The 144,179-nt window shown below is 34.6% G+C and overlaps 10 protein-coding genes across 10 annotated transcripts in view; 8 read left to right on the top strand and 2 right to left on the bottom strand.

Annotated features, from left to right (window-relative positions):
• LOC132563747 (tyrosine-protein phosphatase 10D-like) overlaps positions 1 to 7,892 on the top strand; it is a 35,942-nt gene extending 28,050 nt beyond the window's left edge. Inside the window, exons 15-24 of the mRNA XM_060228496.1 lie at positions 458 to 538; positions 809 to 890; positions 1,327 to 1,417; positions 1,682 to 1,761; positions 4,181 to 4,315; positions 4,577 to 4,702; positions 5,421 to 5,575; positions 5,870 to 6,014; positions 6,598 to 6,706; positions 7,043 to 7,892. Of these exons, the coding sequence (XP_060084479.1) occupies positions 458 to 538; positions 809 to 890; positions 1,327 to 1,417; positions 1,682 to 1,761; positions 4,181 to 4,315; positions 4,577 to 4,702; positions 5,421 to 5,575; positions 5,870 to 6,014; positions 6,598 to 6,706; positions 7,043 to 7,107 (1,069 nt within the window). The 3' untranslated portion in view covers positions 7,108 to 7,892. The remainder of the gene's footprint in view (positions 1 to 457; positions 539 to 808; positions 891 to 1,326; positions 1,418 to 1,681; positions 1,762 to 4,180; positions 4,316 to 4,576; positions 4,703 to 5,420; positions 5,576 to 5,869; positions 6,015 to 6,597; positions 6,707 to 7,042) is intronic.
• Positions 7,893 to 13,716: 5,824 nt separating this feature from the next.
• Positions 13,717 to 25,756, top strand: LOC132563740 (uncharacterized). The gene is made up of 5 exons (XM_060228490.1): positions 13,717 to 13,969; positions 23,813 to 23,942; positions 24,444 to 24,573; positions 25,004 to 25,140; positions 25,444 to 25,756. The coding sequence occupies exons 1-5, from the start codon at positions 13,717 to 13,719 to the stop codon at positions 25,754 to 25,756; spliced, it is 963 nt and encodes a 320-aa protein (XP_060084473.1).
• Positions 25,757 to 33,879: 8,123 nt separating this feature from the next.
• On the bottom strand, positions 33,880 to 42,840 carry LOC132563748 (tumor necrosis factor alpha-induced protein 3-like). Its single transcript, XM_060228497.1, has 6 exons — positions 42,666 to 42,840; positions 40,893 to 41,214; positions 39,865 to 40,082; positions 37,341 to 39,417; positions 36,976 to 37,086; positions 33,880 to 36,504 (listed from the first exon to the last, which is right to left on the bottom strand). Exons 2-6 carry the CDS (start codon positions 41,173 to 41,175, stop codon positions 35,810 to 35,812), a joined length of 3,384 nt encoding a protein of 1,127 aa, XP_060084480.1. The 5' UTR covers positions 41,176 to 41,214; positions 42,666 to 42,840; the 3' UTR covers positions 33,880 to 35,809.
• Positions 42,841 to 43,656: 816 nt separating this feature from the next.
• LOC132563749 (fatty-acid amide hydrolase 2-like) lies at positions 43,657 to 54,770 on the top strand. Its single transcript, XM_060228499.1, has 8 exons — positions 43,657 to 43,684; positions 48,610 to 48,829; positions 49,353 to 49,572; positions 50,096 to 50,305; positions 51,203 to 51,322; positions 52,442 to 52,599; positions 52,820 to 52,918; positions 53,168 to 54,770. The coding sequence occupies exons 2-8, from the start codon at positions 48,638 to 48,640 to the stop codon at positions 53,738 to 53,740; spliced, it is 1,572 nt and encodes a 523-aa protein (XP_060084482.1). The 5' UTR covers positions 43,657 to 43,684; positions 48,610 to 48,637; the 3' UTR covers positions 53,741 to 54,770.
• Positions 54,771 to 69,515: 14,745 nt separating this feature from the next.
• On the top strand, positions 69,516 to 83,661 carry LOC132563742 (keratin-associated protein 5-4-like). The gene is made up of 11 exons (XM_060228492.1): positions 69,516 to 69,563; positions 69,819 to 69,926; positions 70,593 to 70,718; positions 71,120 to 71,233; positions 75,722 to 75,829; positions 76,497 to 76,622; positions 77,019 to 77,102; positions 81,587 to 81,694; positions 82,360 to 82,485; positions 82,887 to 83,000; positions 83,419 to 83,661. The coding sequence occupies exons 1-11, from the start codon at positions 69,548 to 69,550 to the stop codon at positions 83,493 to 83,495; spliced, it is 1,107 nt and encodes a 368-aa protein (XP_060084475.1). The 5' UTR covers positions 69,516 to 69,547; the 3' UTR covers positions 83,496 to 83,661.
• Positions 83,662 to 87,144: 3,483 nt separating this feature from the next.
• Positions 87,145 to 89,591, top strand: LOC132563741 (uncharacterized). Its single transcript, XM_060228491.1, has 5 exons — positions 87,145 to 87,195; positions 87,450 to 87,557; positions 88,224 to 88,349; positions 88,746 to 88,859; positions 89,309 to 89,591. Exons 1-5 carry the CDS (start codon positions 87,180 to 87,182, stop codon positions 89,383 to 89,385), a joined length of 441 nt encoding a protein of 146 aa, XP_060084474.1. The 5' UTR covers positions 87,145 to 87,179; the 3' UTR covers positions 89,386 to 89,591.
• Positions 89,592 to 96,376: 6,785 nt separating this feature from the next.
• On the top strand, positions 96,377 to 105,722 carry LOC132563746 (keratin-associated protein 5-4-like). Its single transcript, XM_060228495.1, has 12 exons — positions 96,377 to 96,439; positions 97,548 to 97,661; positions 97,946 to 97,997; positions 102,150 to 102,257; positions 102,513 to 102,638; positions 102,871 to 102,984; positions 103,586 to 103,693; positions 104,005 to 104,130; positions 104,516 to 104,602; positions 104,878 to 104,985; positions 105,191 to 105,310; positions 105,640 to 105,722. The coding sequence occupies exons 1-12, from the start codon at positions 96,377 to 96,379 to the stop codon at positions 105,654 to 105,656; spliced, it is 1,143 nt and encodes a 380-aa protein (XP_060084478.1). The 3' UTR covers positions 105,657 to 105,722.
• Positions 105,723 to 111,755: 6,033 nt separating this feature from the next.
• Positions 111,756 to 116,592, bottom strand: LOC132563744 (keratin-associated protein 5-4-like). The gene is made up of 11 exons (XM_060228494.1): positions 116,577 to 116,592; positions 115,803 to 115,910; positions 115,109 to 115,216; positions 114,665 to 114,854; positions 114,166 to 114,284; positions 113,738 to 113,863; positions 113,177 to 113,263; positions 112,814 to 112,921; positions 112,490 to 112,609; positions 112,200 to 112,313; positions 111,756 to 111,832 (listed from the first exon to the last, which is right to left on the bottom strand). The coding sequence occupies exons 1-11, from the start codon at positions 116,590 to 116,592 to the stop codon at positions 111,756 to 111,758; spliced, it is 1,173 nt and encodes a 390-aa protein (XP_060084477.1).
• Positions 116,593 to 120,328: 3,736 nt separating this feature from the next.
• LOC132563743 (keratin-associated protein 5-3-like) lies at positions 120,329 to 126,218 on the top strand. The gene is made up of 12 exons (XM_060228493.1): positions 120,329 to 120,344; positions 120,987 to 121,094; positions 121,698 to 121,805; positions 122,048 to 122,242; positions 122,289 to 122,309; positions 122,656 to 122,763; positions 123,014 to 123,139; positions 123,613 to 123,699; positions 123,951 to 124,058; positions 124,263 to 124,382; positions 124,557 to 124,670; positions 126,142 to 126,218. Exons 1-12 carry the CDS (start codon positions 120,329 to 120,331, stop codon positions 126,216 to 126,218), a joined length of 1,188 nt encoding a protein of 395 aa, XP_060084476.1.
• An 8,423-nt stretch (positions 126,219 to 134,641) lies between these two features.
• On the top strand, positions 134,642 to 141,368 carry LOC132563739 (keratin-associated protein 5-4-like). The gene is made up of 12 exons (XM_060228489.1): positions 134,642 to 134,657; positions 135,197 to 135,304; positions 135,908 to 136,015; positions 136,258 to 136,452; positions 136,499 to 136,519; positions 137,233 to 137,340; positions 137,642 to 137,767; positions 138,241 to 138,327; positions 138,583 to 138,690; positions 138,895 to 139,014; positions 139,190 to 139,303; positions 141,292 to 141,368. Exons 1-12 carry the CDS (start codon positions 134,642 to 134,644, stop codon positions 141,366 to 141,368), a joined length of 1,188 nt encoding a protein of 395 aa, XP_060084472.1.
• Positions 141,369 to 144,179: the final 2,811 nt, after the last annotated feature.

The following is a 144,179-nucleotide window of genomic DNA, read 5'->3' as shown; positions in this document are numbered from 1 at the left end:
TGACACTGATTTGTGACACTGTTTTGTTACACTGTTTTGTTACACTGATTTGTGACACTGATTTGTGACACTGTTTTGTTACACTGATTTGTGACACTGTTTTGTGACACTGATTTGTGACACTGATTTGTTACATTGATTTGTGACACTGTTTTGTGACACTGATTTGTGACATTGATTTGTGACACTGATTTATGACACTGATTTGTGACACTGTTTTGTTACACTGTTTTGTTTTACTGTTTTGTTACACTGATTTGTGACACAGATTTGTGACACTGATTTGTGACACTGATTTGTTACACTGATTTGTGACACTGATTTGTTTTACTGTTTTGTTACAACTGATAGACTACTAGGAGCTAATTTACCAATAATGTAATTACTGAAACAGGTTTTTATTTGACCTTAATTTTTAGCCAAGGGTCTCTTTTAAATAATTTATTTCATGTTTCAGCTCCAAACCAAGCACATACAAGCCAGATGATGAGGAACCTGGTCTGCATGAAATTGAGAAAAAGCACATTACTGCCAAGAGGTAATTTTATGTCTCAGCTGTTTCCCATTATCCACAGGTCCATGATAGTAAATACATGATCAGAATGACATGTTGTTTTGTGTCAAAGCAAGTCTGGAGATGGGGAATACAGAATACAGTGCTAACAGTTATGTTCTAGTGGTCAGGTGGTGTTTAAAGACTGCATATCCACTTGTCAATGTTAGTGTAGAACATCTTTATGTAAATGTGTGTATATATATATACATATAAATATATGTATACATTTTTTTTTCTGTTTTTCCTTCCTAGGCCGGTTGTAATGGAGAGGTTCCCTCAACATGTGTCTGACCTACATAAAGACAGCAAGTTGAAGTTCGCCAGGGAATATGAGGTGAGAAAAGACCAAAAATTATTACTATGTGTTTCCATTACATTACATTAGAAAGATAAACATCTTTTAATGAAGTAGAAATTGAATCATAACTTTTGAATAATTCAAAGATATACACACTATCAGGTACATGGAGCTTTATCTTCAATAAACTTTATCATAAAAGCTAAATTTTGAAATGCATTATGCATTACTAGCAGATAATGAGACACTTTCTGGTCCAGAAATTTACTCAATGTAACCCTATCAATTAGCTCTCAAATTGGATACATTATGGATGAACAATTAAATCTCGGTTTATAATTCTACTTCAGTGCCACCAACATATCAGAGTTTCAATACTAACTCGTTTGATTTCAAGAGACAATCTCTTCTATACTGATAAATGTGCAGTGTGGTTCAGAACTTAAATAACTGACTTGCTTGTGTTTATTAGGACCTGAAGGAGCTGAGTGCCAAACACCCATGTAATGCTGCAAATGAGGATGGAAACAAACTTAAGAATAGATATGTCAATATTCTGCCTTGTAAGTATCTATTGTTCAACAGAGAATCAACCCTTATAATCTCCTTGCATAAATCAGCCGGTTTTATCTCACAATGGAAGCCACAAGGAAACATGTTTACCACACATTATCAAAAACTAAACAATGTGACCATAAGGATGTTGTTTACATTTCATACCACATTAGCTATATATAAAATTTGATGTGTATTATGGATTACACATTTATGACTTATTAGTGATAACTAGGATATATCCCACCCTGTATATTTGTTTTCACATGCAGTTGACCACAGTCGAGTGAAACTGAATCCCACTGACCCAGAGGACCCATCCACAGACTTCATCAATGCAAACTACATTCCTGTAAGTGAAACTTTTGTCAATGAATTTGATGAATAGCTTTAATCTGTAATTGTCAGCTGTTCTACTGTATACATGACATTGTATTATAATTATAATGTAAATACACAATTATATCCTATCATAAATAACTTTTTACCACTTTCTTTGACATTCTAAGCTGTCTGTCCTACTATTTGGTTCTGTGTATCACAAGATAAAACAACATAATTCTTTGACATTCTAAGCTCTCTGTCCTACTATTTGGTTCTGTGTATCACAAGATAAAACAACATAATTCTTTGACATTCTAAGCTCTCTGTCCCACCAAATAGTTCTGTGTATTATGGTTCTGTGTATCACAAGATAAAACAACATAATTCTTTGACATTCTAAGCTCTCTGTCCTACTATTTGGTTCTGTGTATCACAAGATAAAACAACATAATTCTTTGACATTCTAAGCTGTCTGTCCCACTAATTGGTTCTGTGTATCACAAGATAAAACAACATAATTCTTTGACATTCTAAGCTCTCTGTCCCACCAAATAGTTCTGTGTATTATGGGGTAAAACAACATGATTCTTTGACATTCTAAGCTGTCTGTCCTACTATTTGGTTCTGTGTATCACAAGATAAAACAACATAATTCTTTGACATTCTAAGCTGTCTGTCCCACCAAATAGTTCTGTGTATTATGGGGTAAAACAACATAATTCTTTGACATTCTAAGCTGTCTGTCCTACTATTTGGTTCTGTGTATCACAAGATAAAACAACATAATTCTTTGACATTCTAAGCTCTCTGTCCCACCAAATAGTTCTGTGTATTATGGGGTAAAACAACATAATTCTTTGACATTCTAAGCTGTCTGTCCCACTAATTGGTTCTGTGTATCACAAGATACTACAACATAATTCTTTGACATTCTAAGCTGTCTGTCCTACTATCTGGTTCTGTGTATCACAAGATAAAACAACATAATTCTTTGACATTCTGCTGTCTGTCCCACTAATTGGTTCTGTGTATCACAAGATAAAACAACATAATTCTTTGACATTCTAAGCTCTCTGTCCCACCAAATAGTTCTGTGTATTATGGGGTAAAACAACATGATTCTTTGACATTCTAAGCTGTCTGTCCTACTATTTGGTTCTGTGTATCACAAGATAAAACAACATAATTCTTTGACATTCTAAGCTCTCTGTCCCACCAAATAGTTCTGTGTATTATGGGGTAAAACAACATAATTCTTTGACATTCTAAGCTGTCTGTCCTACTATTTGGTTCTGTGTATCACAAGATAAAACAACATAATTCTTTGACATTCTTCTCTGACCAAATAGTTCTGTGTATTATGGGGTAAAACAACATAATTCTTTGACATTCTAAGCTGTCTGTCCCACTAATTGGTTCTGTGTATCACAAGATACTACATAATTCTTTGACATTCTAAGTTCTGTCCCACTAATTGGTTCTGTGTATCACAAGATACTACAACATGATTCTTTGACATTCTAAGCTGTCTGTCCTACTATCTGGTTCTGTGTATCACAAGATAAAACAACATAATTCTTTGACATTCTAAGCTGTCTGTCCCACTAATTGGTTCTGTGTATCACAAGATACTACAACATAATTCTTTGACATTCTAAGCTGTCTGTCCCACTAATTGGTTCTGTGTATCACAAGATAAAACAACATTGATCTTTGACATTCTAAGCTGTCTGTCCCACTAATTGGTTCTGTGTATCACAAGATACTACAACATAATTCTTTGACATTCTAAGCTGTCTGTCCTACTAATTGGTTCTGTGTATCACAAGATAAAACAACATAATTCTTTGACATTCTAAGCTCTCTGTCCCACCAAATAGTTCTGTGTATTATGGGGTAAAACAACATAATTCTTTGACATTCTAAGCTGTCTGTCCTACTATTTGGTTTTGTGTATCACACGATAAAACAACATTGATCTTTGACATTCTAAGCTGTCTGTCCCACTAATTGGTTCTGTGTATCACAAGATAAAACAACATAATTCTTTGACATTCTAAGCTGTCTGTCCTACTATTTGGTTCTGTGTATTATGAGGTAAAACAACATAATTCTTTGACATTCTAAGCTGTCTGTTCCACTAATTGGTTCTGTGTATCACAAGATAAAACAACATAATTCTTTGACATTCTAAGCTCTCTGTCCCACCAAATAGTTATGTGTATTATGGGGTAAAACAACATAATTCTTTGACATTCTAAGCTGTTTATCCTACTATTTGGTTTTGTGTATCACAAGATAAAACAACATAATTCTTTGACATTCTAAGCTGTCTGTCCTACTAGTTGGTTCTGTGTATCACAAGATACTACAACATAATTCTTTGACATCTGATACCGTCTTTCCCACTAGATAGTTCTGTGTATTATGAGATAAATCTGTTTCAGGGCTACAACTCTCCACGAGAATACATAGCATCCCAGGGCCCAATACCAAGCACCATCGACGACTTCTGGAGAATGATATGGGAACAACAAGTATCAATCTGTGTCATGTTGACTCTGTGTAAAGAGGATGGAAGGGTAGGTATCACAACAGTTGCAGATGTCCTGAATTAATTTCTGTAGATCTTCATTATCTTGCATTACTAGATTAAAGGCAATCAGTGGAGATTTTTTGACTGGTCTAAAAATCAGTTAGAGGAGAGTACATTATACACTTTCCATTTACCTTTCAAATTCTTTTCATGAAATCACCTGTAACCAATACAGTTACTACTATGAAAGTATTAGCAAGTAAGATCCACCCTGTATCAGTGTTTGTCCTGTTGTGCATTGTTGCAGATCAAGTGTGAACAATATTGGCCTACGGAACGTAACGAGCCTAAGCAGTATGGTGATATTGTCGTAGAGATTACTTCCTATTCCACGGTCAACACCTATGATCACAGAATCTTCAAAATAACACAGGTAAGCTTCCTTATCTACTACATGATTTTGGCCACATTCTGGTATAAGAAATATCCAAGTTTGTATTCAATCAGGCAACATAAAGTGAAAGGGAAACTTTGAGCAATGCGGATGGCAAACCTGAAGCATTTTGCAATTTATTAGTCATTATCAAGCAGTTCAAAATCTAAGATGCAAATAGCCAGCTCTACAAATTCATTGAGAAATTTGTAGTAATACAGATTCTGTGGGAAATTTCCAGTGAAATATTTCATGGGAAATTTCCAGTGATACATATTCAGTGTGAAATCTCCATGGTACAGATTTAGTGGGAAATCTCCATGGTACAGATTTAGTAGGAAATCTCCAGTGATACATTTGCGGTTGGAAATTTAAGATGATGCAGATTCAGTTGAAAAAAAAAATTAATACATATAATTTTAATAGAATAAAAACATACATTACTTTTTACATTAAATATTTATAAATTAAATGCATATTGCATTATCTAGAAATATATATATAACCCTGAATACAACTAGAAAATGAATACAATAATCAACAAATAAAGTATATATATATATATATAAAAAGTGGAAAATCTTAAGTAAAACAGATTCAGTGGGAAATCTCCAGAACTGTTTTTAATTGCAAAAGTTTGAATTAAGTCTGCATAAAAATTTTAATATGATTTTCTGATGATGGTTTCTTTCAAAATATGCATCAATTTTATTTTCAGGGAGATCAGACACGAACTCTAAAACATTTCCATTTCTTGAATTGGAAGGACTTCTCTGCAAATGTTCAGAATGATGTCATGATTGACTTTATACAAAATGTGCGAGCACACATTCAACCTCCTGACAAGAAGGGCCCAATGATTATTCACTGCAGGTCAGAATTTGATAGCCTTATTGAAGTAAGAGAGTAAATGTGTTATCATTTTGCTGAGACTTTAAATGCAACTTTTTATATTATATTGGTGATTCTGTCATCCTTCTGCAGAAGAAACATCTAGAAAACTGCAGACACCTTGATTTCAAAATAATTCATGTTGGATCATGCTTGGTAACTGCATTTGTAACATTTTGGAATTCAACTTTAACTGCAGCAAAACAAATGCAAATATCTAATACCCTAATTTTGGACATACAGCATATCACACTGAATAATTGTTTGATGTTTTAGTGCTGGAGTTGGTCGCACAGGAACATACATGGCCTTAGATCAACTTATACAGTTCATAGACGAGCATGACTTTAGTGAGATGATAGACATCTTCGACTTGGTTTTGTCAATGAGGAATTACAGAGTGTTTATGGTCCAGACAGAGGTATGGTGTCTTGAAGCTTTACTAATGCATAGTTGGTACATTGCGAGTCTGGCTGTGTTCACATCTATTTCAGCCCTTGAAAAAATATATAGATATATCCCTGTAGCCATGGATACCAATTTAAACATCAAATTCAGCCAATAAAAACCTCGGATATATAAATCCCTGTAGCCATGGGTAACCAATATAAACATCAAAGGCAGCCAATAAAAACCTCAGATATATATATCCCTGTAGCCATGGGTAACCAATATAAACATCAAAGGCAGCCAATAAAAACCTCAGATATACCGAGTATATATCCCTGTAGCCATGGATAGCAACATAATTATCAAAGGCAGCTCTTACCATCTCCTTCAGCTTGCTTTCCTATCATCATGTATGTTATATATCATACTTTAATACAATAAAGGTTTTGTTTTTCTAAGATAATGATGCCTTGTCTACCTTGTAATGGAGGTATAGCTACCTGTACATCATCTGTCCATCTACATTACTTCCAGTTAATTCATAAACCTAAGTGAGGATTTTTTTTTCTTCAACAGTTTTCAAAATCTTAATCAGTACCTGCATTTTGTTACAGCAACAATATGTGTTTATTCATGACTGTGCAAAGGACCTGATTGAGAGAAAGAAAGCTCGACTGCAGAATAATGATGATGATGAAAATCTCTATGTCAACAGAGCATATGGTAAGTATTATCGTCCTGATATTCCTGAACTTATCCATATTTGAGGCAATAATATATTCATCATCATGGCAGTGTTGAGATATTATTGATTAAAAGATAATTACATTTTATAAAACATATAAATATTCAATGTTTTATGAAGAAATATGAATAAACACTGTGTTTACATACTCTTCTACTTTTGTTGATACATCCAGATGAATTAAATTTGAGGTGAACTCTAGTACTTAGTCGTGTCTTGAAGGATCAAAGATTTAGATGCTCTAGCTACATCCTATAAAATGAAAATAAGTCCTGATATAAATAACAATTATTTTGGTACTACTTGTTTTTCAGAGGAAGATCCGGATGAAAACCTGTACCAAAATCAGAACTTTTTTGAGAATAAAACTGAGCTTTAACCAAAAACCAGCAGACAAAATATGAAGGGTCATATGAATATATCATCAACTGGTTCATACCTCTGATTTGTGGACATTACTGTAATGTCACTTTTATCAGAGGAAAATTTTATATTGTTATACTCCTTCTGTTATGGAGAAAGGTAATCCTCTTTATTTTCACAAAAATGGCCGTCAGAACAGTATATCCAGTAGCTGTTACATAGAGTATATCTAAATTCTTACATCAATATGTAAATATTTTCATATAGTCCACTTTTGAATTACAAAGAACAACCACTCTCTCACTTAAGTGCCAATTTCTACTTCAAGTATGAAGTGTATAGCTGGTTTGAGGTTTTTTAATGGCTAGATTCAGGAATAAACTGGTTACATTTTGTTTTTGGAAGTAAAAGTTTTTTATCTATGGTAATATGGGGATGATGAAAAAGCTTACTTCATCAGTTGAAAAAAAGTAAGTGAAACATATCAAAACTTTTTTTTAAAAAAAATAAGGCTTTGCATGTATGTAGAATTACATGAAAATGTCCATCATTGATGTCAGTTCTCTGATGTTTATGATGTTACAAACATATCCATAGGTTAAGAATTCCAGCTATTTGTCTTATTTTACAAAGTTTTTGTTAATCAAAAAGTACTTCATGGATAAAAACTGTTTTTTGGCAATCAAAATCTTTTGGACACAATCAATTGAATCTATGACAGATAAATTAACATTTTTCTCTGTTCTAATTAATGCAAAAATATCACCAATATGTTACAAAGTGTTGGTTTCATTTTGTGCAAAAATGAATCTATATAATTAGCTTTATTATAGTTAATCTTGTATTGTGATAAAGTAATTCCCAATAGGAATTCTTATTTCTTGCTTTAATGAATATTAATTGTATGTCAACCATTTCAATAATTAAGCATGTTTATATGGTATTTGAATCTGTATGTCTTTTAAAGTCCCAATATATGCAGCTTTAAGTAAAAGATTGTAAAGAAAATTAATTTTTATATAGATATAGTAAAATTAACCTATTTCATTTGAAAGCAGTTGAAATTCACTCTTTGTAAAGATGCCTTCATTTACAATATGGTTGCCCAATCATGGCTGAATTCGTCACTTCGTATAACATTGGTTTATATTTTCAGTATGACACTTTTATCAATTTTGATTTGTATCAATATCCTTGCCATGGTTTTTTCATAGATACCACTCAGCTTATAATTATGTTTTGATTTTTATGTTATCTTAGAAACTTTCTGAATCCTGTAAATATATTGGGGCTTTAATGATGATTTGGTTATAAATACAGCTCTGTATTTTAAGAATCAGATAAAGGAGTTAGTTGGAATGGTATTCAGATATAACTGAGATACATGGTATCGCATGAGATATGTTAGCTTTACATTTAAAGACTTGCAATATGTTAACTTCTAATGGCCATTTAAATGTTTTTAATATTTACAACCTTTACATTCCTATTAAACATGTATACCATTATTATTATAGATGGTTTAATGTTACAGTATTGCTCCATTCTTCAGCTGTGATTTGTCTTTGAAGTGTTATTAACAGGTTCAGCTTTGAGGAAATATAAATAATCATTCCAATCGAATGTTAATTATCAGATAGCATCTTTTATACAAATTTATATAGCATATGCATATCTCTTTATTCGGAAAAAAATACTGGTTTTGAAAATAATACTACTATCTGTTCTGTACAATAATTTCTTAGGGCCGTAGTAGTTACTATTGCCAAGCTTTATTTTCATTGTAAATCATTGTATTTTGTTAAGCATTTTAATATATGTACATTTATATTGCTACAAAGATTTTGGATGATCTCTCACATGTTTTAGTGCTTCCAATAATTGTAGCAGTCCATTGTTGACCAATGGTGCCTTCTTGTTACAGTGTTATTGTTTATCAAAGATAATTAAAATCTTTTAAGGATTTCTTCACACACACATATATGCAGACACATTTTTTGTTGTAGTATCATTGTTTTGGTTAAAAACCAGGAAATGAAGATTTTCATTTTCGATACTAAATTTAAGGCATGCTTTCTCTGATATTACTACTGGGGAACATTAATTTCATATTTGAACTCAACACCCATCCCTTCTTAAGGTGGTTGGTTAGTTATATAAGTTCCCATCATATCAACTCTTGCTTAAATTATTTTTATTTTTATCTTTGTTCATTCAATATATTTCATTTAAATTTGATCATGAAAGGTTTACACTGTCTATATGATATGAACAAATTTATTATATTATGTTTGTTTCTGTCATGAAATAGGATTTCTTTTATTTGTTTGACTTAGATTTATTGTATTGATAGGAAGTTAAGCAAGGATACTCTTTAACGATTATGAAATATATTTGCAATTCATCAAAAAAAAAGCAAAAAAAAAAAAGAAACACTATGATTCTGTTGATGTTATGGGAAATTTGCAGCTGTTATGGGAAATTTGCAAAATTTGCAGATGTTATGGGAAATCAACTTTATTTCTGAGAAAATTTTTCATATTTTATGATTGTCTTCATAGTGTCGTTTATTACAAAGTTGCATGCGGAAGCACAGGAAAAGTTATCATAAAATGTGCACAGGTTGTTGGGAACACTTTCTTATATGGAATATTTTCCCAACATAAATTTCATTTCAATGTTTTAGTTGTTAAACATATCCAGTAACTTGCATTCCTAGATTTGTAACATGGATGTGTTTCCATCCGGTGTATTTTGTGTTTGCTAAGATCCAGTTCAGTGATAATTTGTTTTCTATATATATATATATTAGGTAAGAGTTACAATATTGCATGTAATGAATTTTCATTTATAGATATATCTGTGATGTCTATATTTCTCAGTGATAGCAATATCACTGAGCAATTTATACCCATTGTTTCTATGAACTTACATCAAAATTTTTATTGTGTATAAATATTTCTTTTATTGATGTATGTAAAAAAGAAATGCCATTGAATATATTCTACACAAAGCAGAAACTCATAGTTTTTACTTCAGGTACTCACAAATAAAAACATATCTTGTAATATTTAAATTGTACTTTAGCAGCACTTAAAATTCATTCCCAAGGTATTGGTCTCCAGAAAAAATAGCGTCACTGTTAGCCAGAACCCTGCTAAAATGGTGAAATAAACCACAAATCAAATTAATTTTTAATCAACTACTGCATAATATCGAAGATATGACAGAAATAATCAACTAAATACTTGAGGAGAAATCCAAAGGGTCAGGAATAAATTCTGAATTATGGAGCTTCTGTCAGAGAGGAAACACTGTTTTGGATACCTGAAATATGGTTTGTAAATATCTGATAAGTAAATGTGGTAATGAAAATTTTTCTCAGAGTTTACAACAGTAAAGTAGTTTAAGGTTGATATTTTGAGTGTCAGTTTTGACCCATTTTATTATATTAGTGTTATGTAAATTTTATTCAGGACATTAATACAACACCAACAGTTAGGAAAAGGAGATTTGAAGGGGATAAATGTTGTGGTGCTAATAGGTGTAAATCTCAACACAAGTGTTCCTGATACCCAAATCAAAACTATATTTTTTTTTGTATTCATGCATTTGTTTGTGTATTTTTACATATATCATTTGAAAATATAAATGGGAAACTGTAGACTGTTGAGATAAACTTTGTTTTAAACTACTTTTCAGTAACACAAGATAGACCTGCTTGGAAAGGAGAAGAAATTTTTAATAAATCAGATCTGTAATGAGATATAACAAACTAGGAAAATTGGTAAAACATTGTATAATGTAATCAAGTAAATTGTGAGGTTTATACCCTTATATAATGAAGGTATTTCAAAATGCTTTTGATTTCAAACATAAGAAAGTATTTTATGAATAGCCTGATGTGAGGATACCTATAACAGGGAATATTTTAGGTGCACATTCAGTTCTGTCCTCTTTTCATTCATTTGAATTTCCTATAAAATACAAATGTATATTACCTTTTGGTAAAATTTGTTTACATTATCTTTATTTAATCTTATCACAACGAGTGAAATTATCAACTTATAGTAATGATAGTTCTACCAAAGATGACTATTGTTAAACGGTAGTGAACTGTTCACTCTATATTGTATAACAATGCAAAAGAAATGGTGCAGGGACCCATTGTTTTAGATGTTGGATGCAGACAAAATGCTCACAATTTTTTCTGTAGAAAGATTGGGTTCCTTTTTAATACTCATGGTCTACACAGAATGTGTTGCTCATACAACCTCTGCAAATAAAACAATAAAAATTGTCCCAGCTGAAAAGGTTCCTTCTTAACATAGATTTGGTTCCCCTTTAAAATCCATCCAATACTTGCTTTAAAGATGTACAGTGTGCTTGTTAGCAAAAATATAGTATTTCTAGACTTATTAATCAGACTTTAGCTGGATATGATATTTATACAAATATATATATATATACATGCATATGTTGGTTCCTAAGCATTTTGTAATGATGTGAGTTTTTATAATGATGCAATCTTTGGTAACAAAATATGTCATAATACTAGCTGGAGATTTTAGAATGGCTAACATCAGAAAAAAGAACACAAGGGATGTCTGTGTATCTTCTGTATATATATACATAGACATATAAGCCTTTGTTGGTTGGTAATCAATCGTTGAAAAGATCTGAAAAGAATGCATTATTATTCTCAATTATGTACTTAATTGTTTTAATCACCTGTTTTTTACTATATGGATATTATCATAGTTTTATGAAAAAACGAAACTCTCTTTTACCTGATGCAAAGTATCTCAAGACTAGCTTATTCACGATATTTTTGAAGCATATATTTTGATGGTAAATTGATTTATGATATATAATATATTTTCATATATAACTAATAAAACATCTTCATTATAACGTAATTTGTTTTATATTTATTCAATTCCCTTTCGTAGAATTAGGGTTGTGATTGACTTGTAGACAATGTGGAGATCATTTACATAGATAATATGATGCTTTACATGTCCAAAAGTCCTGACTCATGGTCTATTCCCATCCCCATGCAAATCGACTACAATTTCCAGTATACTCCAATTATCACTGTAAATGTTATGAAAATACATCTGATCAGTAAAGAACCTGACATAGCCGCAGTGGTCAAATGTTTGTGCAAAAAATTCAAATGCTTTCAGGTACATAAAATGAGTCACATAGGTCTGGAGTCACACCAATGTTTCCTGTACTGTTTTAAACCAGGCTGTTTTGAAAATAATATATGTTGTTCTCCTAGCTACCAGGCTCTGCTTACTCAAGTTATAGCAAGTGAAAACTAATTGCTGCCTGAGGAAAAAAACGAGTGATAAATGCAAAATTAACACTCAAAAATATCAGTCAGATGTGTCTCAACAAATGTACAGCTGTGAATATAAAGAATGTTTTCGGTTTTGTTTAATTCATGTTTATGAATTTCTGCTTACCACTAGTTATCTTTTTTTAAATAAAATGACTGGCCCCAGTTGCTCAAAGTGTTGTCACTGAAAACAAGTCTTGTTTATGAAATGGTATAAACCTGGTTGCAACAAAGGCATGTGCTAATTGCATGCACACTTTGTGAAACACTTATGTCTTCATTGTGGTAATGTTTGACAGTTTTAGCTCAATAGTTATGGCCAATGTATTTTTTTTTTTCAAATGTAAGTCAAAGGTCATATGGTAAAATATTTTGGTACCACCAGAAAGTTCTTGTCATAAGGAACTCGCATGCCATATGAAGACCCTACCTCTCACGGTTCAATAGTTATGGATATGGTAAAATTGGCAACGAACAGACAGCACAAAAACAAATGCCCCTGATCTTTCGATTCGGGGGCATAAAACAGGGACTTAAAGAAGCAAACTTGGCAAAATGAATTGTTTCCATAATGTTATAATGCTTTATTAGTTTCTTGTTTAATGCTTTTTAACAGTTCTTCTATAATGGTGGATATTTCTGGACATAGTTATGGTGTAAGGTATTGTTCCATTACAGTTTTTAAAAAATATTCAAACAATGGTTAAATGACTCAGACACCAGATAAACATAATCAATAAAACATGATACCCTATACAAGGACATGAGATAACATTCAGTAGAATAGAACAACTGATCTGACTTATCACTAGTGACTAACTAAAATTTGAATGTAAATTTCCCAACACAAAGCCGACTCTGAAATAGAATCACCTGTTGATAGTTGTCATTATCACAGTCGGGCAAAGTTGTGTATTTGAACAAGAATATAACCTGCATCCACCATATATCTATACTTTCTGTTTGTTTTCTTTAATATTCATTATATTTCATAACATACGATGAAAATGGAGATAGTTTCTTTTTTATATATTTTTTTCAAAATAAACACAACACTTTAGTAAAGATTAGCTAATCTATGCACTGACTTCTACTGATATCTTATAATGTCGTGTCTTTATTTTTAAACATATACTTATCCTTGACCTCACAATTTAAATACTTTAAAAATCCACACAATTGGCGTCGCTTACTCAAACTGATCCTACCTGACCAAACAGTTTACCTGTGCCGTATTATCCTTACCCAACTAAGTGCATTGTTTGAAAAATATCGAGCATGGCTTCTCGTTTTATTTTCCTGACGCTTTTAATATTCTTGGTTGAAGAGAGTCGTTGTAGCACACGGCGTCCTGAGGTAAATACATTACAGCCGGGAGCCACAACACAGTGCCTGGTCCCGTTTCTAAATCCTTCAAGGGGATGGAAGAAAGAGTCATTTCCAAATCCCCGTGTAAACGTTACGCTTTGTGGCCGGGAATGCACTCAATCGTGGGTATGTGACCCCTCGGGAATCCTCAACACTCGCGATGGTAAGTAACCAGCTTCATTAAAGTTTAAGTACCACTAGATTCGTTTCCTTTTCCAGTCTTTTTATCAGAAAGAAAATATCATTTGTCAGATAAGTCCGATGAGGCAAAGTTTTCTTGTGTTATTATTAGATGTATTATATATCATTTAAGTATTTGCATAGTTTAACAATATCTTTTTTTTTTGTTTTGATTTCCATTGTGGTAAATCATAAAATGTCTTTGTGACATTGAAGAACATACTGTTAACTCGATGCTCATATTTATTAGTAGACACTGCTACTTGTTACATCTTTGTACTATAGCCTTATCACACTAAAGTTAACCGACAAATAATCATACATGAATATTACACCCTAGTACTAATATTTGAATATTTAGGTTTTAAATGTGTTACAACTTTCAGATGGCGAGGTAGTTCTATATTCTAACTTTTGTCTTTGACGTAACATAATTACAAGCCCATGCGTCACCTCGTGGCTATATATAAATCTAAATAGCATCCTGACCGATTAGACCAGACAGTGCGAGGCGACTGTGGGCGACACTGAGGATGTTTACCTCTATCGTAATCTCCCTATCACATACTTATTTTGATAGTCATATCCAATAGGTACTACTGCAATCCTCGTGTTATCCAGTGTGATAGTCATATCCAGTAGGTACTACTGCAATCCTCGTGTTATCCAGTGTGATAGTCATATCCAGTAGGTACTATTGCAATCCTCGTGTTATCCTGTCTGATAGTCATATCCAGTAGGTACTACTGCAATCCTCGTGTTATCCAGTGTGATAGTCATATCCAGTAGGTACTACTGCAATCCTCGTGTTATACAGTGTGATAGTCATATCCAGTAAGTACTACTGCAATCCTCGTGTTATACAGTGTGATAGTCATATCCAGTAGGTACTACTGCAATCCTCGTGTTATCCTGTGTGATAGTCATATCCAGTAGGTACTACTGCAATCCTCGTGTTATCCAGTGTGATAGTCATATCCAGTAGGTACTACTGCAATCCTCGTGTTATCCAGTGTGATAGTCATATCCAGTAGGTACTACTGCAATCCTCGTGTTATCCAGTGTGATAGTCATATCCAGTAGGTACTACTGCAATCCTCGTGTTATCCAGTGTGTGATATCCAGTCATATCCAGTCATATCCAGTACTACTGCAATCCTCGTGTTATCCTGTGTGATAGTCATATCCAGTAGGTACTACTGCAATCCTCGTGTTATCCAGTGTGATAGTCATATCCAGTAAGTACTACTGCAATCCTCGTGTTATCTAGTGTGATAGTCATATCCAGTAGGTACTACTGCAATCCTCGTGCTATCCAGTGTGATAGTCATATCCAGTAGGTACTACTGCAATCCTCGTGTTATCCAGTGTGATAGTCATATCCAGTAGGTACTACTGCAATCCTCGTGTTATCCAGTGTGATAGTCATATCCAGTAGGTACTACTGCAATCCTCGTGTTATCCAGTGTGATAGTCATATCCAGTAGGTACTACTGCAATCCTCGTGTTATCCAGTGTGATAGTCAGATCCAGTAGGTACTACTGCAATCCAGTAGGTACTACTGCAATCCTCATGTTATCCTGTCTGATAGTCATATCCAGTAGGTACTATTGCAATCCTCGTTTTATCCTGTGTGATAGTCATATCCAGTAGGTACTATTGCAATCCTCGTTTTATCTTGTGTGATAGTCATATCCAGTAGGTACTACTGCAATCCTCGTGTTATCCAGTGTGATAGTCATATCCAGTAGGTACTACTGCAATCCTCGTGTTATCCTGTGTGATAGTCATATCCAGTAGGTACTACTGCAATCCTCGTGTTATCCTGTGTGATAGTCATATCCAGTAGGTACTACTGCAATCCTCGTGTTATCCAGTGTGATAGTCATATCCAGTAGGTACTACTGCAACCCTCGTGTTATCCTGTGTGATAGTCATATCCAGTAGGTACTACTGCAATCCTCGTGCTATCCAGTGTGATAGTCATATCCAGTAGGTACTACTGCAATCCTCGTGTTATCCTGTGTGATAGTCATATCCAGTGATAGTCATAGTGTGATAGTCATATCCAGTAGGTACTACTGCAATCCTCGTGTTATCCAGTGTGATAGTCATATCCAGTAGGTACTACTGCAATCCTCGTGTTATCCAGTGTGATAGTCATATCCAGTAGGTACTACTGCAATCCTCGTGTTATCCAGTGTGATAGTCATATCCAGTAGGTACTACTGCAATCCTCGTGTTATCCTGTGTGATAGTCATATCCAGTAGGTACTACTGCAATCCTCGTGTTATCCTGTGTGATAGTCATATCCAGTAGGTACTACTGCAATCCTCGTGTTATCCTGTGTGATAGTCATATCCAGTAGGTACTACTGCAATCCTCGTGTTATCCTGTCTGATAGTCATATCCAGTAGGTACTATTGCAATCCTCGTGTTATCCAGTGTGATAGTCATATCCAGTAGGTACTATTGCAATCCTCGTGTTATCCAGCTATCTGTGTGTGATAGTCATATCCAGTAGGTACTACTGCAATCCTCGTGTTATCCTGTGTGATAGTCATATCCAGTAGGTACTACTGCAATCCTCGTGTTATCCAGTGTGATAGTCATATCCAGTAGGTACTACTGCAATCCTCGTGTTATCCAGTGTGATAGTCATATCCAGTAGGTACTACTGCAATCCTCGTGTTATCCAGTGTGATAGTCATATCCAGTAGGTACTACTGCAATCCTCGTGTTATCCAGTGTGATAGTCATATCCAGTAGGTACTACTGCAATCCTCGTGTTATCCTGTGTGATAGTCATATCCAGTAGGTACTACTGCAATCCTCGTGTTATCCAGTGTGATATCCCAGTGTGATCCAGTCATATCCAGTAGGTACTACTGCAATCCTCGTGTTATCCAGTGTGATAGTCATATCCAGTAGGTACTACTGCAATCCTCGTGCTATCCAGTGTGATAGTCATATCCAGTAGGTACTACTGCAATCCTCGTGCTATCCAGTGTGATAGTCATATCCAGTAGGTACTACTGCAACCCTCGTGTTATCCTGTGTGATAGTCATATCCAGTAGGTACTACTGCAATCCTCACTTTATCCTGTCTGATAGTCATATCAAGTAGGTACTACTGCAATCCTCGTGTTATCCAGTGTGATAGTCATATCCAGTAGGTACTACTGCAATCCTCGTGTTAGTCATATCCAGTAGGTACTACTGTTAGTCATATCCAGTAGGTACTACTGCAATCCTCGTGCTATCCAGTGTGATAGTCATATCCAGTAGGTACTACTGCAATCCTCGTGTGATAGTCATATCCATCCAATCCTCGTGTGATAGTCATATCCAGTACTACTGCAATCCTCGTGTTATCCAGTGTGATAGTCATATCCAGTAGGTACTATCAATCCTCGTGTTATCCAGTGTGATAGTCATATCCAGTAGGTACTACTGCAATCCTCTTGTTATCCTGTGTGATAGTCATATCCAGTAGGTACTACTGCAATCCTCGTGTTATCCAGTGTGATAGTCATATCCAATAGGTACTACTGCAATCCTCGTGTTATCTAGCGTGATAGTCATATCCAGTAGGTACTACTGCAATCCTCGTGTTATCTAGCGTGATAGTCATATCCAGTAGGTACTACTGCAATCCTCGTGTTATCCAGTGTGATAGTCATATCCAGTAGGTACTACTGCAATCCTCGTGTTATCCAGTGTGATAGTCATATCCAGTAGGTACTACTGCAATCCTCGTGTTATCCAGTGTGATAGTCATATCCAGTAGGTACTACTGCAATCCTCGTGCTATCCAGTGTGATAGTCATATCCAGTAGGTACTACTGCAATCCTCGTGTTATCCTGTGTGATAGTCATATCCAGTAGGTACTACTGCAATCCTCGTGTTATCCTGTGTGATAGTCATATCCAGTAGGTACTACTGCAATCCTCGTCTGATAGTCAGTCCAGTTATCCAGTGTGATAGTCATATCCAGTAGGTACTACTGCAATCCTCGTGTTATCCAGTGTGATAGTCATATCCAGTAGGTACTACTGCAATCCTCGTGTTATCCAGTGTGATAGTCATATCCAGTAGGTACTACTGCAATCCTCGTGCTATCTAGTGTAATAGTCATATCCAGTAGGTACTACTGCAATCCTCGTGTTACCCTGTGTGATAGTCATATCCAGTAGGTACTATTGCAACACTTACTATATCCTGTGTGATAGTCATATCCAGTAGGTACTACTGCAATCCTCTTGTTATCCTGTGTGATAGTCATATCCAGTAGGTACTATTGCAACACTTACTATATCCTGTGTGATAGTCATATCCAGTAGGTACTACTGCAATCCTCTTGTTATCCTGTGTGATAGTCATATCCAGTAGGTACTACTGCAATCCTCGTGTTATCCTGTGTGATAGTCATATCCAGTAGGTCCCTGTGTGATAGTCATATCCAGTAGGTAATATTGCAACACTTACTATATCCTGTGTGATAGTCATATCCAGTAGGTACTACTGCAATCCTCTTGTTATCCTGTGTGATAGTCATATCCAGTAGGTACTACTGCAATCCTCGTGTTATCCAGTGTGATAGTCATATCCAGTAGGTACTACTGCAATCCTCGTGTTATCCTGTGTGATAGTCATATCCAGTAGGTACTACTGCAATCCTCGTGTTATCCTGTGTGATAGTCATATCCAGTAGGTACTACTGCAATCCTCGTGTTATCCAGTGTGATAGTCATATCCAGTAGGTACTACTGCAATCCTCGTGTTATCCTGTGTGATAGTCATATCCAGTAGGTACTACTGCAATCCTCGTGTTATCCAGTGTGATAGTCATATCCAGTAGGTACTACTGCAATCCTCGTGTTATCCTGTGTGATAGTCATATCCAGTAGGTACTACTGCAATCCTGTTATCCAGTGTGATAGTCATATCCAGTAGGTACTACTGCAATCCTCGTGCTATCCAGTGTGATAGTCATATCCAGTAGGTACTACTGCAACCCTCGTGTTATCCTGTGTGATAGTCATATCCAGTAGGTACTACTGCAACACTTACTATATCCTGTGTGATAGTCATATCCAGTAGGTACTACTGCAACACTTATTATATCCTGTGTGATAGTCATATCCAGTAGGTACTATTGCAATCCTCGTGCTATCCAGTGTGATAGTCATATCCAGTAGGTACTACTGCAATCCTCGTGCTATCCAGTGTGATAGTCATATCCAGTAGGTACTACTGCAATCCTCGTGTTATCCTGTGTGATAGTCATATCCAGTAGGTACTACTGCAATCCTCTTGTTATCCTGTGTGATAGTCATATCCAGTAGGTACTACTGCAATCCTCGTGTTATCCAGTGTGATAGTCATATCCAATAGGTACTACTTGTGTTATCCTGTGTGAATCATATCTAGGTACTACTGCAATCCTCGTTTATCCTGTGTAGTCATAGTCATATCCAGTAGGTACTACTTGCATCATCGTGTTATCAATCCTCGTGTTATCCAGTGTGATAGTCATATCCAGTTACTACTGCAATCCTCGTGTTAGTGTGATAGTCATGTCCTTTTTTAGTAGATAAAAACTTGTTTAAATACTACTTTCATCTTTATGTGCACATTTTGAGAATTGACTCATGTCCTGTTTCTAATGCCTAGCTTTCTGACTCGTACCATTACAAGGAAGTCCTATAGTTACGAAACAGCCGTTTTATTTAAAATGTGCGATGTGCTGTCTCTGTGACCTTAAGTCTACATCTCCGTTGAAAGGAAAGTTCTACAGAATATGTGTAGCTTTATACATTCTTGTGTTGTGATAGTAGAGTCAGAGAAAAATATAAATAGGCCAAGTTCTATTTTCACTGAGGTATGTAAACACATAGATAAAGTGGTGTTGGTTTCTCATGATCCAGAAGAATGAATGGAGTGTAATAGAAAGCCCTGTCCGCGTTCTTTGTTCCGATTACGAGATAGTAACATCCTTTTTTACTCAACCCGATGAAACGTGCAAAGTAAATATTGGTTAATCCAAGTAAGCAATGTCACGTTTTAAAATGAGAACGAGGCTAATAACATCTAAACCACCAGAAAATACTACAGAATATCGAGCAGCCCTACCTCCATATCGTACAATAATGAAATATTCCACAATAAGACCATGGGGGCGACCACACTACTATAACAATTGATTCGACAGTCAAGGGCCTGTTCCTAGTGTCACGACTCCTGTCGTAATCGATATCGACAATAGGTAATCTTACAAACACAAAGTTTTAAGACACGAGGTAGATGATTAATGGTCGCCATCATGAGCTCACTGCATAAAATGCGTAATTACAACATAGATATACATTGTCATGTTTGTGTCTTGAACTGTAAAATAGTATCAGTAATATCAAACATTTATATATCGTTGGTTTTGATAAAAGACTATTTATCTTAATTGAAGCTGACCTCTGATATGTTGCTAACCGTTTGAGACTGAAATATACTTCGTATATGTGTATTGCAAATATTATTTACCATAATTTGATCAAATATATGACAATAGTATTGTAGTATTTCAATTCTAGCTTTTTTGTTACTATTTTCAGTAGCTCTAAGATATTTCTATAAAGACATCAGCTACCGGAAACATATAGTCTGTTTTATCGTCCACCACGTCGTTTGTATGTTACGTCGTCACAATTTATTGGTCAGCGTTATAATTATATTTCTATTGACAATACCCTTAAAATAAGTATGGAGTACCAAGAGTTTAATATCACTATAAAACCGAGGTGTTGAAAAGCAAAATACCTATGACATGCAGTATGATTTCACATTCTAGTGTTGTTCGCGAAACTAATAGATTTTAAATGTAGTAAAATTAACTCTGTTTTGATATTTTATTAATTTATTAATCATTTGTTATCATAATTGGGGTAAACAATTATGTTTGTGAATTTGTCAACTTATATCAAATGTATGTCTTGAGTATAAATGTCCTTTTCCAATAAAAATAAATAGTAGTGCGCGTAGCTCAATGGCCGTTTATAAAACAAGTCCGTAATATAACATGTGCGAATTAGAAAATTGAAAAAAAGTCATCCAAACTGTCAGTCAGAAAGTTTTCACACGGAAGTCGAAGTCCCAGTTATGCTTTGTGCCAATGGCGAATAGCAACATGGTGGATATAGTAACAAATATCTCGGTCACGCAGACGCATCAGCTCTTGTATAGATTAATATCTTAAATAGTCCGGCAAACCTGATAAGATTGTCCAAAAAATAAACTACACTGACGTGCCAGAAGTAGCCGGTCACTATGGCGACATGTTTACATTTTGATAATATGAATTACGAAAAGCCTTTTGAAGCAAGCGTAGTATTATAACTGATGTGATCCATTGGGTTGAAAACGTGACAAAATGCTTGGCGGCAATAGTTATTTAACATAAAGTTTAAGAAACACTTCCTTCTTTGAATATTGTATTTATTGTATTCCTAACTTTTTCATTATGTTTTGTTTTTCATTGTATACCCTTTCGGACAACTAATGGCTTGGTCCCGTTCAACCAGACGTTTGTCTGCGCACATGATCAAGTATGTTTGGAATTCCACTTCCATGTCACAATCCCATAACTGAGAGTATGTGTGATTTTATCTTTCTGTCTTTGTTATTATTATCATCTTTATTAGATGTAAACTGATGCCTCATTCGCTACAAAAATTCCACACTTACTTTTTGTACATAAGGCACCTTTGACCCGAGACAAAAAATCCGCGTAGGGATTGATTTATGCAAACTATGGATATAAGTAGGTGTTGTCTCCTTCCAAATTCTTTGTACCTCATGGAACAAGTGACTGGTCGATTTAACAAATGTTATACGTGACTGTGGTTTTCTTTTCACATACCACCAAACATTTTCAATAATATTTAAACTGGCGACATGCCAATTCATGCAGTTTATGCCATTCTGGGCAACTTATACCTGAGTGGACTTCTTGAGATTTCACAGCAATAATATTCCCATAGATAGAAGTCAGTGCCGCTGCCCCATCTCAACAAATACAGGCCCAAATCATTACTTCGTGTTTAGTAGGCGCGATCACGGCTGGACCAATACAGGCAAACTTGGTGGTCCTTGCAAATTACCGTTTTGCCTTCGTCCAAGAAGATGACGTTTTTCTAGTTGTGTTCAGTCCATTTCCTTTTTTCTTTTCACCTTTTGTCTCTTGGCCCGACTCGCATGTCTCACCACAAATATTTTCATTGAATTCAAGAGGGATATTAAAACCCACCTGTTTACGTCTGCATTTTAGACTCTCACGCAGACGTCCTGTATATACATACTTTCACCACTACTTACTTGATTTGGTTACTGTGTTACATATGTTGATTACTGTGTTATACATGTTCTGTAAATTTTGTAGTAAGATTATTATGTAATTGTGAAGCGCATTAGAGTATTTTGTCAAAATAGATAGTGCGCTATATAAATGTTATATATTATTATTATTATTATTATTGAAACTTGTCTATGGTACCCATGTCTGTGTAGATGGCGTTGAATAGCTCGTTTTGAGATAAAAGAACTTCTTTCTTGCTTAAATCTAGTTGTTCCTCCCAGGTTGCCTTGCATGTACAATCCGCTCTCCGCTCAAGATCACTTGCTGTAAGCACGGTCTCTCACCAAACGTGGCCCCCTTTTTTTTCTTTTTTTTCCCCACTGATCCAGAACTTGAAAATGAATAATATCTATAATGGAAGATTTAGGTACCATTCGCAATCATATTTTCCACATCAATTGAAAGCTAACGTTTTTTCGTCCCATTTTGAGTGAAGTTTTTGCGGGGAAAACCATGGAGAAGACAATAAAAAAAATCACTAAGAAAGCTTGAAATAGCGCATTTCATCATCAGGGACAAAGATAACGAAGGACTTTTAATATTCGGCCGTGACAGAGAATATATATACATGCTGTCGTTGTGACCGAACACTTCCGACACGTTTCTGTAGGAAAAAGGAAACAGCATTATCAAGTATCTTAGGAAGTTAGATCTCCATAAAATTAGTTTAAATGAAATTGATATTGTCACTTAATATATTTTGTCAAGTTTGCTTACCACAGTAAAATACCTGATATTGCCACGCTCGGTCCAAAAATGCTTTATCAGAATTCATGATATCAAAAGTGATTTTCCGTACAATATTGCTTTCCAGCCTATTTAGATTGGTCCTCACTATACAAAATCTCTCTAGAGGTTTAAACCTACAAAAAGTCTAGAGAAAATATGTATTGTAGTGGCCATTGCAAATATGCAGGAAAGTAAAGTTGTTGCATTGAGACAAATGACTGGAAATACTTAGTTTACAAGGTTTGATTGCTTTGACCCAAATGGAAGTTTGTAGAAAAACCTCTCCATTGATGTACCATTGAAGACTATTAACTGTATATGCCTAAACGCTGACCCATACACGGGTCGCTAACTTTCGTGTCTTATTTAGGGAGGATTTCTTTCAACCGCCACCAAGACAAAATCAGATCACGGATAAAAATAGTCAGAAACCTTCAGACTAAATAAACATCTCATAATACAAACATACGATATTTATACATACATATCACACTGGTGTAAGCCAGTTATACAAATATTGCTTGCTTTGACACAGATGAAGACAGCAAACAATATTTGAATGAAAAAAAAAAAAAAATACAACTTGAAAACCCATACCTGCCAACCCTTACTTTTTATGCAGGAACGAGAAAGATATTTTTGCCTAGTAATGCAAACTTTTCTCCAATGTTTTTGTTTCAAAAGCCGACATACTTGATGAAAAGATTGATATAATTGCATCTAACGGAATATGTGGATGCAGAACATGTTTGGCGGGGACAGACGGTTACAAAATTGGAGTGGCGCTGGTACGAAAGATGGAAATCGGGTCTTTGTAAGTAGACATGTCTGTAAAGCACTATTACCATTAAACTGCGATAAATTTGACTCAAGTAAACATACGTTTTCTTTTTTAAAATTCTGTGAGATACAAATTTTCTCATGAATTATTTGAGACGTGATTAAAGGTTTTATATCAGTTTAAAACTATGTTTACCAAATATGTTGCGAAATCGTTCCCTTAATTTTCATATTAACAAGTTTTCACTAAATTGTGATTTCAGGACACCAAAATTAATTTATTTTGTTCATGTGGAATCAAAGCAATTATGTTGATATAAGATGACAACAACGTTATTTCAATTTACATTATTAGAAGAAATAACAAATATATACCTAAAATACTTACATACAATAACTAAAGCAGGGTAGCAGGTTATAAAACGAGACACACCTAGTACTCATTATTTTGACGTGTGATCGACCGTGCACTTCGGAATTCGGAATTTGGAATATACACCTTGTATGAATCTGTATGACAAATATATGTTTATAGCGCTGTTGTCGACAATGTCGATAAAGACAACCTAGCCATGGAATTCTCGGCTTACCTCAGGTCAGTATCCTGGAAGTATGGCAAGTGTGATGATAGCATCGTCATCTTCTACTCACAAGAGGATAGGAAGGTACGTTACTACATCTTGAAGAACTGGAAATTGACATTTGTCTTTTCAGTCAAAATTTTCATCATCTAACTGCATTTATATAATTATAAAACTGAAATGGTTGCTAAAATTTAAAACATATCCAATTGTCCTTTTTACACAATTTGATTACATTGTTTTTCTTAATCCATTAAGTACACTTAATTTGTCATTTTTAATCAATAGCTAGTTTTAACTACAATGTCCTTGTTACCCAATATATAAGTTAAATGCATTGTCCTTTTTACTTAAAAGTTTGTCTAAAGTACATTTTATTTCCAGTTTAAATCGAATATGATGTCTTTTGGTATACCAGTGCATGGTGAGATGTCTGTTCACGTGAAATATGGTACTAATCTATGATAGAAGACTCAAATTGCAATATATACAAGTATTTATTCTGTTTTCAAAGGTGATGACATCGACTGGTGAGAGAGTGAAACAAGTCCTGTCCATTAACTGTACTGGCGCCATCTTTAACGAGGCTAAACCAATGTTGAGAAATGACCATGTGTTTGAGGCGCTGGAGCACATGGTTACTCGATACGGGTAATCAATTTTGACATGAATAATATCGTACAATGTAATATTTTAGTAACTTATGTATACTTGAGTACATGTTTAGGATTGCCGTTGTTAATTAATCATTTGTACAATTTATGTAAATATTGTATATACTTTCTATATATAGAATATGGCAACTCTTGCCGAAGGCAGCCAAAAATGGTGTGATGTGTAAATGGAGTGGAAAGAGAGGGGTGGTTTACTGCATACTAAGCCGTCAACATTTCTAGGATATCCAGATCCTTTTTCTGTGCATATACTGATAAAAATATTGTATTTTGCCAACAGACAAGTTTTGCGGACCGGCGAGTGCTACCCATCACCAGAGCCCGTGGAACTGAGTATAGGAATGGTGATACTAATCGTCATTATCTGCTTCTTTGTTCTGGTCGCGGCCGTCATTGGGGGCGTGTGCGGTTGGCGCAGGACTCATGGCGGTTACCACAGGGGAAGATCTAACGACCCGGACAGTAGCCGTGGTGATCCGGAAAAGATCGATGACGAAGGAACTAATGACCCTGACAAGAGCTCTGGCGATCCGGAAAAGTTCCGTGGTGGGGAAACTGGAGATGGAGGTGGTGTTGCTGGCGGGTCTTTCTAAAGAACATTACATCAAATGAAAATGTCGGAGAAATTGACTACTAAGCATTTCTAGATATTGTGAAATAATACTAGATAAGATTGTATTACACCAAAAATAACAAGATGCTCCTCTTAAAATGTTTTCAGGTGGGAAATTCACAATCCCTCGATCTATGATACGAAACGGTACATTTTTCTTTACAAGAATCGAATGGAAAACGGCAGATTTCAGTATTTAAAGTGGCAGTTTCAGGCGTCCCCGCTCGCTAATACATAGTAAAAACCAACTTAGATTCAAAGACGTAGTCTGTTTGAAGGATTTTTTTTTTATCTTTTTATGTATACATTAACACGAACTAGAAAATCGTTACATCTATTAAATGATGATAATTTATAGATATAACAGAATATAAATTATCTAGGATCTAGTATCACCTGTTCACAGTATGTTAAATGATCGTCATTGCCAACATTCTCCTGTCATCTGACCCTAAACACAACAAGTTCATTTAGACATACCCTGCCACACAATTGTAACATGATTAACATTTGCATCCTAATCTAACCTTTATAATGTTGACAAAGTTACTTATTGTTAAGTACACAATAATACCGTTAATATGTTTGTGTTATCACCTAGTTAAAGTCTATCATGTGAACCTAATGCATGACTCGAGCTGCATGTTGGTATTTTATTGTTGATTTTGTGTACATGTAGAAATTAATATCATGTTAAATATCCTACATCAAGTGTATACACCATGTTTATATAGTACATCTTATTGCCATTTCATGTGAGATTTTCTTAAAGGTATCGTAGAAGGTTTTATTTTTGATAGCCTAGAGGAGACGGGTGTATTAGGACAAATGTGATGATTATAAGTTTTGTACATGTTTGCTAAAATAAATCTGATCCCATCCAATTTTCCATGTGTTTAGGATGTACCGTCGAAACTCGATATTTCGAAATTCAAGGGACAGTGGAATTATCCAAATTCTGTTTTGACCACGTGTAGTAGATCAAACAATAACAGTATGCCTCTCACCACTGGTCTATACATAATTCACTTATGGTCTATACATATCAATAATTAAATTAAGCTCGTCTCATTATTTTTAAACATCTGACATATGTATAACTGTACAAAATGTTGTATAATTTAATTAACATAATAATAACTTTTAATTGTTCATTCGTCCTTTTGTATGAAATTTGTTTCAATCTAGTTATAATTTGACATCATCTATGAAAACATTAATAATTCATTACGTCAATTTGTGATAACAAAAAACCTGTTTGTGATTGGCAAAGATGTTCAGTCTGATAAAAGCCGAAAATCTAACTGATTGTAAGACATGACGTTAGTTGTACAAAAGGAATGACTTAAGAGCTTAACATTTGTATTTAAATGTTAGATTTAAGTTTTCATTGTGCTGTGTTAACACTGATGAATGAAAAATGTATAAACATGCTTACTTACGACGTTACCGTCTGTTATACTAAGACATGACATCACGCTCGCTATAAGGCTAAGACTAGTACAATTGATGAGATAATGAAATAAAGTCAGAAAGTTCCTGATCAAAAACTTCTGATATACAAATGTTTCGGGAATGTTTAATCCGAAGTATGTATTTGTGTTGAAAGTAAATATGTCTTATGAGTAACGAAATTTTTCAAATATATATTGTGCGCGTACAACCACGTCACTGACTGAGTTTAAACATTTTAATTCCGTGCAATATCACGTAGGCGAAACTCTCCATATAATGTGTAAATAATAGTTATGTGTGTTTAAAAACATAATTGATTTGAAACTCTCTGAGCATGATTGCACGTTTTAGCCTTGCGTGACCACATTACCACCCGGAGATGGCCTCAGTTTTATGCGTAGCATTTAATTCTTTGGAGTACGTAAAGGAATTATGGTATCACAAATCGAACAGCTCGTAACTGACATGGCCTGCTACATGCATGCTAACTTAAAAGTGCAAAATAAAACAACAATTTCTACCTTATATCAGAAGAGTTCCACAAACTAAGGTAGCAGGAAACAGTTAATTTGCATTTTTCTTGTGATTATTGGTTATGTCTTAGGTATACAGGTATAGCAATTTGGTTATGAAAAATGCAATATTACATATATATCTATATACTAAATAACAATTACATTAACAGTAGAGAGATAAAATTTGTGTAAATGAAAAAATTTCCTCCGATTTCTGACATGTGATTGCCATGGTTACCTACTGAAAAAATGCTAACAATGCAAAAATACTGCTAATTCCAACTTAACACTTCAACTTTACAGAGGAAATTTTGATCAAAACGTTTATAATGGGGTAAACTGATGAACCATACCGAGAAACTGTGTACTGCGACCTAACTACACGAAGGGAAATAACTATGTCTTGCTTATGATAGTTGTATAGACGGTACTGATTGTAACGTCATACTCCCCGTCTGGTAAGGTAACTCAAAGAATCACCTATTAGGAAATGAGAATGTAAATACAAACATATGACAATAAATCTACACGGGGGGAAAACTAATAAAGAGTATACTTAGTCTAAGCTAGTAAAATCACTAAAAATTATCCATCGTTAGGAATCAACACCACCATTACGTTGACCGGACGCGTTTAGATAGTAGATTTACCGTTCTGGGTTACGACACGCCATGCGAATTTTTTTTCCATCGCCACTGGGAATAACCTAAGTAACCACACTAAGAGGCCAATAAGTCTTTGCTACTTTTTTGTCCCTAAGGAGAACCACATCATCGGGATGAAAATTTCTTTGTTGGGTTATCCACTCACGACGGTTTTGCGAAATCTCTGACTTCCAACGTCTCCAGAACATTTCGGCCAATATTTGAACCCTTTCCCTCTGTACATGTTTTTGATATCCGTTGAATCAGAATTTCAACAATTGAATCACTTTTGTAAGTAGAACAGATGGACTCAACGGGTAGGAGTTGTCTGGATCTGGCGACACACGTACCAGAGGTCGCGAATTCATTACTGCCGACACGTCCGCTTTAAAGGTTGTCAAAACTTCGTGGGTGAGACCACCACCTGGTAGGTCCCTCAACAAAGCATCGAGGATCTTTCTTGTTACACCAATCATGCGTTCCCACACTCCTTCCATGTGGGAGACTGTGAGACATTGAATTTCCAAACAGAATCGTTGTTGGAAAGAAAGTTCTTCACTCCATCATCCATTACTGATTCAATGAAATGGAATCCTCTGTTTGATCTGTGCACTTTCACTTTTCCTCGTATGGCTATGAAGCGACATAAGGCGTTGATAACGGATGACGAAGTCGTCTCTTCGATTTCCTCTATGTGGACAACCCTTGTTGTCAGACAAGTAAATAGTACAACCTAACGCTTGGGGTTGGTTTGTCCACCTCTTGTGGGACGTGACGTAACCTTTCAAAAGATTTTCCAAAACAGTCAATACCGACAGATGTAAATGGTGGTCTCGGAACCAGACGATCACGGAGTAACTCGGACATCTGCTGATAACTCAGACCTTCTCAAAGTCTTCGACATTTAACATATTTATGAATGACCGATGACACCAAACGTTTCCCGCGCTGCGAGGGCACCTTCAGTGAGGTGACGACCCTTCTGTTTGACTTGGAATCAGCAATATACCTATATGATGGGCATCTGAATAGGTCGTTTCTGAAGTAAGCTAATATCAGAATTGTCCAAACGTCCACCAATCCGTAAAACACCCTCCTAATCAATGTATGGATTGAAACTCAAGATAGGACTGTCCTTGTTTAGAGCTTTATCCACGAAAAACAAACTCAATTTCCTTGCTGAAAACTTCCCGCTGCACTTGTCTGATAATCAGCATTTCAGTAGAAACTCATAAATATGTAACCGTGTCCTTGTTATTAAGCATATCAGTTCCACTGTTGGAGCCTGCAAGCCTTCGAGCAAAACCTTTCGAAACATGACAGCCCACACTAAGCTTTCTCAGTGCGATAACTTATCGAACCGAGCCATTCCAAGCCTCCAATTATGCTGAATTGAAAGTTTTAGACTTTCCACACCTAGGAGAATATCTGCATCATTCTCTGGTGATTGTAACTCAAACACCATGCCTGTACCAGTGCCTGATGTGTCGGTGGAAAGCAATTCCGGGCCTTTAATCCATACGTTGTTCTGTAACAAATGAGTCAGGGCAGACCTGGTACCTAAATCTGCTGGATTGTCATTGGTCGACACATAGTTCCATTGATCTGGCTAAGTTGACCGCAGAATTTTCCACATACTTTATTGTCAGAATGGAACTTCATCTGTTGTTCTAAATGTTCCGATACAGTTTCTGCTAGCTCTGCAAGCAATCACCACTGAACAGAGTTCCAGACGTGGTATTGTGTGTCCAAGTTTAGACAATATTTTGGACATTCCGATGATGCAACCCACATGAACATCTCCGTTAACATCCACAGCCTTCAAGTATGCCACAGCACAAATGGTCATTTCTGAAGCATTACAGAAAATGTTCACTTCCTGCCTCAGGGTACTTGTTAGAAAAGCTGGTACACATGTACGAGGGACGAAGAAATCCTCCAAATGTTTAAGCGATTGACACTACTTTGTCCACTCTTTTTGTACTCGATCGTTAGTGGTTCATTCCAGTCAGTAGTGTCTGACATTATATCTCTCATCAGTATCCTACCGTGAAATAAACCCTAGATGGTAAAACAGACTGTTGATTGTTGATAATACGCCTCTCCAAACATTATCATGGATAACAAAGGTGAAAATGTCAGAGTTCAAATTCCAGGTCAAACCTAAGCCCTGTTGTAAAGGTAGACCCCCTTGACTTCTATCCACATCTATGAGGTCCTTTTTTGTTTAAATCTTCTTTTGGAAAGGCGTTCATGACTTCTCTGCTATCAGAGGCAATCTTGTGAAGGCGCAGATTTCCTCCGGCAGCTAATGCTTTCTGTGATCGTTGCATCAAATCTATAGCACTTGAAGCAGTTGGGAATGATGTCAACCCATCATCAACATAGAAGTCCTTGTGAACGAATTCAGCCACATCTGAACCGTAGACTACTTCCTCCGATTTTCTTTTACGGAGACCGTATGTGGCAATCGCGAGGGAGGGGCTTTTCCCAAACACATGAACGTACACTCTGTTTTCTACCAGTTCTTCGTCCGGGTTGTTGTCATTGAACCAGAAAAACTTCAAGAAATAGCGATGCTTCTGTTCTGGTCCGAATACTAAAACACTATTTAACGAAAGACCGTTACACTTAGCAGACGAATAAAAAACACTCGAATATGATCCTTTTTCTTTGATTAACACACTCCGGAAATATGAAAGTACCAACTTTCCTCATTCGAAGCTGTCACAAGAGCTAGCTCCGCATGGCCGTTGTCAAACATTCGCTTCATAAATGTCAAGAAATGTTCCTTTTCTCTCCTCAATCCTGATCAATGCAATATTCCCATTGTATGGAAGTTTAGGGCGGTTTCTATTTAAACGGAAGAGGGGCAATACCATTGTCTTTACTGTTATTACTAAATTTTGCTTCCATTGTGTGCAAGGAATGTTTATTGCATCACCTTTAGTTTGGTGAAATACGCACGAGCTGATCTCATTATGTTGGGTGTTTGTGGAATAAAGAGTGTCTTTCAATGTAAACTGATTACCATAGTGAGGAAATACGAATTGTCTCGCATCCTTTAGAACAAAAGTTTTCTTTGATCAGTTTCGGACAATGTACGGTATGTCTAACCGACGACAACCGATCCAAGATGAAACTTCTGAGCGTACGTTGAGCCTCTCGGACCAATCCTCTGCTCCAGTACCTGATGGACTTCAGGTAAGTTTCTGTGACTGGTTATCTCCGTAGAAATGCCTAGAAAATGAGGATGATTCTTTACGGTGTAGGGATTTCCTCTCTGACGTTAGGTATCTGACTGCATTCTGTTAGACATTGTAATTCAATCGATGATCTACCACCAATGTGTTTGATGATGACTCCTTCAGCGTCCTACGACCAGATGTTTCAATCACTCCTACACAAGATGAAAAGGAGTAATGTACTTCTGTATATTTTTTTCTTCGTTAAAGTTGTCAAAAAATTCTGGTGCTGCTAGAGACTTGTTACTTTGATCGTCTATCAAAGCATACTTTTATAGTCTTTTTTCGTATTATCCTTTGGGTGTACTTCTATAAGAGTTACCAACGTACATGACTTCCCAAGTGACTTGACTTCCCTGCAAACCTTTGAACATGCAGATTTAATTTCTTGCACCTTCTGACTTCCTGTATCGTTCATGCCGTTCTCCTTTACCTCCCCGCCATGCGCATGTAAGACTGTTGGATGGCTTCTACAACCACACAGGTTACATCTCACATTCACTTTACAGAGTTTGGCGTGGTGTTCAGAAGTCTCAACATTTACAGCACAAACCCTTGTCTCTGATAAACCTTTTTCTCACATTTAAAGGCTTTCATTTGAAGCTGCGACACAAGTACAGTAAGTTTCTATCAGTATTGTGAAATGGACGTTTGTATCCTTTCACTTTCGGTGTCCTTCGACTTTTCTGGTTTCGAACCTCCAACCTCAGTTTGCATGATCTAATGTAAGGAGATTTCACACTGCTACTGTTGCTGAAGACCTTTGCGACATTGCTTGTGTTGTCTCTGGTTGGATGTGTCCTCGACATGAGGCTGGTTTATCAAGCATAGAGCTCATTTCCTACACAAAATCACAAAACACAGAGAATGGAAGATAGGCCACACTGTGTAACTTCATGTACCTAGTTGCTTTATGAGTCTGTTTCCCTTGTAGATGATAGGTCAGCTTCTGTACTATTGGATTAACCCCAGTTGAAGAGTTAAAGTAGCTGAGAAGTGATGCTGCATAGCAGACGATTTTTCCATTAATATGTCGCTGAGGTCATAAAGTTTCTTATAGTCTTTATTTCCAAGTTTTGGGAATGCTTGAAGTTTTCTTTTAAGCGTTGATTACACCATTTCTGGGGAGCCGAATCTTTCATCGAGCCTTTCCCATATTTTCCTTACACCACCTACTGGTTTGCCAATATCAGATGACCTAATATTAATAGCATGTTTCGACGATTCTTGACCTAACCATTTTACTAACAAATCCAATTTCTCCATGGGAGAAACACGAATTTTAGAACGCATAATAAGTAGTTAAACATGTTTTTTGTAAAATTTTGATTTCGTTTGGATTTCTTGGGATTTTTTTCAGTTAACAAACCAATGTATATCTAGTAATAATTTGTGATAAATTACGATGTAAATATCCATGTATTTCAGAAAAGTCATTTTGCATATTGATTAGTGGCGTTACAAAAACTACAGCTCCTGTTCTTTGTAACATTAAAAACCCTATCTCGAGTGAACGAAATGCTACATACCATAAATACTCGACATACCAACGACTTTGATTACATTATTTTTGCTGATAAATGTCTTACGGTCCATTTTATAGCTTTATCTATACCACTACTTGTCCAACACTTTTGTTCAGGTTTCTCTGTATTGTGTTTTCCTTAATTGTATGCTCTTTTAGCATTTATTATGAATTTTTCCAATATATTGGCAAATACATTTTCTCTTGTATGTATATCATGCATTCCTGCCTTTTAATTCCATCCTATGCTGAATGTAGCACAGAGGTTATAAATGCAACATTTCTAGCCTACTTTGTGCTTTTATGAATGTATTCACTATTCTTACTCTAGCAAATGTAGCTTTCTGTACTACTTTATGTTTAAACACCTTTATACTTGCACAGCAAATACAGCTGTGATATGTTTTGTCTTTGTAAATTTTCCAATATTTCTTTTTATAAAACATGTGCTTGCATCTTGCATCTCGTTGATATTTAGTTTTGTTGGTATCTTAAACATGGTTCTTTCGTTAAAATAGTTCTACAGAGCTTATTTTCATCCTGTACAGTTTGCACATGTGATATCAAACGATTAAATTTCATGATATTTTGAGGATAAACATCAAATTAATTTCTGATTTATTATACTTTTCAAAGAAAATTGGGTGTAAAAAGATAAACAAGAGGTTATTAAAGGACACAAGCCATCACATTCACTATACATTTTATTGTATGTGGTTTTTAAAGACAGAATAAGATATATTAACAAAAATCTTAATTATGTAAAACTGGTAATTACAAGTATACACTTATAAAACATATACCAGTTACAAAGGCTGTAAATACCTATCATTCATATATATATATATATACCAGTTACAACGGTTGTACATATTAATCACTTTCATCAGTGTCACAATAATATTCACAAAATTATTAAGTCCACAATACAAATGTATGACCCACAAAAAAGCGTGTAATGCTATAACAATATATACATCTGTATTTACAGGCACATATCACAATACCAATAAAAGGCAAAAAAAAAACTATACTGATTCAAGAATGAAATAGTAGATTCCATCACATCGTCCTGTTATATATACATTTATACAAGTACACCAAAACTTGGGTAATTTGAAGTCGTCAACTTCAACATTGACTGTACATTCTGATGGTGGCAGGTATCATTTATTATCTTCTTTTTCTATTATATAGGAGATCATCAACAGGACACAGTCATGTTTAATGTTAAATGATGTTACAACACCAAAGTTGTTTTCAACACCCTTAAATAATTATCATATATATATACAAATTCATGTGTGTATGTTGATTGTATTTAAATAGTCCATGTCAAAATGGTGCTTTTGTCTTTTCTCCATGTAAATCTTCACTACATGAGAGGGCATCTGTTGGAGGTACAGCATGCCATCCAGTCTGTCATTCTAAATACATGACATACATACATATATATACATTTTGTGTATCACCTCACAATATCGCACTGTTTTTGCTGTTGTTACCTTGTATGCATCTCCCAATATTTGCAAATTATTTTTACAATTACATAACCCACATATTAAATATTTAAACATGCCGAGTAACATGTTTTATTATATACATATATATTTACACTTTATAATTAATATTTAGGCTAGCTTAATGTACCAAAAATACATACATACATATGTACATGTTGTATTCATTTTGTCATTTCCTGGGTAAATGTACCAGCTGAAAGTGCTCTCAGAAGCAGTTCCTAAATAGCATTACTACATACAGTACATGGACAATTACAGAGCACATGAGTGCTTACATGGTATGGAAACAGTAGTACAAAATATTTGTTTAGTATTTGCGAATCCTTCTATTGTTATCAAGTTTATTAGGAATCTGAGATGTTCAAAAAGTAATATGAAATCTTTAATGATTTGTTCATATTTACAAATCTTCATTGATTTGTCAAGTACTTCAGATATCTAATATTTTATAAGGTATCAGCATATCCTGAAACATTACTTGTACAATTTTAATGTAAAATCATATGTCCAGTTTTCATAAATCCCAGACGATTTGTCCACCATTTACAAATCCCAAATGATTAGTCCACCATTCACAAATCCCAAATGATTTGTCCATCATTTACAAATCTCAAATGATTTGTCCACCATTCATAAATCCCAGATGATTTGTCCAGAATTTGGGAATTCAGAATTGATTTGTCAAGATCCATATATAGTCTCCTCAGCAATAATCTTTAATACAACACAATGAACATCTCTGCAGAAAAGCATACCTAAAGGATAAATATCCATCATATGTCTGGCAAACTGACAAAAAACTTTACAATAAAACAAAAATGAAATATATAGAGACAAAAATCACAGCATCAAGATATCACATCACTATTATTCCGTCTATTAGACAAAGTACAAATTAAATTTATTATGTACTAAAAGCTTTAATTAACGATATCAAAACCAAACAAACAGTACCATAATTTCAAAAACAAGTGTTTTCATTGTCATCCCTATGACAACAACAAGAGTTGTTAAAATATTCAATAGGGCTCAAACCACGAAAGAATCTTTTTTTTTTTTGTTCTTTTAAAAGTACAAATCAATGTTTCATGTGATACAATAAATGTCCACAGAAATCCTTAAAATTTCAGCAACAGCCATAGTTCATACGTGGATCATCAGCAGGAAGGTCCTGCTTTGGGCCCCTTCTCTGTAGAGTGTAGGGGTAGCACTCGCTACAGTAGCCCCTCCTCAGTCCACTTCCAATATTTTCACATCCAGTTCTCTTACAAAGTACATGGCTCTTCATGTTATTTTCGACAGTAGACATAGCTGAGTGAAATTTAGCATTTTGTGAAGCCACAGGGAGAGGGGAGGGGTTCACATAATTATTGGTTGGAGGCCTTGAAAGATTGTTCATCATGCCTCCATTTGGGGGGCCTTGTACAGGACTTGGATGAGGAGTTAGTTGTCCAAGGATGGTGTGTGTTGGCGGCTGCTTCTCTGCTAGGTTGTAATTCATCATCTCTCTCGAGCTGTATCTGTTGGAAGGAGGGGGCTGGGGCTGGAAGGCAGACATGGCCTTCAGGTAGTGTTCTGTACATCTGAAGTACATATTCTCGTCTCCATACTTGTCACAGCCAGGTTCCAAACATAACTGTGACTGAGAAGGAACTTTGTAGTTTCCTCCAGCTTGAGCCACCACAGGGGTATATCCAACTGCACCTTGATTTATCAGTGGATTGATGCAAGTACTTGGAGGTGCCTTTATCCTGTCATGCATGGGCAAGTTTGATAAAGTAGGTGTTTGTTTGAAGTTTGCTTCAGCTGAAATCCTTTTAACTGAAAAAAATAATTGTATATGTTCTAAATGATTATGAATTTAATTAACACAAAAAAATAAACAAAAAAATAACAATTTCCCTTAAGATGACCAACATATCTAATGTTCATTTACATTATTCAATACTAGATAAATTAACGCACTACCAATGATTTATTTGTAGTTTCTTTACACTTCAAATACCTTTAACCAGCCATACTTTAAGGGCTTCTTTTACTATTGCATAATCATTTGCATTTCCTCTATTCGTAAAAAGCCTGATACATCAGTCATATTTTTTGAGGTACATTTAGTTTTGCTCACCTCATGCTTTCACTATGTATTTTAGAACAATGACTTTAATTGTCCTTTCTCTACATTTGAAAAGCTATAATCCATTATGCTTTAGAATATTGTATCTACTATGACCTTTAGTGAACATGTCATCAGTCATGTCCTTAATAAGGGAGAATGTTGCTAGATTAAATTACCTTCTTTGTAGCACTGCGAACAATATCCATCTGTTTTGCTACTACCATGAAAATCACAATTTTTTTTCCTACACTTTGGTCTAGATGGCGAGTAGCTCTTAGTTTTCCTTTCTGAAATAAAAGAAACCACAAAAGTGTTAGAGTTCCATGGACAAAAACAAGGAGAAAAAAATCTGATTATTATCCGAAGTCAAAGATTATTGGTTGTATAAGTTCCTGATCAAAACTCTACATCTAAAGTTAGTGCTAAACAAACTTTCAGCTACAAATTGTTTTAATTTTCAAAAAATGAACAAAGAGCAAATCTATCTTCATGTTTTGGTAAAGTGAATCCATGTGGTCACTTCCTGATTTTGTATGCTTACCATGGCGTGGTGAGGTTTGTTCCTCAAGTGATCTAGTTTGTCCCTGACGCAGGACTTCAATGCAGTCATCACATAGTTTGTTGGGTGGGTATACCTTTTTGCTACACAAAGGAGAAGCACAATCCCGTTTGTCTTTAGATGTAGTAACAATTGGGTTCATGGAATTTATCTCTGATGTGTTAAATTTGGGTGCTGCTGACTCTTCTGTTGATTCAGTAGTCACGGCTGCTGGCACTTCAACACTCCTTGCACATCTAGTCCAGCAATCAAGGCAATATCCAAAATTGTTAGCTATTCTAACACCACTGCATCCTGGTGTGGAGCAGAGTTGTTTCAATTGTTCTGGTGATCCTGGTGACTGCCTCTCACCTCGATGTAGATTAGCTTGCTCTTCCTGGCTTTGTGCTTCTTCTGTAATGACAGCATATGAACTCCCTGATGTCTTTAAAGATGCAAATTTGTGACCACTTGCTTCAGGGTAAGAAGGACGTTGGCCAGATTCCTGTGGAGAAGGTGTACCTGTAGAAGTGGACTTTTGAGTTTTGAAATGATTAATCACATGAGTCTGTGATGAAGGACCAGGGCTGAAGACAAAATTACTTGAAAGAGAGTTGACTTCTTCAAATTCCTCTACAGACAAAGCAGATGGTGCAATATCAAGCTTGCCAAGTTCTTTACTAGGAGGAATAGGATCTCCTTCTCCAAATAAGCTGTTTTCATCTATGCCTTCAGCTCCAGCTCCTTGTGTTGGTACTACAGGTTCTGCTCTCTGTCTAGCAGGTGTTGCAGATGTACCAGAAAGTTCATCTTGTCCAGGTGACAAAATGTTACTGTTTGAAGTAGTTGAAATATGGGGCTGTGACTGAAGTTGTGTAATTAATGCTGTCTTTTGCATGAAGAAGTCTTCACATTCGTGACAAAAAGGCTTTGCAACAGCAGAAAAATTATTACATTTTGGATTCCTACACTTCGTTTCCATGACAGCAGTGTTTAATGGAGTTGCAGCTCCAGCTTCTGGCATTGGTTGTCCAGGTTGTGATCCCTGTGGCTGGGGTTTACAAGCATGACAGTAGGGGTATGTGTGTTCCGAACACCTGTTGCCACAATTAGGATTACAGCAGTTGACCCCCATGACTGAGAGGTCTGTATAACTCTCCTGTCCATGGATCGACAATGGGGGAGCAGATGGTTCACTGGGTACATTCCAACCATTCCTTTGTGATTCTCTCTTATTAAACTCCATGGTATATTTCCTGAAACAAGTGGAGCACATATTTCCTGTTTCTGGTGACCCAAACATTGTACACCCAGAAGTAACACATGGTGGTAAATCCATTCCATTGGGGGTAGATATGAGTGGATTTGTTCTCTGTACTGGATCAAGTCTTCCATGAGGTACGCTGGGAATGACTACCTTTGTGGTAGAGGTTGGAACCGTTTGACAAGCACCAACCACCATCTTGCCACCAACAGTAGTCTGTAAATTAGGAACACCCCAGTTCAAAAATATCTGTTCACATTCACGTCTGTGTACACTTACGATGTCCAGTTCATCATGTATGGACTGATGATGTAGTACGACTCCTGGAATGGTGTTGATTGAATCAGAAGAAACTACTGGAATATTTTTCACATGCATGTACTTTTTCATCAAGTCACCAGCTATATACTCTTCGTCTCTCAACAAAAACCTTACAGGAAGAGGAGTATAATCTGCCATGACTAAAGGGAGAATACTCTGACTAGATCCCTCACCATCAGGGCTATTGGCCTGTGTGACCAGAGGTGCAAAGTGGTTAAAGCTGTATCCGAGTATGACTGGTGTCTTACAAGCATCTGAGTGTTTTATTTCTAGTGGTAAATATAACCCATACAGACTGTTTTCCTGCATACTGTTTCCATACACAGATCTTGTTGTCTTTTCTGCTAACACTATTATGGGTCTTTTGAGAAGATTTGCTAGCGTAAATATGTGAACTGCCTCCAGTGTTGGGTAAGGTGTCCCTGTTGGATTTTTTCCTGGCACCAAAATATCACTGGCTGCCTGGACAACATTGCTCCATTCTAAAGTAACATCCTGTCAAAAAAAATGAAGTTAGTAAAAAATAGTCATTAAAGGTTTCAAAATAACAGGACTAATATTTGTTGGGCATTTTACAAAATAAAAATTAATTTGAGGCATTTAAGTGTCGTGTTGAAGTAGGCAAGTGTGCCAATTCATGTTAGTTATTCACATACTTCGTACATTGCCTCATTTTAGAGTGGGTTTTTTTCATTACATTTTTGTTTTTGTGTAGTGATATGGAAATATTAGAAATGCCAAAGTGGGAAAAAGGACGAACATTCTCTTAAAACAATTATAAGAACTAGTGCATAACTATATAGACATCAACAGGTGGGGTAGGATAAAATAAGAGATAAGAAATTTACATTTTATTACCTACATATACATTGTGTATACATATAAGTGTTTTACCATAAGTCACATGAATTCTGTACAGAAATACACCAAAACTGATCTTACCAGAGAGGTGACATCATAGTTGAACTCTCTTGGGTGTTGCTTCTTGAGTTCATCCTGAACAAATTTCCATCTCTGTTGGATGCTACTTGACATTCCATTAGACAATGATGCATCTCCATCTGACAATGTCAAATATAGCAGAGTTCGCAAAAACAGCTCGTTGTCCTCAATCCCCCACAGTGCCTGAGACACAGCATGTAACAGACAGTTACCATCACCTGGAAATACACGTTGGAATCAGTTTCTTCACTGTTGCTGATCTGTCATACATACTATATGTAAATAGTATTTAAACTACAGTACAGATTTACATGTACATATCATACTGTCACTAGACTCTACTTTAGAAGAATCAAATCATGTATTTTGAATTTTTTTACTTCGAGTGTAATGTTCTTCATGGAAGAAAAATGTTCAACAAGTAACAGAGTAATTAAATCTGGTTTTATAATTATTTAGCTGAATGTAGGAGTTGGACTTATTACAAGATAATGATTTAGGGGTGGGTTTATAACAGGATAATGATGTAGGGGTGGGTTTATAACAGGATAATGATGTAGGGGTGGGTTTATAACAGGATAATGATGTAGGGGTGGGTTTATAACAGGATAATGATGTAGGGGTTGGTTTATTACTAGATAATGATGTAGGGGTGGGTTTATAACAGGATAATGATGTAGGGGTGGGTTTATAACAGGATAATGATGTAGGGGTGGGTTTATAACAGGATAATGATGTAGGGGTGGGTTTATAACAGGATAATGATGTAGGGGTGGGTTTATTACTAGATAATGATGTAGGGGTGGGTTTATAACAGGATAATGATGTAGGGTTGGGTTTATTACTAGATAATGATGTAGGGGTGGGTTTATAACAGGATTATGAAATGTCATTTGTTAGTGATTCTACGTAACAGTAGTATATGTTGTTGTACCTATTGCCAAGTAGACACTGTACACAGCTATTGACACTAATAAATACATGTAACTACCAATTATAAACCGTTAACGCCCTCCTTACTCTATTACCTGTTGTTGATAATGGGTAAAGGTTTTTCACTCCATCACACCAATTGATAACCTTTGCTGTTTTGAGATCATTTTTCATATCCAGGTCACAAACACTGATGATGTACTGTTGCTTAAAGTCATCTTGGAACAAATAGAGTGCTGGCAAGCAAACAGTGAACTTGTGAAAATGTCGAAATGATGTATATTGCACATCTTTTCTGATACGATCTCGTAGTACTTTGACGAGGCGAGGAGAAGTTTCAGCAAACTTTTTCCTGAACAAAACAACTGGTCTATCCATGTCCAAGTTATTTGGTTTTTACCATACTACATTTATCTGCTGAAATATACAGAAAGACATTTGTAAGACAAACACATACAAAAAAATCCCATTATTTTCTCTTTAAAAAGGATCATTGGATACATACACGTTGTACATCAAAATCATTTTCTTTTTCCCCACACGTTCACATTAAACTGGTACAATATGTAGGTTCTGACATCCATATTTTTAATATTTTAAATTACCATATACATGTGCATATTCATATTTGCTCCACATTATCACATAGTAACAGAACTAACTACAGGTAACTAAATAAGCAATATTTACTCTTTTCTCACAGAAATACTTGAAGAAATGGTGTTGTGATTTGGCCATGCATGCACATAAACCCTACTTTTAAGGTTAAAAGCTTGCATTGTTTGTTCACTGGGGTTATTGTCTCTTCAACAACCAATCAGGTCATTTTAAGGTGAGGTTTCCTTGACGTTCATTTAACTGTGGTACCTATACCACTTAACAGCATATGAGAGGCTCATCAAATGTCATTCAAATGGAAATTCTATTTGAATTCTAGTTATGTAAAATTGATCCAGATATCAAATCTCTCATCAAATGCAGTCATATCATATGCTAAGTCTGTCTTTGGAAGATATGGACTTACGGATAGGATTTCAATGAGCAATCATGTATATGTATGCCACTTAAATACATTGTAACATCACAGAGAGGAGCACTTTCTATTTTTCATTCATAATTAATTTTTTTTCAGTATACTATCGTTTGAACTATCACATGAAATTACAAATATTCTCCAAATTTGAACATCAGCTCAAAGTTAAACAGTGTTCAGAAAACACTATAAGACTACTTCAAGCATTTATCAATATTTTCATTCTTCATGATTCAGTGTTTCTGTTTCAAAGTTACTAATTTATTCATGAAGAATATGTACAGTACCTTGATTGAAGTTTGTATTTTTTCAAATACGTTAAACAGATGTTTTAGATGTGTAAACCAGACGTCCAACTCACCCTGATCTCAATTAATCTTTACTAAAGTCTATTTAAGTGAATTGTGAAATATGTACATTCATTGCCTGGATATATTTGTGTGCGTGTACATGCACGTATATCGCTAAAACAACTATAATTATACCAAACTGAATAAAAAAATGAGAAAACAATGCACCAACACTTTCTATGATAACCACATACATATTAAGAATTGGATAGATTCGATGTTATATTGTAAGCAAGGCACGTAATGTTTATTTTTAAAGTGATAAGAAAGCACACACGACACACGTCATACACAAAGAGGGTACATCATCACCCTATACGACGCACATATGTTTTACACCCAATCTCGGAATAATCACTTTCGGTTTGTGATTCATTTTCACAGCGTTTTGTATTAATTTACCTTCATCACGAATGTACTATATAGTACCATAGTATTTTAACACCAAAACGCATACGTATCTTGAATGATACAATAATACTTACGATGGTAAAGAAAATGTTCAAAAGTATTTGGTTGTTGGCAGCTGTTAAACAGGAAACATATTGGGGAATCCCCTTTTCACTCCGCCGTTGAAAATCCCCAACCACTCATGCATGTGATATGTCAGAAATTTTTATTTTAATTGCTATTCAAGTATAAGAACTGATACATATCGACTAAATATTTACTTGAATTAGTAAAATTAAGCAGCAATATGTTATTTTGCTGATGCTTGATTCTGATATGATATAATCCAATCATATAAATTAAAAACCTTATAGAATGTACATAAACGGAAGTTTAAATTGTTCCTTTGTAGATGGTGGTGAAATGCGTACGCCGCTCCTGGCCCCGACCTCAATACACGTACCAGGAAATTAAGAAATAATTAATATCTCGAGAATAAAACAATACATAAATCTAATTAAATGTTTAAATATATGACATTCTGAATGTCTATCGAGGACATAGGCACAATTCGCATCTAATCATCCGTTTATAATGGTCGCGTGTCGTTTGTCTACTCTCGATCCCCAGGTACAGTGCCGTAACAGAAGATAGTGATTTCCCCTGCCACGGGGCCCTGTCCGGGGATAAAGTGTACACAAACGACCCACTATATGTTTCTATTCACTATAGAACGTATGTATTTACAATCAGATTTATGCAAATATTGTTTCGATTTTTCAAAAAATCGAACCGTATAATAACTTGCAAAAAATCGAGAAAAAAAACACGATTGAGTGCGGCGTACAAGTTCTGAACCCCTGAAAAATACAAATAGTCAATTTTAAAAAATCTGATATCTAAATCAATTCATCCAGTGTCATATTTTAAAAACATTTATATAGATTTATTTCCTAGTGCAGATATCGGAGCTAGGGACAGGGCCATGGCCAGGAACAGCGTACACTATTTACCCCCATCATCATCGTCGAATAGACGCTTTGAATCTGTGGAGATACGTGTTACTACATGGAAAAGGCCAACCAAAATCCATAGAGAAACACTTCAGTAGTAAGTAAGTTGATGAAGAATGGAGTTTAATATAAGTACGCACAGAAACTGTATGGATTGATACATATGTGTGGATAACAGTTTTCATCGATTAGCGTTTTGATGTGGTTGATAATACTCACCAGGCACAAACACGCAACAAACCTAATCGTAAGCTACACTATAACAACAACAAATTTAAGATACCCATATAAAAAGCCACCATCAACACCCAATCTTTCTCAAACAAAACATTTTGAAGAACTAATACAAACACTCAAACCTGATATAATCATCGGAACAAAAACTTGTCTTAGCAACAACATTTGCTCTTTCGAATATTTCCCTGTCAAAGAAGAATGAATGTACATGCAGTACAGAAAAGACAAGGCTCAAACTTAGGGACAGTACCATGGAGAGTACTCGTAGCGATATGTCACAACAACTTACTTAATCACAACAACAGACAACAAGGCATTTAGGGCAAGTCTCGCATTTGAGACACTGGTAAGACGAACTTGAAATCGCTATGAACAGATTAACTGACAAGCTTGACCTCATATTCACAAACAGACTGTCAGTCATAAACAAGACAGATACTGCATGCACCGCTCATTTGAAAAGCAGACAATGGCATTGTATGCACTGAAATTGATGTTACGCTCAAGAGATTTAGGAAAGAACCCAGAAACATTGTTAAAAAACAAAGCCAATTGGGACCACATAAGACACAATCTCACAGCACTTGGCAAACTGACAAATGAAACTGCCTGCAGAGTCCTTTTGTATCTTAATCAAATCTACTCTTCATAAATCTGTCAACAAAATTACAGCTCTTTACAAAAAAGGAGACAAAATGCAAGCAGGAAACTACAGATCGGTGAGTGTGACCAGTGTGATATGCAAGAGGATGGAAAAAGTTATTTGTACAAGGGTGATGGAGCACTTGATAAAGAATCAGTTATTGAGCAATAGATAGTTTGGGTTTGTAAAAAGGAGATCAACAGTATTACAACTTTTGAAAGTCATGGACCATTGGACAGAAATACTTTATGAAGGCGGGAGTGTTGATGTTGTATATATGGATTTTAAGAAAGCGTTTGACACTGTTCCCCATAGGAGGCTGCTAGGAAAACTGGATTGGTATGGAATATAAGAGAAGGTGAGAAACTGGATAAGGGGATTTTTGACAGACAGGCTTCAGTAAGTTAATGTAAATGATCAGACATCAGGATTGCGAGAAGTCACAAGTGGCATACCCCAGGGGAGTGTCCTTGGACCTACGCTCTTCGTCTTGTACATCAATGACTTGCCAGAGGTAGTAGATCTTTCACCTGGATATTGGCAGATGACCCATAAATATACACTGATACTAGGGAGGGGAAAGATCTACAGAAGGATTTAGATAACTTGTAGCACTGGTCAGATTAATGGCTTCTAAGGTTCCACCCAGACAGATGCCATTGGATGAGAATAGGAAGGGATACTAACAAAGATAGTCTACATATTTACAAGGCCACAGGAGATACAAGGTGCACAGTTCAGTTAAGTGAAGAGACTGAAGAGAAGGATTTGGGCATAATTATTGACAAAAAATTGAGTTTTAAACAACACGTTCAATCAGCAGTGAACAAGGCAAACAGATTCCAAGGAATTGTAAGAAGAACATATACCTATCTTGATTAAAGATTGTTCTGTTTATTGTACAAGGCATTGGTCAAGCCATACCTGGAATATGGGGCCAGTATGTGGAATTCTTACCAAATACAGGACATTAAGTTTAGTGTCCAGAGAAGGGCGACAAAGCTTCTACGAGGTTTGAAAAATATGGTATATGAGGACAGAATGAGATACTTAGATTTGCCATCGAAGGGACAGAGGAGACATGGTTGAAGTGTACAAAATACTGAATGGACTTTATGACAAGAATGCAGCAGAAAACTGATTAAGAGTGAACCAGAAAAAATGTACTTGAGGGAACTCACTATCACTGGAGAAATCAAGATGTAGACTGGACATCAGAAAATATTCATTTACACAGAGAGTGGTGAATAACTGGAATTCATTGCCAGAAAAAGTGGCCAGATTGCCAACCCTAAATACATTTGAAAATCGGTAGGACAAGTTCTGGGAATCAGAAGACAGAATGTTCAGGGTAGTGGACAGCCAACCGAACATTACATCAACTAGGAGTGACTATATGAGTAATTTAGCAAGTCAAAATTTAGATCTGAGTATAGAGGCCTAATTAAGGCCTACATTCAGAATCGACTAAGTTAGTAAGTAAGTAACAAAAATAGACCACAGAAACTCCATGCTTTCAAACACTATCTCCCATGGATAACTACAGTATCTTCAACTTCACCTTCTATTCAGCATATCCAAATGCTTTCACTCAAAATGTTGTTCAAATCCCTAACTTAAGAAAATGTACAAAACACAGAAAGCAGATGTACAGAAGCAAACACAATGCATACCATAAAAAGAAGAAACTAAAGACGTATTTACAGAAAGATTATTTATACACAAATTTGATGATACCCTATCAAAATAAGAACAAAACAAAAATTTACCTGGAGACTCAAAAAAAAAAAAAAAAAAAAACATACATGGAGAATAAAACCAGGTGTTCCATTATTGTAAGCGTCTTCTGCTTCATCAACGACACCCACCATGTAAATCTTGGTCAATCCAGGTAAGGAATATCATGTTCCAAAATCTGAACATTAGAACCTCCTTTATATTGCATGGAGAAATAGGGTATTTCTCCAGGAAATCATCATGACAACTGTTAAAATTACCCATAATCTTCATTAACTTGCACCTTTCAAAACCCTGTGTTGTGATTAGTCTGTTAGTTGTCGATATCTTGCATATGAATCATGATATTGGGAACTGCGATGTATAAATACCAGAGGTTGGGGTTGCTTGGATGTTGCTTTCCAGAGATGGAAAATTAGCAATAGGGAAACACTTATCATACAGCTGTCAAAGTCTATTTCGTTATAGGAAAAAAACAAATTTCCTGTTATTTACAAACAAGATATGATCAATATGTAAAAGTGAAATTGAAGGACTTTACAAAGTCTTTGTGACCTTTAGTTGTAAGCCGTTCAGTGAACACATAGATACAAAAAAAATTAAATAACATCGAAATGACCAAGATAGAGAAAGCTGATATCACAGCACTCTGCAGAGATGGCCACCTCTCAACAGGCACTACAACCACAAAAGCAAACATCCTAAATCAGCTTTTTCTGGCAGCATTCATAACAGAACAAAATCACAATACACAAGACAAAGAACCATCAGCACATCTCACTATGTGTGAAATACATACAACATACAACAGCATGACAAAACCACTAACCCACACAACAAGCCCAGACTAAATAGGTGGAAAATTACTCGGAGAGCTTTACAGACATCACAGCACCTATCCTCACTAGAATATTCACTAAATCACAGGCTTATTACCACATCACTGGAAACATGCAAACGTAAGGCCATATACAAAAAAGGAGACAGGAGACATGTACCACTGAACTAACTACAGACCAATATCATTCCCCTTCATTTCATGTAAACTCAGTGAACATGTCATCAAAAGCACTACAATCAAACACATTGAAAACAACAACATATTGTATGACTTTCAATATGGCTTCCAAACATCCAGATGATGTCTTATCACATAATAGCAAAAACAAAAAAGAGTCAACTATCATTATCATGGACTTTGCAAGACCATTTGTCAAAGTTTGACTCAAAAACTCAATGTACAAACTCAAAACAGTACAACCTCAAATACTAGGACATAACAGTACACAACTAAATAGATAAAAGACTTTTTATGGTGTGGTACCCAAGCAATAGTAGTGGAAGGGAAGCAGACAAAACTTACATCCAGAGTATCTCAAAGAAACTGTTTGGGCTCCATACTCTTTCTCATCTCTATAAACAGTTTTCCAGAATACATAAAATGAAGCACCCATAGACTATGCCGTTGGCAGCGTCATTTATCATCAAAGCATAACACTAGAAAATAATTCAAGACAGGAGACAGACATCTAAAACATCACTACAAATGCAAACAGATCAAAAGTGTTCCTTAAACCTAACCAATAGGTAAATATAAACTTGCAACACATTAAAAAACATGCATACAAACCTATAGTCAGAGCCAAACTAGAGTTCTGCTTTTCTATACAAGACTCAAACCAAATGAACCAGCTTGAAAAAACACAACCTAAAGCTGCATGTGACATAACAAAAAGACCACAAAGTACTAGATCAGGCAAAAATGTATACAAAACTAATTTTTCACATCCACAATCAGTGATTAATCCAGTTGCGAGTCAGGACATATGACAAATACTTTTTCAAGTTGTCCACTTAAAATTGGGAAATTGAACATTATCTATAGAGAATGCTTCATTAATTTCTCGTTTCAAATCACTGCACGATGAGACAGTTTAACCTTTTACTGGTTGCTGCAGCACAGAGCAATACACAAGAGGTCTGCAAGTCACAATAATCACGATGTAACCATTCAAGATGTCTTTATAAAACAATACTGAGATGAAACTTAGAATTTAATGTTTGAAGTGCTATTTTTCATACTTTATCTTAAGATAGTTTTTGCTCTTTCTAAAATTCCTTCGGCATCCATCAGGCCGAAGGGATTATCTGGATATTTGAGATTATTATTGTCAGTCATAATTTGTAACTTTGTTTGATGTTCTATGTGTGTGTGTGTGATGTAACTTGTCTAATACTTTGTGATTTGATAAATAGATTGCCTCAAACATTTCAAAATTTTCTTGTCCATATTGTCCTTATAACCTCATATCAAAATATATAAGGTTAGTGTTAGATAACTGGAGTTGCTGCAAATTTGACCAATCATCCATAAGACTGTAACAAAATATATGTTGTTGTTTGTTACAGACGCTCCTTACCAACACCATCAGGAAGCATGTCTGTGCTGAAGATAGCGGATACCTTGGTTCGAGGACTGCTAACAGTGGTTGGGATGGTGGTGAAACCCATTCTTGCTGTTATATTCAGTCTGGTATATGATTGGAGGTCACAGAAAGTTCCACCAGTGCAGGAGGAAATATGCCTAAAAAGTGCCACAGAACTGGCAAAACTGATCAGGACAAGAAAGGTAACTGTCTGGAAATGTCACTAAATGGGCAAAACTAATTTGGTCAAGAGGGTTGACAGTCCTCAGAGAGACATATCACAGGCAAAATTAATCTAAACAATGGGGGTTATTATCATGAAAGTGCCTTGGAGCTGGCAAATTGCATCAGGATAAGGGAGGTAACTGTCATATGTGTGCCACAAATGTCAATGCATTATGGGATCATTAGAGGGCATAACACATAACTGTGGTAGCATTAAGAGATAAACAAATAACAGCAATGTATGATTTGGTGTCAACTTCTCTTAATCAGTTTTCTTATGACTTTTGTTTGATCCCAAAGAAAGAAAAAAAGAATATGTTCACTAATAACTTGATCACCAGGTGAGTTACCATAAGAAATCTGAGAGTACAGCATCAGCTCACATTTACTTGTAACTGATAAACAAAAGCAATCAGGCTTCTCTCCCTCTCTTGTTTTGTAAGAAACCTAAATGTACTAATCTATTAGTCTTGGATTCCTTACAATTAATATTTGTTGTAGGTGAAAGCTGTTGATGTGATGGAGGCCTTCATCCATCGTGTAGGAATAGTTAATCCACTGGTGAATGCAGTAACTGCCACTAGATTTGAGGAGGCCATTCGAGAAGCAGAGTTTGTTGACACTATACTGGACAGTGGGCAGTTAGATGACCGATATTCTGAGGAAAATGCCCCATTTCTTGGTGTTCCAACATCCGTTAAGGAAGCTTTTGCTCTCAAAGGTTATTACAAAGTATAGAATAACGATATCAGTAAATATATGAGCTGTGTATTATAATACCTAACCTAGTCATGGTAATGAAACTTTTGCAATCTTTGTACCTTTCTTTTTTAAATATTTATTGAACTTTTAGTAGAATTTCACAGACATTCTCCATTTGCTTTCATTTTAAATCAAGTGAGCCCAGCAAAATTGTAGAATAGTTTATCTATTGTTTTTCTTAATGTGTCATACATAAATCCATTTTCTAGTTGAGTTTTTTTTATGGTTTTGTGCGATTAATTTTCCAGTTATATTGAATAATGTGTGATTTGTAAAATTCTTTAAACATCTTTTAGCTGCTGTTGAGTGAGTCTACAAAATATGTAGAATAGTCAATAATTCAGTTTTAAAAGATTATCTTGTTATTCGCTCAAGCATCCTGATCTAAGCTACATAATAATAGCCAGAATATAAAAATTCAAGAAAGTTAACAGAATTAGCTTTAATTATAGATATTTAGCTCAGATATTTTTCCTTTATAGGTTCTCCCAATGCCTCTGGGCTAGTGAAGCGTAAAAACAAAATTGCCACATTTGATGCTGAGGTGGTAGCTCGTGTGAAGAAGGCTGGTGCCATTCCTTACATTCTTACTAATGTTAGTGAGCTATGTATGTGGTATGAATCGGCCAACAACCTCAACGGTCGTACATGTAATGCCTACAATACCTCTAGGATAGTCGGGGGCAGCTCAGGTAAGACTTGTAATCACTGGTACTCTAGAGGAACTCGCCTAAAGTTGACAACGTGATAAATACCTACTGAAAATTAAGACCAGTTTTAAAAAGTACTGACCAGTTTTACTTTGAATTTCACCTCTTTGATCAGACCACTGACCAGTCTCAAAATCAGATACCTGGTGAGCACATATATGCCATTGTGTACAGATGTCAGATCAGCTAGTTGTAAATAATTACTGTTTAATATCATAAACTTTTTATGCTAATTTAATGAAAATATGGACAAAAATGACTTTAAGGGAAATTTGTTTTATTGGTCACGCTCTCTATTCAGACCACCCAATATTATATAGTCCACAAGATGGTCTTCATAGCAAGCTTTAACTGTAGTTAGCAGTTTGAATGATACTGATATGTTAATGTCTTCATTTAAACTATTTCTTGCCTGGAATCATAATTAGTAGTGTAAATCTGACTGTGCCTTTAGATAGACACAGACAGTTGTTTCCAATGATAAAAGGTAAATATGGCATTTGATTTGCTTGTCATGAGAGATAATTGTCCAGTGTGTCTTTCTTACCTGCAATGTATTTCATTGAAGCATAATGGACATTTTAGCTATCATTTGACTCTTTAATGTGTTAGGTTTCATTTCTTTAAAGGTATTTTTAATGCCTTAATTGTATTATCCTCTATACCTTGATTTTTTTTCACTTTGAATATTTCATTAATTAAAATAATGGATAAAAGTGAGTAAAAAGTTAATTTGTGTTACCCAAGAATTTGTACTCCAATACTGAACACATTAGTAAAACTTATTTTGAATGTATCTACATGTATTTCCTATGTATATGTACTTTTTTGTATAGGTGTTCCCTTGTCAAAACTTATTCCATACAAACTTGTTGACAGGTGGTGAAGCTTGTATTATTTCCACTGCTGCAGCAGTGATGGGTATCGGATCTGATATAGGAGGCAGCATCAGGATGCCAGCTTTCTTTAATGGTGTGTTCGGGCACAAGGCATCTAGAGGTAATATCCTGTACAGTTACTGATATGTAAATCCTGACAGAGTCATACCCTTGAGACTGACACTTTTGTATGCTGACTTTTTATACCCCCGAGACTGACACTTTTGTATGGTGACTTTTTATACCCCTGAGACTGACACTTTTGTATGCTGACTTTTTATACCCCTGAGACTGACACTTTTGTATGGTGACTTTTTATACCCCTGAGACTGACACTTTTGTATGGTGACTTTTTATACCCCTGAGACTGACACTTTTGTATGCTGACTTTTTATACCCCCGAGACTGACACTTTTGTATGCTGACTTTTTATACCCCCGAGACTGACACTTTTGTATGCTGACTTTTTATACCCCTTTTTATACCCCTGAGACTGACACTTTTGTATGCTGACTTTTTATACCCCTGAGACTGACACTTTTGTATGCTGACTTTTTATACCCCTGAGACTGACACTTTTGTATGGTGACTTTTTATACCCCCGAGACTGACACTTTTGTATGGTGACTTTTTATACCCCCGAGACTGACACTTTTGTATGGTGACTTTTTATACCCCCGAGACTGACACTTTTGTATGGTGACTTTTTATACCCCTGAGACTGACACTTTTGTATGGTGACTTTTTATACCCCCGAGACTGACACTTTTGTATGCTGACTTTTTATACCCCCGAGACTGACACTTTTGTATGCTGACTTTTTATACCCCCGAGACTGACACTTTTGTATGCTGACTTTTTATACCCCCCGAGACTGACACTTTTGTATGCTGACTTTTTATACCCCCAAGACTGACACTTTTGTATGCTGACTTTTTATACCCCTGAAACTGACACTATTTTCCTAGGCAGAAGTTTCGGTGGTAGATTTCATCCACTGAATAGAGACATTCAAATTATCATTCAGTTTCATGAATTAACTTCTGATCCATTATGCTACAGGCTCCAGATTCGTAATAAACTTAAGAGAAAATAGTTGCTTGGAACAATAATGATGAGGAGGTTAATTTTTCTAATTTCTCAAAAATGAATCAGATGTGAGCATGCTATTTACTAATTGTATTTAGTAATACACACTAGAACATTGAATGTTTAACAACATATGAGTTGCCTGTATCAGGTTTGGTACCTAATGAGGGACAACACCCAATGGCCACTGGAGAGGAGAGGGATCTACTGAGCACAGGTCCTATGTGTCGTTATGCTGAAGACCTGCTTCCACTACTAAAGGTGTTTGCTGGACCTGAGTCAACACAGAAGGCTAGACTTAATGACCAGGTAACCCACAAACACAACCACAAATCTACAATCAATTGCCCTTCAATTTCAACATATTGCATTTAGTCAAAAATATTTTAAAAAGTGGGTTCTCATTTATCACTGAAAGTTTTTGTTTAAAGGTACATGTATATAGAATTTTCTCTTCCATACAATTTGAGACCTGCACAGTCAGTGAAATAATTTTCCATAAAAGCCTTTCTTTTTGTGATTATTACAGGTAGATCTACACTCATTGAAGGTATACAGTATGTTGGATGACGGGGGTAGTCTGCTGGTCAGCCCAGTAGACAAACAACTCAAAGAAGCACAATGTAAGGTAAGACAGCATACAGCACTGATAAATTCAAATTACAGGTGACATGAATTGTAAACCACTGAAGACTTCAAAATCTTCCAATAAATAGTGCTTTCTTTCTATCACACAATGGTACCAAAGATATATGGCAATCAAACAACATATCCCATATAAATTAATTTGCAAAAGAACTAATTTCATGTCTTTTGTTATTTCAGTATTCCATTTTTAAGTCTTTCCATTATACATCAAAATTTCACTGTTCTATAGGTGGAGAAGTACTTAGAAGAAAAGCTGAAATTGAAGGTGGAAAGAGTAAATTTACACCGAATGAAGTATGGTTTGGAAGTATGGACGGCAAAAATGAACACTGGAGGTGGAAAAAAATTTGCAGAGCTTATGAGTGATGATAATGGCAAAGTTAACTGTGTGGTTGAGCTCTTTAAGTGGTTAGTTGGTTGTTCCCAACATACACTGCCTGCCATAAGTCTGGGGCTTTTTGAGAAAATCCAAATACCAGAAACAGACAAGAAATTCCTGCGAGTCTTTAAGAAACTAGAATCAGATGTTACCAATTTGCTATCTAATAATGGAATTCTACTTTATCCTAGCCATCCCAAGGTTGCCCCATATCACAATGAACCTATACTGTATCCTTTTAACTTTGCCTACACTGGTGTGTTCAATACTCTTGGTCTTCCTGTGACCCAATGTCCTTTAGGCTTGAGCAAGGAAGGCTTACCTTTAGGTCTACAAGTCGTGACTGGAATGAATAATGACAGGTACACCATAGCACTTGCGAAGGAGATAGAGAAAGCCTTTGGTGGGTGGGTGAAACCATAATGTTTTATTACTGGGTATTGTATTATTTAATGGGATTAAAGATATCTTCTTCCTCTTCTCAATCACTCTACCATTTTATTTTGTGTAATTTTTTCAGAGTTTTAATTTGTTTCCATAATCAGATCTTTCTTTCATACAAATTTTATAACAAATAGGAGACTTGGAAGATTGTACAAAAAGACACACAAATGAATAGCTCCAGTTGATAAAACGTTAGAGTGAGATAAGAGCTGAATAATGAAGTAAACTGCCTAAATTTTGAAGTCAAAGGTGACTTAGGAAAATCAAAAATAATGGAAAGAAAAGGCTCATAATGCAATAAATAATAAATTTAGTGAATGAAAATGAGAGGTTCCTCTTTAGGCTGCCATTTCAGTATTTATACCTGCTAAACAGGGAGAAAAACGTTGAAAAGATTACAGTCTTTTAACATTTTCATATATTTTATGTGTTTTATGTATTGCACAACAAAACTATGATGTATGTTAATAGTAATTGTACAAATAAGGGTAGGGCTTAGTTATGTATTTTGGCATGTTTTATTTAGGAGTATCCTAAGCATAATAAAGGGACATGAGATGAAACTGGAGAAGGGATCCCACATGCTTTTTTTTTTTTTTAGTTTTGAAATCTTTTAAAGTTACGTATTACTTTAAGTAAAAAGAACATTTATTTCATAACAACCCAGTGTCAAATCACCAATTGCGTACTTCATGTGAACACATATTTAATAACATAATAATTTAATGATTGAATTAATTGAGACAGTTTAAGTCTAATAAGGAATAATTTTGCAGCTGTAATTTTATAGCTGTTCATTAATACCTGGGCAAATAAAGTGTACCTTTAAAAGGAAAGTTTGGAAAAATAAAAATCTAAAAATGATTTTGTTAGAGTATAGAAAGGGAAATGCACTTCAAAACTTAATTAGTGTGATAATGATGAATATTTGTTGATTGTAACTAAACATCATATGTAAATGTTGTATGTTCTGAACTGCTGCATTTAATTATAAGAGTCCAGATATAGTTTGAAGGTAATTGCATATTTAAAGATTGCAACATCAACTAGTAGAGCTTAAAGCTTGATATTTGGATGAGATTGTACAAAGACATACCTCATACATACATAGCATCTTAGAAATTCATTTGAAAAAATATAGTTAAGAGGCATGCATGTATAACAAACTATATTATTTGTAACTGTGATATTTATAGATCAAATTTGTAATGTTGGTTTTAATGTGATACTACTGATATGACATGTTATTTGATTTCTAAAGACGACATCCAATGATTTTGGTTACAGGGTATATTCTCTAGATCTAAAGATAATGAGAAAAGCAAATAGGGTCTTCTGTATTGATATTATAATGAAAATTGTTGTATCTTTTAAATAACCACCTATATTTCATTATTTCTGTAAAATTGTTACATGAAAAGGAAAGCTAATTTTAATATCACTCTTGGTTTGAAAGCTTTGAGGTTGCTGACAATGCCAATAATATTATATAGGTGCTAGTGTACTCTTCCCAAACTGCTATCAGTACCAGATTACATATAAACTATTACAATCGTCATAAATGTTCTTTTTTTATCTGTGTTCATATTGTGATATTACTATTCACTAGATAGATTTTTTATTTTTTCTTTTTGTTTTAAATAGCTTATCTCTACTTAAACATTCAGATGATAAATACATGTATTAAAAATGTCATTTTCAATTCCATTTTTTTATGAGTGATATAACTGGTTTCTTATTTTAATGGAAATGTCAGCTCATACAGATAATAGAAAATGTGTGAGAAAGGTTTCTTAGGTGTTTCTTACTTTATGTAACAGACTGAAATAAACTGAAAAGTACAGTACACAAGAACATGCATGTCAACAAATAAATCTGTTTGTAATCTCAACATCGAAAAGTATCTGGAGGACACCAAAATATTTTTGTTACTGAAGCTGAATCTTAACGGAAAGTATGAACAAAAAATCAAAGGACTTTCTCTGGTTGTGGATAGTCATCATCTGAGGTCAACCACAAGTCGATAACGATAAAGATTGATAATCAATGATTATGTTTGTAAAATTGGTCAAACCAGTGAAGTATCTGATTAATCAGGTAGCTGTAGAGGCAAGCACTAATACTTTTTATCACAGTAAAAGAAAGCTTAAATCTAAACTGAAGGAAATACATGACAATAATATTTATTTTGTGTGCTCTTTGTCAGGCAATATTGGTTTAAGATAATAAGAAAAATAGGTATTCAAATAACAAGGAAAGATGTTTGCCATTTCTAAAAATCTATATACACAATCTATGTCAATATCTTCCTTGCACCTTTTGGCTGGAACTCTAGATCTCCAACAGTGTTAAAAATGTTTTAGTTTTTTTTTAATGACTTCCTGGTCTGTTTTCTTTCTGTGGCGTGATTTATATATGGTAGTGTAAATTTTGAATGACATTTGTTCTTAAATATAAAGATAATATCTTCAATTCGTGACAACCTTGTTGTAAAGGGTAAAATTGATGACATCATCCCTGTTTATCACAGTACCAGTTTAAGATGGATTTACAGAGCATTATGGGTGTGACGTGCACATTTTGTCTCTAATAATAATTTCAGAGAAACCTAATCCATTCATTCAATTTTGAATTTTCTTCAATAGCTGTTTAATGTTATTTTGAAGTCAGTTTTTAATTAATCGTCAGTATTTTTTTGTATCATAAACATAGTTTCAAATGTGCAATTAATCCGTCAGAGCAGCTTGAAATATCTTGTTTAATTATGATAAAAGTTTGTCAATATCATATCAATATGCTGTTATACCACGCTGATACATTTATATTTCCTCGAAATCAGAACGGTAATTTTAAAAAAAGCTTGAAAATATATTTATAATTATCAAACTTACATTCCTGAAGTTTTTTCTTCATATTGGACCAAACAACAGTATATATAGACAGTCTTAGTAGTAATGCTTCAGACTTAGTGCATATTGCAAATTAATCAAATTTATCTTATCAAAGTTTACACCAGTTAAGTTAACATTATTGACAATTATCAATGGAATCATAATCAGATTAATTAAACAGATATTTAAACAATCCTTTGCCATGTTTCATAGTTTTATTTATCACATCACCAGCTTGTTATCCAGTGAATTCACCCATGTGATGCCTTTCCCATACCACAAGTGTAATATACCCTACAGAACTATCTATAGGTATTGCCAGTCAGAAATCGATTGAGATGTCCTAATATGGACCATGATATAATGTGAGGGATTGAAAATGGCGTAACACTATGGCTACCTCTGTTTGATTTTGTCATCCTGTCAGAAAACAAATTTTTGTAATTATGTGATAAAAAAGTATCTTTAGTGCTCAAAAAAACAAAAACTTCTTTGGCATGTTAAAAAAAAATCTCAAATAAAGAGAAATTTCATTTAATATCCTATATTTGCATGTCATTGTTTATTATATTTTGTTTTGCATATGTCTATCCAATCAATAAGTAAATGTGATTGATAAGACTTTCACTAGTTTTGAAGGGATAATGACCTCACCTTTACTTGGTTATGTAAAACATAAGTAACTCGACTAGAAATTGCATGGTTTACATTTGAATGTTTTTTCTAAGCAGAGCGAGTGAGATATTTTTTGTAGGATCTCAGTAAAAGTATTGGTGAATATTATGTCTTATTCTAATGATCATAGTCTCTACTGATACTGGTATTAAGTATTTAATTGGCATTTTCTTCATAAACATGAACTGCTGATTCTACTAATCAAATTAGGTTTCTATTTGAATCTAAAAATCATACATTTTCTACATACCTTGGTAACAATTGCTACATACCTTGGTAACAATTTCTACATACCTTGGTAACAATTTCTACATACCTTGGTAACAATTTCTACATACCTTGGTAACAATTGCTACATACCTTGGTAACAATTTCTACATACCTTGGTAACAATTGCTACATACCTTGGTAACAATTTCTACATACCTTGGTAACAATTGCTACATACTTTGGTAACAATTTCAAACCTTGGTAACAATTGCTACATACCTTGGTAACAATTTCTAACCTTGGTAACAATTTCTACATACCTTGGTAACAATTTCTAACCTTGGTAACAATTTCTACATACCTTGGTCACAATTTTTACATACCTTGGTAGATATATTTTGATGTACTTATGTTCCCATTTAGTATATTTATTTTATAAATCAACCTGTTTCTGTATACAATATTTTAAATGATTTTGTCTGATTTGACTTACGTGGTCTACAAGAATACTAATACTCCCTGATCATGTATTAATGTCGGAGTTGATGAGGTCAGATGATACAGGTATGGTTACAAAATTAACTTTATTGAAGTTTCAATGTCATTACAGCTCAGGGCAATAGTATAAGTGTTGCAATATTTCTGAAAGGATTTTTAGCATGTTTTAATGCTATCTTGTGGTAGATGGTATTTGTTGTATGAATGCTGTGTAAATGCTGTATTTATGATTTGAAAGTTTCAGGAAAATATAGTTTTGACAACAATTCAAATAAGGTTAGTTGATTTCTGTGATAATGATAATGTAGTTTTCTGTGATAATGTATGGACAACAATTTTCTCTGCTCAGTATTTTTTGTTTTTTTCAGTAATTGTTGTATGGGTTTTTAAGAATACAATCATGATTTTCCCTCTTAGTCTACACAAATCATTTATGAATTTTTACTGAATAAAACTGGGATATTGCCATATAGTGTTGACTCATTTTTTCTAATTTCCGTATACATTATGAAAGTTAAGAAATTTACTGATGTGTTTAATTTGTTTATCTTTTTCAAATAGTATAGAACATGATTCCATTACCTTCCAAAAACGTTACAAATTATATAGAAACGTTATTATCCTATAAATACATACAATAATACAACACTACACTTGAGGAAAGTTGGAAATATATAACTAAAAAGATTTAAATGTACAGTAATGTCAATATGGAACTTTAAGTATATTGAAATAATATTTCAACAAAAGATAGCACTTCCGTGTAGTACTTCATATAGTGTTAGTAACAAAACCACACATATTTTATAACCTATCATTAATGCTATCGCTACTGTAGGTAATGTATTCCAAATGAAATGATCGTCCTTTAAACTTTGGTAAAATTCAATTCAAATTTGGATTATTGATTTAATCCTTGGTAGGCTATTTTTTGTATTGATTTCTATACTAATTGGCTTTACGCTTACATCATCTCCCTGAAGTATTGAACTAAAATAAGTATTTGGAACTTTTAAGTTTGTACTACAGACACACAAATGATAGCACCTTTTGATACAAGTTCAGAGTTCGACACAATAAAGCCAACCATTAAATAAAACTGCATCACATAGCTGTTTTGTCCTTGAATGACTCATCGGTGATGTTAAGAGCCTACATTTTTCAGTCTAGGAGGCACAGACATTATTTTAAGACCGCATCAAATACATGTGTATTTTATCTGAACCATGCCACTATTTGAATTATCTTAAATGCAATTTCAAAGATTATATAAAAGTCACACAATTGAATAACACCTCTTAATCCACATTTAGAATTTCTGGATTAGCCTAAGCCAGAAACTCCAATTTTTTGTATACTGAGAATTTAAATAATTATTACTTTATAAAGAATTCATACTACCTATAAATTCCAAAGCAAACACATTATTTACTTAAACATATCTAAAAGTATTGTTTAAATATACAGTGATGAATTAAATTTTCCTTTATGACAAATGTCGCGACGTGCAAGGTATCATGTAGAGTCAAAAATGTTGATAACGCACTTTTCTTCCCCATGAAAATTTTGAAAAATTGGCAGGTATACATCGGGGATTTGTAAATACTATCATTAATATTTGATATATGGAATAGTTATGCTAGGGGAAGGGTGGGGGAGCTCGTGTTACATACATTTATCACTGGTTACTTAACATCATTTTCAGTAAAATTCAAAGCATGTCCCCCAGACACATTGTTAATGTTCCTGTTAAGGTCTCAACACGATCACAAACACAATATACAATCTATGCTGATTCCTTTACAAGTTCACGATATTGTCTCCATTGGTATTAAATAGACAAAAAAAGTCTCTTACCTATCGTCGATAACCGTCGATGTTGGGGGAATTCCCGCCTGGTATGTTTATAATGCTGCGTCACCTTCCTGTTTATATATATATATATATATATATACAACGCATATAAGTAAAACCCGATGTACGATGTCGTCACTGAGATACTAGATAGCTATGGGTTGTCGTGTATACAAGACTGAGATCAAAATGAATATTATAAAAGCAAATGGAGTCCACCAACGACAAGCTATTGATTCATTATTACTGACAAAATTTTCATACCTATGGATTTTATGCAGATACCGCGTAGGATGATGTGGGTTTGCTTCTAATGTCCCAAATACAGAATACCGCAATATTTGTACAATTAGTCAGTCTTATTACTAGCTATAATTGGCACATTTTTAATCTTCTGTCATCGCCGTACAATATATTGTAGGTGTTTCATTTTTCTTTGAATGTAATGCTTTACTTCGCGTCTTTGTAACTATAATGTCAGAGTCTTAGTCATATAGTGTATAAATTTCATAATTACATAAAGTAATTACGTATTTAACAACTCGATCATTATAATACATGTATTTCACATTTCTGTGTCAGATTTTTTTTTCATAAAAAATGCTAATACATAACATTTGTTTAAATGTAATATAAGTATTTTGTACTTTATATTACTGCTCCATTATTGCATATTTCTGATATATTATTTTACACTTATATCAATGACACTGTATCATATTCGACTAAGTATTTAATATTTCTAGAAGTGAATGGTAAGTGGGTTTTTTTATAATCTTAATAAAATATATTTCAAGATTGAACAGACATTTTGAAAAACAAACAAAATGCATCTTTATCAATTATTTGTGTTTTCAATACACTTCAGTTTTTGTCAAAATACTAGAGATCATTTGTTAGTGTTAGGACTTAGCTTTCATCAATGTATATTATCATTAATATTCTACAGAAACACGGTACCGATGTACGTAATCTGCCTCTCGTAGTCTACGTAATATTGCTATGATCTTGTACATCATCTATACTGCCTGATGTTGACAATTCTCAACTTGGCGATGATATTCCAGCTATAACGTAAAACTAAGAAATGTGAAGGCAAAATATGAAATAATTATGAAATGGGCAAATCGTAGCATGTAGGGAGGGGGTTATTTGTGTCCATCATTGTGTAAAACTGAACCTCAATGAAGTGTGTCAAATACCAGAGACAAACTGACGTGGTATTATGTCGAAAAATAAAGAGCTATTCTTAAAGTATCATAACGTGAAGATAACCCGGCTACACTATGTAGAAAGTCTCGATAACTATAGGACAGGTGTGAGAGTTATTCTTGAATTAAGTATAAAAAAGTTTTGGATAATAGCAAATGTATTGTTATTTGGATATAAAGAATTATATCAATTACGTCCAAATAGCTGAAATAACATAGAGATGCTTATTTAGATAACCGATAAAGCTTCACGTATCACTTATTCAACTGTAATTGTAACAGGCCCCGCCCGAAACAACATATTTCATCCTCAATATATAGATTAGATTTGTACATAAGGGGATGTCCTTGTAGTGTAAATATCATTTAGAACCTCTTAGGAGAAATATTACGTTGCAGATATCTTAATATACAATACTCATATCTTTATGGTGACAATAACACAAATATTATGACGTTTAAAACTTCTTGGAAATCCGAAGGATATCCGGCCCTAAAATTGTGCTGTGTAGCGACCAATGGATACGCTATCCTTCTGTGATGGAAATCTCCCAACGCTCTCCATTTCTATCCGTCTTTGTGTATACCAGCGTTAGGATACTAAAGCAGTCCACGCGTTTGATAAATTCATTAATAAATTAATGCAAGTAACAATTTCTTTTTAATTAAGAAGATTGCGTTAAGCTATTTATAAACTTTTCCGACGAGACAATAACATCATCCCATTTTAAGAGTAACATAACAAAAACTTTATATGTGATTTCTCATACGAGATTTATCAGATTTTTTTCTGGTTCAGTCTTAATTATATCGATTTAACGGCCTTAATATATGTATATATATATAGAGAGAGAATGATAATATAGACTGCTTCAGTATTGTTTAGATAGATAACCGCAATACCATCGAAAATGACCTCACTAGTGAAACTACGAATAAATTTCCATCATAGTTGAGGAATGATACGTAAATGTACGATATAGTCGTGAAATTGATACGAAGATTTACTATATACAAGTAAAACGATGCGTAAATTTATTGAACAAGATAGTAGTGGAGTGATGCCTAAATTTTTTTTTTTTTTTCAATTTGGTAGTGGAATGATATGTACACTGACTGTATTATATAGTAATAGAATGATACGTACACTGACTGTACAATATAGTAATAGAATGATACGTACACTGACTGTACAATATAGTAATAGAATGATACGTACACTGACTGTACAATATAGTCATAGAATGATACGTACACTGACTGTACAATATAGTAATAGAATGATACGTACACTGACTGTACAATATAGTCATAGAATGATACGCACACTGACTGTACAATATAGTCATAGAATGATACGTACACTGACTGTACAATATAGTCATAGAATGATACGTACACTGACTGTACAATATAGTAATGGAATGATACGTACACTGACTGTACAATATATTAATGGAATGATACGTACACTGACTGTACAATATATTAATGGAATGATACGTACACTGACTGTACAATATATTAATGGAATGATACGTACACTGACTGTACAATATAGTAATGGAATGATACGTACACTGACTGTACAATATAGTAATGGAATGATACGTACACTGACTGTACAATATAGTAATAGAATGATACGTACACTGACTGTACAATATAGTCATAGAATGATATGTACACTGACTGTAAAATGAAGTAGTGGAAAGATACGTAAATGATCATGTATTTAATTTTTGTATGTGTTCCTTTTGTCAAAACAACGACCACTTACCTTATATACTGGTCAGAATTGTTCCTTGTTATATATCCAATTGCCGAATAAATGCATAACAAGTTACCATGTTATAGTTATCAATCCTCACCAAAATCATGTAGCCTGCAAGTGAAGTAAATCAAAAAGTAGAAATCGAAAGTAAAACTGAGTAAACAAATATAACGTTAATTGAAGATTTTGAGATGTTCTTTTCTACTTTCGTTTTAATATTCTACTTTCTGTTTCTGTTTAGGTACATAAAATGTATATCTTTCTTGCATGATCTCTACATTTAGCATTATTAATTATAGTTCAATACTCGAAAACAAATGTTTTCCAATATCAAATTTATCTTAACACAGAGTTTCCAAAAGAAAGTATTCATTTTTCTGGTCGTAGAAAATCTTAAAACGTCATTTAAGATGACTTTAAGTATTGTTGACACGCATTTGACATAGAAGTTAAGTGGATGATCTACACATGATGTCAAGAAATATTGAATGTCATTTGGCTTAGGTATATAATTAGTGAAATGTACTTTCATTTGATAATTAATGAATTGCGCTTTGAGTTTAAAAGTTGGTATGAGAAAAAATATTGCTCGATGTGATGGGAACAGTATGGCGATAGCCAAAGACAATGAATGGATCCGGGATACAAGTGTGAGAATCGCTTTCGCGCCTCTTACTAGTAACTTCAAGTGTCTCTATTTAATCTAATTATGTGTAATTGCCTCGTAACTTCAAGTTGTCCTCTCTTCTGATTTACGTTTCGTTCTTGTACCCTTTGTGGTCTATCGTGTTTCTGGGTAACATGACGTAGTAAAATATGAACATGTTTCAAAACATGGTGGTATGTAAACCTACTTCAAAATTAATTGATATCGATTCCAGAGATATTGGCAGTTTCCTGGACAAGAGTGTTTTGCTAGGAAATCATCGGTTGCATAATTACGTTACACTTACAGCCGAAAGCAAATTATGACACCATTGGGTTTTGTTTCTGACCTCATGCTCACATTTCGCTGTAGATTTCTGAGGTAAATGATGCTATTCCTCTGTCTCCTTGCCTTCAGTTCTTCCTATTGGGTATTTCTTTGGCAACCTTCACAAAATTTTGTCAAATTATTTTTTAGGTTAGGATTGTTGATTTTGTCGTCACAGTTTCCGGAATTACTGATGCTATTTTCATCGTGATGCTTTTCCCGCCATCTTGTTACTTAATCGTTTGTTCCTCTGCTTCTCTTGTGACCCTCACGCTATTATTACTTGTTGCTCTTTTCCCCTTGAGCCTGATTGATCGATAATGCCGATCACTGATCTGACTGTGCCGATCACATTGATCTGATTGTGCCGATCTCATTGATCTGACTGTGCCGATCTCACTGATCTGACTGTGCCGATCTCATTGATCTGATTGTGCCGATCTCACTGATCTGACTGTGCCGATCTCATTGATCTGACTGTGCCGATCTCATTGATCTGATTGTGCCGATCTCATTGATCTGACTGTGCCGATCTCATTGATCCGACTGTGCCGATCTCATTGATCTGCCGATCTCACTGATCTGACTGTGCCGATCTCATTGATCTGACTGTGCCGATCTCATTGATCTGACTGTGCCGATCTCATTGATCTGACTGTGCCGATCTCATTGATCGATAATGCCGATCTCATTGATCTGATTGTGCCGATCTCACTGATCTGACTGTGCCGATCTCATTGATCTGACTGTGCCGATCTCATTGATCTGATTGTGCCGATCTCATTGATCTGACTGTGCCGATCTCATTGATCTGATTGTGCCGATCTCACTGATCTGATTGTGCCGATCTCACTGATCTGATTGTGCCGATCTCACTGATCTGATTGTGCCGATCTCATTGATCTGACTGTGCCGATCTCATTGATCTGATTGTGCCGATCTCACTGATCTGATTGTGCCGATCTCACTGATCTGACTGTGCCGATCTCATTGATCTGATTGTGCCGATCTCATTGATCTGATTGTGCCGATCTCACTGATCTGATTGTGCCGATCTCACTGATCTGATTGTGCCGATCTCATTGATCTGACTGTGCCGATCTCATTGATCTGATTGTGCCGATCTCACTGATCTGATTGTGCCGATCTCACTGATCTGATTGTGCCGATGATCTGACTGTGCCGATCTCATTGATCTGATTGTGCCGATCTCATTGATCCGATCTCATTGATCCGACTGTGCCGATCTCATTGATCTGATTGTGCCGATCTCATTGATCTGACTGTGCCGATCTCATTGATCCGACTGTGCCGATCTCATTGATCTAATTGTGCCGATCTCATTGATCTGACTGTGCCGATCTCATTGATCGATAATTCCAATCTCCATATCAATAATGTCGATCTCATTGATCTGATTGTGCCGATCTCACTGATCTGACTGTGCCGATCTGATTGATCTGACTGTGCCGACCTCATTGATCCGACTGTGCCGATCTCATTGATCTAATTGTGCCGATCTCATTGATCTGACTGTGCCGATCTCATTGATCTGATTGTGCCGATCTCACTGATCAAATTGTGCCGATCTGATTGTGCCGACCTCATTGATCCGACTGTGCCGATCTCATAGATCTGACTGTGCCGATCTGATTGTGCCGACCTCATTGATCTGATTGTGCCGATCTGATTGATCTGACTGTGCCGACCTCATTGTTCCGACTGTGCCGATCTCATTGATCTGACTGTGCAGATCTGATTGATCTGACTGTGCCGACCTCATTGATCCGACTGTGCCGATCTCATTGATCTAATTGTGCCGATCTCATTGATCTGACTGTGCCGATCTCACTGATCTAATTGTGCCGATCTGATTGATCTGACTGTGCCTATCTCATTGATCTGACTGTGCCGATCTCACTGATCTGATTGTGCCGATCTCACTGATCTGATTGTGCCGATCTCACTGATCTGACTGTGCCTATCTCATTGATCTGACTGTGCCGATCTCACTGATCTGACTGTGCCGATCTCACTGATCTGATTGTGCCGATCTCACTGATCTGATTGTGCCGATCTCATTGATCTGATTGTGCCGATCTCACTGATCTGATTGTGCCGATCTCACTGATCTGACTGTGCCGATCTCATTGATCTGACTGTGCCGATCTCACTGATCTGATTGTGCCGATCTCACTGATCTAATTGTGCCGATCTCATTGATCTGACTGTGCCGATCTCACTGATCTGATTGTGCCGATCTCACTGATCTGATTGTGCCGATCTCACTGATCTGACTGTGCCGATCTCACTGATCTGATTGTGCCGATCTCATTGATCTGACTGTGCCGATATCATTGATGTGATTGTGCCGTTTTCCATTTTTTTTCTCAGCCTGCAATGACTTTATTCTCTGCCAAAATAAGAATTACTACCAAGGTTGGGGCCCCGAGTTCAGTAACTGTTCCTATCATTACCTCACATAAGAGACTTTCCATCCAACATGAGGAGTTTACATGGACATATTCTCTTTTCCATTCGTACACTATCTGGTTTGATTTGGTTATTGTTGTACGGCGCGTCGAAAGCCAGGGTCATTTTGGGGTCCAACTACTATATTAAGTGGTAGTTGATATGAAATATATATTAAAAAATGGGTAAATTGAAAACGTTTCAAACATATAAATGATAGCATATGAAAATTCCAAATAGCAATGTGTTTAAAACATTCATATTGATGCGTAAAAACAAACTACAGAAAAAGAATATGTCTAATACTCATATAATGGGCGTTAAAGATTGAAAAATCCACGACAATCAAACTTAAGTTGTCTTCAGCATATTCCTCTTAATTCAATCTAAATTCAATCACTATATGCAAAATAGTTTTTATATCTTCACTCACACCCGATATAGCTAGATTATCAAAGATTAGCTAGATGTTTTACATGTTACGAAAAAGAGTTCGATATCATCGCTTTCTCCGCATTTTCTACAGACGTCAGTGTTCTCAATTTTCAGCTCGGCATTTTTTGTTTAACAGCTGTCGTTCGTTAGATGGTTCCCTTGGTTCCTTATATTGCCATCCTTGGCCACGAATGTTGCTCTGGTTTTCCCTGGGTAACTACTGTTGGCATTTTTGTAATGTTCTATTGAGTTCTGATTGTGGTGTGGTGTCTAATACATTACTGGATTTCTGGTTGCTTTCTCCTTAATTAATGATCTTGCATTTTCTTGGTTACTAATGTTGCTCTGGTGTCTCCCGGATAACTTCCTGCTTAATGGACAGATACAGATATTGCCCTGGTATCATCTTTGTGACAGCTGTTGTCGTTTGTTGCACTGTGTCCTGGAATACTGTTGTTGCCTCTCTTCGTTACAGGTATTACTCTGATATCATCTTTGTATCAGTTGTCGTTTGTTGCACTGTGCCCTTGAATACTGTTGTTGCCTCTCCTTGTTACATGTATGGCCCTGGTATCATCTTTGTGACAGCTGTTGTCGTTTGTTGCACTGTTGCCATGGATAATTTTGACGTTGCTGTTTTGCCCTCTGCGTACATGCTGTTTGCCGTTTGTTGTATTGTTACCGTGGTTACTGATATTGCTCCTAGTTTACTAATATTGCTCTGGTGTCACATTTGTTACGTGTGTTGCCCGATTCTTTTAATTACTTACACTTCCCTGTAATAACCTGTGTATATACTGTTGAAGTTTGATATGCTGTCTCGCAGTTAATTGTGTCATGGTGATGTGTGCCGTTGGTCCCTTTGTACCAATGTTTTGTTCCTACTTTGCCCTCGATATAGACGATGTCTTTCCTCCGTTACTGCTACATATATTTTCTAACGAATCTAATATTATGACTTTGTGCTTTTATCATTAAAATCACTACAAAATTGTCATAAAAGTGAAACAAAAATTGTCAGAACATATTGTACATGTCATACATGCCTGTATATCTCCCTGTCTTGCATGCAGTGCAGGTGTTGCTGGTCAGCGTGTTAGGAACAGTCAAACATCGGATGGCTCAGTGAACTAGAGGGTGTGTACAAAGTTGACAAGGAAGGTATTTTAACCAGGAAGTGTATGTGTGTCAATAAATGACAAACTTTGGACTTCTTTAGCATTTACTAAGATCTGCCTGAATTGCCTTTTTATGTTCCTCGTTCCGTTCCTTTAAATTATGTATTTAATTGAAGAGAGCCATATCACGTGCTACGTGCATTATCTACAAAAACAAAACAAAAAAAAAACACTCGGAAAATGGCTCTCAAAGGAGTCAGGGTGGCGTCCTTGTAAATATATTGTACCGCATGACCTCTGAAATGGGATGAAATAAACATAGTACATGTATATAGATAAATATATCATAGAGAAATTGTATAACACACAGTCATAAGGTGATAGCTCTAGTGTCTATGTTATTACTTCATTATAGAAGGGGAAATAGTATATCCTATATAGGTTCATGTCCAAAGCTGAAAATTTCTATGTTAAATATCGACATATAATCATGTGGGTATATACTTTGGAAATACTTCCTGATTCAATGACATATTATTTACCAACCAATAAAAACGAAGGGAACACCACAAGGTAAACGATAACAAAATATCTCGCACTTCAGTTAATATTCTGCTTAGATGTCCCGCTCATATTCATATTCAGACAAATCGATATTGTGTGATTAAGAACTTAGTAGTAGTCGTTTATCTAAGTCTTATTTTATGGTTAGTAAGTAAAAAAAAACCTCTGCACACGACCTTACATATATACAGCTACAAATCACAGTAACCGGACGTAAATGAGTATCTTATTGCACACGGGTCTATAATTTAAATCGCCGTCACCGAATCTATAAATAAATCTCTGCACACGGTTCTAAATCATCTGCACACGATCTATCATTGTCATCTCTGCACTTTATTGAACTGTAACCTTCCATGAAAACGACAATCCCGTTTTAATGATCCTTCATAAATCAGGAATTACACGTTATTATATAAAATAAGAGGGATTTTGGATCTTATTAAAATCTTTTTGAATTCGAGTAATGCTAACATAAGGCAAAATATAACGTCATTTTACAACACGTCAAACCTCGGTTCTCTAAAAGGTGCTGGAGATGTTGGACGAGCACATTGATGTTAATAATTAATATTAGTACGCAAACAGTACATTTGTGTTGATGATCATAGTATATTTTTATACGCTCAGTAAAGAATGTGTTAGTTATACTAAAACAATGTTACATATATGTACTTATACTATATTAGTTTAATATGTACTTTTTGTTTACTATTTATTCTTTTCCTATTAATATATAGTTTATCTTTTCTAGAACCTTTTGGTAACACTGTAAACAACACTTTACGGAAGACAGCAAGTCTAATGTGATTCCCATGTTATTAATATGCACAATCTCGGTAACGTGAGACAGGATGCATATTTAAATTGCTGATAAAAGTAATCAACAATATGTCGGGCGCAAAGTCTCGAGTTTTATGCACACGGCCCTAATCACAAATTCCCATAGTTTTTACACTAAGCATTACCTATTCACATTGACCCTGTGTTATGCACACGAAGATGTTTTGCACACGTATTGATAAAGTTTTGTATAAAAAGATTCATATTTTCACACTGACAACCGATTGCTCTCACAGTTCCTAGAAGGTATCAAGATAAACAAGACAAGATGTCTGCAACCGAAGGTGGGTGGTACAATGTAATTCTTTCAATTTCGGACATATTGACTTCTGAAAAATGATTATGAACAACCACGATCTTGACTTTTTCACACTTGCTGAATTTATCTAACTGGTTTGCAATTATCTTATTTTCGTTTATTAATAAACTTCTATAAAGGTATTTCTATGAGAACATAATGAGACATAAAAATGTACGTTGCTTTTCATTTAATCTCAATATAGTTAATGAACGAATTTTATTTTCCTTACTCGACACAGCCGTGTTCTGTGCCAAGTGTCCAGGCGGTAAATGTGGCTGTACTGGTACCGACTGCTGTACTAACAACTGTCGATGTCCGGGATGTAAGGTTGGCTGTGGATGTTTCTGTAAGTTGTCATTATACTTATATGGTAATTTATTAACATATGTGCTGGGCCTGCCTTAGATATAGAAATATAAAAAAAGTAATATCTGTTAGATTAAACCTTATCAACATTCACTTGTAGATGGTCCAATACGTTCCTGGTTTTAATTCACAAATGTACCATTAGTTTCTGGCATGCATTTCAACATGTGGTTGGGTACAGAATATGGCATTTTTGTTCATCTATGATAAAATGTGCTGAACATGAATCGTAACTGTTGGATATTTGAAAAATGAAAGTAACATGAATTATTTTTGTATCATTTTTCATTCCTTCCTTTTCGATGGTGAACCTATGAAAGAAAACTGAGGCGGGGGACATAGCCCTTTTTTCTTCTTCTTTGTCCCATTAAGTAAATATAATATTTATCGTTTTTTGACAAATCTTAAGATAACAGCATTGTAGATCCTAAGATTTCAAAACATGATTATTGATTACCGATTAATTCTTTTTTTGAAAGGTCTACCTGGTCAGTTTCGTAATGATTCTATCCTCCACTTTACTGATGTGACGTCATTAATTACAATGTAATATCACACTTAGAGTCCAAAAGTTATGCAAATATAGAATTGAAGAAATATTTTACATTGTAGTTCAATATTTTTATGCCGTATATTTCATTTCTAGCTGCAAAGAATGCTACTTGTCCTGATGGAATTTGCCAGATGGGGGTAGCATGCAGTTGTGGAGACTCGTGTAAATGCAGTGACGCATGCCAATGCCCTAATTGTAATGCCGGATGTAAATGTGCAGGTAATCCATGTTAATGATGTCTGAATTATAATTATATGCAAGGTGGTTAAGTTAGTTATTACAGTCAAACCTGTCTTTAAAGGCCACACAAGGGAGTAGGGAAAAGTGGCGTTAAGCACATGTGGAATTTATATATAGGTTCAATTTCTATGAACTGTATATTAGCTAGGGAACCAAAAGGTGACCTGTATAGACAGGTGACCATTGTATGAAGATAGATACTAAGAGAGGTTTGACTGTGTAGTAATAATCTTTTTTATATCGCGAACAATTTACACCAGAAATTTCTGTAACAAAGTGGTTATTTTTCACATCTTATTGACGATAATAGAAATAACTTACTAAAAGCGACACAGCTGTTTATTTACCTGTCGTTGATGTAAATTTTCCTTTTCTCTCAGGTGCTAACTTCGTGTGTTCCGACGACTGCCAGTCAGGAAAATGTTGCGGTACCAGCGCATGTAAGTGCAACGGCAAATGCGCATGTCCGAAGTGCAAATGCAACTGTGCATCTGGTAAGTTCCTGAATTATTACATAGTAATATATCTAACAAAACATGATTGAAGCTATCGTAGAATATGTGAATAATTTAATGAAAATATAACAAAAAAAGGTTGCACTTAACTGTATTTCGGGTAAATTTGTCAATTATATGAAACGTATTGTAATGTGTTTTTTACATTTTTTTATTCTCATCTTATTTGTGGATCTTGCTTTCTTAATTTTCATATTTTTCGATTTTTTTTTTACTAACGTATGTGTTTTTAAAAAACACAAAAACGATCATATAGTGAAAGCACTTGTCTTTTGATGATATACTGTGCTACATACCCGGGTAACCTTATAAAAACATATTTATGCTATGGATAATTAAAATGTCAGTTTTCTCCATGAACAAATTATCAACGGAAATACACAGTAACATTTAATGGAAAACATAATCTGAATTGAAACAATTTATATCTTATTTCAGGGGCCTGTACGTGCGGTGTGGGCTGTACTGGACCCACAAACTGCAAGTGTGCTACTGATTGCACGTGCAAGCAGTAAGCGAAGACGTTTTGCCTAAAACCTACAAGTTATATGCAATGGACTGATCTTCTGTTGTTAGATGTCATACTTACTGACATTGAAGTTCATTTCTTATTATTTAGATACTTTATAAGCAGATTATCGTTAAAATCCTGTTACTCTGCTGATGGGTTGTTCTCTTTTTCAGAAACAATGAAAAAAAAAATTAAATGTTTCACTTTTAATTTGTCTTTCGTTATTTATCAACTATGGTTTTTGAGGTGTGTATATTTTCAATCTTAATTACAACATAAACATATAATTCCTTATGTCATTTTACAACTTCTGTATTATTAAGGAATTAACTAAGTTATTAAAAGACTTTAACATACACACCTTCACTAAATATACATATATAAATGGATACAAACATTGTGGAATGCTCATCAATTATTGATGATACGTGAGAATAATTAATCAAACCAGATATCTGATAGGTATTTATTACAAATGTAATCTGTTGTCAGATGAGGAGCATTCGATGAAGCACCAATTAATTCATAGTAGTTAATTCTTTGTTTTTTAGTTTAGTTTTTTTTGTTTTGTTCTTTTTTTTTCATGCTGATGTTGATTTATGTTTTACACATCTCTACCTGCAGCAAAAAACAAATCATGATAAGAATGTACAAAAGACACACAGGTTGATATCATTTTTCAATATAACTTCAAAGTTGATACAGTGTGGCCAAAATTAAACTACATCATACAGACTTTCTGCTTTAGGACTTGTTATTAGGGTCAAAGTAAACAGGAGGATATTAAAGACAATCAAACATTTAGATATAGAAATGATCAATAAATTAATAAGAACAGTATGAACAAATATTACAAATTCCATATATATATATATTATAAATAGAATAGGCTGAGACCAGAATATTCCTATGAAGACTTTTGATACTTGTAGTAACACGAGAAAACATTATAATAAAACATTTACAATTTCATTTAAAATGATTGATTATACAACTTTTACAAAATTTACTGAACTATCCTAGATTTTTATATTTCTTTCAATTACCCCTCCTAGGCTGAATTATTTTACAACAATTGCGAAACAAGTGATGTCAACTTATACTAATCACTCTTGTTGGCCCGGATGTAAGCGCGCGAGGGGTCTTATTGTGGGAGAAAACCGGAGTACCCAAGTGGTCGGGCAGGTGACCCCTTACCTTTTCACGTCCGGGAATTGAACCCCGGTCGGCGACGTGAAAGGCGAGTGCGTTACCACTGCGCCACCCGACAACCAACTAGGCCCTTAATATCAATTAATTGTTTAGTGCTATTCACTTGTTTGACCTTATTATCGAAAACCCGTACAATAATTACTCAGATATGAGGTTTTGCATGCTACATGTACATCGTAACAGGATGGGAAAATTGCTTAAAACGTACAATAAAATATAGCTCAGAACAAGCTGCTGAGCGAAGTTTGGCAAAACAATTGAAAGAGAAACTCTGCACTGTTACTTTTTATAAACAATATTTACTTATTTTAATTTGTCCCTAAATGCATGAATTGGTACTATTTATAGTATTTTCAATATCGAAGATAATACAAAAGATACAAAAATTATCAACATTATTCAGTATAATTTAAGAACAAGATACAGTATAGTCAAATGATAAACTGCACAATATAAAATATTGACACATCCACCTAATCGTAATTCGAAAGCGAAATTGATCAAACTGGGAAGATATCAGGACACAAAAAAATTATTGTCACTGAGACTCCTGGAAAAGTATAAAACCAGGGGTTTAGTAAGATAAGTCATTTCTTGTTCCCAAAGGTAAACAAAACTTGAACCACCTGGCATCAGACACTGCAAGCTTCATATCGCACAAGGAAACAAAATATTTTACAATGGGGCATTATCACGAACGTAACATCCCCCCAGTTCTTCATTAATCTGCATCTCTCGAAACCCTGTGTTGTTAATTGTCTGTCAGCTGACCACATCTTGCACGGAAATCGTGAACTTGTGAATAAGACGATAAAAATAAAAAAAATTAACATATGCTGTTTCTATACTGTTACTCAATAGCATTGTGTCTTATTAAATCTTCATTGAACTAAAACAATTTGTTAGCATCTTTCAAGCAGTGCCTGAAACAAATAGCAATCATAATGATATAGAAGACAAAGTATCACTTATTTCCAAAATTGCAAAAAACAAAAAGGGTTTTGCATATTGTGTAATGTTAAGAAATGATATTTTTGAGCTGTTATCATTTTAGTTTATTTGAAGAAAGAGCAAAATACAACAAAAGACAGAAATATGGCAGACCCTATATATCATATATATATTTTTTATTTTTTAAGGTTGATAAGATTAATAATGATGTTTAGAATGGTAATATTAAAGCAAAAGTCACAGCTACAGACACTTTCTCTCTCTCTTTTTTCTCGTCACTATTTTAAAAGTAACCATAAAGAGAAACAAATGTGAGGTCAATAGTAATTTTACAGTTTTAAACAGTTTGATTTGGGTTTGCAAATCAAGTCATAAGGTTCTCTCAAATTCTAGTTTTGTTCCGGAAACGTAGGTAACAAAACAGAATTTCAAAATTATACATAAGTGTCAATCCCTACCAATCTTTACAAAAGTTACATCAAACGATTGTGTATGGAGGGGTTCTGGATAAGTATAGTCAGCTTGACAATATGGTATTAAATGGCCCAGTAAAGTTTATGGTAACAGGACAGAATTGAATCTCTGGGACAAACAACAAAACATTAAATATATCAGCATAAGTAATTAAACAATTAAGTTCTTGGTTTGAAATCATTTTTAAGCACACAAATCTATACATAGATCCCTGCACACGGTTCTAAATCATCTGCACATGATCTATCTTTGTCATCTCTGCACACGGTCTTTATTGATCTATAACCTTCCATGAAAACGACAATACCGTTTTAATGATCCTTCATAAATCAGGAATTACACGTTATTATATAAAATTAGAAGTATTTTGGATCTTATTAAAATCTTTTTGAATTCGAGTAATGCTAACATAAGGCAAAATATAACGTCATTTTACAACACGTCAAACCTCGGTTCTCTAAAAGGTGTTGAAGATGTTGGACGAACATATTAATGTTAAAAATAGTACGCAAACAGTACATTTGTGTTGATGATCACAGTATATTTTTGTACGCTCAGTAAAGAATGTGTTAGTTATATTAAAACAATGTTACATATATGTACTTATACAATATTAGTATAATATATACTTTTATTTACTATTTATTCTTTTCCTATTAATATATAGCTTATCTTTTCTAGAACCTTTTGGTAACACTGTAAACAACACTTTACGGAAGACAACAAGTCTGATGTGATTCCCATGTTATTAATATGCACAATCTCGGTAACGAGAGACAGGGTGCATATTTATATTACTGATAAAAGTAATCAACAATATGTCGGGCGCAAAGTCTCAACTTGTAATCGAGTTTTATGCACACGGCCCTAATCACAAATTCCCATAGTTTTTATACTAAGCATTACCTATTCACATTGATCCTGTGTTATGCACACGAAGATGTTTTGCACACGTATTGATAAAGTTTTGTATAAAAAGATTCATATTTTCACACGGACAACCGTTTGCTCTAACCGTTCCTAGAAGGTATCAAGATAAACAAGACAAGATGTCTGCAACCGAAGGTGGGTGGTACAATGTAATTCTTTCAATTTCGGACACATTGACTTCTGAAAAATGATTATGCACAACCACGATCTTGACTTTTTCACAATTGCTGAATTTATCTAACTGGTTTGCAATTATCTTATTTTCGTTTATTAATAAACTTCTATAAAGGTATTTCTATGAGAACATAATGAGACATAAAATGTACGTTGCTTTTCATTTAATCTCAATATAGTTAATGAACGAATTTTATTTTCCTTACTCGACACAGCCGTGTTCTGTGCCAAGTGTCCAGGCGGTAAATGTGGCTGTACTGGTACCGACTGCTGTACTAACAACTGTCGATGTCCGGGATGTAAGGTTGGCTGTGGATGTTTCTGTAAGTTGTCATTATACTTATATGGTAATTTATTAACATATGTGCTGGGCCTGCCTTAGATATAGAAATATAAAAAAAAGTAATATCTGTTAGATTAAACCTTATCAACATTCACTTGTAGATGGTCCAATACGTTCCTGGTTTTAATTCACAAATGTACCATTAGTTTCTGGCATGCATTTCAACATGTGGTTGGGTACAGAATATGGCATTTTTGTTCATCTATGATAAAATGTGCTGAACATGAATCGTAACTGTTGGATATTTGAAAAATGAAAGTAACATGAATTATTTTTGTATCATTTTTCATTCCTTCCTTTTCGATGGTGAACCTATGAAAGAAAACTGAGGCGGGGGACATAGCCCTTTTTTCTTCTTCTTTGTCCCATTAAGTAAATATAATATTTATCGTCTTTTGACAAATCTTAAGATAACAGCATTGTAGATTCTAAGATTTCAAAACATGATTATTGATTACCGATTAATTCTTTTTTTGAAAGGTCTACCTGGTCAGTTTCGTAATGATTCTATCCTCCACTTTACTGATGTGACGTCATTAATTACAATGTAATATCACACTTAGAGTCCAAAAGTTATGCAAATATAGAATTGAAGAAATATTTTACATTGTAGTTCAATATTTTTATGCCGTATATTTCATTTCTAGCTGCAAAGAATGCTACTTGTCCTGATGGAATTTGCCAGATGGGGGTAGCATGCAGTTGTGGAGACTCGTGTAAATGCAGTGACGCATGCCAATGCCCTAATTGTAATGCCGGATGTAAATGTGCAGGTAATCCATGTTAATGATGTCTGAATTATAATTATATGCAAGGTGGTTAAGTTAGTTATTACAGTCAAACCTGTCTTTAAAGGCCACACAAGGGAGTAGGGAAAAGTGGCGTTAAGCACATGTGGAATTTATATATCAATTTCTATGAACTGTATATTAGCTAGGGAACCAAAAGGTGACCTGTATAGACAGGTGACCATTGTATGAAGATAGATACTAAGAGAGGTTTGACTGTGTAGTAATAATCTTTTTTATATCGCGAACAATTTACACCAGAAATTTCTGTAACAAAGTGGTTATTTTTCACATCTTATTGACGATAATAGAAATAACTTACTAAAAGCGACACAGCTGTTTATTTACCTGTCGTTGATGTAAATTTTCCTTTTCTCTCAGGTGCTAACTTCGTGTGTTCCGACGACTGCCAGTCAGGAAAATGTTGCGGTACCAGCGCATGTAAGTGCAACGGCAAATGCGCATGTCCGAAGTGCAAATGCAACTGTGCATCTGGTAAGTTCCTGAATTATTACATAGTAATATATCTAACAAAACATGATTGAAGCTATCGTAGAATATGTGAATAATTTAATGAAAATATAACAAAAAGAAGGTTGCATTCGGGTAAATTTGTCAATTATATGAAACGTTTTGTAATGTGTTTTTTACATTTTTTTATTCTCATCTTATTTGTGGATCTTGCTTTCTTAATTTTCATATTTTTCGATTTTTTTTTACTAACGTATGTGTTTTTAAAAAACACAAAAACGATCATATAGTGAAAGCACTTGTCTTTTGATGATATACTGTGCTACATACCCGGGATAATTAAAATGTCAGTTTTCTCCATGAACAAATTATCAACGGAAATGCACAGTAACATTTAATGGAAAACATAATCTGAATTGAAACAATTTATATCTTATTTCAGGGGCCTGTACGTGCGGTGTGGGCTGTACTGGACCCACAAACTGCAAGTGTGCTACTGATTGCACGTGCAAGCAGTAAGCGAAGACGTTTTGCCTAAAACCTACAAGTTATATGCAATGGACTGATCTTCTGTTGTTAGACGTCATACTTACTGACATTGAAGTTCATTTCTTATTATTTAGATACTTTATAAGCAGATTATCGTTAAAATCCTGTTACTCTGCTGATGGGTTGTTCTCTTTTTCAGAAACAATGAAAAAAAAAATTAAATGTTTCACTTTTAATTTGTCTTTCGTTATTTATCAACTATGGTTTTTGAGGTGTGTATATTTTCAATCTGAATTACAACATAAACATATAATTCCTTATGTCATTTTACAACTTCTGTATTATTAAGGAATTAACTAAGTTATTAAAAGACTTTAACATACACACCTTCACTAAATATACATATATAAATGGATACAAACATTGTGGAATGCTCATCAATTATTGATGATACGTGAGAATAATTAATCAAACCAGATATCTGATAGGTATTTATTACAAATGTAATCTGTTGTCAGATGAGGAGCATTCGATGAAGCACCAATTAATTCATAGTAGTTAATTCTTTGTTTTTTAGTTTAGTTTTTTTTTTTTTTTTTTTTGTTCTTTTTTTTCATGCTGATGTTGATTTATGTTTTACACATCTCTACCTGCAGCAAAAAACAAATCATGATAAGAATGTACAAAAGACACACAGGTTGATATCATTTTTCAATATAACTTCAAAGTTGATACAGTGTGGCCAAAATTAAACTACATCATACAGACTTTCTGCTTTAGGACTTGTTATTAGGGTCAAAGTAAACAGGAGGATATTAAAGACAATCAAACATTTAGATATAGAAATGATCAATAAATTAATAAGAACAGTATGAACAAATATTACAAATTACAGATATATATATATATTTGAAATAGAATAGGCTGAGACCAGAATATTCCTATGAAGACTTTTGATACTTGTAGTAACACGAGAAAACATTATAATAAAACATTTACAATTTCATTTAAAATGATTGATTATACAACTTTTACAAAATTTACTGAAATATCCTAGATTTTTATATTTCTTTCAATTACCCCTCCTAGGCTGAATTATTTTACAACAATTGCGAAACAAGTGATGTCAACTTATACTAATCACTCTTGTTGGCCCGGATGTAAGCGCGCGAGGGGTCTTATTGTGGGAGAAAACCGGAGTACCCAAGTGGTCGGGCAGGTGACCCCTTACCTTTTCACGTCCGGGAATTGAACCCCGGTCGGCGACGTGAAAGGCGAGTGCGTTACCACTGCGCCACCCGACCACCAACTAGGCCCTTAATATCAATTAATTGTTTAGTGCTATTCACTTGTTTGACCTTATTATCGAAAACCCGTACAATAATTACTCAGATATGAGGTTTTGCATGCTACATGTACATCGTAACAGGATGGGAAAATTGCTTAAAACGTACAATAAAATATAGCTCAGAACAAGCTGCTGAGCGAAGTTTGGCAAAACAATTGAAAGAGAAACTCTGCACTGTTACTTTTTATAAACAATATTTACTTATTTTAATTTGCCCCTAAATGCATGAATTGGTACTATTTATAGTATTTTCAATATCGAAGATAAAACAAAAGATACAAAAATTATCAACATTATTCAATAATTTAAGAACAAGATACAGTATAGTCAAATGATAAACTGCACAATATAAAATATTGACACATCCACCTAATCGTAATTCGAAAGCGAAATTGATCAAACTGGGAAGATATCAGGACACAAAAAAATTATTGTCACTGAGACTCCTGGAAAAGTATAAGACCAGGGGTTTAGTAAGATAAGTCATTTCTTGTTCCCAAAGGTAAACAAAACTTGAACCACCTGGCATCAGACACTGCAAGCTTCATATCGCACAAGGAAACAAAATATTTTACAATGGGGCATTATCACGAACGTAACATCCCCCCAGTTCTTCATTAATCTGCATCTCTCGATACCCTGTGTTGTTAATTGTCTGTCAGCTGACCACATCTTGCACGGAAATCGTGAACTTGTGAATAAGACGATAAAAATAAAAAAATTAACATATGCTGTTTCTATACTGTTACTCAATAGCATTGTGTCTTATTAAATCTTCATTGAACTAAAACAATTTGTTAGCATCTTTCAAGCAGTGCCTGAAACAAATAGCAATCATAATGATATAGAAGACAAAGTATCACTTATTTCCAAAATTGCAAAAAACAAAAAGGGTTTTGCATATTGTGTAATGTTAAGAAATGATATTTTTGAGCTGTTATCATTTTAGTTTATTTGAAGAAAGAGCAAAATACAACAAAAGACAGAAATATGGCAGACCCTATATATCATATATATTTTTTTTTATTTTTTAAGGTTGGTAAGATTAATAATGATGTTTAGAATGGTAATATTAAAGCAAAAGTCACTGCTACAGACACTTTCTCTCTCTCTTTTTTCTCGTCACTATTTTAAAAGTAACCATAAAGAGAAACAAATGTGAGGTCAATAGTAATTTTACAGTTTTAAACAGTTTGATTTGGGTTTGCAAATCAAGTCATAAGGTTCTCTCAAATTCTAGTTTTGTTCCGGAAACGTAGGTAACAAAACAGAACTTCAAAATTATACATAAGTGTCAATCCCTACGAATCTTTACAAAAGTTACATCAAAAGATTGTGTATGGAGGGGTTCTGGATAAGTATAGTCAGCTTGACAATATGGTATTAAATGGCCCAGTAAAGTTTATGGTAACAGGACAGAATTGAATCTCTGGGACAAACAACAAAACATTAAATATATCAGCATAAGTAATTAAACAATTAAGTTCTTGGTTTGAAATCATTTTTAAGCACACAAATCTATACATAGATCCCTGCACACGGTTCTAAATCATCTGCACATGATCTATCTTTGTCATCTCTGCACACGGTCTTTATTGATCTATAACCTTCCATGAAAACGACAATACCGTTTTAATGATCCTTCATAAATCAGGAATTACACGTTATTATATAAAATTAGAAGTATTTTGGATCTTATTAAAATCTTTTTGAATTCGAGTAATGCTAACATAAGGCAAAATATAACGTCATTTTACAACACGTCAAACCTCGGTTCTCTAAAAGGTGCTGAAGATGTTGGACGAACATATTAATGTTAAAAATAGTACGCAAACAGTACATTTGTGTTGATGATCACAGTATATTTTTGTACGCTCAGTAAAGAATGTGTTAGTTATATTAAAACAATGTTACATATATGTACTTATACTATATTAGTATAATATATACTTTTTATTTACTATTTATTCTTTTCCTATTGATATATAGCTTATCATTTCTAGAACCTTTTGGTAACACTGTAAACAACACTTTACGGAAGACAACAAGTCTGATGTGATTCCCATGTTATTAATATGCACAATCTCGGTAACGAGAGACAGGGTGCATATTTATATTACTGATAAAAGTAATCAACAATATGTCGGGCGCAAAGTCTCAACTTGTAATCGAGTTTTATGCACACGGCCCTAATCACAAATTCCCATAGTTTTTATACTAAGCATTACCTATTCACATTGATCCTGTGTTATGCACACGAAGATGTTTTGCACACGTATTGATAAAGTTTTGTATAAAAAGATTCATATTTTCACACTGACAACCGATTGCTCTAACCGTTCCTAGAAGGTATCAAGATAAACAAGACAAGATGTCTGCAACCGAAGGTGGGTGGTGCAATGTAATTCTTTCAATTTCGGACACATTGACTTCTGAAAAATGATTATGAACAACCACGATCTTGACTTTTTCACAATTGCTGAATTTATCTGACTGGTTTGCAATTATCTTATTTTCGTTTATTAATAAACTTCTATAAAGGTATTTCTATGAGAACATAATGAGACATAAAATGTACGTTGCTTTTCATTTAATCTCAATATAGTTAATGAACGAATTTTATTTTCCTTACTCGACACAGCCGTGTTCTGTGCCAAGTGTCCAGGCGGTAAATGTGGCTGTACTGGTACCGACTGCTGTACTAACAACTGTCGATGTCCGGGATGTAAGGTTGGCTGTGGATGTTTCTGTAAGTTGTCATTATACTTATATGGTAATTTATTAACATATGTGCTGGGCCTGCCTTAGATATAGAAATATAAAAAAGTAATATCTGTTAGATTAAACCTTATCAACATTCACTTGTAGATGGTCCAATACGTTCCTGGTTTTAATTCACAAATGTACCATTAGTTTCTGGCATGCATTTCAACATGTGGTTGGGTACAGAATATGGCATTTTTGTTCATCTATGATAAAATGTGCTGAACATGAATCGTAACTGTTGGATATTTGAAAAATGAAAGTAACATGAATTATTTTTGTATCATTTTTCATTCCTTCCTTTTCGATGGTGAACCTATGAAAGAAAACTGAGGCGGGGGACATAGCCCTTTTTTCTTCTTCTTTGTCCCATTAAGTAAATATAATATTTATCGTCTTTTGACAAATCTTAAGATAACAGCATTGTAGATTCTAAGATTTCAAAACATGATTATTGATTACCGATTAATTCTTTTTTTGAAAGGTCTACCTGGTCAGTTTCGTAATGATTCTATCCTCCACTTTACTGATGTGACGTCATTAATTACAATGTAATATCACACTTAGAGTCCAAAAGTTATGCAAATATAGAATTGAAGAAATATTTTGCATTGTAGTTCAATATTTTTATGCCGTATATTTCATTTCTAGCTGCAAAGAATGCTACTTGTCCTGATGGAATTTGCCAGATGGGGGTAGCATGCAGTTGTGGAGACTCGTGTAAATGCAGTGACGCATGCCAATGCCCTAATTGTAATGCCGGATGTAAATGTGCAGGTAATCCATGTTAATGATGTCTGAATTATAATTATATGCAAGGTGGTTAAGTTAGTTATTACAGTCAAACCTGTCTTTAAAGGCCACACAAGGGAGTAGGGAAAAGTGGCGTTAAGCACATGTGGAATTTATATATAGGTTCAATTTCTATGAACTGTATATTAGCTAGGGAACCAAAAGGTGACCTGTATAGACAGGTGACCATTGTATGAAGATAGATACTAAGAGAGGTTTGACTGTGTAGTAATAATCTTTTTTATATCGCGAACATTTTACACCAGAAATTTCTGTAACAAAGTGGTTATTTTTCACATCTTATTGACGATAATAGAAATAACTTACTAAAAGCGACACAGCTGTTTATTTACCTGTCGTTGATGTAAATTTTCCTTTTCTCTCAGGTGCTAACTTCGTGTGTTCCGACGACTGCCAGTCAGGAAAATGTTGCGGTACCAGCGCATGTAAGTGCAACGGCAAATGCGCATGTCCGAAGTGCAAATGCAACTGTGCATCTGGTAAGTTCCTGAATTATTACATAGTAATATATCTAACAAAACATGATTGAAGCTATCGTAGAATATGTGAATAATTTAATGAAAATATAACAAAAAGAAGGTTGCACTTAACTGTATTTGGGGTAAATTTGTCAATTATATGAAACGTATTGTAATGTTTGCTTTCTTAATTTTCATATTTTTCGATTTTTTTACTAACGTATGTGTTTTTAAAAAACACAAAAACGATCATATAGTGAAAGCACTTGTCTTTTGATGATATACTGTGCTACATACCCGGGTAACCTTATAAAAACATATTTATGCTATGGATAATTAAAATGTCAGTTTTCTCCATGAACAAATTATCAACGGAAATACACAGTAACATTTAATGGAAAACATAATCTGAATTGAAACAATTTATATCTTATTTCAGGGACCTGTACGTGCGGTGTGGGCTGTACTGGACCCACAAACTGCAAGTGTGCTACTGATTGCACGTGCATGCAGTAAGCGAAGACGTTTTGCCTAAAACCTACAAGTTATATGCAATGGACTGATCTTCTGTTGTTAGACGTCATACTTACTGACATTGAAGTTCATTTCTTATTATTTAGATACTTTATAAGCAGATTATCGTTAAAATCCTGTTACTCTGCTGATGGGTTGTTCTCTTTTTCAGAAACAATGAAAAAAAATTAAATGTTTCACTTTTAATTTGTCTTTCGTTATTTATCAACTATGGTTTTTGAGGTGTGTATATTTTCAATCTTAATTACAACATAAACATATAATTCCTTATGTCATTTTACAACTTCTGTATTATTAAGGAATTAACTAAGTTATTAAAAGACTTTAACATACACACCTTCACTAAATATACATATGTAAATGGATACAAACATTGTGGAATGCTCATCAATTATTGATGATACGTGAGAATAATTAATCAAACCAGATATCTGATAGGTATTTATTACAAATGTAATCTGTTGTCAGATGAGGAGCATTCGATGAAGCACCAATTAATTCATAGTAGTTAATTCTTAGTTTAGTTTTTTTTTTTTTTTTTTTTTTGTTTTGTTCTTTTTTTTCATGCTGATGTTGATTTATGTTTTACACATCTCTACCTGCAGCAAAAAACAAATCATGATAAGAATGTACAAAAGACACACAGGTTGATATCATTTTTCAATATAACTTCAAAGTTGATACAGTGTGGCCAAAATTAAACTACATCATACAGACTTTCTGCTTTAGGACTTGTTATTAGGGTCAAAGTAAACAGGAGGATATTAAAGACAATCAAACATTTAGATATAGAAATGATCAATAAATTAATAAGAACAGTATGAACAAATATTACAAATTACAGATATATATATATTTGAAATAGAATAGGCTGAGACCAGAATATTCCTATGAAGACTTTTGATACTTGTAGTAAAACGAGAAAACATTATAATAAAACATTTACAATTTCATTTAAAATGATTGATTATACAACTTTTACAAAATTTACTGAAATATCCTAGATTTTTATATTTCTTTCAATTACCCCTCCTAGGCTGAATTATTTTACAACAATTGCGAAACAAGTGATGTCAACTTATACTAATCACTCTTGTTGGCCCGGATGTAAGCGCGCGAGGGGTCTTATTGCGGGAGAAAACCGGAGTACCCAAGTGGTCGGGCAGGTGACCCCTTACCTTTTCACGTCCGGGAATTGAACCCCGGTCGGCGACGTGAAAGGCGAGTGCGTTACCACTGCGCCACCCGACCACCAACTAGGCCCTTAATATCAATTAATTGTTTAGTGCTATTCACTTGTTTGACCTTATTATCGAAAACCCGTACAATAATTACTCAGATATGAGGTTTTGCATGCTACATGTACATCGTAACAGGATGGGAAAATTGCTTAAAACGTACAATAAAATATAGCTCAGAACAAGCTGCTGAGCGAAGTTTGGCAAAACAATTGAAAGAGAAACTCTGCACTGTTACTTTTTATAAACAATATTTACTTATTTTAATTTGCCCCTAAATGCATGAATTGGTACTATTTATAGTATTTTCAATATCGAAGATAAAATAAAAGATACAAAAATTATCAACATTATTCAATAATTTAAGAACAAGATACAGTATAGTCAAATGATAAACTGCACAATATAAAATATTGACACATCCACCTAATCGTAATTCGAAAGCGAAATTGATCAAACTGGGAAGATATCAGGACACAAAAAAATTATTGTCACTGAGACTCCTGGAAAAGTATAAGACCAGGGGTTTAGTAAGGTAAGTCATTTCTTGTTCCCAAAGGTAAACAAAACTTGAACCACCTGGCATCAGACACTGCAAGCTTCATATCGCACAAGGAAACAAAATATTTTACAATGGGGCATTATCACGAACGTAATATCCCCCCAGTTCTTCATTAATCTGCATCTCTCGATACCCTGTGTTGTTAATTGTCTGTCAGCTGACCACATCTTGCACGGAAATCGTGAACTTGTGAATAAGACGATAAAAATAAAAAAATTAACATATGCTGTTTCTATACTGTTACTCAATAGCATTGTGTCTTATTAAATCTTCATTGAACTAAAACAATTTGTTAGCATCTTTCAAGCAGTGCCTGAAACAAATAGCAATCATAATGATATAGAAGACAAAGTATCACTTATTTCCAAAATTGCAAAAAACAAAAAGGGTTTTGCATATTGTGTAATGTTAAGAAATGATATTTTTGAGCTGTTATCATTTTAGTTTATTTGAAGAAAGAGCAAAATACAACAAAAGACAGAAATATGGCAGACCCTATATATCATATATATTTTTTTTTATTTTTTAAGGTTGGTAAGATTAATAATGATGTTTAGAATGGTAATATTAAAGCAAAAGTCACTGCTGCAGACACTTTCTCTCTCTCTTTTTTCTCGTCACTATTTTAAAAGTAACCATAAAGAGAAACAAATGTGAGGTCAATAGTAATTTTACAGTTTTAAACAGTTTGATTTGGGTTTGCAAATCAAGTCATAAGGTTCTCTCAAATTCTAGTTTTGTTCCGGAAACGTAGGTAACAAAACAGAACTTCAAAATTATACATAAGTGTCAATCCCTACGAATCTTTACAAAAGTTACATCAAAAGATTGTGTATGGAGGGGTTCTGGATAAGTATAGTCAGCTTGACAATATGGTATTAAATGGCCCAGTAAAGTTTATGGTAACAGGACAGAATTGAATCTCTGGGACAAACAACAAAACATTAAATATATCAGCATAAGTAATTAAACAATTAAGTTCTTGGTTTGAAATCATTTATAAGCACACAAATCTATACATAGATCCCTGCACACGGTTCTAAATCATCTGCACATGATCTATCTTTGTCATCTCTGCACACGGTCTTTATTGATCTATAACCTTCCATGAAAACGACAATACCGTTTTAATGATCCTTCATAAATCAGGAATTACACGTTATTATATAAAATTAGAAGTATTTTGGATCTTATTAAAATCTTTTTGAATTCGAGTAATGCTAACATAAGGCAAAATATAACGTCATTTTACAACACGTCAAACCTCGGTTCTCTAAAAGGTGCTGAAGATGTTGGACGAACATATTAATGTTAAAAATAGTACGCAAACAGTACATTTGTGTTGATAATCACAGTATATTTTTGTACGCTCAGTAAAGAATGTGTTAGTTATATTAAAACAATGTTACATATATGTACTTATACTATATTAGTATAATATATACTTTTTATTTACTATTTATTCTTTTCCTATTGATATATAGCTTATCATTTCTAGAACCTTTTGGTAACACTGTAAACAACACTTTACGGAAGACAACAAGTCTGATGTGATTCCCATGTTATTAATATGCACAATCTCGGTAACGAGAGACAGGGTGCATATTTATATTACTGATAAAAGTAATCAACAATATGTCGGGCGCAAAGTCTCAACTTGTAATCGAGTTTTATGCACACGGCCCTAATCACAAATTCCCATAGTTTTTATACTAAGCATTACCTATTCACATTGATCCTGTGTTATGCACACGAAGATGTTTTGCACACGTATTGATAAAGTTTTGTATAAAAAGATTCATATTTTCACACTGACAACCGATTGCTCTAACCGTTCCTAGAAGGTATCAAGATAAACAAGACAAGATGTCTGCAACCGAAGGTGGGTGGTGCAATGTAATTCTTTCAATTTCGGACACATTGACTTCTGAAAAATGATTATGAACAACCACGATCTTGACTTTTTCACAATTGCTGAATTTATCTGACTGGTTTGCAATTATCTTATTTTCGTTTATTAATAAACTTCTATAAAGGTATTTCTATGAGAACATAATGAGACATAAAATGTACGTTGCTTTTCATTTAATCTCAATATAGTTAATGAACGAATTTTATTTTCCTTACTCGACACAGCCGTGTTCTGTGCCAAGTGTCCAGGCGGTAAATGTGGCTGTACTGGTACCGACTGCTGTACTAACAACTGTCGATGTCCGGGATGTAAGGTTGGCTGTGGATGTTTCTGTAAGTTGTCATTATACTTATATGGTAATTTATTAACATATGTGCTGGGCCTGCCTTAGATATAGAAATATAAAAAAGTAATATCTGTTAGATTAAACCTTATCAACATTCACTTGTAGATGGTCCAATACGTTCCTGGTTTTAATTCACAAATGTACCATTAGTTTCTGGCATGCATTTCAACATGTGGTTGGGTACAGAATATGGCATTTTTGTTCATCTATGATAAAATGTGCTGAACATGAATCGTAACTGTTGGATATTTGAAAAATGAAAGTAACATGAATTATTTTTGTATCATTTTTCATTCCTTCCTTTTCGATGGTGAACCTATGAAAGAAAACTGAGGCGGGGGACATAGCCCTTTTTTCTTCTTCTTTGTCCCATTAAGTAAATATAATATTTATCGTCTTTTGACAAATCTTAAGATAACAGCATTGTAGATTCTAAGATTTCAAAACATGATTATTGATTACCGATTAATTCTTTTTTTTGAAAGGTCTACCTGGTCAGTTTCGTAATGATTCTATCCTCCACTTTACTGATGTGACGTCATTAATTACAATGTAATATCACACTTAGAGTCCAAAAGTTATGCAAATATAGAATTGAAGAAATATTTTGCATTGTTGTTCAATATATTTATGCCGTATATTTCATTTCTAGCTGCAAAGAATGCTACTTGTCCTGATGGAATTTGCCAGATGGGGGTAGCATGCAGTTGTGGAGACTCGTGTAAATGCAGTGACGCATGCCAATGCCCTAATTGTAATGCCGGATGTAAATGTGCAGGTAATCCATGTTAATGATGTCTGAATTATAATTATATGCAAGGTGGTTAAGTTAGTTATTACAGTCAAACCTGTCTTTAAAGGCCACACAAGGGAGTAGGGAAAAGTGGCGTTAAGCACATGTGGAATTTATATATCAATTTCTATGAACTGTATATTAGCTAGGGAACCAAACGGTGACCTGTATAGACAGGTGACCATTGTATGAAGATAGATACTAAGAGAGGTTTGACTGTGTAGTAATAATCTTTTTTATATCGCGAACATTTTACACCAGAAATTTCTGTAACAAAGTGGTTATTTTTCACATCTTATTGACGATAATAGAAATAACTTACTAAAAGCGACACAGCTGTTTATTTACCTGTCGTTGATGTAAATTTTCCTTTTCTCTCAGGTGCTAACTTCGTGTGTTCCGACGACTGCCAGTCAGGAAAATGTTGCGGTACCAGCGCATGTAAGTGCAACGGCAAATGCGCATGTCCGAAGTGCAAATGCAACTGTGCATCTGGTAAGTTCCTGAATTATTACATAGTAATATATCTAACAAAACATGATTGAAGCTATCGTAGAATATGTGAATAATTTAATGAAAATATAACAAAAAGAAGGTTGCATTCGGGTAAATTTGTCAATTATATGAAACGTTTTGTAATGTGTTTTTTACATTTTTTTATTCTCATCTTATTTGTGGATCTTGCTTTCTTAATTTTCATATTTTTCGATTTTTTTTTTACTAACGTATGTGTTTTTAAAAAACACAAAAACGATCATATAGTGAAAGCACTTGTCTTTTGATGATATACTGTGCTACATACCCGGGTAACCTTATAAAAACATATTTATGCTATGGATAATTAAAATGTCAGTTTTCTCCATGAACAAATTATCAACGGAAATACACAGTAACATTTAATGGAAAACATAATCTGAATTGAAACAATTTATATCTTATTTCAGGGGCCTGTACGTGCGGTGTGGGCTGTACTGGACCCACAAACTGCAAGTGTGCTACTGATTGCACGTGCAAGCAGTAAGCGAAGACGTTTTGCCTAAAACCTACAAGTTATATGCAATGGACTGATCTTCTGTTGTTAGACGTCATACTTACTGACATTGAAGTTCATTTCTTATTATTTAGATACTTTATAAGCAGATTATCGTTAAAATCCTGTTACTCTGCTGATGGGTTGTTCTCTTTTTCAGAAACAATGAAAAAAAAAATTAAATGTTTCACTTTTAATTTGTCTTTCGTTATTTATCAACTATGGTTTTTGAGGTGTGTATATTTTCAATCTGAATTACAACATAAACATATAATTCCTTATGTCATTTTACAACTTCTGTATTATTAAGGAATTAACTAAGTTATTAAAAGACTTTAACATACACACCTTCACTAAATATACATATATAAATGGATACAAACATTGTGGAATGCTCATCAATTATTGATGATACGTGAGAATAATTAATCAAACCAGATATCTGATAGGTATTTATTACAAATGTAATCTGTTGTCAGATGAGGAGCATTCGATGAAGCACCAATTAATTCATAGTAGTTAATTCTTTGTTTTTTAGTTTAGTTTTTTTTTTTTTTTGTTGTTGTTCTTTTTTTTCATGCTGATGTTGATTTATGTTTTACACATCTCTACCTGCAGCAAAAAACAAATCATGATAAGAATGTACAAAAGACACACAGGTTGATATCATTTTTCAATATAACTTCAAAGTTGATACAGTGTGGCCAAAAATAAACTACATCATACAGACTTTCTGCTTTAGGACTTGTTATTAGGGTCAAAGTAAACAGGAGGATATTAAAGACAATCAAACATTTAGATATAGAAATGATCAATAAATTAATAAGAACAGTATGAACAAATATTACAAATTCCATATATATATATATATTTGAAATAGAATAGGCTGAGACCAGAATATTCCTATGAAGACTTTTGATACTTGTAGTAACACGAGAAAACATTATAATAAAACATTTACAATTTCAATTAAAATGATTGATTATACAACTTTTACAAAATTTACTGAAATATCCTAGATTTTTATATTTCTTTCAATTACCCCTCCTAGGCTGAATTATTTTACAACAATTGCGAAACAAGTGATGTCAACTTATACTAATCACTCTTGTTGGCCCGGATGTAAGCGCGCGAGGGGTCTTATTGTGGGAGAAAACCGGAGTACCCAAGTGGTCGGGCAGGTGACCCCTTACCTTTTCACGTCCGGGAATTGAACCCCGGTCGGCGACGTGAAAGGCGAGTGCGTTACCACTGCGCCACCCGACCACCAACTAGGCCCTTAATATCAATTAATTGTTTAGTGCTATTCACTTGTTTGACCTTATTATCGAAAACCCGTACAATAATTACTCAGATATGAGGTTTTGCATGCTACATGTACATCGTAACAGGATGGGAAAATTGCTTAAAACGTACAATAAAATATAGCTCAGAACAAGCTGCTGAGCGAAGTTTGGCAAAACAATTGAAAGAGAAACTCTGCACTGTTACTTTTTATAAACAATATTTACTTATTTTAATTTGTCCCTAAATGCATGAATTGGTACTATTTATAGTATTTTCAATATCGAAGATAATACAAAAGATACAAAAATTATCAACATTATTCAGTATAATTTAAGAACAAGATACAGTATAGTCAAATGATAAACTGCACAATATAAAATATTGACACATCCACCTAATCGTAATTCGAAAGCGAAATTGATCAAACTGGGAAGATATCAGGACACAAAAAAATTATTGTCACTGAGACTCCTGGAAAAGTATAAGACCAGGGGTTTAGTAAGATAAGTCATTTCTTGTTCCCAAAGTCAAACAAAACTTGAACCACCTGGCATCAGACACTGCAAGCTTCATATCGCACAAGGAAACAAAATATTTTACCATAAGGCATTATGACGAACGTAACATCCCCCCAGTTCTTCATTAATCTGCATCTCTCGAAACCCTGTGTTGTGAATTGTCTGTCAGTGACCACATCTTGCATGGAAATTGTGATCTTGGCAATAAGACGGTAAAACAAAATCTTAACATATGCTGTTTCTATACTGTTACTCAATAGCATTGTGTCTTCTTACAATCTTCATTGAACTAAAACATTTTTTTAGTATCTTTCAAGCAGTGCCTGAAACAAATAGCAATCATAATGATATAGACGACAAAGTATCACTTATTTCCAAAATTGCAAAAGACAAAAAGGGTTTTATATATTGTGTAATGTTAAGAAATGATATTTTTGTGCTGTTACCTCTTCAGTTTATCTGAAGAAAGAGCAAAATACAACAAGAGACAGAAATATGGCAGACACTATATATCAGATTTTTTTTCTGTTGTAACTTGCTGAATGCTGATAAGATTCCCTAATTTCAACAAAACTAATAATTAGCATAAGTAATTAAACAATTAATTTCTTGGTCTGAAATCATTTCTAAACACACCAATATGTTGTTTTAAAATATGTATGTTTTCCTCAGTGACAACAATTTTAAAAACTAAAAAAGACGACCACATATATACCAGCTATCAACCTATAATGTCCAGCTATCAACCTATAATGTCCAGCTATCAACCTATAAGTCCCCGTCATCACCCTATAATTCCCCGTCATCACCCTATAATTCCTCGCTATCAACCTTTAATGTCCAGCTATCACCCTATAATGTCCAGCTATCAACCTATAATGTCCAGCTATCACCCTATAATGTCCAGCTATCAACCTATAATGTCCAGCTATCAACCTATAATGTCCAGCTATCACCCTATAATGTCCAGCTATCAACCTATAATGTCCAGCTCTCAACCTATAATGTCCAGCTATCACCCTATAATGTCCAACTTTCACCCTATAATGTCCAGCTATCAACCTATAATGTCCAGCTATCAACCTATAATGTCCAGCTATCAACCTATAAGTCCCCGTCATCACCCTATAATTCCCCGTCATCACCCTATAATGTCCAGCTATCACCCTATAATGTCCAGCTATCAACCTATAATGTCCAGCTATCACCCTATAATGTCCAGCTATCACCCTATAATGTCCAGCTATCAACCTATAATGTCCAGCTATCAACCTATAATGTCCAGCTATCAACCTATAATGTCCAGCTATCAACCTATAATGTCCAGCTATCAACCTATAATGTCCAGCTATCAACCTATAATGTCCAGCTATCACCCTATAATGTCCAGCTATCAACCTATAATGTCCAGCTATCACCCTATAATGTCCAGCTATCAACCTATAATGTCCAGCTATCACCCTATAATTCCCCGTCATCACCCTATAATTCCTCCCTATCAGCCTATAATGTCCAGCTATCAACCTATAATGTCCAGCTATCATCCTATAATGTCCAGCTATCAACCTATAATGTCCAGCTATCAACATATAATGTCCAGCAATCAACCTATAATGTCCAGCTATCACCTATAATGTCCAGCTATCAACCTATAATGTCCAGCTATCACCCTATAATGTCCAGCTATCAACCTATAATGTCCAGCTATCACCCTATAATGTCCAGCTATCAACCTATAATGTCCAGCTATCAACCTATAATGTCCAGCTATCACCCTATAATGTCCAGCTATCACCCTATAATGTCCAGCTATCAACCTATAATGTCCAGCTATCACCCTATAATGTCCAGCTATCAACCTATAATGTCCAGCTATCAACCTATAATGTCCAGCTATCACCCTATAATGTCCAGCTATCAACCTATAATTCCCCGTCATCAACCTATAATGTCCAGCTATCACCCTATAATGTCCAGCTATCAACCTATAATGTCCAGCTATCACCCTATAATGTCCAGCTATCACCCTATAATGTCCAGCTATCACAGCTATCAATAATGTCCTCATAAATGTCCAGCTATCAACCTATAATGTCCAGCTATCACCCTATAATGTCCAGCTATCAATGTCCAGCTATCACCCTATAATGTCCAGCTATCAACCTGTAATGTCCAGCTATCACCCTATAATGTCCAGCTATCAACCTATAATGTCCAGCTATCACCCTATAATGTCCAGCTATCACCCTATAATGTCCAGCTATCACCCTATAATATGTCCAGCTATCACCCTATAATGTCCAGCTATTAACCTATAATGTCCAGCTATCACCCTATAATGTCCAGCTATCACCCTATAATGTCCAGTTATCACCCTATAATGTCCAGCTCTCACCCTATAATGTCCAGCTATCACCCTATAATGTCCAGCTATCCTATAATGTCCAGCTATCTATAATGTCCAGCTATCACCCTATAATGTCCAGCTATCACCCTATAATGTCCAGCTATCACCCTATAATGTCCAGTTATCACCCTATAATGTCCAGCTATCAACCTATAATGTCCAGCTATCACCCTATAATGTTCAGCTATCAAACTATAATGTCCAGCTCTCAACCTATAATGTCCAGCTATCACCCTATAATGTCCAGCTATCACCCTATAATGTCCAGCTATCACCCTATAATGTCCAGCTATCAACCTATAATGTCCAGCTATCATCCTATAATGTCCAGCTATCAACCTATAATGTCCAGCTATCAACATATAATGTCCAGCAATCAACCTATAATTCCCCGTCATCACCCTATAATGTCCAGCTATCACCCTATGATTCCCCGTCATCACCCTATAATGTCCAGCTATCACCCTATAATGTCCAGCTATCAACCTATAATGTCCAGCTATCACCCTATAATGTCCAGCTATCAACCTATAATGTCCAGCTATCACCACTATAATGTCCAGCTATCAACCTATAATGTCCAGCTATCACCCTATAATGTCCAGCTATCAACCTATAATGTCCAGCTATCACCCTATAATTCCCCGTCATCACCCTATAATCCCTCGCTATCAACATATAATGTCCAGCTATCACCCTATAATGTCCAGCTATCACCCTATAATGTCCAGCTATCAACCTATAATGTCCAGCTATCAACCTATAATGTCCAGCTATCACCCTATAATGTCCAGCTATCAACCTATAATGTCCAGCTATCAACATATAATGTCCAGCTATCAACCTATAAATCCCCGTCATCACCCTGTAATTCCCCGTCATCACCCTAATACCTCGCTATCAACCTATAATGTCCAACTATCAACCTATAATGTCCAGCTATCAACCTATAATGTCCAGCTTTCACCTTATAATTCCCCGTCATCACCCTATAATGTCCAGCTATCAACCTATAGTGTCCAGCTATCACCCTATAATGTCCAGCTATCAACCTATAATGTCCAGCTATCACCCTATAATGTCCAGCTATCACCCTATAATGTCCAGCTATCAACCTATAATGTCCAGCTATCACCCTATAATGTCCAGCTATCAACCTATAATGTCCAGCTATCACCCTATAATGTCCAGCTTTCAACCTATATTGTCCAGCTCTCAACCTATAATGTCCAGCTATCAACCTATAATGTCCAGCTATCAACCTATAATGTCCAGCTATCAACCTATAATGTCCAGCTATCAACCTATAAGTCCCCGTCATCACCCTATAATTCCCCGTCATCACCCTATAATTCCTCGCTATTAACCTAAAATGTCCAGCTATCACCCTATAATGTCCAGCTATCAACCTATAATGTCCAGCTATCACCCTATAATGTCCAGCTATCACCCTATAATGTCCAGCTATCACCCTATAATGTCCAGCTATCACCCTATAATGTCCAGCTATCAACCTATAATGTCCAGCTATCAACCTATAAGTCCCCGTCATCACCCTATAATTCCCCGTCATCACCCTATAATTTCTCGCTATCAACCTATAATGTCCAGCTATCACCCTATAATGTCCAGCTATCACCCTATAATGTCCAGCTATCACCCTATAATGTCCAGCTATCAACCTATAATGTCCAGCTATCAACCTATAATGTCCAGCTCTCAACCTATAATGTCAAGCTATCAACCTATAATGTCCAGCTATCAACCTATAAGTCCCCGTCATCACCCTATAATTCCCCGTCATCACCCTATAATTTCTCGCTATCAACCTATAATGTCCAGTTATCACCCTATACTATCATATTTAAATGATAGTCCAGTAAACAAATGGATACGCAAGTCAAGGTTAAAGAAAAAAATCTCCCTCAAGTAATACAGTTACTAAACATAAAAGCGGTTAGCTAATTGGTTAAAACAAAAACATATTGGTAATAAGCACACAAAACATCAAACGGCCTGTCAATTAGAAAAACTGGTGGCTGAATATACAAAACCTAATTCAGAGACGTAGTAGCAAACGCGTTTTCATGCCCTATTCTCTTTGCTCTCGGCCCTAAGATTTTTAATCCCATATCGTTGCGCACATAACCAATTTTCATATTTATCTGTAATACTTTCGATGAAGGTTTGCACACGTGGTGTCCAATCTACTATATATTTTGTCACATTTTGCAGTTGATCATCTGCTGAAGACCAAATTTTATTATACTGCCGTATTGGGGATTTCATTATAGAAATCAAGATGTCTAAGGCGGAAGGTATGATGCTCAATTCTTTTTTCTTTTCTTTTTTTTTTTTTCTTTTAATTTACTACTATGATATTGTGATTGCATGTTATGTTCCAGGCAAGGAGAAAAAAAATCAACGCACAAATATTCCAGATAGTCGTGTGTAATATGCTGTTTGGTAGTCGATATGTATGCATACATGTTTATAACGTTTAACGTAATACTAACATACATAGTGAATTCCAGCATTATTTGCGTAAAATAGATAAACTAATCAATAAACGTTTTATCTACACATTTGATTCGGATTCTATATGATTTCAGGAATACCGCTTAGTTGAATTGCGGAGCTTATCTGAATTCAACAATAGAAATATTCTTTTAAAGATAAGCACGTGAACATATCGTACATTGATTTTAATATACTCCACTGACAGCTGCATTCTGTGCCAAGTGTCCCAGAAGTAAATGCGGCTGTACTGATGCCGGTTGCTGCGCCACCAACTGTAGATGTACTGGATGTAAGGTCAAGTGCGCATGCTTTCGTAAGTTCTATGTTTTGAATTTCAAATCACAGCAAAACAAAAAAAAAACATAACGTTCCAACGTTTTGTACAAAAGACACACAAGTGAATATTACCTTTCATTATGAATTTAGACTGAGAGAGCAAAACTGCATCATACACGGTTCGTCCTTCCTGAATTTTGAAACCTTGGAGACGACTAAGAGAAATAAAGTGAGGGGAAGTATTGTTAACACCTAAACGAGGAGATTCAATCGCCCCATACTTAAATAAATTTTCCTAATCTTTGTATATCTGATAACTTAAAAAGAACGCTTAGTACAAAAGTCAATCATGAGTTGTGCCACTATTCGAATGAATTCGAACGTGGCGTGCAGAATACGGCAAACCGAGGGGACTAAAGATTTTCAAGCTTTGTCTACCAATCTCAAGGATCGTACATAAAACATAAAGTAATGACACATTTCAAAATTAAATTAAGATATAGTGGAAGTAAACAAAACTTAGGATAACACGAATGCTTTATATCCAATAACATTTATAAACATAAATAATTATATTTTTGGTAACAGATAATCAAAACTCTGATTCTTTTTTTCTGTGTGAGAGAGAGAGAGCATAGAGATATTTATCATTAGTAATAGTCAACCAGATATTCAGGTATATACATAGTATATTTTGCATTCCTAATTTAGCGGCAAAGAAAGCAAATTGTCCTGACGGAGTTTGTCAGATGGGAGTAGCATGTGGTTGTGGCGACTCCTGTGCTTGCAGTGCCAAATGCCAGTGCCCTAACTGCAGACAAACACATCAGTTATTTCAGTCAGTTGTCTTATTTTCTGCTTTCTGGCTGTAAGCAAAGGCACTTTGATGAGTATTACAAGATTATAAATGAATATGATGCGTTCTAGGAACTACACGTTTTCTGAATAATTCATACCTCAAGGGAAGTAACTCTTTTTGACACGGTCACAGCAAGTAAATGTTTATTATCTATCTTCTGATGATAGTGTTACAGATCAAATTAACATTTTTTCATGTGTGCATGGCAACTTTAAGGGATAAAAGATTGATTAATGTATTAAACCTAGCAGATATTGATCTGGTCTTCACACCTTTTTCATTACAGGCACCAATTTCGCATGCTCTGTTGGATGCCAGACAGGACAGTGTTGTGAAACCAAAGCCTGTTTGTGCAATGGAAATTGCCAATGTCCTAAGTGCAGATGCACTTGCGCATGTGGTACGTGTACTAAAAGAAGTTTTACAGGGGAAAAGATCTCATTGTTTATCATCTATAGTTGTCTAATATACAATTTATATTACAAGATTTGGTACTATACATTGATAACAATTTTTTGTGTCTGTTGTACAGGCTTCAACCTATCTCTTCGATAAGTGTAAACTATCAACTAGTTATTGATACCTTTATGTTTTCATAAGATTTTATTATATATATCATACACTGCATCTTAACATTGTGAAGTAATCATAATGACATTTCAGGGACCTGTGCCTGTGGTGTAGGATGCACTGGACCAACAACCTGTAAGTGTGCCTCTGGCTGCACGTGTAAGCAGTAAGATATGGCATCTTTGATACTCCTCAGACTTTGCTGGATGGAGCATCGAACTGTTTCTCAGCAATGCTGAATGACTTTTTAATGAATTTTTAATTGGTGATGCTAATATTCTTTGACATTGTTTTTTTCTTATTTACAGGTAATCTATGTAAATCATTTGTTTTTGCAAGAATTGTTTGACATATTTGGGTCAAATGATAAAAATAAACAATCTTGTAGACTTTTATACGAATGTTTATTATGTTTTCGATTAAGCTATTAATGTATTCTCCATAAAATACCACACTGGAAATCCACATTACGAATCCTTTGCTGAGTGTTTTCAAGACATAATCTATGAGATATGACAATATTTCTTAGATTGACCTATATATATATTTCCAAGTAAATATATCCTTCCTATTGTTTTTATTCTTCCGTCGTTTTATCAAGTTTAAGATTGTATATTGGTCTGATGACCATTTGGCATTATCTTCTATTCATATACCACAGGGTCTTCAGATTAGACTAACACGTGAATAATACATTTTGATAAAAAATAAGTTAAGACACCGTAGAGTCAAACAATAAATTAAACAGTATAATCTTTTAGACCTGGAGTTAGATTTGGAAATGTCGGTCACGACGTAAACACGATTACACAGGGTTTCTGTCTCTCTCAGAATAGTTGTATGTCATCTTTATTCATTATAATTATGAACACATCAAATCTTAACTGAAGAAAAATAGGTATATAAAAACAGTATGATGTACACATCTCATTGGTTTGTCTAAGACGTAAAATAAAATAAGATATGAACTATGCTACCTTTAGTAATACTTGCAACATACATCGAGATGTATCTCTCTGAAATTATTTCTATGAGATTTATATAACAAGATAATAGACATAGTATTTAGAATATATTTTCTATTGTAATTTTCAAAATTTCTATATCATGTGGTATATCATCAACTCATCAAATCTTAACTGAAGTAAAATATCAACTGCACTGTATGATCATTTACTTATGGATAAACGCCATGCATCCTTTATGCCTTTATGATACATAAAGCAATTTTAAGAATAATTATCGAGATAAACTGTTTTTTTAAATTATGGCGGATTTTATTAATTTTCTGTAAAATGGACATATATGAATAAAATCATCAAAACACCATATTACTAGACCGTTATAAATCGTCATGTCCCTTTTTGGTGTCACCACAATGTTTATTACACCATTAAGTTATTATGTCAATACTGAAGCAATTAAATTCGAACCCTCAAACAATTAAGACTGCAGTACGTGTTGTAGTAAGTGTTATCATACAACAATTTCACATCTCATTGATAAACATGAACACTTATCTCGAATTGTCAAAGAAGCAAAAAAAAATCATAAAATGCACCACGATCGATCTCTCTGAAATTGTTTTTGTGAAATTTATGAAACAAGATAATGGACATGGTATTCAGAATATGTTTTCGATTTGTACTCTTCAAACATGTCATAGACTCAATTCTGTAACAAATTTTCCGAATTTACTACAACGACTGCACACCAATCTATGCAATCATGTCTTGTTATCAATTTAAGAACTACATTTCTTTTTTGTCAATTACATTTGTTCTAACGCAGTACTATGTTAACTAATATTAGCTTTGAAATAATTTCAATTTCGATCACCCGGCATCATCAACCGTAAAACTTTAACGTCATCGTCAGCGTCCCGACAAAACTTTTTTTGCTAAAATAGTATTGGGTCAAAGGTGACGATAGGAATAGAATGACAACAGGGCCTGACTGTGTATATCCGTGTACATTAGTGATGTAGAGATTCGCGTGTACTCGGTATCATTATGGAACAATGTGTAACAGGAATGTTTTTCTAATTCAATACGTCTACACATAATACAGATGATATGAAAGAAAGCCTCGTCTTAGATGCACTCTGATTTACACCTGTATATATTACAACATAGGGTTTATCAGTTTAAATATACATAGTAACATGACAGAAATCTTTAAGTGATTATGTTAACCCCGTAACCGACATTACCAAACCTAGTTTTAACGCAATGTTATTACTATAGAGGCCTATGATAACGTATTGGAACGGAACGGTTTCTACTATGAAATATCAGGTGGAATGAATATTGTATATTTTGTATAGATGTTTGAGATTGTCTAAAAATCTAAATCTAAAAATGTAAAGCGGCAACGAATAATTTTCACACTATTTAATGTTCTTGAATTAACTATATTGTATTGTTCTCATAGCAGTTAATATAACCTTGCTCTAAAATCTTCTGCGGCGTGATTCTAACGTACAACGTAACGTTCGGTTTACCAATACATTTTAGTAAATTATTTAGTAAATAAAAGAAATTAATTTTTGTATTTTTACAACTTTATAAGATTGCGTTTGCGATAGATGATGTATATCTCCACACACTCAATGTTATTATAACGTTAAAATATTCTTCAGTTAATTTCTAACGGGCTATTTTTGCTATAGAGGAATATATTTAATACGCAATATTGCGATAGAGAAATAGATCATCAATCCAACAATTCATGTTAGACAGTTTCTAAACCAGTATGATATATATTATTTTCACTATATATCTTTGATGTTTCATGCTGCGTTATGTGTACACGTTCTCGAAGTATCGTCCGCAACACACGATGCCATAACGACACCGAGAACACCCAGATCTGAACAGTCATGTACACGGATCTATACAATTCATACTCCCACTTCAAACGGACCCACACAACCCTTACTGCTCACGGATTTATAAAATTCTCAATCCCACTGCACACAGATCCATACAACCCTCACTGCACACGAGCCTGTACAATCTTCACTGCACACGATGTAATGTTAATAACACATGGATATGTACACAAAAAAACCCTGTGTGTCATGTTATCAGTCTATTTCCTATTGCTTTTATCTCTATAGATTAGTCAATTACAACGTAGTTTATAAACCATATTCACCATAAAAATACGTTTCTACGTCGCAATAATACAAACACGAACAATTACACATGAATAACATTCTGAACAGGTCACGTTTTAGTAATACATGTACACAATCTGGTAGTACCCTCGCATCGCCGACACAATCACTCGCATGTCTACATTTACAATATTTACGCTGTTGATTGTTCCACCATCGTTTATTAAAAAAACTAACAGACTGGATATCATGGTTCACGTAATAATTGTAAGCAGCACGTCTAAACACTGGATTGGCTTATCACTTAGCTTTAAAGATATGCTAAGTAGATGATATCCAAAAGATGTCGTGTGGATTTCGTACCGTGTGAATTGTGTAATTTGCACACGGCACTGGTTTTGCGAACGTCACCCTTTCTATGATAAAAGTTTGCACACCAAAATCTCAGGGCCTATAAAAGGAGTCACATTTTACAGTTGGTTTAACGCCGAAGATTTGATTATATCAACTCATTTCAAGAGGATTTCAACACAGACTGCGAAATGTCACAGATTGAAGGTTAGTTAATTTTTGATCAACAATTTGCTATCAGATGATGAAGCCGATATTTCAATTCTAAAGATTGTTCCCTAAAAACTGCCAATTTTAGAACTACCTAGCACTGACACAGGAAATAACATGTGATTTCATGACTCAATTTTAAAGCTATTAATATGGAACCTTTAAAAGTGACTTCCAAATATGAACATAAATTCAAACAAGATTCCTCATGCCATAACACTATGACAATTAAACCACCAATCGAACATTTTGTCAAACTAGATTTAAAGGTGTAAAGAATACTAATTTTGTCAAGAAGATAATTACAAATCTTTTTGTATGAATGCATGTGAATCGTTCATTTGTTCTGTTTGGCGTAATTGTATTAAATTTGAGTTTGGATTACGATTCTTTGGACATGCTGATATTTCTAAGGGAAATGTTAATCAAAAAATTTAACAATTTCCTAGCAAGTCTAATTCTAACTTGACTCCTTTCATGAATGTTTTTTTGTCTGGAGGTAAGACCAACGGATTTTCTGTTTCAGAATTTAAGAATAAATATGCAAATTCAAATATTTTACATTAGTGATTAACTATAGAGAAGAGATCATGTAAATGGTAAATCAAGTATGTAAAAAGTTGCTTTTCCCTACAGGTGTTTTGTGCGCCATGTGTTCGGAGGGGAGCTGCGACTGTACTAGTACAGACTGCTGTAGCAGCAGCTGTAGTTGTCCGAGATGTAAGGCCAGCTCCCAAGGCTTAGGTATGTCGAAATAGAACTTTATTATTTAATTATAAAAACGAGATTAGCATTTAATTCTTTGTCTTCGATATTTTTAAGATTTAATAGCCTTCGCTTCTATGAAAAGAACAGGTCTACATATCATGTTATGAATTAGATTCTTACTAATGTATTATTGTAATTACATAGGAACGTGGGAATACTATATTGACGGCAGTCTCTTACAATATAATATATAAATAGTTTAAAATGAGGTATGGTGTATTTACATTTCAGCGGCTAAAGGTACTACCTGTCTTGATGGAATATGCCAAATTGGACGCAAGTGTGAGTGTGGTGACTCTTGTCAGTGCAGTGACGGATGTCAGTGTCCTAAATGTAAAGCCGGATGCAAATGTGCAGGTAATGTGTCTTATCTGTTATGCAAAGGGAGCTTTAATCAGGACAATAAAACGACACCAACACTATATATGTTTTCTTTAATCAATGCTAGTTAAGGAAAACCTGTTATTGATGAGGATTACATGCTTACTGCAAGTATCGAGTAATTTGTATGGTTAACAGTAATATCACATTGTCACAAGATCAGGTAAAAATAAATCTCTAGGTGACTTTTTCATCCATTTCTTTGCAGGTGCCTACTTCGTTTGCTCCTCAGAATGCATGTCCGGCAAATGTTGTGGAACCAAAACATGCCAGTGCGACGGGAAATGTACTTGTCCTAAATGCAGATGTAACTGCGCATCCGGTAAGCTCCTGATTTCGTTTTTGTAAATAGACTTATTTATACAGTGATTATCGACACTCTTGCAAATATGTTAAGGTATCTGTAAGAATTAGTGCATGTACGATTTTTTCTTAAATATTTTTCACAAAGAAGACATTTGTTTCCAATTTACGCATTCGCTTCAATGAATTTACGACCGAATAATCAAAACATCTTCTCCATTTCTAATTGATAACAATTTTTATCAACTGAGTCAAACAAACCATATATTTTGTCAATTAATTATTTCCTTTATCTACACACTGGCTGTGTCAGAAACATGCTTTATTGTTCTTCTATCTCTTAATTTGATTTGTCACCTTGTTTTATCTTTTCTAATTCAATCAATGTGATTATTCTGAAGTCAGTAGATGAAATCCCAAATTCTGCCAAATCTTCCTTCTTGCTAAAATATAGGACACCTTTTCACAAATTCTTTTTTCCAATAGTCAATGTTAACATACCCATGAATTTCCAAGTTTTCACAGTTTTAGAATTGTTTTACATTTTTGTCGATGGTGAAGCGGTGTTAAAAAGGCTACTCTAACAAACGTTACTACATCTTACTTTATTCCTCTTGCAGCCGTGTACTGCGCCAAGTGTCCTGGAGGGAGGTGTGGTTGTACTGGTGCAGACTGTTGTACCAAAAACTGTAGATGCCCCGGATGTAAGAGCGGTTGTGGATGCTTCCGTGAGTTGCTTTATGACCTTAAGATATACAGTTTCTTCATTTTAAAACGTGATTTTCTGTAGCATGGTTTATATTTGATTATAATGCCTTAACTTAATTCAATAACAATAAATACCTTATCCTTAATGTAGATATTACGACAGTATTTAAATTTCTCTTGGTGTTTTTTATGTCAGGATAATGCAAGGATGCCTCATCACATGTATACCATTTTTGTATAGATTTTATAAAAATGGAAATTCAATCTTGTTATTAATCAATATTGTTAAACTAAATATATGATAATGGTGTTTAATTGTATTTTCATGCAGCGAAGAAGGATGCCATCTGTCCTGGTGGACAATGTAAGGTCGGGCGTGCGTGTGAGTGTGGAGATTCCTGCACGTGCAATGACACTTGTCAGTGCTCTGTCTGCAAGGCTGGCTGCAAGTGTGGAGGTAATGTTGTTTAATAACATTGTGCACTCGTATTACATGTTAATGCTATCTTCACATAAGAGATGACCGTATTCGTTACATGACTTAGTAGCAGAAGGTACACAAGGGATGGGACAGTTAATAGCATACTACTTAGTTCGTGACAAAATGAGGGGTTCGTCACTTGTTGCCGAAAAAGATTTCGAGTATATATTCTAAGACTCTTAGTTGTCAGTAGTGATAGTTTGAATCTCTCCCAAATCTATTCATTATAAAAATACATAAAGTCGACCAAAGTGGTTTGAAAATGAAAATTTATTGAAGTCGGTTAATAAGCCTGGTTGTTCTACAGAGAAGATACAGAGGTACATATCCAGTCGCTGATTCTATTCTACTTACATCCCAGGTGCCAATGCTGTATGTTCTGCGAACTGTCATTCAGGGCAATGCTGTGGAACTAGTGCTTGTCAGTGCAGTTGCAACTCTGCTGCCGGTAAGTACCGGCTTTATATTAGACGCCAGAATTTCGAAGAGAACTAGTCTATTTCTATTTCAATGTCATGATTGATCGTAGTATATTTGTTCATTAAGATATCATTCAACGTTCTGCCAACATCTTATTTCCTTCTAACCTATTATATTAGTTATATCAGGTTAAACACCGACAATACATTGTTCGGAGAGTGTTAAGATGTTTGAAGGTTAGGCTACGTGTAATGGAATTGCTGTCGATTACTAGAATTTTGTTAATATTTACTTCTTTCACAGCTGTGTTCTGTGCCAAATGTCCCGGGGGGAGGTGTGGTTGTACTGGTGTGCGATGTTGTACCAGCAACTGTAGATGTCCCGGGTGTAAAGTCAATTGTGGATGTTTCTGTAAGTTGTGATACCACTAAATTTCCCATAATCATTTTGGGATAAAACTCTCCATACCCTCCTTTTTTCGATTAGTCCATGATATCTTTCTGCAATTACAATATAATGTCACTGGATATTTTATCAGACGTATGATCTTTTATTATTGTAATTTTAACAGATTACAGTGTAATAATAAATATCCAATAACATCTTTCTAATTCAGCGGCTAAGCGAGCTACTTGCCCGGATGGAGTTTGCCAGATAGGGCGTGCATGTAAATGTGGCTGCAAGTGCAGTAGCGCATGCCAGTGTCCATTCTGCAAGGCTGGGTGCAAATGTGCAGGTAACATTGTTATATATTCATTTATCAATCGTTATATATGACAAATTGCTGTACGTGTGTTAAAACTACTTTAACTGAATTATTTGGCTCATCATGTAAGTTTTTTTTTTCAAACAAACGGGTTGGGATTTGTTTGTTTGTGTTTAGATTTCCTCTTCTTTTTATTTATAAAGATACATGTAAATTCTATAGAAAGATCCCCGTAGTTTCCACGACTTATATCGCCTGCAGATACAATGAAATGTAAATGATAATCCTCGGTATTGGTTTTATAATAAGCTCTAAATTAATCACTTAGACATAACACTAAACCATATGTCTCATTCCAGGAAACTACCTGCGATAGGGGGTGTACTGGACCCTGCACTTGTAGATGTGCTACAGGCTGCACATGTAAGCATTTAGTGATGACGTCATTGGATGGATAGTCCCACTGTTTCTCAGTTTCTGCGGACATCATTATTGACATTTACGTATTCAACGTGTTATTCAGAGTTTTATTTGTATTTTAATGGAAATTATATTAACTGGTGATTTCAATGTAATCGTTCGCTTAACAATCAATTGTATTCCCAATCATTGTCATATCTCGAACTGGTGATTTCAATGTGATTGTTCGCTGAACACTTAATTTTATTTTCAATCAGTTTTGTTACTACCGACAAATTTAAATAAAATATGGCTTCTATTTTTCTCGGCGTTGATAATTTATGTGTATGTTCTACATCCCAATACGCAAACGGCACTTTTCTTCTGGTATTAGATGGATCAGTTAAATCTCTCTGTTAAACTTTAATAGAATAACATATTTTTTTAATATATGTCTGGTTTAAAAATGAATGTCGATAAAACGGAAATAATTTGGATTGGAAGTATGAAATATAGTAAGGATACCATGCTTCCAGAGTTTAATCTTAATTGGGGAAAAACTGAATTTACACTATTTGAAATTGAATTCGATATGAATTTGGTCAACATTCCTAAACTAAGCTTTGGCAATACAATTGTAAAATGAAAAGGTTTAATAAGTACATGGAAGAAAAGGAAACTAACGCCTTTGGGTAAAATTCATATCATCAAGTCATTGATGACATCCTAATTTAACCACTTATTTATATCTCTATCAAATGCATGTGAAAAGGTGATAAAGGAAATTACTATGCTATTATTTGAATTTTCATGGAATAGTAAAACTGACAAAGTGAAGAAAAACATTGTTGTTCAGGATTATTGTAAGGAAGGCTTGAAAATCATTCTTGACAAAGTGCATTTGGCATAATAAAGACATAACTGTCGCAGGTAAACCTATTTTCTACAAATGATGGTATTGATCAGGAATACATACGATTGCTGATCTCCTAAAGGATTCAGACAATATTTGTTTCTTATCATGTTAAGAACTTTCACAAAAATATCACTTGCGTACAAATTTTCTACTGGTCCAAGAACTAATATATGTATTTAACAAATTCTGTCTGACCCTTTACCTTAAGATGTCCTCCAAGTTGTTTACCCATTCCTTCTTCAGAATATACAGAGTATTCACAGTATCAATGATCCCAAAATCTTTTACAACATGTTTAACAAAACAGATACTACAGCCACTGGTCAATTAAAATGGCAAGGACAAATATTATTCGCTGAAAAGGAATTGTATAAAATACCGAAAATTCCACATATCGTTACGAAAAATACGAAACTTCAATGGCTTCAGTATCGAATATCTCATCATATCCTTACCACAAACTCCCAGTTATTCACACTAGGTATAGTAGTTAATCCTATGTGCACTCTCTGTAACTCCGAAAGAGAAACGATAATTCATTTGATGTGGAATTGTCAGGAAGTGCAAAACTTATTACAAAGGTTTGAAAATCTTTTTAATGCACTTTATATTCCTTTTTCAATGAATAAGCTCTCCTTCCTTTTCGGGATCACAAATAATAGTAGTAATGCTAAAGTTGACAATATAATAATTTTTATCATTAAACAGTTTATTTAAAGAACCAGATGTCTTTACAAAACTTTAAACATAGATGCATTGGCCAGTAGCATAAAAGATTATTACAACAAACAGAAGTATCTATCAAATGCTCAAAACGATCTTGCAAAAGCAAAATTTACTAATACCCTGAGTAAGTGGAGAAACCTCTTTCAACTTGATATCTAATAATAAACACTAAAGCCTGACAGTTTTGCCAAATATGTATCTAATAAAAGTTCTTTACACATCTCTCTTTAAAGATATTTTCCACAACTTAAGCTCTTTCTTACCTTGTGGTTTTATATATAGAGGAAATTATAATATCAAACTTGGGTGGGAAACTAGCAAATATAGAAATGAAATGAACTTCACATCTTTTCCTTTCACCTTCTTTCTGTCTTACTTTATTTTTTCTTGATGCAAATATGTCTGTGTGAGTAATACGAGTGTAAAAAAATTAAAAAGAAGTCGTCTTACTTAAATAAGGATATTAATAAGTGTGCAAGTATGGTATGCAGGTGCGTGTGAGAGAGCGTGTATCTGTATGTGTGAATCATAATGAGAATGCAGTGTTATTGTCCTATGTTTCTTTATAAATGTATGTAGATGTTAAAAATATTATTCCAAAATTTAAAAAAAAAATAAAAAATAAAAATTAAAAAATGGGGAGTTGCACTGGTCCAATAACGTTCATAATTTATATATATCGGGTAACTTAAGGTGTATACAGAAATTCAGTTACCTAATTTATTGTACAACTTTGGTTGAGATATTAAAACAACACAATCACAAATATGTTAAAGTACTTCGCATGGATTCAATATTTATTCAATATTTACTTGACTGAACCCAATTTGACAATCATCTATTTTAAAATTTTAGTCAATAGTGAACGAGTAACTGAGTAGGTAACGGTCAATTACAGGATCTTCAAGGAAAGCTATAATTTTAAAAACACCATTTTTACGTTGTATCATGTTTTTATAACTTGACTTTGTATATTATCATTATTTATTTGTTTACCTTAACTGACCTTTAACACCCTGCTGTCTGATAGGACGGGCTAAGGAGATAACTCATTCCAATTAATATTTATTTGATGCAATACTGCTTCATGTCGGTTGGAGTTAGAAGAGAACGGGTTTTTTTCTGATGCATTTCTCTCCTCTTGAAATAGTTGTGTGACTGGTTACCTCAGAGCTGGTCACTCTTGTATGGTAATATTTTGATCATGAATATATTGACGTCAAAAAATATAAAGCCATTGGTTACTCTGGAGAAAAGTGCAAACAACATAACTGATGCTGAGTTTGAATGACACTTGTCATTTGACCTTAAATGCAGACAAACACCCACAGAGTATCAGTCAGTTGACTTATTTTCTGTTTACTGGCTGTAAATAAAGGCGGCACTGTGATGAGTTATGATGCGTTCTGAACTACACGTTATCTTATAACCACAGGGAAGTAACTCTTTACGACCCGGTCACAGCAAGTGACTGCACGTGTTAGCAGTAAGAGGTGGTGTCTTTGATACTCCTCAAACCTTGCTGGATGGAGCGTCGCATTGTTTTCTAGCAATTCTGCCTGAATTTTAAATTCATTATTTGTTATTTTAACATTCTGTTGTGATTGAGAATGCCATATTTCAGATTTATAGGTAATCTATGTGAATAATTATTTTTGCAGTATTTATTTGATATATTCTTGATATATGTAGACTTTTTATACGAGTGTTCATCATGTTTTCTATCAAGCTATTAATATATTCTTCAAAAAAATATCCACATGATCAATCCGTTGCTGAGGTTTTTCCAAGACATAATGTATGGGATATGACAATATTGCTTAGATGTGACCTAAATATATCTCTTGTAAATATCTTCTTTTTATTGTTCTTATTCTTCCGTCGTAAGACTGAATAATTCATTGCTGTTGAACTCCATTGAATCAACACTTTCGAAAGTCAGTCACGCTACTTGTGTGAACTGGTATGAACATAGGATATCAATTGCAATATGAAGAATGCATAATGGCAAATATCCGTGAAGTTGCAGTCATCTACATTCAAATGCGCCCCTGGTACAATTTCCGTTATTTTTAAAGCTGCTTTACCTGAAGTTTCACTCGAAATGATAAAAGACATCAAAACTAGTTACAATGGGTTAATGCTTATCGAAGAGATTAGCTGAAGCTCATACAACAGACACAAAAACGCATTATCAATGTGTAATGCTAGTCTGGACCTTCTATGACAAAGTATATATTAGAGCACTGTAGATTTTACTATCCGATATAATGATATCAAAACCCTAGAGTAACAAAGGGATTGATTTTTTTTTATATTTATATATTTATGATCAGAATATTACTATCGAGGAGTGACTGCCCTGAGGTAACCAGTTACACAAGTATGTCAAGAGAAGAATGTACCTGAATTTCAATATAGAGTAAACTATTTCTTCTACCGCCAAGCGACATGAAGCAGTGTTGCATCAAATAAATGCTATTATACAAGGCAAAATTATCAATATATATGAAACAATGTAAAAATGGTGTTTTGATTTATTATTAATTTCCTTGAAGATCCTGTAATTGACTGTTACCTACTCAGTAAGTTATAAGTAGACAATAAACTAAATAAGAGAGGAAACTGTTCGCGTTATTTTTGACTAATGTGTCAAATTACACCATTACTATTACATGCAGTGTTACCCCGAGTTTAGTGTTATTTTAATATCAAACAATTATCAATGACATCCGAATTGTAAATTTTCATCAACCGAAGTATGTCCAGAAACGTAAAAGAAACAGACAAGAGAATTTTAATTCAAACTCAAATTCGATGACACTATGGCAAAACATGAACAAAAGCAAGTTTTGCACGGAAACATTTATAAAACACCATGGAGAATAAGAACATGTGTTCCGGATGAACAAGTTATGTCACATTCCCAAAATGATAACAAGGTAAATAAAAAAGAAATGCAATCGTTGTAATGACCGCGAGACTTACTATCTTGAACAGTCTGCACCTGTTGGAACCGGTGTTGTGTATTTGTCAGTTGTCGACATCTTACACAAATATCGTGGTATATGCCACACGACATTGAATATCGATTGGCTCTGACATGTACCACCATTGGGGAACAAAGGATTTTATATCAGTAAATAGAAAATTCACAAGAGGAAAATCTTAAGCATTATTCATTGATTTATAAATTTGATGGGTATATACGATGGTCAATGTATTGTTTATTATATCACCAGATCATATATGTGATTTGAAATAGGAAACACTGTATCAATTGCGTCTCTCTTCATATTGATACAGTTCAAATATTCCAATTAACATGTGAAAAATGCTTTGAATGATCGGATGGCGCAATGGCAACACACGCTTATTTTACGTAAACGTCTAGGATTCGAATACACGACATGACATGGAAAGTGTGGGAACCACGTAAGTTTTCCTTAGGACACTTCGATTTTCTCAAACAATAAGACCCCATGCGGACAGGAAAAATCTGATTAATATAGGTACAATATTTAGATTAACAATTATTGTAAAATATTTCTTAGGACTATTGACTAGTTATTACACATATATAGCAGATCAATGCAGATGTTCATATTGAGGTCAGTCAAGTAAATATTGAGTCGTTTTAATATTTCCGTAATACCCAACAAGTGTTGTAAAAGTAGATTAGGTAACTTAATTTCTGTATACACCTTACGTTATCAGATATATGAAAATGATGAACTTGATGTGATTATTGGGCTAGTCACCTCCCCATTTAGACTTTGATCTTTCTCTCAGTCAATTTAGCATTCACCTCTTAATTTTCAAATGGAAATTTCACTGGGTATCAACTCTGGTACTGCAAGTAACTAGTCTAATATCTAGCCTGGTACTACATGTTACCAGTCAATGTGTCCATTAAGAAGATAACCTGGTACTACAGGTTACCAGTCAATGTGTCCATTGAGAAGATAACCTGGTACTACAGATTACACGTCAATGTCTCAGTTTGTTGATGTTGGTATGGTTGATTATAAAGACTTTACTTATAACGTCCTCGGTTTGTACGCAGACAATGGAACTAAAAGGAAGGCGCCTATTTTCAATCGTTTCTAAACATGTAAAGACTATAGATCTTACTGTAAAAAGGATTAGGAGATAATCGTGACTATAGAACATATACATAAATTATCAACGCCGAAAAAAGTAGAAGCCATATTTTATTTAAATCCGTCTATAGTAACAAAACTCTGAGATATGACAATGATTGGGAATACAATTAATTGGTAAGCGAACGATCACATTGAAATCACCAGTTAATATACTTTCCATTAAAATACAAATAAACTCTTTGAATAACACGTTGAATACGTAAATGTTGATAATGATGTCCGCAGAAACTGAGAAACAGTGGGACTATCCATCCAATGACGTCACCACTTACTGCTTACATGTGCAGCATGCAGCACATCTACAAGTGCAGGGTCCAGTACATCCTTTATCGCAAGTGCAGTTCCCTAAAATGAGACATATGGTTTAATTATTATGTCTAAGTGATTAATTTACAGCTTAGTAAAAAAGCAAATACCGAGGATCATCATTTACAGTTCAGTGTATCTTCAGGCGATATAAGTCGTGGAAACTACTGCGATCTTTCTATTAAATTTAAATGTATATCTATAAATAAAAAAGAAGGGGGAAAACAATAAACAAACTAAACACAAACCGTTTCTGTGGAAAAAACTGACATGATGAGCCAAATAACTTAGTTAAAGTAGTAGTGCAGCTGTTAAAATCTTCAGGAAAGCTTAAAAATACAACTCTTATCCAGTTTACTTAGTACAAACTCTGTTTTTATTGACATGCAATATTTGAAATGCTTACCAGATGCGCAGGTGCATCTGCACTTCTTGCAAGCGCACTTGCCGTTGCATTTACATCCACTTGTTCCACAACACTGTCTAGATCCACACTCTGCAGAACACACGAAATTGCAGCCTGAAAGAGTGGATATTAAAACACATTAACATGGGGCACATTTCATAGGTATGTCGAACACTTTGTTATAAATTACGATTTATATGTGTTTTATCAAGACTACCTATGTTTTTCATGAAACAGAAACGAACAAATACCGATTTTAAGACACCTAAATGAATATATAACAATGTTACCTGCACATTTGCACCCAGCCTTGCAGGATGGACACTGGCATGCGCTACTGCACTTGCAGCCACACCTACATGCACGCCCTTTGTGGCAAGCTCCATCCTGGCAAGTAGCTCGCTTAGCAGCTGAATTAGAATAATATTATTTAATATTTATTATTACACTGTAGTCAGTCAAAATTACAATAATAAACGATCATACCTCTGATAAAATATCCAATGATATTAAGGCGTAGTTGCAGAAAGATATCATGGACTTATCAAAAAAGGAGGGTATGAAGAGTCTTTTCACCAAAATGATCATTGAAATTAAGTGGTGTCACAACTTACAGAAACATCCACAGTTGACTCTACATCCGGGGCATCTACACTTGCTGGTACAACAATCCACACCAGTACAACCACACCTCCCTCCGGAACATTTGGCACAGAACACAGCTGTGAAAGAGGTAAATATTAACAAAATTCTGATAATCGACAGCAATTTCGTTACACGTACCGTAACCATTCTTAGTCACATTGTCTTTGTTTAACATGATATAATCAATATAATATGTTAGAAGGAAATAAGATGTTGGCAGAACGTTGAATGGAATCTTAATGATCGAATATACTTCGATCAATCATGGCATTGAAATAGAAATAGACTTGTTTTTTTCAAATTGTAGCGTCTAATATAAAGAGAGCACTTACCTGTAGCCGACTTGCACCTGTACTGACAAGCACTAGTTCCACAGCATTGTCCTGATTGACAGTTCGTAGAACATACAGCATTGGCACCTGGGATGTAAGAAGAATAGAATCAGCGACTGGATATGTTTGTAAGTTTTATCGCCCATTAAAATATCAACCAGTGGACATGTGCAACGGGGTACCTCTATATCTTATCTGTAGAACAACCAAGATTTCTAACCGACTTCAATAAATTTTCATTTGCAAACCACTTTGATCGACTTATGTATTTTTATAATGAATACATTTGGGAGAGATTGAAACTATGACTACTGACAACTAAGAGTCTTTGTATATATCTACCCGAAATCCTTATATGCAACAGGTGGCAAACCCCTCATTTTGTCAATGCTACTACTCGCATTATCAAATAATATCCAACACAACTAAGGAGTATGCTATTAACTGTCCCATCCCTTCTGTTCCTACTGCTACTTAGTCATGTAACGGATACGGAAATCTCTAATGTGAAGATAGCATTAACATTTAATACAAGTGTACACTACCATTAAACAGCATTACCTCCACACTTGCAGCCAGCCTTGCAGACAGAGCATTCACAAGTGTCACTGCACGTGCAGGAATCTCCACACTCACACGCACGTCCGACCTGACACTGTCCACCAGGGCAGATGGCACCCTTCTTCGCTATATGAAAAGGACCATTATCATAAATTAACTTGTTTAATAGTGATTGATGACTTGATTGAATTTCCATTTTACAAAATCTATACAAAGCGGTATACAAGTGATAAAACATCCTCGCATCATAATGACATGGAAAAAACACTTAAAGAAATTTGAATACTGTCGTAATATCTATATTAAGGATAAGATATTTATTGTTATTGAATTAACTTCAGACACTATTATCAAATATAAACCATGCTACCGAAAATCATCTTTTAAAATGAAGAAATTGTATATCTTAAGGTCATATAGCAACTCACGGAAGCATCCACATCCGCTCTTACATCCGGGGCATCTACAGTTTTTGGTACAACAGTCTGCACCAGTACAACCACACTTCCCTCCAGGACACTTGGCGCAGTACACGGCTACAGCAGAAGTAAGTTACGTTAGTTAATGTAGCCTGTTTATAAAACTGCTTCATCATTGACAAGAGTAAATTCTTATGTACAAATATAGCTTTTATCAAAATTGCTTACCACCATAACGTAGAAGCAAACAGCAAATGAAGAATTGAACTATCCGGTCTCTATTTCTTAATACCCTGTGTTGTGCGTGTTTCAAAAGCCCTTAACATGATCACTAAAATCTGCTGACTTCAGAATAATAACAATGATTGCATTAGAAGGAATAAAACAAGGAGACAGTGCAAAGTAAAATAGAGGTGAACCAATAAAACTACTTTCTGACATAGCAAGTATGCTGTTATAGAAAATAATTAATTGGTCGATCAAATCCTTGTTTGACCCAATTAAAAATGTTGTCTTATTATATTGATCGTTCTGATTAAAGGTCATTGTGCATAACAAATGAGACACACTACCAGCATTTTTGCATCCGGCTTTACATTGAGGACACTGACATCCGTCACTGCACTGACAAGAGTCGCCACACTCACACTCGCGTCCAAGTTGGCATATTCCATCAGGACAGGTAGTACCCTTAGCCGCTGAAATGTAAATACATTATACCTCAATTTAAACTATTTATATATTATATTGTAAGAGACCGCCGTCAATGTAGTATTCCCACGTTTCTATGTAATTACAACAATATAGTAGTGATAATGCAATTTATAACATGATATGTAGACCTGTTCTTTTCATATAAGCGAAGGTTTTTAAATCTTAAAAATATCGAAGACAAAGAATTAAATGCTAAATTCGATTTTAAAAATAATAATAAAGTTCTATTTTGACATACCGAAGCCTTGGGAGCTGGTTTTACATCTGGGACAACTACAGCTGCTGCTACAGCAGTCTGTAGCAGAACAGTCGCAGCTCCCCTCCGAACATTTGGCGCACAAATTAGCTGAAGGGAAAAGCAACTTTTTACATACTTAATTATCAGTGAACATTTACATTATTTCACTTCTCTCTAGTTTATCACTGATATGGAATATTTCAATTAGTTTAAATTTTAATTTCTGACAAAGATTATCAGGACAGGTAGTACCCTTAGCCGCTGAAATGTAAATACAACATTCCTCAACTTCAACTATTTGTATATTATATTGTAAGAGACAGCCGTCAATGTAGTATTCCCACGTTTCTATGTAATTACAATAATACATCTGTTAGAATCCAATTCATAACATGATATGTAGACCTGTTCTATTTTTAAAGCTAAGGCTATTAAATCTTAACAAATAATTTGTTTTCAAACGTCAGACACATCTGATAGCAATAAAGCTCATGATTCGATAATATATAGTATTAATCTGGTTTGGAACCATGATATTTATGTTTTCAAAATATTTGCAAACTATAACGAGCTAAGGGATGTTGTTAAATTTGAAACATACCTAAGTTATTATTATCTGAAGAATATCGAAGACAAATAATTAAATGCTGAATTCGTTTTTACAAATAAGAAATAAAGTTCTTTTTTGGCTTACCTAAGCCTTCGGAGCTGGCTTTACATCTGGGACAACTACAGCTGCTGCTACAGCAGTCTGTAACAGTACAGTCGCAGCTCCCCTCTGAACACTTGGCACACAAATCAGCTGAAGGGAAAAGCAACATTTTACATACTTCATTTACCAGTGAATATTTACATCATCTCTTCTCTATAGTTAATCATTAATATGAAATATCTCAATTTGTATTTTTAAAACTTTGTAATTTTAAATTCTGAAACAGAAAATCCGTTGGTCTTACCTCCAGACATAATAACATTCACGAAAGGATAGGTCTGAGTTAGACTTGCTAGGAAATTATTAAATGTTTTTATTCTGATTTCACTTAGAAATACCATAGAAAATCCATAGAATCATACTCCTAACTCACATTTAGTACAATTACGCCAAACAGAACAAATGAAAGATTTACACGCATTCATACATAATGTTTTGTAATTATCTTTTATGACAAAATTGGTATTCTTTACACCTTTAAATCTAGTTTGACAAAATGTTCGAATTGGTGTTTTAATCGTCAATGTGTTATTGTATGAGGAATCTCGTTTGAATGTATGTTCATATTTGAATGTCACTTCTAAAGGTTCCATGTTAATATATTTGAAACTGAGACAAAAAGAAGTTGAAATCACATGTTATTTCCTGTGCCAGTGCTAGATAGTTCCAAAATTGGCAGTTTTTAGGGAACAAACTTTAGAATTTAAATATCGGCTTCATCATCTGATAGCAAATTGTTGATCAAAAATTACTTACCTTCAGTCTTGCACATTTCGCAGTCTGTGTTGAAATCCTCTTGAAATGAGTTGATTGATCGAATCTTCGGCGTTAAACCAACTGTAAAATGTCACGCCTTTATAGGCCCTGTGATTTTGGTGTGCAAACTTTTATCATAGAAAGGGTGACGTTCGCAAAGCCAGTGCCGTGTGCAAATTAAACAGTTCACACGGCACGGGTTCCACACGACATCTTTTGGATATCATCTACTTAGCATATCTTTGTTGCTAATTGATAAGCCAATCCAGTGTTTAGACATGCTGCTTACAATTATTACGTGAACTATGAGTTCCAGCCTATTTGATTTTGATAAACGATGTTCACAAGTCATGTGCACTAGGTGGAACGATCAACAAGCAACACAACAACGTAAATATTGTAAATGTAGACATTCGAGTAATTGTGTCGGCGATGTGAGGGTAGTACCAGATTATTTACATGTATCAATAAAACGTGATCATATTCATAATGTAACTTATGTGTAATAGTTCGGGTTTGTATTATTGCTACGTTGAAACGTATTTTTATGGTTCATATGGTATATAAACTACGTTGTGATTGACTAATTAATATAGGTAAAAGCAAAAGGAATTAGACTGATAATATGACATACAGGTTTATTTGTATAAAAGAAGTGTACATATCCATGTGTAATAAACGTTACATCGTGTGCAGTGAAGATTGTACAGGCTCGTGTGCAGTGAGGGCTGTATGGACCTGTGTGCAGTGGGATTGAGAATTTTATAAATCCGTGAGCAGTGAGTGTTGTATAGATCTGTGTGCAGTGGGATTGAGAATTTTATAAATCCGTGAGCAGTGAGTGTTGTATAGATCTGTGTGCAGTGGGATTGAGAATTTTATAAATCCGTGAGCAGTGAGTGTTGTATAGATCTGTGTGCAGTGGGATTGAGAATTTTATAAAACCGTGAGCAGTGAGGGGTGTATGAGTCCGTTTGCAGTTGGAGTATGACTTGTATAGATCCGTGTACATGACTGCTCAGATCTGGGTGTTCTCGTTGTCGTTATAGCATCATGTGCACATAACGTAGCATGAAACATCAAATGTATATGGTGAAAATAATATATATCAAACTGGTTTATAAATTCACGAAAATAGTTTTGAGATTAGATCAAACTATTTAATGTGAATGGTTGGAGTAGTGACCTATTTCGCTATCACAATGTTGCTTATTAAAGATACCGTTCTAGAGCAAAAATATCCTGTTAACTTAAGAAATGCCTTTTTTAACATTCATAATGTCATAATAACATTGAATTTGTAGAGATATACATCATCTATCGCAAACGATGGTTTATTGTTGTATATTTCCCCTGACCTCGTTGATAACAACATTCCTTTAAAATGGAACTAGACTTTGCGATGTAGGTCTCGTTGTAAATGGAATTTATCAAATGAGTTCAGTTATTTGATATGTCACGAACGTTTAGGTTAAATATATTCCATATCACATCGATACAGGGCCTCTACAGGGGTTAAATGAAAAAAAAAATTGTGACGGGTTTTAGTATGTGTAATGGAAATAAATTTTAGATTCCGCGCTTATCACATCAATTGGATACTTTTACGAGTATTGGTTAAAACAACATTTTCTTTAGACTGACCGTCAAAGAAAATATATATTACCGATATTCCAACTTCACATTCATCTCTTAATGATGTCACAATGTATGTCAGATCAGAAAGTCATGAAACAATGTCCACCTTTAGCCAAGTTCCACAAGGTATCAATACATGTGGTTACATTATATAATTTATGTAATGGTATCATTAAAAATATTTACATTTGTATGACCGAAAGCATTAGAAATAATGAAGTCATTTTTCGCATCACAATAGTGACCTGATCACAGCAGCTGCACTGTGTAGTAAACCGATTTATCTTCTGAATCGATACATCATATTCTTTTCATTTCTGTTTTGATTGGAAATAATCAAAGTGGAATGAATATTGTATATTTTGTATAGATGTTTGATAATCGAGTAAAGCGGCAACGAATAATTTTCACACAATTAAATGTTCTTGAAGAACTATATTGTAGTGTTCTCATGACAGTTAATATGACCTTCCTACGTAATGCCCTGTGGCGTGCCTCTAACGTACAAACGTAATACATGCCGTGTGTGTGAATTGGTTAGGTCCTACAATACATTTTAAGTATATCATAAAGTAAATATAATTTATGTATTTGTATTTTTTCAACATTATAAGATCGCGTTTGCAATGGATAATATATATGTCTAGAAACTCAATGTTATTATAACATATGGGTGGTCGGGTGGCGCAGTGTTAACGCACTCGCCTTTCACCTAGCCGACCGGGGTTCGATTCCCGGAACGGACGTGAAAAGGTAAGGGGTCACCTGTCCGACCGCGTGGGTTTTCCCCGGGTACTCCGGTTTCCTCCCACAATAAGGCCCCTCGCGCGCTTACATCCGGGCCAACAAGAATGATTAGTATAAGTTTAAATAACTTGTTTCGCAATTGTTGTAAAACAAATAAAGTTTATATTTATATTTATTATAACATAATGAATGTTAAAAAAACATTTCTTAAGTTAACAGGATAATTTTGCTGTAGAACGGTATATTTGATAAACAATATTTTGATAGAGAAATAGGTCATCACTCCAACAATTTATGTTAGACAGTCTGATCTAATCTCAAAACCATTTTTGTGAATATATAAATCAGTTTGATATATATCGTTTTCACCATATATATTTGATGTCTCATGGTGCGTTATGTGCATACGTTCTTGAAGTAACTACCGAAACACACGATACCATAACGACACCGAGAACACCCAGATCTGAACAGTCATGTACACGGATCTATACAATTCATTCTCCCACTGCACACAGATCTATAATACCCTCACTGCTCACGGATATATAAAATTCTCAATCCCACTGCACACAGATCCATACAACCCTCACTGCACACGAGCCTGTACAACCCTCACTGCACACGGATTTATAAAATTCTCATTCCCACTGCACACAGATCCATACAACCTTCACTGCACACGAGCCTGTACAATCTTCAATGTACAAAATGTAATGTTTCTTACACATGGATATATACACTTCTTTCATATAAAAAAATGTTTGTCCTTTTGCTTTTACCTCTATAGATTAGTCACTTACAACGCAGTTTATATATCATGTTAACCATAAAAATACGTTTCAACGTAGCAATAATACAAACCCGAACTATTACACACATGAATAAAATTTTTAACATGATCACGTTTTATTAATACATGTAAACAATTTGGTACTACCCTCAGATCGCCGACACAATTACTCGAATGTCTACATTTACAATATTTACGTTGTTGTGTTGCTTGTTGATCGTTCCACCTAGTGTACATGACTTTGTGAACATCGTTTATCAAAATCAAACAGACTGGAATTCATGGTTCACGTAATAATTGTAAGCAGCATGTCTAAACACTGGATTGGCTTATCACTTAGCAACAAAGATATGCTAAGCTGATGATATCCAAAATATGTCGTGTGGAACCCGTGCCGTGTGAATTGTTTAATTTGCATACGGCACTGGTTTTGCGAACGTCACCCTTTCTATGATAAAAGTTTGCACACCAAAATCTCAAGGCCTATAAAAGGAGTCACATTTTAAAGTTGGTTTAACGCTGAAGATTTGATTATATCAACTCATTTCAAGAGGATTTCAACACAGACTGCGAAATGTGCAAGACTGAAGGTAAGTTAATTTTGATCAACAATTTGCTATCAGATGATGAAGCCGATATTTAAATTCTAAAGTTTGTTCCCTAAAAACTGCCAATTTTGGAACTATCTAGCACTGGCACAGGAAATAACATGTGATTTCAACTTCTTTTTGTCTCAGTTTCAAATATATTAACATGGAACCTTTAGAAGTGATATTCAAATATGAACATACATTCAAACGAGATTCCTCATACAATAACACATTGACGATTAAAACACCAATTCGAACATTTTGTCAAACTAGATTTAAAGGTGTAAAGAATACCAATTTTGTCATAAAAGATAATTACAAAACATTATGTATGAATGCGTGTCAATCTTTCATTTGTTCTGTTTGGCGTAATTGTACTAAATGTGAGTTAAGAGTATGATTCTATGGATTTTCTATGGTATTTCTAATAAAACCATTTAATAATTTCCTAGCAAGTCTACCTCAAACCTATCCTTTTTGGAGGTAAGACCAACGGATTTTCTGTTTCAGAATTTAAATAAATTACAAAATTTTAAAAATACAAATTGAGATATTTCATATTAGTGATAAACTAGAGAGAGAAGAGATGATGTAAATATTCACTGGTAAATGAAGTATGTAAAAAGTTACTTTTCCCTTCAGCTAATTTGTGTGCCAAGTGTTCGGAGGGGAGCTGCGACTGTACTGTTACAGACTGCTGTAGCAGCAGCTGTAGTTGTCCCAGATGTAAAGCCAGCTCCGAAGGCTTAGGTAAGCCGAAAAAGAACTGTATTACTTATTTGTAAAAACGAATTCAGCATTTAATTATTTGTCTTCGATATTCTTCAGATAATAATAACTTAGGTATGTTTCAAATTTAACAACATCCCTTAGCTCGGTATAGTTTGCAAAGGCAGATGATCTTATTTTGAAAACATAAATATGACGGTTCCAAACCAGATTAATCCTTTATATTATCGAATCATGAGTTTTATTGCTATCAGATGTGTCTGACGTTTGAAAACAAATTATTTGATAAGATTTAATAGCCTTAGCTTATATAAAAAGAACATGTCTACATATCATGTTATGAATTGGATTCTTACTAATGTATTATTGTAATTACATAGAAACGTGGGAATACTACATTGACGGCGGTCTCATACAATATAATATACAAATAGTTTAAGCTGAGGAATGGTGTATTTACATTTCAGAGGCTGATGGTACTACCTGTCCTGATGTTCTTTGTCAGAATTTAAAATTCAAAAATACAAATTGAAATATTTCATATTAGTGATAAACTAGAGAGAAGTGAAATAATGTAAATGTTCACTGATAATTAAGTATGTAAAACGTTACTTTTCCCTTCAGCTAATTTGTGTGCCAAGTGTTCGGAGGGGAGCTGCGACTGTACTGTTACAAACTGCTGTAGCAGCAGCTGTAGTTGTCCCAGATGTAAAGCCAGCTCCCAAGGCTTAGGTATGTCGAGATAGAACTTTATTATTTAATTGTAAAAACGAGATTAGCATTTAATTCTTTGTCTACGATATTTTTAAGATTTAATAACCTTCGCTTATATGAAAAGAACAGGTCTACATATCATGTTATGAATTGGATTCTTACTAATGTTTTATTGTAATTACATAGAAACGTTGACGGCAGTTTCTTACAATATAATATACAAATTGTTTAACTTGAGGTATGGTGTATTTACATTTCAGCGGCTAAAGGTACTACCTGTCCTGATGGAATATGCCAACTTGGACGCGAGTGTGAGTGTGGCGACTCTTGTCAGTGCAGTGACGGATGTCAGTGTCCTCAATGTAAAGCCGGATGCAAAAGTGCAGGTAGAGTGTCTCATTTGTTATGCACAGTTAGCTTTAATCAGAACAATAAAAAGAAACTCACACCAGGTAGTCTTTAATCACTAGAGACGGAAATTCTTCGATTGGTGAGAATTAGTTACTTGTAACTGCGCATCCGGTAAATGTATGATTTTTTTTTTTTTTTTTTTAAATAGACTTATTTATACAGTTATTATCTTGCAAATATGTTAGAGTATCATAAAGATCGAGTGCATATGAGGATAAGAAATTTCTAAATATTTGTCAATGAAATAATGATTCCCTTTTATTCAACACAGGGTATTAAGAAATAGAGACCGGATAGTTCAATTCTGCATTTGCTACTGTATTCTGCGTTATGATGGTAAACAATTTTATCAATGCTGTATTTGTACATAAGAATTCACTCTTATCAATGATGAAGCAATTTGATAAACAGACTACATTAACTAACGTTCCTGCATATTAACTTACTTCTCCTGTAGCCGTGTACTGCGCCAAGTGTCCTGGAGGGAAGTGTGGTTGTACTGGTGCAGGCTGTTGTACCAAAAACTGTAGATGCCCCGGATGTAAGAGCGGATGTGGATGCTTCCGTGAGTTGCTATATGACATTTAGATATACAATTTCTTCATTTTAAAAGATGATATTCGGTAGCATGGTTTATATTTGATAATAGTGTCTGAAGTTAATTCAATAACAATAAATATCTTATCCTTAATATAATGCGAGGATGTTTTATCACATGTATACCGCTTTGTATAGATTTTGTAAAATGGAAATTCAATCAAGTCATCAATCACTATTAAACAACTTAATTTATGATAATGGTCCTTTTCATATAGCGAAGAAGGGTGCCATCTGCCCTGGTGGACAGTGTCAGGTCGGACGTGCGTGTGAGTGTGGAGATTCCTGCACGTGCAGTGACACTTGTGAATGCTCTGTATGCAAGGCTGGCTGCAAGTGTGGAGGTAATGCTGTTTAATGGTAGTGTACACTTGTATTACATGTTAATGCAATCTTCACATTAGATATTTCCGTATCCGTTACATGACTAAGAAGCAGTAGGAAAAGAAGGGATTGGACATTTTATAGCATACTCCATGGCTGTGTTGGATATCATTTGATACTGCAAGTAGTAACATTGAAAAACTGAGGGGTTTGTCACTTGTTGCATATAAGGATTTCGGGTAGATATATACAAAGACTTAGTTGTCAGTAGTGATAGTTTGGATCTCTCCCAACTGTATTCATTATAAAAATACATAAAGTCGACCAAAGTGGTTTGCAAATGAAAATTTCTCTAAGTCGGTTGGTAAGCTTGGTTGTTCTACAGATAAGATATAGAGGTACTCCTTTGCACATGTCCTCACGTTGATATTTTAATGGGCGATTAATCTTACAAACATATCCAGTCGCTGATTTTATTATTCTTACATCCCAGGTGCCAATGTTGTATGTTCTGCGAACTGTCAATCAGGACAATGCTGTGGAACTAGTGCTTGTCAGAGCAGGTGCAAGTCGGCTACAGGTAAGTACTCTCTTTATATTAGACGCTACATTTTGAAAAAAAAAAAAAAAAAAACGAGTATATTTCTATTTCAATGCTATGATTGATCGAAGTATATTCGATCATTAAGATTCCAATCAACATTCTGCCAACATCTTATTTCCTTCTAACATATTATATTGATTATATCATGTTAAACACCGACAATATGACTAAGAATGGTTAGTTGCTGTCGATTACCAGAATTTTGTTAATATTTACTTCTTTCACAGCTGTGTTCCGTGCCAAATGTCCCGGAGGGAGGTGTGGTTGTACTGGTGTGGATTGTTGTACCAGCAAGTGTAGATGCCTCGGATGTAAAGTCAACTGTGGATGTTTCTGTAAGTTGTGACACCACTTAATTTCAATAATCATTTTGGTGAAAAGACTCTTCATACCCTCCTTTTTTGATAAGTCCATAATATCTTTTTGCAACTACGCCTTAATGTCATTTGATATTTTATCAGAGGTATGATCGTTTATTATTGTAATTTTAACAGATTACAGTGTAATAATAAATATTAAATAATATTATTCTAATTCAGCGGCTAAGCGAGCTACTTGCCAGGATGGAGCTTGCCACAAAGGGCGTGCATGTAGGTGTGGCTGCAAGTGCAGTAGCGCATGTCAGTGTCCATCCTGCAAGGCTGGGTGCAAATGTGCAGGTAACATTGTTATATATTCATTTAGGTGTCTTAAAATGATATTTGTTCCTTTCTGTTCTATGAAAATATACGTAGTCTTGATAAAACACATATAAATCGTAATTTATAACAAAGTGTTCGACATACCTATAACATGTGCCCCATGTTAATGTGTTTTAATATCCACTCTTTCAGACTGCAATTTCGTGTGTTCTGCAGAGTGTGGATCTAGGCAGTGTTGTGGAACAAGTGCATGTAAATGCAACGGCAAATGCGCATGCCAGAAGTGCAGATGCAACTGCGCATCTGGTAAGCATGTCAAATAGTGCATGTCAATAAAAACAAACAGAGTTTGTGCTGTTAAAACTGGATAAGAGTTGTATTTTTAAGCTTTCCTGAGGATGTTGTGTACAATATGATTTTAACAGCTGCACTACTACTTTAACTAAACTATTTGGCTCATCATGTCAGTTTTTTCCACAAAAACGGTTTGTGTTTTGTTTGTTTTTATTATTTCCACATTCTTTTTAATTATAGATATACATCTAAATTTAATAGAAAGATCGCAGTAGTTTCCACGACTTCTATAGCCTGAAGATACAAGGAACTGTAAAGGATGATCCTCGGTATTTGCATTTTTACTAAGCTGTAAATTAATCACTTAGACTTAATACTTCAACAATATCTCTCATTCTAGGGAATTGCACTTGTAATAGGGGATGTACTGGACCCTGCACTTGTAAATGTGTTGCAGAGTGTGGATCTAGGCAGTGTTGTGGAACAAGTGCATGTAAACGCAACGGCACGTGCGCATGCCAGAAGTGCAGATGCAACTGCGCATCTGGTAAGCATTTCAAATGTTGTATGTCAATAAAGACAAACAGATTTTGTGGTGTTAAAACTGGATAGGAGTTGTAATTTTTTGCTGAAGATGTTGTGTACAATATGATTTTAACAGCGGCACTACTACTTTAACTAAACTATTTGGGTCATCATGTCAGTTTTTTTCCAAACAAACGGTTTTTGTTTTGTTTGTTTATTGTTTCCCCCCTTCTTTTTAATTATAGATATACATCTAAATTTAATAGAAAGATCGCAGTAGTTTCCACGACTTCTATAGCCTGAAGATACACTGAACTGTAAATGATGATCCTCGGTATTTGCTTTTTTACTAAGCTGTAAATTAATCACTTAGACATAATACTTAAACCATATCTCTCATTCTAGGGAACTGCACTTGCGATAGAGGATGTACTGGACCCTGCACTTGTAGATGTGTTGTAGAGTGTGGATCCAGGCAGTGTTGTGGAACAAGTTCATGTAAATGCAACAACAAGTGCGCTTGCAACAAGTGCAGATGCAACTGCGCATCTGGTAAGCATTTCAAACATTGCATGTCAATAAAGACAACAGATTTTGTTGTGTTAAAACTGGATAAGAGTTGTACTTTTTTTTGCTGAAGATGCTGTGTACAATATTATTTTAACAGCGACACTACTACTTTAACTAAACTATTTGGCTCATCATGTCAGTTTTTTTTTCCAAACAAACGGTTTATGTTTTGTTTGTCTGTTTTTTTTTTTTTTTTTAATTTTGTTTTCTCCCTTCTTTTTAATTTTAGATATACATTGAAATTTAATAGAAAGATCGCAGTAGTTTCCACGACTTCTATCGCCTGAAGATACACTGAACTGTAAATGATGATCTTCGGTATTTGCTTTTTACTAAGTTGTAAATTAATCACTTAGACATAATACTTAAACCATATGTCTCATTTTAGGGAACTGCACTTGCGATAGAGGATGTACTGGACCCTTCACTTGTAGATGTGCTTCATGCTGCACATGTAAGCAGTAAGTGGTGACGTCATTGGATGGATAGTCCCACTGTTTCTCAGTTTCTGCGGACATCATTATCGACATTTACGTATTCAACGTGTTATTCAAAGTTTTATTTGTATTTTAATGGAAAGTATATGAACTGGTGATTTCAATGTGATCGTTCGCTTAACAATTAATTGTATTCCCAATCATTGTCATATCTCAGAGTTTTGTTACTATAGACGGATTTAAATAAAATATGGCTTCTACTTTTTTCGGCGTTGATAATTTATGTATATGTTCTATAGTCACGATTATCTCCTAATCCTTTTTACAGTAAGATCTATAGTCTTTACATGTAGTACTAGGTTATCTTCTCAATGGACACATTGACTGGTAACCTGTAGTACCAGGCTAGATACTAGACTTGTTACTTGCAGTACCAGGGTTGATACCCAGTGAAATTTCCATTTGAAAATTAAGAGGTGACTGATGAAAATCGAAATTGACTGAGAGAAAGATCAAAGTCTAAATTGGGAGGTGACTAGCCCGATAATCACATCAAATTCATCATTTTCATATATCTGATAACGTAAGGTGTATACAGAAATTAAGTTACCTAATCTACTTTTACAACACTTTTTGGGTTTTACAGAAATATTAAAACGACTCAATATTTACTTGACTGACCTCAATATGAACATCTGCATTGATCTACTATATATGTGTAATACTTAGTCAACAGCCCTAAGAAATATTTTACAATAGTTGTTAATCTAATTATTGTACCTAATATTAATAAGATTTTTCCTGTCCGCATGGGGTCTTGTTGTTTGAGATAATCGAAGTATCCTAAGGAAAACTTACGTGGTTCCCACACTTTCCATGTCATGTCGTGTATTCGAATCCTAGACGTTTAGGTAAAATGAGCGTGTGTTGCCATTGCGCCATCCGATCATCCAAAGCATTTTTCACATGTTAATTGGAATATTTGAACTGCAGCAATATGAAGCGAGACGCAATTGATACAATGTTTCCTATTTCAAATCACATATATGAACTGGTGATATAATAAACAATACATTGACCATCGTATATATCCATCATATTCATAAATCAAAGAATAATGCTTAAGATTTTCCTCTTGTGAATTTTCTATTTACTGATATAAAATCCTTTGTAGCCCAATGGTGGTACATGTCAGAGCAAATCGATATTCAATGTCGTGTGGCAAATATCACAATGTTTGTGTAAGATGTCGACAACTGACACAACACCCGTTTCAACAGGTGCAGACTGTTGGAGATAATATGTCTCGCGGTCATTACAACGATTGCATTTCTTTTTTATTTACCTTGTTATCATTTTGGTAATGTGACTTAACTTGTTCATCCGGAACACATGTTCTTATTCTCCATGGTGTTTTATAAATGTTTTCGTGCAAAACTTGCTTTTGTTCATGTTTTGCCATAGTGTCATCGAATTTGAGTTTGAATTAAAATTCTCTTGTCTGTATTTTCTTTTACGTGTCTGGACATACTTCGGTTGATGAAAATTTACAATTCAGATGTCATTGATAATTGTTTGATATTAAAATATCACTAAACTCGGGGTAACACTGCATGTAATAGTAATGGTGTATTTTGACACATTAGTCAAAAATAACGCGAACAGTTTCCTCTCTATTTAGTTTATTGTCTACTTATAACTTACTGAGTAGGTAACAGTCAATTACAGGATCTTCAAGGAAATTAATAATAAATCAAAACACCATTTTTACATTGTTTCATATATATTGATAATTTTGCCTTGTATATTAGCATTTATTTGATGCAACACTGCTTCATGTCGCTTGGCGTAAGAAGAAATAGTTTACTCTATATTGAAATTCAGGTACATTCTTCTCTTGACATACTTGTGTAACTAGTTACCTCAGGGCAGTCACTCCTCGATAGTAATATTCTGACCATAAATATATAAATACATAAAATTTTAAAAATCCCTTCGTTACCATGTAGTTTTGATATCATTATATCGGATAGTAAAATATACAGTGCGCTAATATATATTTTGTCATACAACGTCCGGACTGGCACTACACATTGATAATGCGCTTATGTGTCTGCTTATGAACTTCAGCTTATCTTTTCGATAAGCATTAACCCATTGTAACTAGTTTTTGATGTGTCCAGTGCTTTCCAGAAGATTAACTTAGATCTAATATCATACACTGCAATTTGACATTGTGAAGTAATCATTATTACATTTTTAGCGTCTTTGAGATTCCTCAAACCTAGCTGGATGTAGCGTCGCACTGTTTCTCAGCAATGCTGTCTGATTATCAAATTCATTATTTGTGCTTCGAATATTTGTGATTAAGAATTATAATTTTCATATGAAGAGGTGATATATATTAATGATTTGTTTTTACAATAAATGCTTGATACATTCTTGATAGATGTAGACTTTTAAACGAGTGTTCATTATGTTTTCTATCAAGCTATTAATATATTCTTCATAAAATATCCACATGATCAATCATTTGCTGAGTGTTTTCAAGACATAATCTATCAGATATGACAATATTACTTTATTCGACCTATATATATATCCGTGTAAATAGTTCCATTCTATTGTTCTTATTCTTCCGTCGTTTTATCGGTTTTAAGATTGAATATTGGTCTGATGACTATTTGAAATTCCCTTGTATTCATATACCAACTAGTCTTCAGATTGAACAGAAGGTTAACATGTGAATAACACGTTTTAATACAAAATTAGATAAGGTTCCGTAGAGTCTAACAAGGAATTAAAACAGTTACTCTTTGAGACTATATCAAAGGCTTTGATGAAAATAGATATTAGAGAATTAAATATCTTTCCCCTATTTTTACTTTATTCCCTTATCAAAATTTCTTCTTTTTAATACTTCGAAGTAAAACAGATTTAAAAGGTAAATATAATGTAAATTGTACCAGGGGCGCATTTGAATGTAGATGACTGCAACTTCACTCATATTTGACATTTTGCAATGTTACATATTGCAATTTTTACGCTATATTCATACCAGTTGACAAATGCTGCGCGATTGACTTTCGAAAGTATTGATTCATTGAAGTTCAACAGCAATGAATACTACTGTCAATATAAATGATATGCCAATGTACATTATGTTAATAAACCTGTTTTACCTGATTTCCTAAGTTGCTTGAAACCAAATACTATCAAACCATTAAAGCAGACAAGTTGTGAACAGATATTAACAGTCCACTAAACAATAGAAGCATTTTTTCGGATAATATGTTTTGAACAATTTTATATACTGATACTATTTAAAGTGACATTTTTCGAACAATGCAAGTGATATTTTTTTCAGAAGGCGATAATGATATAAAGTCGATCATATCAGTAACAGTTTACCTTTGTGTATTTGGGCTTTAATAAATACACGATGTAATGAGAACTGGTCTGAAATGAAATGGATGAAATTGAGAGGTGTCAATATTGGCCACTCTACGACGATCCGTTTGTAAGCCTAAGTTTATGCAGGAGATTGGCATGATACCGGCTGCATATAATATTCATTTTGAAAAAGGGAGTGTAAAACGAAAATTATGTTGTTAAAATTTTTCGACTAACAATCCTGGGGAGAAGGAAAAAGGGGGCCTACAAAAGCAAAAAGCAGGCTTGCGTTTTGTAGAGTAAGATATTCAACGTTTCAGCAGCCTTCGAACACATTTATACTTTAGTCATAAAATAAACAAAAAGAAAATACCAACATGTCAACATAATCATAATCCAAACTCGAATTCAATAAAACTAGGACAAACTATGAAAGAAAGAAAGATTTATACAAAGACTCCTTAACCAGTACAACGAGAATAAAACCATATGTTCGGAAGAGCAAGCGTCTTCTGCATCATCGACAACACCCGCTATATAAATCTTCGTCAATCAAAGTAATATCACGTTGTAAAATTACAACAAGGTATACAACAATGGATCCAACAACTGAGTCTAGTTAGCCAATAGGGACACATATCGGTATATCAATTAAAATATCTGAAACTTGTTTTCTTTTCACTAGATAATTTATATGTCTCGTCGAGAAGTTTTGATTCTTTGCGCTCAAAAATAAAATCAATCTAGGAATGGCAAGGAATGACCTTTAGTCTTTAACCTTGACCGATGACTACCAAAACAAAACCAGGTGTAAAATTCTTTAGTGTTATCTAAAGGGCCGGTTTCCAAAACGGCCCCTTCTCTGATTCAAATTTCCTGTTGGTGGTGCATTGCCCATGCCGTTGTGGTCACAAATCTATAAAGTATAAAGATTTAGGTCACTTGGTTTGTTTTTTATGGCTCCTCAAATTTGTACCTTTCAGAAGCTGTCTAAGTATTGATAAAATGTGCATGTTATGTAAAATATTAATGAAAATCTAATCAAATGATAGTCACCGTAAAGAATACATTCATGGCATGATTGTGACAAAAAATCATGTTTCCATCGCGCCATTTGGCTGTTTTATGGAAGAAACAATCTCAAAAATGCCATTTTCGATGATAACATTTTAGACACAAAAACTGTGTTTTTTAGAGAATACACCCTTTTATGGGCGTTGAATGCAAACCAATTTTTATCCTATTAAATAGCACGTAATATGCTATTGATGAGAGGAAAAATCATCAAAATGTAAGTGGTGGAACATTTTCAAATGTTGGGTTAAATTAGCCTATGGTTGAATTGCCGATTTTCGACTTTCTTTAGATAATTAACAAAAAAAAACGAGAGTATTTGCTCGGTATGTTGAGAATATGTACACAGATATGAAAAAAAGTGAGAGAAACACTTTTTCGTAAAAAAAAATCCAAGATGGCTACTTCGCAAGTCCCCGTGGTTGAAGACATTGGCTGACAAATATACAGAACAACAAACAAAACGTGTTCCTTATGATTTTGGTTGGTTTTCGCATTTACGGGATTGTTCATAGCTACCGGCGATTGTATAATACCTATATTTATAAGTTTGGTTAGTCACATGGTAACGGGGATCTTTCATATCGAGCCCCAAACATACTTTAGACATATGCACTCTGTTGCCGCATGGAAAACTATTTCAAGTTTTGTCGGAATTTCTTTACCTATGGTTGTAATAGTCGAGGGTTTTCCAGCGTCCTGTAATAACCAAGGTAGTACAAGATACTGGAGATGTGCGCACACATTCCCATCGTTCTCTCTCCAACTGGGCACTGGCAGTAGTAGTCCTTTATTGGGGCCTCAACATCGGGTGAAACGGTGAACCGTATCCAAACGTTATATTTCGTTTGGCTTTTGTGTCGAGAATGTATTTGACATCGGAGAAGGTCTTGGGAGTGCTGGTAAAGCCACACCTCATAGTCTCTGTCATCACTTAAATGTTCGGCGATGTAACCAGGAGCCAGAGATATCTGATACGTTCCACACGTAATGGTTCTCAAGTAATCAAGATCGAGACGGGGAAACAGTACCTTTTTTTTTTTACACATCATAAAACTGTCATGAAAATATCCGCTCTGATATTCAATATAAAAGTTTGTATATAATAAGCTATATAAAAGGGTTTCAGACAAGGTTGTTACTAATTTCCCCTTTTCTTTCAATTTAAAACCACATTCAGGCGGCGATATGAGAACGTTCCACCACATGGAATTAGCTGATTTTTGGTACAAATATGAAACAAGGAAAGCTCTATCCGATTTTCTGATGGAAATTTGCATCCAAAACTATATAACGGGAGAAAATTGCAAATTTATGGCATTTTTCTTCATAACTGTGTCTGCAAGTGCATTTTCATCCGAGAATATTTTTTTTTTATGTTTTATGAATAAACACGATGTTTTGGAAATATTTATCAAAAGAAATTTATACTATGTTGCGAATTACAATTTCGAGATAACCTTCTTTTATTTACAAACTTATGTCTTTGATGCTGAAACTGACAACTTTATAAAAATACATTTTCACTGAAATTATGAAATCTGGGTGTCGGAAAGGTGTAAAATTATTTTTCGGAAAAGAAAAAAACAGTAGTTGAGATAGATAAGAAATTATACGGGGGCAGGCTCCTATGGAGAATTAACATTACTGGAAACAGGCCCTTTTCCCTTGGCCATGAATTCATGAGATGTGTTGTACACAGGTAATATGATGCATTGACGAACTAACAACGTAGTTACTATAAATCCCCCTAAAGTTCCTTACGAAGTAAGAGGTATGATGAAAATTGCATCCTATATATCAGAGCTGTTTTGTCTTGAAGAGTAAACATTATGTCCTGCCTGACCATATTCAATGTATATACAATTCTTTATCTAGTATTAATGACCAGTACAATGACTCAGTATATTAAATACTTTCCTGATGTTTCCTCTGCCAAATCCAAAATCATCAAGAAATAATCGTTAACTATCACATAATTGTTTACGTCCGTTTCCTACCCTTGTACATTACCCTGACCTCGTAAATAACATCATTCCTTTGGAGTTAGGTTTGGAAATGTCGGTCATGACGTAAACACGATTACATAGGGTTTCTGTCTCTCTCAGAATAGTAGTAAGTCATCTCTATTCATTATAATTATGAACACATCAAATCTTAACCGAAGTAAAATAGGTATATAAAAACAGTATGATGTACACATCTCATTGGTTTATATGAATACTTATATATCCCGAATTGTCTAAGACGTAAAATAAAATAAGATATGAACTATGCTACCTTCAGCAATACTCGCGACATACATCAGGATTTATCTCTCTGAAATTATTTCTATCAGATTTATCAAACAAGATAATAGACATAGTATTTAAAATACATTTTCGATAATACTCTTCAAAAGTTCTATATCATGTGGTTTATCATAAAGTCAATTCTGTAAGAAACTGTCCTATATTACTATAATGACTGCACACAAATCTATCAAATAATATCTTATTATCTATCTATTTACTAAATGTCTTATCTATCAATTAGATTTGTTCTAACGCAGTTGATATACCGTATAAGCTATAAAATACATTCCAAATGGCATCAAAAACCGAAAAAACTATAACACTTTGAATATTGTATATTTTGTAGAGATGCTTGAGTGGTCTTCAACTCGAAGTAAAACGGCGACGAATAATTTTCACACTATCAAATGCTCTTCAAGGAACTATTGTATTGTTCTCATGGCAGTTAATATGAACTTGTAACGAAATGTCCTGCGGCGTGACTCTAACGTACAAACGTAATGTATGACGTGTGTGTGAATTGGTTAGGTTCACCAATATATTTTAAGTAAATCATGAAGTAAACATCAATCTTTTTTTTTTTTTTTTTTTTGTATTTTTTCAACATTATAAGATCGCGTTTGCAATGGATCATGTATATGTCTACAAACTCAATGTTATTATAACATTGTGAATGTTAACAAAGCATTTTTTTTTAAGTTAACGGGATAATTTTGCTGCAGAACGGTATATTTGATAAGAAATATTGTGATAGAGAAATAGGTCATCACTCCAACGATTCATCTTAGACAGTTTGATCTAATCTTAAAACCGTGTTCGTGGATTTATAAACCAGTTTGATATATATTATTTTCACCATAGATATTTGATGTTTCAAGCTGCGTTATGTGTACACGTTCTCGAAGTTACTTCGTAACACACGATGCCATAACGACACCGAGAACACCCAAATCTGAGCAGTCATGTACGCGGATCTATACAATTCATACTCCCACTGCAAACGGACTCATACAACCCTCACTGCTCACGGATTTATAAAATTCTCAATCCCACTGCACACAGATCCATACAACCCTCACTGCACACAAGCCTGTACAATATTCAATGTACAAGATGTTATGTTTATAACACATGTATATGTACACTTCTTTTAAATACTTTTGCTTTTACCTCTATAGATTAGTCACTTACAACGTAGTTTATATACCATATTAACCATAAAAAAATCCTTTTTATTAATACATGTAAACAACCTGGTACTACCCTCGCGTCCCCGACACAATTACTCTCATGTTTACATTAACAATATTTACGTTGTTGTGTTGCTTGTTGATTGTTCCATCTAGTGTACATGACTTTGTAAACATCATTTATCAATACCAAATAGGCTGGAACTCATAGTTCACGTAATAATTGTAAGCGGCACGTCTAAACACTGAATTGGCTTATCACTTAGCAATGAAGATATGCTAAGCTGATGATATCCAAAATATGTCGTGTGGAACCAGTGCCGTGTGAATTGTTTAATTTGCACACGGCATGGGTTTTGCGAACGTCACCCTTCCTATGATAAAAGTTTGCACACCAAAATCTCAGGGCCTATAAAAGGAGTCACATTTTAAAGTTGGTTTAACGCTGAGGCTTTGATTATATCAACTAATTTCAAGAGGATTTCAACATAGACTGCGAAATGTGTCAGGCTGAAGGTAAGTTATTTATTAACAATTTGATGAAGCCAATATTTCATTTCTAAAGACTGCCAATTTCGGAACTACCTAGCACTGGCACAGGAAATAATACGTGATTTCAACTTCTTTAAGTCTCAATTTTAAATCTATTGATATTTAAAGTAACATTCAAATATGAATACATTCAAACGGGATTCCTAAACCATAACGCTATGATGATTAAAACACCAATTCGAACAATTTGTCAAATTGGATTTAAAGGTGAAAAAAATACGAATTTTGTCAAAAAAAGATACTTACAATTGCTGATTGTATTAAATGTGAGTTAAGAGCATGATTCTATGGACTTTCTGATAACTCAGACTTATCTCCTTTCATGAATGTTATTATGTCTGGAGGTAAGACCAACGGAGTTTCTGCTTCAGAATTTAAAATTACAAAAATTAACAAAAAATACAAATTGAAATATTTCATATTAGTGATAATCTAGAGAGAGAAGAGATGATGTAAATATTCACTGGTAATTTAAGTATGTAAAAAGTTGCTTTTCCCTTCAGCTAATTTGTGCGCGAAGTGTTCGGAGGGGAGATGCGACTGTACTGTTACAGACTGCTGTAGCAGCAGCTGTAGTTGTCCCAGATGTAAAGCCAGCTCCGAAGGCTTAGGTAAGCCGAAAAAGAACTTTATTACTTATTTGTAAAAACGAATTCAGCATTTAATGATTTGTCTTCGATATTCTTCAGATAATAATAACTTAGGTATGTTTCAAATTTAACAACATCCCTTAGCTTGGTATAGTTTGCAAAGGCAGATGATCTTATTTTGAAAACATAAATATGACGGTTCCAAACCAGATTAATCCTTTATATTATCGAATCATGAGCTTTATTGCTATCAGATGTGTCTCACGTTTGAAAACAAATTATTTGATGAGATTTAATAGCCTTAGCTTATATAAAAAGAACATGTCTAAATATCATGTTATGAATTGGATTCTTACTAATGTATTATTGTAATTACATAGAAACGTTGGAATACTACATTGACGGCGGTCTCATACAATATAATATACAAATAGTTTAAGTTGAGGAATGGTGTATTTACATTTCAGAGGCTGATGGCACTACCTGTCCTGATGTTCTTTGTCAGAATTTAAAATTCAAAAATACAAATTGAAATATTTCATATTAGTGATAAACTACAGAGAAGTGAAATAATGTAAATGTTCACTGATAATTAAGTATGTAAAAAGTTGCTTTTCCCTTCAGCTAATTTGTGCGCCAAATGTTCGGAGGGGAGCTGCGACTGTACTGTTACAGACTGCTGTAGCAGCAGCTGTAGTTGTCCCAGATGTAAAGCCAGCTCCCAAGGCTTAGGTATGTCGAGATAGAACTTTATTATTTAATTGTAAAAACGAGATTAGCATTTAATTCTTTGTCTTCGATATTTTTAAGATTTAATAACCTTCGCTTATATGAAAAGAACAGGTTTACATATCATGTTATGAATTGGATTCTTACTAATGTATTATTGTAATTACATAGAAACGTTGACGGCAGTTTCTTACAATATAATATACAAATTGTTTAACTTGAGGTATGGTGTATTTACATTTCAGCGGCTAAAGGTACTACCTGTCCTGATGGAATATGCCAACTTGGACGCGAGTGTGAGTGTGGCGACTCTTGTCAGTGCAGTGACGGATGTCAGTGTCCTCAATGTAAAGCCGGATGCAAAAGTGCAGGTAGAGTGTCTCATTTGTTATGCACAGTTAGCTTTAATCAGGACAATAAAAAGAAACTCACACCAGGTAGTCTTTAATTACTAGAGACGGAAATTCTTCGATTGGTGAGAATTAGTTACTTGTAACTGCGCATCCGGTAAATGTATGTTTTTTTTTTTTTTTTTTAAATAGACTTATTTATACAGTTATTATCTTGCAAATATGTTAGAGTATCATAAAGATCGAGTGCATATGAGGATAAGAAATTTCTAAATATTTGTAAATGAAATAATGATTTTTTTTTCACAAATAAGACAATTATTTCCCTTTTATGCATTTATTTCAATCAATTTACTACCGGGTAATCAAAACATCTGCCCCATTTCTAATATAGTATTCAAGGGTGTAACAGGATCATGCTGTTATACGGATGTTATAGTTTGATTGGTGACCTTTAACGTACTTGCCTGTTGTCTGATTTGTTCGACAATAACTATCTATATAATAACATAATATTTATAATTTGGTCAAATAAGGTATTTATCGACCTTTTCGTCCATTAATTATTTTCTATATCTGCGTAATAGCTGTGTCAGACACAAGCTTTATTTGTTCACCTCCATTTTACTTTACTCTGTCTCCTTGTTTTCTCCCTTCTAATTCAATCATTGTTATCATTCTGAAGATTTTATTGATCAGAGACTGGATAGTTCAATTCTGCATTTGCTACTGTATTCTGCGTTATGATGGTAAACAATTTTATCAATGCTGTATTTGTACATAAGAATTTACTCTTATCAATGATGAAGCAATTTGATAAACAGACTACATTAACTAACGTTCCTGCATATTAACTTATTTCTCCTGTAGCCGTGTACTGCGCCAAGTGTCCTGGAGGGAAGTGTGGTTGTACTGGTGCAGACTGTTGTACCAAAAACTGTAGATGCCCCGGATGTAAGAGCGGATGTGGATGCTTCCGTGAGTTGCTATATGACATTAATATATACAATTTCTTCATTTTAAAAGATAATTATCGGTAGCATGGTTTATATTTGATAATAGTGTCTGAAGTTAATTCAATAACAATAAATATCTTATCCTTAATATAGATATTACGACAGTGTTCAAATTTCTCTTAGTGTTTTTTCCATGTCAGGATAATGCGAGGATGTTTTATCACATATATACCGCTTTGTATAGATTTTGTAAAATGGAAATTCAGTCATGTTATCAATCACTATTTATCAACTAAATTTTTGATAATCTTCTTTTCATATAGCGAAGAAAGGTGGCTTCTGTCCTGGTGGACAGTGTCAGGTCGGACGTGCGTGTGAGTGTGGAGATTTCTGCACGTGCAGTGACACTTGTGAATGCTCTGTCTGCAAGGCTGGCTGCAAGTGTGGAGGTAATGTTGTTTAATGGTAGTGTACACTTGTATTAAATGTTAATGCTATCTTCACATTAGAGGTTTCCGTATCCGTTACACGACTAAGTAGCAGTAGGAACGAAAGGGATGGGACATTTTATAGCATACTCCTTGGCTGTGTTGCATATCATTTGATACTGCGAGTAGTAACATTGAAAAATTGAGGGGTTTGTCACTTGTTGCATATAAGGATTTCGGGTAGATATATACAAAGACTTAGTTGTCAGTAGTGATAGTTTGGATCTCTCCCAACTGTATTCATTATAAAAATACATAAAGTCGACCAAAGTGGTTTGCAAATTAAAATTTCTCTAAGTCGGTTGGTAAGCTTGGTTGTTCTACAGATAAGATATAGAGGTACTCCTTTGCACATGTCCTCAGGTTGATATTTTAATGGGCGATAAATCTTACCAACATATCCATTCGCTGATTCTATTATTCTTACATCCCAGGTGCCAATGTTGTATGTTCTACGAACTGTCAATCAGGACAATGCTGTGAAACTAGTGCTTGTCAGGGCAGGTGCAAGTCGGCTACAGGTAAGTACTCTTATTATATTAGACGCCACAATTTGAAAACAACGAGTATATTTCTATGTCAATGCCATGATTTATCGAAGTATATTCGATCATTAAGATTCCATTCAACGTTCTGCCAACATCTTATTTCCTTCTAACATATTATATTGATTATATCATGTTAAACAAAGACAATATGACTAAGAATGGTTACGCTACGAGTAACGAAATTGCTGTCGATTACCAGAATTTTGTTAATATTTACTTCTTTCACAGCTGTGTTCTGTGCCAAATGTCCCGGGGGGAGGTGTGGTTGTACTGGTGTGGATTGTTGTACCAGCAAGTGTAGATGCCTCGGATGTAAAGTCAACTGTGGATGTTTCTGTAAGTTGTGACACCACTTAATTTCAATAATCATTTTGTTGAAAAGACTCTTCATACCCTCCTTTTTATATAAGTCCATGATATTTTTCTGCAACTACGCCTTAATATCATTGGATATTTTATCAGACGTATGATCGTTTATTATTGTAATTTTAACAGATTACAGTGTAATAATAAATATTAAATAATATTATTCTAATTCAGCGGCTAAGCGAGCTACTTGCCAGGATGGAGCTTGCCACAAAGGGCGTGCATGTAGGTGTGGCTGCAAATGCAGTAGCGCATTCCAGTGTCCATCCGGCAAAGCTGGGTGCAAATGTGCAGGTAACATTGTTATATATTCATTTAGGTGATTTAAAATCGCTATTTGTTCCTTTCTGTTCTATGAAAATATACGTAGTTTTGATGAAACACATATAAATCGTTATCAACAACAAAGTGTTCGACATACCTATAAAATGTGCCCCATGTTAATGTGTTTTAATATCCACTCTTTCAGACTGCAATTTCGTGTGTTCTGCAGAGTGTGGATCTAGGCAGTGTTGTGGAACAAGTGCATGTAAATGCAACGGCAAGTGCGCATGCCAGAAGTGCAGATGCACCTGCGCATCTGGTAAGAATTTCAAATAGTGCATGTCAATAAAAACAAACAGAGTTTGTGCTGTTAAAACTGGATAAGAGTTGTATTTTTAAGCTTTCCTGAAGATGTTGTGTACAATATGATTTTAACAGCTGCACAACTACTTTAACTAAACTATTTGGCTCATCATGTCAGTTTTTTCCACAAAAACGGTGTGTGCTTTGTTTGTTTATTGTTTTCCCCCTTCTTTTTAATTATAGATATACATCTAAATTTAATAGAAAGATCGCAGTAGTTTCCACGACTTCTATAGCCTGAAGATACACTGAACTGTAAATGATGATCCTCGGTATTTGCTTTTTTACTAAGCTGTAAATTAATCACTTAGACTTAATACTTAAACCATATGTCTCATTTTAGGGAATTGCACTTGTAATAGAGGATGTACTGGACCCTGCACTTGTAAATGTGTTGCAGAGTGTGGATCTAGGCAGTGTTGTGGAACAAGTGCATGTAAATGCAACGGCACGTGCGCATGCCAGAAGTGCAGATGCAACTGCGCATCTGGTAAGCATTTCAAATATTGCATGTCAATAAAGACAAACAGATTTTGTGGTGTTAAAACTGGATAAGAGTTGTACTTTTTTTTGCTGAAGATTTTGTGTACAATATGATTTTAACAGCGGCACTACTACTTTAACTAAACTATTTGGCTCATCATGTCAGTTTTTTCCACAAAAACGGTTTGTGTTTTGTTTGTTTATTGTTTTCCCCTTCTTTTTAATTATAGATATACATCTAAATTTAATAGAAAGATCGCAGTAGTTTCCACGACTTATATCGCCTGAAGATACACTGAACTGTAAATGATGATCCTCGGTATTTGCTTTTTTACTAAGCTGTAAATTAATCACTTAGACATAATACTTAAACCTTAATTCTCTTTTTAGGGAACTGCACTTGCGATAGAGGATGTACTGGACCCTGCACTTGTAGATGTGTTGCAGAGTGTGGATCCAGGCAGTGTTGTGAAACAAGTGCAAGTACATGCAACGGCAAGTGCGCATGCAACAAGTGCAGAAGCAACTGCGCATCTGGTAAGCATTTCAATTATTGCATGTCCATGAAGACAAACAGATTTGATGGTGTTAAAACTGGATAGGAGTTGTACTTTTTTTGCTGAAGATGTTGTGTACAATATGATTTTAACAGCTACACTACTACTTTAACTAAACTATTTGCCTCATCATGTCAGTTTTTTTCAAATAAACGGTTTATGTTTTGTCTGTTTTTTTTTTTTTTTTTTTTTCCCCTTCTTTTTAATTACAGATATACGTTTAAATTTAATTAAAAGATCGCAGTAGTTTCCAAGACTTATATCGCCTGAAGATACACTGAACTGTAAATGATGATCCTCGGTATTTGCTTTTTACTAAGCTGTAAATTAATCACTTAGACATAATACTTTAACCATATTCTCTTATTTTAGGGAACTGCACTTGCGATAGGGGATGTACTGGACCCTGCACATGTAGATGTGTTGTAGAGTGTGGATCTAGGCTGTGTTGTGGAACAAGTGCATGTAAATGCAACGGCAAGTGCGCATGCAACAAGTGCAGATGCAACTGCGCATCTGGTAAGCATTTTAATTATTGCATGTCCATGAAGACAAACAGATTTGATGGTGTTAAAACTGGATAGGAGTTGTACTTTTTTTGCTGAAGATGTTGTGTACAATATGATTTTAACAGCTACACTACTACTAAAACTAAACTATTTGGCTCATCATGTCAGTTTTTCCCAAACGAACGGTTTATGTTTTGTTTGTCTGTTTTTTGTTTTCCCCCTTCTTTTTAATTATAGACATACATTTAAATTTAATAGAAAGATCGCAGTAGTTTCCACGACTTATATCGCCTGAAGATACACTGAACTGTAAATTATGATCCTCGGTATTTGCTTTTTACTAAGCTGTAAATTAATCACTTAGACATAATACTTTAACCATATTCTCTTTTTAGGGAACTGCACTTGCGATAGGGGATGTACTGGACCCTGCACTTGTAGATGTGCTGCAGACTGCACATGTAAGCAGTAAGTGGTGACGTCATTGGATGGATAGTCCCACTTTTTCTCAGTTTCTGCGGACATCATTATTGACATTTACGTATTCAACGTGTTATTCAGAGAGTTTTATTTGTATTTAAACGGAAAGTATATTACCTGGTGATTTCAATGTAATCGTTCGCTTAACAATCAATTGTATTCCCAATCATTGTCATATCTCGAAGTTGTGTTATTACAGACGAATTTAAATAAAATATGGCTTCTACTTTTTCCGGTGTTGATAATTTATGTGTATGTTCTATACCCTGATTATCTCCTAATCCTTTTTACAGTAAGATCTATAGTCTTTACATGTTTAGAAACGATTGAAAATAGGCGCCTTCCTTTTATTTCCATTGTCTACGTACAAACCGACGACGTTTTAAGTAAAGACTTTATAATCAGCCATACCAACATCAAGAAACTGAGACATTGACTGGAAACCTGTAGTACCTGGTTATCTTCTCAATGGACATATTGACTGGCAACCTATAGTACCAAGTTATCTTCTCAATGGACACATTGACTAGTAACCTGTAGTACCAGGTTATCTTCTCAATGGACACATTGACTGGTTACCTGTAGTACCAGGCTATTTACTAGACTAGTTACTTGCAGTACCAGGGTTGATACCCAAGGAAATTTCTATTTGAAAATTAGGAGGTGACTGCTGAAAATCTAATTTGACTGAGAGAAAGATCAAAGTCTAAATGGGGAGGTGACTAGCCCAATAATGACATCTAGTTCATCATTTCCATATATATGATAACGTAAGGTGTATACAGAAATTAAGTTACCTAATCTACTTTCACAACACTTGTTGGGTATAACGGAAATATTAAAACGACTCAATATTTATTCAATATTTACTTGACTGACCTCAATATGAACATCTGAACTGATCTACTATATATGTTATAACTGGTCAATAGCAATGAGAAATGCTTTACAATAATTGTTAACTGATTATTCTACCTGATATTCATCTGATTTTTCTTGTCCGCATGGAGTTTTATTGTCGAGAAAAACCGAAGTATTAGAAGGAAAACTTACGTGGTCCCCACACTTTCCATGTTATGTCGTGGAATCGAACCCTAGACGTTTAGGTAAAATGAGCGTGTGTTGCCTTTGCACTACCCGATTATCCAAAGCATTTTTCCCATGTTTATTGGAATATTTGAACTGTAGCAATATGAAGAGAGACGCTATTGATACAGTGTTTCCTATTTCAAATCACATACATGAACTGGTGACATAATAAAAAATACATTCACAATCGTATATACCCATCATATTTATAAATCAATGAACAATGATTGAATTTTCACTCTTGTGAATTTTCTATTTACTGATATTAATATCCTTTGTTCACCTAGGGTACATGTCATAGCTGAATGAATATTCAATGTCGTGTTCAAAATATCACGATATTTGTGTAAGATGTCGACAACTGACAAATACACAACACCGGTTTCAACAGGTGCAGGCTGTTGAAGATAGTAAGTCTCGCGGTCATTACAAGGATTGCAATTCCGTTTTTGCTAACTTTGTTCTCTTTTTGAAATGTGACATATACTGGACAAAATAAGTTAAGGATCATAAATTGTGACCATAATATCTTTAAAAATTCAAATCATGTATTGCGGGTAATTGCACTCGTAGTTTCTCCAATATGTACCTAAAGTCATGTCAAAGGTGAAAGCACGTGCATCTGAAGGTCTTGCCGTTCCGCTCTAGTTAACTATGGTGGTGTGAAAAACTGACTGGTCTATTACTACAGAGGAATCTTGCAGGTTTTGATTCTGTTACTTCTAAGCTAAAAAAAGTTGAATTTGGAAACATTTAATCAATTTGTAACGAAAACTTGAAAAACTAATCATGCGAAGACATTTAAATGATATGGAAGCCGCGCGAGGTATAGGGCTCCTTCAAGCTGGTCAAACTCAACGAAATGTGGCGGCACAGCTTCATGTTTCTCAGAGCGTGATTAGTAGGCTATGGAATCGCTATCAACAGACAAATAACGTCCGTCAACGCCCCAGATCTGGACGACCACGCTGTACGACAGCCCGACAGGACAGATTCATTTGCATCACGGCACGACGTCAGCGGTTTTTGAGTGCTCCTGTCTTGAATCTTCAGTTTCAGCGTGCTACAAATCTAAGGATTTCATCCCAGACAATCAGAAACAGACTCCATGCCTCTAATTTACGAGCTAGAAGACCAGCAGTCCGACCAATTTTATCCAGAGGTCATCGACAATCCAGACATCAATGGGCCACTCATCATTTGAATTGGCAATTACGTCATTGGAGAAATGTTATGTTCACAGATGAGTCTAGGTTTTGTGTTGACACACATGACGGTAGGAGGAGGGTATGGAGAACCCAAGGAGAGCGCTATGCAGACTGCTGTGTTGTCCAGCATGATCGCTTTGGTGGTGGGTCAGTGAGGGTTTGGGCAGGGATCAGTGTTGACTTCCATACAGACCTCTACATCATAGACAATGGATCTTTACAGCTGTTCGATACAGGGACAAGATTCTACACCCTATAGTAAGGCCCATTGCAGGAGTTGTTGGCCATGATTTTATTCTGATGGATGATAATGCTTATCCTCACCGTGCTCGTGTGGTCAACGACTATCTTCAACGTGAAGCAATCGTTGCATGGACTGGCCAAGTCGTTCTCCTGATCTGAACCCTATCGAGCATGCTTGGGACACCTTGCAACGCCGGGTTTCAGCTCGACCTAATCCGCCACAGAACCGCCAACAGCTTATGATTGCTCTGCAAGAGGAATGG

Source organism: Ylistrum balloti, unplaced genomic scaffold, assembly GCF_031769215.1.
Source record: "Ylistrum balloti isolate Yb309-2 unplaced genomic scaffold, AGI_CSIRO_Ybal_v1 Utg371844, whole genome shotgun sequence".
In the NCBI taxonomy this organism is placed as follows: Eukaryota; Metazoa; Mollusca; class Bivalvia; order Pectinida; family Pectinidae; genus Ylistrum; species Ylistrum balloti.
Note: the sequence above shows the minus strand (reverse complement) of the source record. Positions and strands in the feature narration are given on the sequence as shown.

Bases quoted from the DNA above. Each gene is read 5' to 3' on its own strand.
- LOC132563740 (XM_060228490.1), top strand. From the start codon at position 13,717: ATGGCTTCTCGTTTTATTTTCCTGACGCTTTTAATATTCTTGGTTGAA. The intron at 24,574-25,003 runs GTACGTTACTAC...CTGTTTTCAAAG, and splicing joins ACTCACAAGAGGATAGGAAG to GTGATGACATCGACTGGTGA. The intron at 25,141-25,443 runs GTAATCAATTTT...TTTTGCCAACAG, and splicing joins CACATGGTTACTCGATACGG to ACAAGTTTTGCGGACCGGCG.
- LOC132563748 (XM_060228497.1), bottom strand. From the start codon at position 41,175: ATGGATAGACCAGTTGTTTTGTTCAGGAAAAAGTTTGCTGAAACTTCT. The intron at 37,087-37,340 runs GTAAGCATACAA...CTTTTATTTCAG, and splicing joins ACAAACCTCACCACGCCATG to AAAGGAAAACTAAGAGCTAC. The intron at 36,505-36,975 runs GTAATTTAATCT...TATTTTTTTCAG, and splicing joins TTCGCAGTGCTACAAAGAAG to TTAAAAGGATTTCAGCTGAA.
- LOC132563749 (XM_060228499.1), top strand. From the start codon at position 48,638: ATGTCTGTGCTGAAGATAGCGGATACCTTGGTTCGAGGACTGCTAACA. The intron at 50,306-51,202 runs GTAAGACTTGTA...ACTTGTTGACAG, and splicing joins GATAGTCGGGGGCAGCTCAG to GTGGTGAAGCTTGTATTATT. The intron at 52,600-52,819 runs GTAACCCACAAA...TGATTATTACAG, and splicing joins AGGCTAGACTTAATGACCAG to GTAGATCTACACTCATTGAA.
- LOC132563742 (XM_060228492.1), top strand. The intron at 76,623-77,018 runs GTAATCCATGTT...CTTTTCTCTCAG, and splicing joins TGCCGGATGTAAATGTGCAG to GTGCTAACTTCGTGTGTTCC. The intron at 77,103-81,586 runs GTCCGAAGTGCA...TACTCGACACAG, and splicing joins GTGCAACGGCAAATGCGCAT to CCGTGTTCTGTGCCAAGTGT.
- LOC132563741 (XM_060228491.1), top strand. The intron at 88,350-88,745 runs GTAATCCATGTT...CTTTTCTCTCAG, and splicing joins TGCCGGATGTAAATGTGCAG to GTGCTAACTTCGTGTGTTCC. The intron at 88,860-89,308 runs GTAAGTTCCTGA...ATCTTATTTCAG, and splicing joins CAAATGCAACTGTGCATCTG to GGGCCTGTACGTGCGGTGTG.
- LOC132563746 (XM_060228495.1), top strand. From the start codon at position 96,377: ATGCCGGTTGCTGCGCCACCAACTGTAGATGTACTGGATGTAAGGTCA. The intron at 104,131-104,515 runs GTAATGTTGTTT...CTTACATCCCAG, and splicing joins GGCTGGCTGCAAGTGTGGAG to GTGCCAATGCTGTATGTTCT. The intron at 104,603-104,877 runs GTAAGTACCGGC...CTTCTTTCACAG, and splicing joins CAGTTGCAACTCTGCTGCCG to CTGTGTTCTGTGCCAAATGT.
- LOC132563744 (XM_060228494.1), bottom strand. The intron at 114,855-115,108 runs GTATGTCAAAAT...TTTACATTTCAG, and splicing joins AACCAGCTCCCAAGGCTTCG to CGGCTAAGGGTACTACCTGT. The intron at 112,314-112,489 runs GTAACATTGTTA...CCACTCTTTCAG, and splicing joins GGCTGGGTGCAAATGTGCAG to GCTGCAATTTCGTGTGTTCT.
- LOC132563743 (XM_060228493.1), top strand. The intron at 124,383-124,556 runs GTAACATTGTTA...CCACTCTTTCAG, and splicing joins GGCTGGGTGCAAATGTGCAG to ACTGCAATTTCGTGTGTTCT. The intron at 124,671-126,141 runs GTAAGCATGTCA...GTCTCATTTTAG, and splicing joins CAGATGCAACTGCGCATCTG to GGAACTGCACTTGCGATAGA.
- LOC132563739 (XM_060228489.1), top strand. The intron at 135,305-135,907 runs GTAAGCCGAAAA...TTTTCCCTTCAG, and splicing joins AGCCAGCTCCGAAGGCTTAG to CTAATTTGTGCGCCAAATGT. The intron at 138,691-138,894 runs GTAAGTTGTGAC...ATTCTAATTCAG, and splicing joins AGTCAACTGTGGATGTTTCT to CGGCTAAGCGAGCTACTTGC.